Below are 144,179 nucleotides of genomic sequence, written 5' to 3'. Positions count from 1 at the left end.
CTCATCTCAGTTTTGAAAGGGCAGCCCCTTATTCTAAGATTATGCCCCCTAGTTCTAGTCTCACCCATCAGTGGAAACATCCTCACCGCATCCACCCGATCAAGCCTCCTCACAATCTTATATGTTTCGATAAGATCACCTCTCATTCTTCTGAACTCCAATGAGTAGAGGCCCAACCTACTCAACCTTTCCTCATACGCCAACCCCCTCATCTCCGGAATCAACCGAGTGAACCTTCTCTGAACCGCCTTGAGAGCAAGTATATCTTTTCTTAAATATGGAAACCAAAACTGCACGCAGTATTCCAGGTGTGGCCTCACCAATACCTTGTATAACTGCAGCAAGACTTCCCTGTTTTTATACTCCATCCCCCTTGCAATAAAAGCCAAGATTCCATTGGCCTTCCTGATCACCTGCTGCACCTGCATACTAACTTTTTGTGTTTCATGCACCAGGACCCCCAGATCCCTTTGTACTGTAGCACTTTGCAGTTTCTCTCCATTTAGATAATAACTTGCTCTTTGATTTTTTCTGCCAAAATGCACAACCTCACACTTTCCAATATTATATTTCATCTGCCAAATCTCTGCCCACTCACTTAGCCTGTCTATGTCCTTTTGCAGGATTTTTATGTCCTCCTCACTCACTGCTTTCCCTCCCATCTTTGTATCGTCGGCAAACTTGGATATGTTGCACTCGGTCCCTGCCTCCAAATCGTTAATATAGATTGTAAAGAGTTGAGGTCCCAGCACTGACCCCTGTGGAACACCACTAGTTACTGATTGCCAGCCCGAGAACGAACCATTTATCCCAACTCTTTGTTTTCTGTTAGATAGCCAATCTTCCACCCATGCCAGTATATTACCCCTAATCCTGTGATTTTTTATCTTGATCAGTAATCTTTTGTGTGGAACCTTGTCAAATGCCTTTTGGAAGTCCAAATACACTACATCCACTGGTTCCCCTTTATCCACCCTGTATGTTACGTCCTCGAAGAATTCGAGCAAATTTGTCAAACATGACTTCCCCTTCATAAAACCATGCTGACTCTGTCCTATTAAATTATGTTTATCCAAATGCTCTGTTACTGTTTCCTTAATAATGGACTCCAACATTTTGCCAACCACAGATGTTAGGCTAACTGGTCTATAGTTTCCAGCTTTTTGTCTACTTCCCTTCTTAAATAAGGGTGTTTCATTAGCAGTTTTCCAATCTGCCGGGACCTTTCCTGAGTCCAGGGAGTTTTGGAAAATAATCACCAATGCATCCACAATCCCTACCGCCATTTCTCTCAAGACCCTAGGATGTAGGCCATCAGGTCCGGGGGATTTATCCGCCTTAAGTCCCATTATTTTACCGAGAACCATCTCCTTAGTGATTTTAATCGTGTTTAGCTCCTCCCCCCCCCCATTGCCCCCTGTTTGTCCAGTGTTGGGATATTTTTAGTGTCCTCTACTGTAAAGACTGATACAAAATATTTGTTCAGTGTCTTTGCCATCTCCATGTTCCGGTGATGAATCTTTGGAATTGTCTACTCCAGAGGGCTGTGGAGGCTCAGTCGTTGAGTATATTCAAGTCTGATATCAATAGATTTTTGGATATTAAGGGAATCAAGAGATATGGGGATAGTGCAGGAAAGTGGAGTTGAGGTAGAATATCAGCCATGATCTTATTGAATGGCCGGATGGCCTACCCCTGCTCCCATTTCTTATGTTCTTATGTTGTAATGAGGGGAAATGCAGCAGCCAATTTGTGCACAGCAAAGTTCCACAAACAGCACTGAGAAAATGACCAGATAATCTGTTTTTTCGATGATGCTAGATGCGGGACACCAGGAGAACTCCCGGCTCTTCTTCAAATAGTTCCATGAATCTTTTACGTCAACCTGAGGGAGAGTCAAGGGTGTCGATTTTAACTCAGGTGCAGGCTATTGTCGTGTTCCCCGAATTTCATGTTTCCCGCACGAATCTAAATGGATGTGGAAGATTGATGCAATTTTAACTCAACTGGCCAATTGATTTCCAACGTATGGGAAGCCTTTGCAAAGGGGTTTTTCATGACTGAAAGTCCCCTCCGATGACATCGTCATTGCTGCTGCATTTAAGGTCCACAGTAAGCCTCGCTTCTTCTGCAGGCTTCCAAGCTTTCTCCATTTGATGACACAGGAAGCTGCTGGAACAATGGCCAGCGGGAGGCCAAGAGCAGATCCTAAGTTTGATGAGGCAGCACTACAGGCATTGATGGATGGGGCTAGGGCCCACAGGGAGGTCCTGTTCCCTTCATCAGGGAGGAAGAGGCCTCCCAGTCAGACCAAGGCTGTGCGGATACAGGTGGCTGGGGAGGTCAACTCCTTGGGGGTCACACGGGGCACCTGGATGCAGTGCAGGAAAAGATTCCATGACTTTCAACGCACTGGAAAAGTAAGTATGAAGTTCCCATCACCCTCAATCTGATCCCCATTGCCTTTCCTCACCAGCACTCAGCTTTAGCAATCTCTTCCTCCACATCCCACTTGACACTCACATCCATGCACCCTTACCCATTCCCTCTCTCTATGCTCACAATCACCTAACTATTCCACCATGCAGCCCTCACACTACCTATCACTCTGATGCTTTGAACACAACTGACAACATACAGGGAGGGCCCTTGGCCTTGCAACCTCACTCCATCTTTGTCTCCTTCTAAGTATCTATGCTATCTCTACACTCACTCCTTCATTCTCACTCAACCTCCACTTGTCTCCCTCATTGCAGGAAAAGAGAGCTCACAATAAAAGGGAAAGAGCGAGGACAGGAGGAGGCCCACCATCATTAGCCCAGCTCACCCCCTGGGAGGAGGCCGTCCTGGAAATTGTCGGGGTTGAAAAAGATGCGCAAGTTGGGGACGGACAGACGGGTGCATCACAGCAAGCTGGTGACAGAATAGTTTTCCATCTCTCTCATTGACATTGCATGAGTCGCTGATAATGATTCTGAAGCTATAACAGGTGGACTTATCATCATCTGCAATATGTAATGTGCGTGTAACTTTGACCTCACATCTCTGACTCTTTCCTTTACTCCCCCACAGGACCATCGAGAGCCCCCGTCCCCACTGTCCAGGAGGAAGAGCCTGAGCTTCCACACTCCTCAGAGGAATCTGCAACCTCTGAGGGCGCAGCATCAGCAGAACTAAGCGCACCCAGCACCAGCGCAGACACTCACACCTCGGTGGGACCTTCGGGACATAGAGTAGTGTTGCCACCTGGTGTATCACAGCTCACAAGTGAGCATCAGTAGATTGTGGAGACAGGGACAGCAGTGGAGAGTCCTCGTCAGAGGGCGCAGGACTCTGCCAGCTCGGCTCAGCTGCATGTCGACCCTCTGCCTCTGGGTCCATCCATAAGATCAGAGGTGATGGAACTCCATGCACAGATGCAGGAATCTCTGGCAGGTTTTGTCTCTAGGGTCACTGCGAGTGTGGAGCGAATGGAGGAGTCTATAACGAACATGAGCAGAGCCTTTGTGGAGTCATTGGCACATGAACGCAGCAACACGGAAAGGATGGCTACCTACGTGGAAATGATTGCTGCCTCCGTGTTAAGGCTGGCTACAGTAGAGGAGAGGAGGGCTACGGCCATGGAGGAGTTTAGTCGCCAGGATATGGAAAACATGGTGAGTGTACAGAATAGAATGACAGCTCTTGAGGAGCGATGGGCATCTATTGAACATAGAAACCAGACCTTCATGGAAGTCCTTCTGAGTTTGGGGGGTATCTCCTGCGCTGATGGGCTTCCAGGCACTGGCCCCTTCTGGCCTGTGCAGCTTCAGGTGGGTGAGCAGCAACCTGGCGCTCCTGCTGCTGCTGCTGTTGCTGGTGCTGCTGTTGTTCCTGGTTTTGCTGCTGCCGCGCCTGGTGCTCGACCTCCTCTAATGCCCAGAAGGGAAAGAAGAAAAGGCCTCCCATGCTTCTGGTAGATGCCTCTGTTGAGGAAGCGCTGAGTGAAGGTGTCGAGAGGGGTTTTCCAGGAGTTCACACTGGAGATGTGTGTGAGGCTCCAACCTTCTACAGGTGTGGTTAAGCCTGGTAAAAGTTGCCCCAGGCCTGAGACAACAAAGTCCTGCCACCTGCAAATGATGGCTGATCAAATCTCCTCTTTAATGGTTGACCTGCAGCTGATATTCAGCAAGCCAATAGTGCTCCCACCAGGTTTCACAGTCGTGATTCCCACCAGGCATGTTTTACATGGGAAAAGGGTTAAAATTGCAAGGAACTGTTAAAATGGGATTATAAAGGCCAATTATTGCTGATTAAGGGCCTTAAAGACCAGTCCCGCCTGTTGGATGCGGGACGGATTCAGGACCATCAGACACGCCTGAGTAAAAATGGCTCGGAGTCGGGAACCAGGCGGGGGGGGGGGGTCCCACTTGCCAGTTTTGCGATTTTAAACCCCCGCATGCCTCCAAGCCCGCCTCCACGGCTCAGTTAAAATCGACCCCAAGGCCTCGGTGTAACGTCTCATTCAAAAGATGGCAGTTCCAACAGTGCAGCACTCCCTCAGTACTGCACTGAAATGTCAGCCTAGATTGTGTGCTCAAGTCTCTGGAGTGGGGCTTGAAGCCACAACTGCCTGACTCAGAGGTGAGAGTGCCACTGAGCCACAGCTGACACAATGGCTATTAATTATTACTTAAGTGTTAGCAACTACGTTGCAAAAACTTTGGGGGAGAAATTCAGTATCGCCCCATTTGGGGTGCAATTATCGGCCGGGCGCAAAGATTAGCACCTGGTGCTAATTATCGCCTCCGACTGCAAATATGGCTTTTATCGCCCATGGAGGTGATTGGAGCGCTAAAGCAGGCGCTACACACCTGTCTTAAGGCGCAAAGGCCAAGGAGCGAGGCGCTACCTCAGAGCGCTGGCGAAGCTCATGTGATGTCAGTCAGCAATGGAACACAGACACACTGGCGCTGGCCAGTTCTTAAAGGGGAGGGTCGATCTTGCTCTCCATCCACATCCTGCTCATTGCAGCCTTGAATTTCAGCCTGGAGAGACCTGTACATCAAATCTGCTGGAAAGAACAATGGAGAGGCCCAGGGAAAGAGCTCAGAGTGCAGCCCCCACAGTCTCTTCTAAATCGATACAAGGAAAGGCAAATCAAAATGAACCTGCAAAGTGCTGCTCAGTACCCAAAACTCGACACAGCGTTGAATCTCTCCAGAAGTCTCTCTCTCTCTCTCAGAATGCATGGTGCAAAAATGTCACTAACAAAAAAAGGCAGGAAGCGGTCGCCTTTAAATAGTACTCCCCCAGGCCCTTCCAGACTGCAAAACGCTCCCCTCAACCTGTCGTTGCTAGTGGCAGGCGGTAAGGCAGGGGGCGCCACTCAATATCCGGGGCGCTAACGGGACGTTGCACACTTGACTGACGTCACGATCTGCCAGTGCAGGAGATCGTGGCGGTAGTGTTTAGCGCTGCTGCAAATGTCTACTTAATTTCATGAGTGGCGCAAACATCGCCGCGCACGGGCGCTAGTTGCTTTGCGCCCCATTAGCGCCATCTTAAGGCGCTAATGGGAGGCGCAAACCAACTGAATTTTTCCCCGAATAACAATTGTGAGGCAGAGTACAGAAAATATATTAATCTTTATTCAAGATTGTATTGCTAAGTTTGCTAGTGGTTAAATGTATACTTTGATAGTAGCAGAATGCTAGTCAGGTTAATCTGTGTTAAAAAGGAATTTTATTTTGGATTTATAATTGAGTAACCCAACTATAATTTGTTAAAGGATCTCAGGAGCGTGATAGAAAAAGTTGCAATTTTTCTTAATAAGAAGTTGGATGGAAAAACCTTGGAGTCAATTTGGGATCAATGCACCTTTAACCATATGAAGGAGAACCCTGCAACCAACTACCAAAATGGAATTGGACTGTTCGATGCTAAAAGTGGCTCTTTTTATAGAAAAGGTGAGTAATGCTATTGATCACAGGAAAGGACTAGGTCCGTACAAATCAGCCTTAAGTTTGTTTTAAAGATTGGTCTCTGTTCCAGTCCTTATTTTTAATGGCAAGAAACTTAAAATCAATAGGAAGCATTTAAAAATAATTTGATTGTGATTGATCACTTTCACCATTAATGATCTCAGGGATGGTTTTCTTAGATTTTCTAAATGTTTGTAGCTACCAGTCAGTATCTGAAATTAGTTCCCATTGGGATAGATTCTGCACCAAAATTGAGAAATACTGTTGGACTTACTTACAACATCAAAGCTTATTCCTTAAAGTACAACATCAAAGCTTATTCCTTAAATGGAAAATAATGCAAGCGTTACTGTAGAACGCTTCGAGTGATGCAGGAATGGTTGTACAGTTGACCTTTACTTGCACTCTCTGGGGGTGATTCCACAACCCAATGCTCCCTGCTGTGGGAATGCTCACAAGATGTGCATCTCAGGAAATCGTTGGTGCACAGTCCATGGTTTTGGATCCATTCATTTTAATGGCCAGTGTTTTCCCAAGATGCACTTCCGATGAGCTCCACTCCCCATTGGGATTGTTGGATCACAAAATCACCCTGTCTGTGCTTTTGGTCCAGGTTCAGTATTGTACTGATACACATTCTTCTACCTGTATCATGTTAGGAATTGTTAATCTGTTACTAATTCTAAGTTGATGTGACATGTACATTATTATTTTTATTTAAAGTTTAATTCTGGGATTATTTAATTTTTAGGGGTTGCTGGAGACTGGAAGAATCACTTTCTAGTGTCTCAGAATGAGTGGTTTGATTCCATCTACCAGGAGAGGATGGCAGACTTCCCTTTGAAGTTTGACTACGATATTGATCTGCTTTCTTACCCAAATAAACAGTAATTTTAAATTGTTGTAAACATTTAAATGTTGGCTCATGCTCAATTCGCCACACCTCCTTGTCTTTCTATTTTCCAAAGAAATACCTCTAGCAGTGTTCGCACTGATCCTCTACCCTTCAAATAGCTCCTGGACTCACTCGCCCTCCACACCTCTCTCCAAACTTGGGCATCAGTTCGTTGATGCTCCAAGCTGACTCCACCTTATCTGCAAGTGAACTTCATCCCACCACGGAACCTTTGGCTGGATTTTGTGAATGGAGGTGAGTTGGAGGCGGGACTGCTGCTTGTCATGTCAATGTCCCACCTCCATCCTCGCCTGACCAATCAGAGGGATTTTCCCCTGATTGAGCTTGTTAAGCCCGCCCTGCGGGCTCAGCAGGCCAATTAGGGAGGAAGTCACTGACAGATCACATCAACGTCAGACGTGCTATCTGTCAAGACTTCATGAAAGAAGAAATGACAGCATTTGACAGCTCTGTGAAGCTGTCAAACACTGACATTCTCTTTAGTTTGATGAGGCTTTGTGGTGAGGACTCATCAAACCTTTCAACTTTGTAAATTTCATATATCTGTAGGATCCAACAGCCATTATGTGAAATTGACAAGGAGAATGTCGGCTCTCCCCATATAGTGCAGCTAAAGGCTGTAGAAAGAAAACAAGGTAAGAGCACACTTTTTTAAACTTATCACTCACCTTACATACTTACCACTCCATACTTCCACCCATCACCCACCTCTACAACTTACTTCCAGGTGCCTCCGACCATCGCAGACCTCCTCCATGTCTCCTCCAATCCGGCGGGGTTCTCCAAGGTTGGGAAGCCTTCACCTGTGAAGGTAAAATGGCACTAATCCTTTTTTCTGCCAGTTAACTACCTGTTAACAGGCAGTTAAAAAGATTAAATGCCTTTCCCGCCTCCAGGAGACGGGACCCGAAGCTGCACATCTTCCCGCCTCCTGGCAAAAGGGCATGGAGGTGGGATGGGGGCGGGTTTGCCATCCGCCCTCACTTTCTCCGATTTTACCGGCTGTCCCGCCTCCATGCCCACTTCCTCCGGGCTTGGAAAATCCAGCCCTTTGACGTTAATTTTGGACTTTCTCTTGTGATCTCCTTCCTATTTGCTATTTACTACCAGGACCTATTTACCCTAACCAGTGTAACTTGGGTTTCCCTGTGTCCATTTGAGTGAGCATTTTGGCTGCTGCCCCAGGCCTGAGCCCATTACTTCAATGTGCCTTTTCTTTCTCTTCTGTTTGTCCTCCTTGAGCCCTTCTCTCCTGTCTCCTCGCTTCCTGTTACCCAGTCACGCCTACTTTCTTTTCTCCCCTCACGGGTACATTGCCCCCACAGATCCCGCACCCCAACTCTTCACTACTCCTCGATCTTAAAAACACTCCTGCAGGGAACCCAGGCTTGACTCCCTCTTGGATAATCCCACAGCTTCCCACTGTGCCTCTCTCGGCATGCTCTGAAGGGACCATTGAGGCACTCGTCGCTGCCTCCTTATGAGCAGCAACCCTAACTGCCCCATCCTACTCTCTCACCGACCTTCCCACCCAGCACCCTTGCTGGGAGTTAATTTTGTCAACCTCCTTCCCGTCTCACTCAACCCTCCCACCGTTGACCCCAGCAACCCTGCCAGCAGACCAATAATCATCGCCCCTCTCCGTGTCTCCCTCCAGAATGTCCTCCCTCAACTTCTGCCTCCATCTCAACTCTTCTACACATGTTCACGGCCACCTCCTTGACTTTACCATCTCATGTGGCCTCTCTATTCCCATCATCTCAATCACAGACAAGGCCATCTCTGATCACTTCCTTGTATACCTCACCACTCACATCCCCCTTCACCTTCCAGGCTCACTTCCTTCTGCATCCGTCCCTGGAAAAAAAACTCACTCCCAACTGTCTAGCCTTTGGCCCTTCATTCATTACAACACTTCTGCAGCTACCAATGTGCTCAATCACATCATCACCTCCATCTTTAATGTCCTTGTTCCTAGTAAAATGTTACTCTCTCCCACTGTGGTCGTTCCCCTTGGTATAGCCCCCATTTTCAATCCCTTAAGTCCAAGGGACATTGTTTCAGCTGTGGCTCAGTTCATAGCACTCTCGACTCTGAGTCAAAGGTTGTGGGTTCAACTCTCACTCCAGAGACTTGAGCACAGAAATCTAGGCTGATAATCCAATGCAATACTGAGGGAATGCTGCACTGTTGGAGGTGCCGTCATTTGGATGAGATGTTAAAACAAGGCCCCCTATGCTGCCTAAGTTGGACGTAAAAGGTCCCATGACACTATATTGAAGAAGAGAGTGAAATTCTCATTGGTGTCCTGGCCAATATTTATCCCTCAATCAACATCACTAAAAACAGATGATCTGATCATTATCACTTTGCTGTTTGTGGGAGCTTACTGTGTGCAAATTGGCTGCTGCGTTTCCTACATTACAACAGTGATTACACTTCAAAAGTGCTTCATTGACTGTAAAGCGCTTTGCGATGCTGGAGGTCGTGAAAGGTGCTATATAAATGCAAGTCTTTCTTTCTTTGAATGTTTATGGCGCATACTGGTTGAGCCAGATCTGGCTGGGCCGCATCAAGCACTGTCGGTCCCTGCTCTCCCCTGCCAAAATTGCTCACTACTTCAGGATCATCCTGGAATGCAAAGATAACCCCCAGCTTCTTTCTTGCACTTCACACTATCTCCTTAAACCTCTCTTTCCTGATCCCTCCACCCTCACTGTTATGTATTGTGTGTTCTCCTCCCACCTGTGGTGGCGCTGTCACAGCAGATAAATGGTTGGGTGTTCTCTTAGTTAAGTCTAGCTCTCTTTGTTCGGATCTCTCCAGAACGTCCCCTTCCCTTCGAATAAAGCACTTCATGTTTGAATCTCTGAGCTCTGAGTTCTAATTGTGTCTAGGTAAAAAGGTACCGACACAACAAAGTGGCGACGAGGAGCGGATGAATCTGCATATGTTACGGGTGCAGTGAGTAAACAGAAATTTAAATTTGAAACGTGAGATGGCTACTATATTAGGAAACATCGGTGATTTTGATGAAAATGTGGAGCAATGGAGCGCTTCTATGGAACGTTTTGACGATTTTGTCTTGGCGAATGCGGTGGCAAACGAAAAGGTCATGCCTACCTTTTTGAGTGTAATGGGGTCGAAGACATTCAATTTACTTCACAGCCCTGTGCAGCCAGATAAGCCAGGAACTAAAACATATAAGCAACTAGTGGAAATTCTTGGAGCACATTTTTCACCAAAAGCTCTGGTTATTGCTGAGAGATTTAGATTTCACAAACGGAATCAAGAGGAGGGAGAATCAGTGATGATGTTTATTGACATTAGAGACAGACTTGTGTGTGGTCTGCAAAGTGCAGCCACACAGAAGCGCCTTCTTACTGAGGACAACCTTACTCTTGAAAAGGCCATTGAAGTTAGTGTCTCCATGGAGATGGCGGAAAAGGAGGCTCACCAGTTGAGTTCAACAGGGAGAGTTCACAAGGTGTCGTCTGAGCCTAAAGGTGCGTGGAACGGCACATGTTACCGTTGTGGGAAAATGGGCCATCACGCTAATGACTGCTGGTGTACGGAGCTGGAATGCTGAAATTGTGGCAAAAAGGGTCACATTGAACGCGCCTGTAGAGGTAAAAAAAGAATAGACAGAGCTAGGAAGCATGGAAGCAAAATGTCTGTATTTGGACAAGAGAGGAAAAAGAGTGTTCATTCAGTGCAATATGATGGAACAAGCAAAACAGAGGGGAGCGACACCTCTGAGGAGGAAGAGGTACACATACTGACGGTTGCAGGTGGTTCAAATGGCTACTGGGTGTCACCACTGGTGGAGGGACAATCAGTGCGGATGGAGGTGGACACAGGCGCGGCTGTGTCCCTTGTTTCAGACACTGTCTACAACAAAATGCTAAAGCATCTTACCCTTCAGCCAACAAACATTGTGCTAAAGACCTATACCGGCGAACCTGTGGCCATGAGAGGCGCCATTGAGGTGACAGTTAAATTGAAAGGGCAGACTGCAAAACTGCCACTATATGTGGTAAAGGGAAATTACCCATCGCTACTGGGATGTGCGTGGCTAGAGAAAATCACACTGGACTGGCCTGCAGTCCGCATGATGTCAAAAGGGGAGTCAGGTCTGGCTGCACTGTTAAACAAACATGCAGAACTCTTCAATGGGGAACTTGGGAGCATGAAAAAGATTAGCGTGAGACTGGACGTTAAACCCGACAGCAAGCCGAAGTTTCACAAAGCCCGACCTGTACCCTATGCAATTAGGCCAAAAGTTGAGGCTAACTTGGAGGCCTTAGTCGAGAATGGAGTCCTGGAGCCTGTGAGCGTGAGCAAATGGGCCACACCCATTGTTCCTGTCCTGAAAAAGGATGGATCTGTTTGAATCTGTGGGGATTTTAAAGTGACTATTAACCTGGTGCTGTCTGCGGAACAGTACCCTCTTCCCCTCATTGGTGATCTTTTTACAGGCCTGGCCGGAGGGCAAAAGTTCAGCAAAATAGACTTATGCCAGGCTTATCTACAAATGCATGTCGATGACAAATCAAAGGAGCTGCTGACAATTGTGACACACAAGGGGCTATACAGGTACTGCCGTCTTCCGTTTGGAATTACGTCGGCCCCTGCTCTATTCCAAAGGGCAATGGATCAGATTTTGAGTGGACTGCCAGGAGTCCAGTGCTACCTTGACGACATCCTTGTCACTGGGACAAATGAGGAGGATCATCTTCTGAACTTGGATGCGACACTACAACGACTGAAAGAGTACGGACTCAGAGTTCGTAAAGACAAATGTGAATTCTTTCAGTCTTCAGTTGAGTACCTGGGGCATGTGATTGATGCTACTGGCCTGCATAAGGCGCCGTCAAAGGTCAAGGCGATCGTGGAGGCCCCAGCACCACTGAATGTGAGCCAGTTATGTTCATTTCTGGGGCTACTTAATTACTATGGGAAGTTTATTCCAGACTTAGCAACATTGCTGAAGCCGTTACATCAGTTGCTATGTCAAGGCAAAACATGGAAATGGAATGAACTGTGCAACAAAGCTTTCGCCCAAGCAAAGAAAACATTGCTGAAATCGGAGGTCCTGACACACTTCGACCCAAAGCTACCTGTACAGCTAGCATGTGATGCATCACCATATGGTGTAGGAGCAGTCATATCCCACATCATGCCTTCGGGTGAAGAGAAACCTATCACCTTCGCATCACGCACCTTGAACAAGGCCGAGAGTAACTATGCGCAGATCGAGCGTGAGGCCTTGGGAATTGTTTTGGGAATTCGAAAATTTCATCAGTACCTGTTTGGGAGAAGGTTCACACTCCTGATGGACCACCGTCCATTGACTTCAATCTTCGGGCCCCACACCGGAATTCCATCTCTCGCTGCAAGCAGGATGCAAAGGTGGGCTTTACTGTTGTCAGGACACACATACGACATCAAATATCGCAAATCAGACTTGCACGGCAACGCAGACGGTCTCTCGAGGCTACCCTTGCCTGTTACTCCCCCAGAGCCTCGTCAGATAGGCATCTTCTACTTTAGACAAGTGGAGGGAGCACCTGTCACTGCAGTTCAGGTGCGAAGGTACACCCGCAATGCTCCAGTCCTGTCTGAGGTAATGGACGATGTCATTCGAGGGAGAGCGATAGGAGATTCTCCTAGTTTGAATCCTTACGTTTCAAAAAGAAATGAGCTCTCCGTCCAGGCAGGTTGTCTTCTTTGGGGACGCCGTGTCATCATTCCGCCACCTCTGAGGGAACCTATACTGCAACAACTTCATACAGGCCACAGTGGGATGGTTCGGATGAAGGAAATGGCAAGAAGCTACTTCTGGTGGCCAGGTCTCGATGGGAATATTGAGGAGAAAGCCAAAACATGTTCCCCATGTCAAAGGGTCCGGAATGTTCCACAGCTGGCAACCGTACACCCCTGGGATTGGCCTGCAGAAGTGTGGCAGCGAGTACATGTGGACTTCGCCGGTCCTTTTGAAGAGAAGATGTTTATGGTTGTTGTGGATGCTCGTAGCAAGTGACCGGAGGTCGCTGTGATGAGGTCTACCACGGCAGAGAAAACAATTGAGAAACTTGGTGAGATGTTCAGCCATTATGGCTCACCGGAACAACTCATAAGTGACAATGGTCTATAATTTGTATCGCAGGAGTTTGCAACCTTCCTGCATGTGAATGGTGTCCAACACATCAGGTCTGCGCCCTATCATCCCTCTATTAACGGCCAAGCAGAAAGGTTCGTGCAAACTTTGAAGCACGCCTTGAAGGCATCGCAAGGTCAGGGCTCAATCCACCAATGTCTGAACAGCTTCCTGTTGTCCTACAGGAACGAGCCGCATGCCACAACCAAAACTTCCCCCGTTTCGCTCATGATGAAGAGGCAGTTGCGGACAAGTTTTGACTTACTCAAACCTCCAAGGGCAGAGCAGGTTATCCATCGTCAACAACAAGCTCAAGTTGAAAAGAGAGAGAGAAGAGCCAAGGAGAGACGGTTTCATCCGGGAGAGCACCTTCTAGCTCGAAACTACAACACTGGACCGAAATGGGTTCCTGCTATGGTGATCGCGCAGACGGGGCCTGTGTCTTACACGGTTGAGACTGCTGAGGACGTCGTCTGGAGAAGACACACAGATCAACTGTTGCTAGGGGCAGAGATAGCCACAGATGCTCCAACGGCTGGTTGGCCTGAACTGTTTCCGGATGAAACCGCAAACCAGCATCCTTTGCCACAGTGCTCTTCTCCAACACAGGAAGTTAAAGAGACTGTTCCACCTTTGCAAACTCCTGACTTTCGACTGACACAGGCACCTTCTCCATCTAGGCCTGTGTCAATGCCTACTGCTGTGGGAGCCAGCGATGACTGCCGGTATCCTGTCAGAGAGCGGCGGCCTCCAAGACGCTTGGATCTGTAGGCTTAGCGACTTACCCACAAGACTGGGGCAGAATAAACCCCAGGGTAAAATCAGGGGTTGAGGCAGTCTACCTCTACCCTAGGTTAGTTGAGTGCATTGAAAGTAACTTACCTGTTGAGGAATAATGTGGACCTTCCATTTAAGAGGGGAGGAATATGTTATGTATTGTGTGTTCTCCTCCCAGCTGTGGTGGCGCTGTCACAGCAGATAAATGGTTGGGTGTTCTCTTGGTTAAGTCTAGCTCTCTTTGTTCGGAACTCTCCAGAACTTCCCCTTCCCTTCGAATAAAGCACTTCATGTTTGAATCTCTGAGTTCTGAGTTCTAATTGTGTCCAGGTAAAAAGGTACTGACACAACACTCACCTCTAACAACAAGTGCGAGGAGTTCATGGACACTTTTTGTCAGTAAGATTGAGTTGAGACCATCCATTCAGCTGCCTCTGCTGCATCCCTCCCATCCCCTAGCCCACCAAGCCAAGCTTCCACCAAGGTCCCCCACCATAGACCTGAACTTACATCTCTCTCTAGTTTCTCTCCTATCTCCCCATATGTTCTCTTCAAGCTTATCTTGTCCATGAGACCCACCTCCTGCTCTCTTAACCATATTCCCACCAAACTGCTGACCACCCAACTTCCCTGCCTGGTCCCCAGGCTGCCTGATATTTTAAATTGTTCCCTCTCCTCCGGCTCTGTCCCACTCCCTTTCGAAGTTGCCATCATCACCCCTCCTCCTCACAAAACCCACCCTTGACCCCTCTGTCCTTGCAAACTACTCCAACCTCTCTTTCCTCACCAAAGTCCTTGAACATGTTGTTGCCTCCCAAATCCGTGCCTATCTTGCCCGCAACTACATATTTGAACCAGTCCAATCTGGTTTTTGGCCCTTCCACAGCACTGAAACAGCCCTAATCAAAGTCACAAATGACATCCTCAATTCACGATTCCTCCTCATCCTCTGGACCTGTATGCAGTCTTTGACCACACAATCCTCCTCCAACACCTCTCTTCCGTTGTCCAACTGAGTGGGACTGCCTATGCTTGGTTCCACTCTTGCCTATCCAGTTATAGCCAGGGAATCGCCTGCAATGGCTTCTCTTCTCATCCCTGCACCATTATTTCTGAGGCCCCCAAAAGTCTATCTTTGGCCCCCTCCTATTTCACATTTAAATGCTGCCTCTCGGTCCGAAGACACAAACATAGAAACATAGAAGATAGGAGCAGGAGTAGGCCATTCGGCCCCTCGAGCCTGTTCCGCCATTTAATGAGATCATGGCTGATCATCCAAATTCAGTACCCTGTCCCTGCTTTCTCCCCATATCCCTTGATCTCTTTAGCCTTAAGAAATATATCTAACTCCTTCTTGAATATACTTAATGAATTGGCCTCAACTGCCTTCTGTGGTAGAGAATTCCACAGGTTCACCACTCTCTGGGTGAAGGAATTCCTCCTCATCTCAGTCCTAAATGGCTTACCCCTTATCCTTAGACTGTGAACTCTGGTTCTGGACTCCCCCGCCATCGGGAACATCCTTCCTGCATCTAGTCTGTCTAGTCCTGTTAGAATTTTATAAGTTTCAATGAGATCCCCTCTCATTCTTCTAATCTCTTAGCGAATATAAGCCTAATCGACCCAATCTCTCTTCATACGTCATTCCTGCCATCCCAGGTATCAGTCTGGTGAATCTTCGCTGCACTCCCTCTATGGCAAGAACATCCTTCCTCAGATAAGGCGACCAAAACTGCACACAATACTCAAGGTGTGGTCTCACCAAGGCCCTGTACAACTGCAGCAAGACATCCTTGCTTCTGCACTCGAATCCTCTCACTATGAAGGCCAACATACCATTTGCCTTCTTAACCGTCTGTTGCACCTGCATACTTACCTTCAACGACTGGTGCACAAGGACACCCAGGTCTCGTTGCACTTCCCCTTTTCCCAATCTATTGCTGTTCAGATAATAATCTGTCTTCCTGTTTTTGCCGCCAAAGTGGATAACCTCGCATTTATCCACATTATACTGCATCTGCCATGCATCTGCCCAATCACCCAACCTGTCCAAATCATACTGGAGTTTCTCTGCAACCTCCTCACAGCACACACGCCCACCCAACTTTGTGTCATTTGCAAATTTGTTGATATTACATCTAGTTCCCTCATCTAGATCATTGATATATATTGTGAATAGCTGGAGTCCGAGCACCGATCCCAGCGGTACCCCACTAGTCACTGTGGTGTATGTGCCTTTAAGAGCAATTATGGTGTATGTGCCTTTAAGAGCCCCAGGTGTGCGTAATGCCGGTAATTGCCACTTGGGCTATATAAGCCTGTGTATTGTGTATATCCTTTAGAACCCCCCCCCGAGACTTGCTTAGTAAATACCTATGAACCAACTCCTGTCTTCAGTGTCTTTATCTACACACGGACACTACAGTGGCGACAAAGTGGAAACGGACTTACCTGCAATTCGGCAGCACCTCAAGGACATCGATTCCTCCAGCGTCCAGAAGACTCAAGTAAGAGAAACTGTGGTTTCACCAGCTGGCCAAGCTGGTGACAGGTACTGCGCTAATCCTTCCTGGGCGTCAGGCTGGAGCTCCAGCGGCGGGCTCTACAGCTGAGACAGGCAGCGAAATCGGAGGCAAGCAATAACGGACTGGGAGGGTGCACTCGCGAGACGGCCGGCGCGGCAAGCAGGTCAGCGTTTAGACCTCCGTCGGGAACGAGTCTCCAACAGTGAATAAACGGAAACCACAGTAAAACAGCGTTGTTATCGGTAGCAGCGGCGGGAAAGCGCGGGAAGCGCCATATCGTTGCTACAGAGAGAGAGAAAAAAAAAAAGAAAAAAAGCGCGGGAAGCGCCATATCTTTTCTGAAATGCCTAAATCTGGTGATATTGAGGCACCTACAGTAGACCCAGTAGAGATATTCCACTCTACCATAGTGGAATGTCTACCGGTGACAAATTCTGCCATTGAAAGGGAGACAAGAAATGACCCTACTCTCTCACGGGTCTACGATTTAACAGTGAAGGGATGGCCAGCACATGGCGAACCACTGTTGCCAGCATTCTCGCAAAGAAGAGAACAGCTGTCAGTGTGCCGAGGAACCTTGATGTGTGGATCCAGAGTGGTGATTCCACCCAAACTCCAGGATAAAGTGCTAAAGGAGCTTCACGAGGGGCATCTGGGTGGAGTGAAAATGAAGAACCTAGCTAGGGCGTTTGTATGGTGGCCAGGTATCGATGGAGACATCGAAGACATGACCAAGAGCTGCCTAGGATGCCAGAAGGTCCAAAATGCTCCGCCACAGGCCCCTCTACATCCATGGGAGTGGCCCTCATCTCCCTGGCAAAGGGTGCACATCGACTTTGCTGGTCCATTTATGGACTCAATGTTCTTAACCGCAGTTGATGCACACTCCAAGTGGCCGGAGGTAATAAAGATGTCCTCCACCACCACGGAAAAAACCATCACAGTATTAAGGACCATATTTGCCAGGAATGGGCTGCCGGAGCAGATGTGTTCTGATAATGGACTGCAATTTGTGGCCGAAGAATTCAGAAAGTTCTTAAAGAGCAATGGGGTAAAGCACTACATGTCCGCCCCATACCATCCCGCCACCAATGGATTGGCTGAAAGGTTTGTCCAGACCTTCAAGAAGGCCATCAAGGCCATGGGTAATGAAGACATAAAACTTCAGCACAAGGTGGATAACTTCTTATTTGCATATAGGAATGCAACGCATATGGTTACTAACCAAACTCCCGCCATGATGTTCTACAATAGAAACCTAAGATGCCGGCTGGATTTGGTCAAGCCCAACATCCGAAGGGACGTGGAGAACCGGCAGTTTCAGGGCACGAATGAAAGGCCAACTAGGGCCTTCCAGATAGGCCAACCGGTTTTGGCCCGGGACTACCGTACCGAGAAATGGCAGCCTGGAACTATCTGCACACGATTAGGACCACTGATATATACCGTGGACATCGGAGACAGCATAATAAGGCGCCATGCTGACCAAATCATCAAGTCATCCGAAAAGGGACAACCTACACCACCACTCTATACATCTAACAATGAAGTAGAGATACCCATATCTACCTCCGATCCGGTGATACTGGAGCCCGATGAACCCGACACTGGCCTTCAAGCCGAATCAGCCTTGCCAGAAGAACCTACTACACCACCAGAAACTACTACACCCCCGAGGCGTTATCCAGACCGAGTCAGGAAGCCTCCTGAGAGACTAACTTATAATTAATTAATACAGCAATGTATATTATTTTGCATATAACATGTAATTAATAATTACTTAAAATATGATGTACTAGTTAGCTAGAAGGGGAGGAATTGTGGTGTATGTGCCTTTAAGAGCAATTATGGTGTATGTGCCTTTAAGAGCCCCAGGTGTGCGTAATGCCGGTAATTGCCACTTGGGCTATATAAGCCTGTGTATTGTGTATATCCTTTAGAAACCCCCCCCCAGACTTGCTTAGTAAATACCTATGAACCAACTCCTGTCTTCAGTGTCTTTATCTACACACGGACACTACAGTCACTGCCTGCCACTCGGAAAAAGACTTGTTTATTCCAACTCTTTGCTTCCTGTCTGCCAACCAGTTCTCTATCCAAGTCAGTACCTTACCCCCAATCCCATGTGCTTTAACTTTACACGCTAATCTCTTATGCGGGATCTTATCGAAAGCCTTCTGAAAGTCCAAATACACCACATCGACTGGATCTCCTTTATCTATTCTACCAGTTATAACCTCAAAAAATTCCAGTAGATTCGTCAAGCATGATTTTCCTTTTGTAAATCCATGTTGACTTTGTCCAATCCTGTCACTGTTTTCCAAGTGCTCTGCTATTACATCTTTTGCAATGGACTCTAGCATTTTCCCCACTACCGATGTCAGACTTACCGGTCTATAATTCCCTGTTTTCTCTCTACCACCTTTTTTAAATAGTGGGGTTACATTAGCTACCCTCCAATGCATGGGAACTGTTCCAGAGTCTATAGAATTTTGGAAGGTGACCAGCAATGCATCTACTATTTCTAGGGCCACTTCCTTAAGTACCCTAGGATGTAGATTATCAGGCCCTGGGGATTTATCGGCCTTCAATGCCATCAATTTCCCTAACACCATTTCCCTACAAATACTGATTTCATTCAATTCCTCCCTCTCATTAGACCCTATGTTCCCCAACATCTCTGGGAGGTTATTTGTGTCCTCCTTTGTGAAGATAGAACCAAAGTATGTATTTAATTGGTCTGCAATTTCTTTGTTCCCCATTATAAATTCCCCTGATTCTGACTGCAAGGGACCTACGCTTGACTTCACCAATCTTTTTCTCTTCACATATCTATAGAAGCTTTTACAGTCAGTTTTTATGTTCCTCGCAAGCTTACTCTCATATTCTATTTCCCCCCTCTTAATTAATCCCTTTGTCCTCCTTTGATGGATCCTAAACTGCTCCTAATCCTTAGGTTTGCTGCTTTTTCTGGACAATTTATATGTCCTCTCCTTGGATCTTATGCTATCCCTAATTTCCCTTGTTAGCCACGATTGAGTCACCTTTTTTGCTTTATTTTTATGCCAAACAGGGATGAACAAATTCTGTAGTTCATCCATGTGACCTTTAAATGTTTGCCAATGCCTATCCACCGTCAACCCTTTAAGTAACGCTCCGCAATCCATCCTAGCCAACTCGCGCCTCATGCCGTCGTAGATTCCTTTAATGAAATTCAGGACCCTAGTCTCTGAGTCAACTATTTCACTCTCCATCTTAATGAAGATTTCTAACATATTATGATCACTCCTCCCCAACGGGCCTCGCACAACAAGATTGCTAATTAATCCTTTCTCATTACATAATACCCAGTCTAAGATGGCCTGATCTCTAGTTGCTTCCTCGACATATTGGTCCAGGAAACCATCCTGTATACACTCTAGGAATTCCTCCTCCACAGTATTGTTACTAACTTGGTTAGCCCAATCTATATGTAGATTGAAGTCACCCATGATAACTGCTCTGCCCTTATTGCACGCGTCTCTAATTTCCCATTTACTGCCATCCCCAACCTCAGCATTACTGTTTGGGGGTCTGTATACAACTCCCACTAATGTTTTCTGCCCCATGGTATTTCTCAGCTCTAACCATACAGATTCCACATCATCAGAGCTAATATCCTTCCTTACTGTTGTGTTAATCTCCTCTTTAACCAGCAACGCTTCCCCACCTCCTTTTCCTTTTTGCCTGTCCTTCCTGAATATTGAATACCCCTGGATGTTGAATTCCGAGCCTTGGTCACCCTGGAGCCATGTCTCCATAATCCCAATTATATCATATCCGTTTACATCCATTTGTGCAGCTAATTCATCCACCTTATTACGAATGCACCTCACATTAAGACACAAAACCTTCAGGCTCGTTTTTTTAACACGCTTAGTACTTTTGGAATTATTATTTACTGTGGCCCTGTTTGATTTACACCCATGATTTCTCTGCCTGCCACTTATGCTTTTCTCCTTCCTGTCTTTTGCATCTATCCTTGCTTCCCTTTCCTCTGTCTCCCTGCACAGGTTCCCAACCCCCTGCCATTTTAGTTTAAACCCTCCCCAAGAGCACTAGCAAACACTCCCCCTAGGACATCGGTCCTGGTCCGGCCCAGGTGCAAACCATCCAGTTTGTACTGGTCCCACCTCCCCAGAACTGGTTCCAATGTCCCAGGAATTTGAATGCCTCCCCCTTGCACCATTCCTCTAGCCGCATATTCATCTGAAATAGCCTTCTATTTCTACTCTGACTAGCACGTGGCACTGGTAGCAATCCTGAAATTACTACCTTTGAGGTCCTATTTTTAATTTACCTCCAAACTCTCTATATTCAGCTTTTAGGACCTCATCCTGTTTTTTACCTATATTGTTGGTACCTTTATGCACCACGACAACTGGCTGTTCACCCTCCCTCTCCAGAATGTCCTGCAGCTGCTCTGAGACATCCCTGACCCTTGCACCAGGGAGGCAACATACCATCCTGGAGTCTCATTTGTGGCTGCAGAAACGCCTATCTATTCCCCTTACAATAGAATCCCCTATCGCTATAGCTCTCCCATTCTTTTTCCTCCCGTCCTGCGCTGCAGAACCATCCATGGTGCCAGGAAGTTGGCTGCTGCTGCCTTCCCCCGATAAGCTATCTCCAAAGCGGTATATCTGAGAGGAGGATGGCCACAGGGGACCCCTGCACTACCTGCCTGCGCCTACTACTCTGCCTCACGGTCACCCATTCCCTTCCTGCTTGTGCAGCCTTTATCTGCGGTATGACCAACTGATTAAACGTGATATCCACGACGTCCTCAGCATCGCGAATGCTCCAGTATGTATCCATTCGCAGCTCCAGCACCGTAATGCGATCTTGCCAGTAGCTGCAGCTGGATACACTTCCCGCACACATGGTCTTCAGGGACACAGGAAGTGTCCCTGATTTCCCACATAGTGCAGGAGGAATATGCCACGGGGCCGAGCTGTGCTGCCATGATTTATCCTTTTAATTAACTTAAATTAAATTAAATCAAATCAATACCACTAATTACACTACAATTAAATGATATACTCAAGGGCCCTTGTTTACTAGCACTCTCCACGACACAACAGAGACCTTAGCAACAATAAACCACAAAATTAATACCTTCTAAACCTTATAAACTATTAACCTTAACTGTCAAACTATAGAGTAGTATAAATACTCACATGGCTGTACTCACCCAATCAGCTGCTTCCCCTGCACCGGCATCAATTTCTATACTGTGACATCACTCTCAAATTCTGCTCCCGCTGCTGCCGCTGTGTCAGGGTCCACATGTACGCTGATGATACCCAGCTCCAACTCATCACGACCTCTCTCAACCCCTCCACTGCCGATGTGTTGTCAGACTGCTTGTCTGACATCCAGTCATAGATGAAGCCAAAATTCCTTCCAAACAGGGTCTACAGATACAGGGTCAGCTACCTCAACATGTCTGAGCAGCAGTGCCAAAGGCGGCTCCAACTTTTGCGAGAGGTAGTGACTGACATTTGCGCAATGCTACAGCAAGACCTGCAGCCCAGAGGACCAGGTGGACAAGCCTTACCAGTGGCCGTCAAAGTCACCGCCGCACTCAACTTTTTTGCCTCAGGCTCATTCCAAGGATCAGCAGTAGACATCAGCAGCATCTCCCAGGCAGCCACACACACTTGCATCACGCAGGTAACCGATGCCCTCTTTTGCCATCGTGCACAATCACATCCATTTCACCAAGGATTGAGCAAGTGTCACGGCGCGAGCGGTTGGATTAGCTAATCTGGCAGGCTTTCCAAGGGTGCAGGGCGTCGTTGACTGCACACATGTGGCCCTTAAGGCACTCCATTTTTGTCAACCGCAAGGGCTTCCACTCCCTTAACGTTTAGCTGGTGTGTGACCACAAGAAGGAAATTTTGCATGTTTGTGCCAAGTACCCTGGCAGTTGCCATGACTCCTTCATACTGCGCCAGTCTAGTGTGCCTCCGCTATTCAGTCTGCCAGACCAACTTAACGGATGGCTACTTGGAGACAAGGGCTATTCCCTGAGGACTTGGCTAATGACGCCATTGAGGAGCCCATCCAACAAAGCTGAGGAGAGCTACAACTCCAGCCACATGTCCACCGGAGCTATAATCGAGCAAACCGAAGATGTGCTTCAGATGCCTGGATAGATCCGGTGGAGCTCTGCAGTACTCAGCAGCCAGGGTCTCCAGAATCATCGTGATTTGCTGTGCACTTCACAACATGGCACAGCGTCAAGGCTTGCAGATTCCTGAGGACCAAGTGGCTCCTCATATACCCTCCTCAGATGAGGAGGAGGAGCAGGAGGAGTGCGAAAACGCACATCCTGCAGAGGCCCATCAACCAGCGGCAGCATTATGTGAGAACATTGCTGCCCGGGATGTAAGGAACGCACTCATCTTGGCCAGATTTGCCTAGCCTAGCCGATCAAGCACTTTTGCCTTGCAGCTTCTTGCCTGAGCATCGACAATGGCCAAGGTCCTGCTGATTCCTAGCTATTTAACCAGCATACTGACAGTTGCAAGTAATCCTAAGCCCTCAATGTGAAAATCCCATTCGCGAAATGACACACGCCACAACTGCAACAGTTGCCATCAGAATTTTTATGTACAAGAACCAACTGATGGCATTTTTACAATAAACACATTTCACCCAAGTGACTACCCTTGTGACTATTTGTGCAGAATTTTTCTCTTACACGTGCTCCTACGTGGTGCCTCCCCTGTGGCTTCAGCAGATGTGGAGGCCCCTTGCTCACTTTGCTGCTGCTCCTGTCTCGACACCTTTGGCGGGCATTCTCTGGGGTTGCGAGCCTGTGAGGGCTCGTCAACAGTCTGCTGTGGCTGTGCAGGGGTTAAGGCTAAAGGGATCAAGGGATATGGAGTGAAGGCAGGGACAGGGTACTGAATTTGGATGATCAGCCATGATCTCATTGAATGGCAGAGCAGGCTCGAGGGGTCGAATGGCCTACTCCTGCTCCTATCTTCTATGTTTCTATGAGACGCCTATCTCACTTGGGTGTGGACTCCGGTGGGCCTCTGACCGAGGGCTCTGCAGTGGTGTGGAAGTGTGAGCGCGTGGAGAGGAGCCCCCACTTCCTTGATGACTGCCACCAACTTCCCTCTCATGGGTCAGGTCCCCCTCAGCGCCTGCAAGTGGCTGGAGAGCACCTTGCTGCACATCAGGGGGGCCATGGGGACCCGTATCTGCAATGGCAGTCCTACTCAGAAGGACTTCCATGAAGGTCTGCTTTCTCAGTTCAATAGATGACCATCGCTCCTCCAGAGATGTTATTTTATTATGAACACTCACCATGTTTTCAGCACACTGGCGACTTATCTCCTCCATGGCCGAAGCCATCCTCTCGTCTACTGTTGCCATCCGTTCGAGGGAGGTTGCCATCCTTTCTGTCGTGATGCGTTCATGCGCCAATGACTCCACAAAGGCTCTGCTCATGGTCACTATGGACTCCTCCATTCGCTCCACACTCGCAGTGACCCTGGAGACAAAACCTGCCAGAGACTCCTGCATCTGTTCCTGGAGTTCCAGCACCGCTGATCTTATGGATGGACCCAGAAGCAGAGGGTCGACATGCAGCTGAGCCGAGCTGGCAAAGTCCTGCGCCCTCCGACTAGGACTCTCCACTGCTGTCCCTGTCTCCACAATCTGCTGATGCTCACTTGTGAGCTGTGATACACCAGGTGCCAACACTACTCTATGTCCCGAAGGTCCGACCGAGGTGTGAGTGTCTGTGCTGGTGCTGGGTGTGCTGAATTCTGGTGACGCTGCGCCCTCAGAGGTTGCAGCTTCCTCTGAGGAGTCTGGCTGCTCAGCCTGTTCTTCCTGGCTAGTGGGGACGGATGCTTGCGATGGTCCTGTGGGGGAGTAAAGGAAAGAGTCAGAGATGTGATGCCAAGATTACATGCACATTGCATATTGCAGATGCTCATAAGTCCATCTGTTAAAGCTTCAAAATCATTATCAACGACTCATGCAATGCCAATGAGAGAAATGGGAAACTTTTCTGTCACCAGCTTGCTGTGTTGCACCCATCTGTCCGTCCCCCACTTGTGCATCCTCCTCTACTCCCACGATTTCCAGGACTGCCTCCTCCCAGGGAGTGAGGTGGGCTAATGAGGTTGTCCCTCCTCCTGTCCTCGCTTTTTCTCGCTTATTGTGAGCTCTCTTTTCCTGCAATGAGGGAGACAAGTGGAGGTTGAGTGAGAATGAAGGAGTGAGTGTAGAGATTCCATAGCATTGATACTTAGAAGGAGACAAAGATGGAGTGAGGTGGCAAGACCAAGGGCCCTCCCTGTGTGTTGTCAGTTGTTTGCATAGCATCACAATGATAGGGAGTGTGAGGGCTGCATAGTCGAATAGTTACGTGAATGTGACCATAGAGAGAAAGGGAATGGGTAAGGGTGCATAGATGTCAGTGTCAAGTGGGATGTGGAGGAAGAGATTGCTAAAGCTGAGTGCTGGTGAGGAAAGGCAATGGGGATCAGATTGAGAGTGATGGAAAATTCATACTCACTTTTCCAGTGCGCTGAAGGTCATGAAATCTTTTCCTGCACTGTATCCAGGTTCTGCGGGTGACTCCCAAGGAGTTGACCTCCTCAGCCACCTGCATCCACACTGCCTTGGTCTGCTTGGGAGGCCTCTTCTTCCCTGTAGAAGGGAAGAGCACCTCCCTGTTGGCTGTAGCCCCATCTACTAATGCCTGCAGGGCCACCTCGTCAAAACGAGGAGCTGATCTGGGTCTCCCGCTAGTCATCTTTCCTGCAGGTCTCTCACACTCCACAGGCAAAAAGCTTGGCAGTCTGCAGAAGAAGCAAGGCTTGCTGTAGACCTTAAATGCAGTAGTGATGATGACGTCATCGGAGGCGACTTTCAGTCAGGAAAAACCCATTTGCCAAGGGTTCCCACACGTTGCAAATCAATTGGACAATTAAGTTAAAATTGCATCAATCTCCCACATCCATTTAGATTCGGGTGGATAACACGAAATGCGATAACACGAAATGCGGATAACACGACACCATCCCGCACCTGAGTTAAAATCCAGCCCAACTATTCCAATTCTCTCCTGGCTGGCCTTCGATCTTCCAGCCTCCACAAACTTCTCATTCAAAATTCTGCTGCCTGTATCCCAACTCACACAAAGTCCTGTTCACCCATCACACCTGTGCTCACTAAACTACATTGGATTCTGGTCCACTAATCAAATCAAATTCTCATTCGTGTGTTCAAATCCCTCCATGGCCTCACCCCTCCCTATATCTCTGTAACCTCCTCCAGACCTACAAACCTTCAAGAACTCTGTGTTTCTCCACTTCCTTCACCCACCATTGGTGGCTGTCTAGGCCCTAAGCTCTGTAATTTCCTCCCCAAACCTCATCGCCTCTCTGCCTCTCTCTCTCTCCTCCTTTAAGATACTGCTTAAAACCTACCTTTTTGACCAAACGTTTGGTCACCGGTCCGAATGACTCCTTTTTTTGGATTGGTGTCAGTTTTCCCCCCTGTGAAGTGCATATGTTAAAGGCGCTATACAAATGCAAGTTGTTGTTGTTGTAAGCACTGTTCATTAAGTAATTGTGCAAAATTTACCATCAAATTTAAGAGGACACTATTTCTATTTTTCTTCTGCTAAATTTTCCATGCCTCTCCAGAAACCATGGACTCAAGCTGGGGTACATAATTCTTTGGGCTCCAGCCATCATAGAAACATAGGCCTGTATTTTGCCGGTGCTCAGCGGAAGGGATGGGTGGCAGGTCTGTTGTTAAATTTAAAATGATTGACAGCGGGTCCCGAACCTGCTGTCAAAACATGCACACTGGACTTTCCCGATGTCGGGTCTGCCAGCGCTGAGCAGACCCGATAGGCAGCGGTGGGGGAGGCAATTAAAATCATTAGTGTCTTGTTTACAGCCACTTATCAATGTTTTTCCCCCAGCTTTTTGGATTTGACAGATCGCCCACCGGTTTCCTGCTGTGCCTAGACCTTGTCTGTGAAGCTGAGGCGGGAGGTCAGTGGCCATTGAATCAGCTGATGAGTTGACAGCTTCAAATGTCAAGTTAAAGCTCCCAGCTGATTGAGACATGTTCCCTTAACCACAATCCTCTCTAAACTGCATTTCCACTACAGATTCAGGATGCTGCAAGCCTTTACACAAGTCTCCATCCAGTCTGACCTCATTACCTCCCACCATTGACAGATCACTTCTGTCATCACTACTTCATCTGCCATCTATTCCATCAGCACGGGTACCCTTGAAATTCTCTCACCTTCGTCCTCAGAATCCAACCACAATCAGCCCCAACACCAGGCACACCAGCAGCACCAACAACAACAGCAACAGAAACTTTACATGAACATAGGCTAAAACACCCAAGTGCCTACCCTTGTGTGTTGTTAGTTGGTATGATTGCACTAAGATGACCGTGAGTGTGAGGGGTGGCTAGTGAGATGGGGATGTGATAATGTAGATGGAGAGGGATGGGTGGAGGTGCAAGATAAGTTGGTGTGACTAAGGATGTGCAGGAATAGGGTAGAGAAGGCAGAGTGATGAGATGTGATGAGTGGCACAGCAGGATGAGGTTGAGTGTGACTTTGTACTAATATTTTGTGATATATTGAGATCATTGAAAGGTTTGTGTCACTGTACAGAGGTCCTCCTGAGCAATGTGCAAACAGACTGTGTTGGTGTCCTGGGGAGGTCTCTTCTGCCCATGGGAAGGGAAGAGAACCTCCCTGCATGCTGTGACTCCCTCCATAAGCATATGGAGGGAGTGATGGGAGAACCTGGGTGCAGCCCTGTACCTCTGTGCAGTGATTGTCAGTGCTTGCAGCACTTCAATGCTGCAGAACAAATGTTACATTAAATTTGGGCATGGTCCCTTTAAGGAAACCAGCTGATGATGCGTCATGAATGACGTCACCATACCTAGTTCTTCTAATTGGCCGGGAAACTTGCTGGGTGGCTTAACAAGCTCCATCAATGGAAAATCATTTCAGAGACCGGGATGAAGCCAGCAGCGGGGCCGAGACTCGCCACGGACCCGCCAATGTCAGCAAAATTGCGGCCATAGGAACAGAGGAATAGGAGTCGGCCATTTAGCCTCTCGAACCTGTTCCGCCATTCATTGAGATCATGGCTGATCTGTGACCTAACGCCTTTGCCCCATATCCCTTAATACCTTTGGTTAACAAAAATCTATCAATGTCAGATTTATAATTAACAACTGACCCAGCATCTACTACCGTTTGCGGAAGAGAGTTTCACTTGGATCACTTGCATCTTGCCCAATGACTATTTTAGATCCCCAGGCATATTTCCAGTGGATATTACTGGACAGTGATCAGGTGTGGGAAACCTGGCTGATATTTTTCTTTGGAATGCAAACATGGCGTGTCCAATTGTGGTGTTCCTACTACTGGCCTGGCTGAAATCAATAGCTCAGCACAGGATTTTCCTGGTCTGTGTTAATTCTATTCTGCTCACTTTAAGCACGTTGTTTGAGGATTCCTTGATTGCAATTACATAAGTTTATGTCCTTCAGATAGGCTCCAGAAACTTTTCAACTTATTGATAACTCCTCTGCGGTGAGATGAATACTGACTCCAATAATGCTTTGACACTAACAGCAACCTTAGTTATTTCACAAAGGCCAACGCAATCCCCATGATTAACTTTCTGCCCATTTCTGCTGAACTTCACGGAGGTGAAATTCGTCTTGGCCGATGGTGCAAAACACGCGGTAACGAATCAGCAGCCTGTTTTCCACTCTGCACAATTTTCTTTTGATCAATGGAACAGAAAATCGGGTGGAGTGTAAAACGCCGAGCCGATTCGCAATCGCCCATTTTGTGCTATCGTCAAGACGAATTTCACACCCCAATGTTCCAATCATTATAAGAACATAAGAAATAGGAGCAGGAGTAGGCCATTCGGCCCCTCGAGTCTGCTCCGCCATTCATTAAGATCATGGCTGATCTTCAACCTCAACTCCACTTTCCCACACTATCCCCATATCCCTTGATTCCCTTAATATCCAAAAACCTATTTCTCTCTTTCTTTAATATACTCAACGAATTGGCTTACAATGTATCTGATATCTATGAGATATCTATAAGATATAAAATGCATTGTAAACAAATCTCGCGAGGTCTCTTGGACATCAGCGGTTGTGGAAATATTAAAACTAATTTAGTTAAAAACTAATTTTATAACATTAATATTTGCTTTCTTTCTCATGTATACAAATCTATATATACATAACACCATCTCAGTTAAAAATAATACTTTTGGGCTCTTTTCCCAGACCAATATAAAGTTCATCAAACAGTTTTTCATGATAACCTCGTTGACATGGTGAGAGCCAAGAAAGTAATCCTCGGACACTGGTGAGGTGCTCTGGGAGATTGCTCTGCCATGCTAACCACAGGTTTGAACAAATGTCTCCTCCTTATAGAATATCCAGGTGAATAGATAATATTGCAACTCTTCATATTTCATAGGACTTCAATGATGGACTGATTATTTGTATTAGGTGTCGCAGATATATTCTGTACTTTATGAATGAATCGTATATTCACTTTTAATCGTTTCCTATCATGCATCTTTTGTATCGGGTTATACATGCATGTTCTTTCTTTTGTAGTGACACATAATAATAAAAATCCAAATGAGAAACAGAAAACAGACTCTTCCTTGTTGACAGGGTGTTGTGTAAAAGGATGATTGTGGAGTGACAACAGACAAAAATCATATCTCCAGTAACATCAACGTGTCAAAGTTTAATCAGAAACCAGTTTTAACCCATTTCCTAGGGCGACATATAAAGGCCTAGAAATTAATCTCGGGCAGTGGCACAAGACATTGACTGCATTGGAACGGAGTATCAGGCGCTGCGTATAATGGGCGGCCCATCCGATACCGCCCGTTTAGCGCCACTGACCAAGACCATTTTCTAGGCCAAAAGATTAATTAAAATATTTATTTTCCTCATGAAAATATAAATATTAGAAATAGGACATCATGTCCAGCAATATGATAAGAAAAATGCCTCCATTTATCATGAAACTCAACACATCCCACTCATGACTTCATCACTTGTGCATTATCCAATCAGTTTCGCTCTGGGAAATATGTCCTGTCTAATGGCTGGTCAGGACAAAACAATGACAATTGGTTTAGTGAATACTCGTCAAAGAAGGGCTGATTATTGCAGACCAGGTCTTGGGAGTGCGGCCTAAGAGTATCACACTCCCAAATTTACCTTTAATCATCACTGCTGGACTCTGTGTACCGGCAGCAGAAGGAAAGCCCATGCACAGAGTTACTCTGACAAATTGGCTACTGTGCACGTGCAACATAGTCCGCGACTTTACCATTGGCGATGGGTTGGAGTTGGGTTGGCTGGTCGGCGGATTCCGGTCCCGCTGCTGGCTTAATCCGCTCTGCATTAACTATTTTCCCTTAACTGCCCGTCGTGCGCATTGCCCGGCCCAATCAGTGGGTTCGGGTCTGCTGCTCGCTTCTGCTGATGTCTTCCATTCAGCTGCATTTAAGGGGCCCATACAGCCTTGTGGTTTTTCATTCATTTTCTGATACTTTTCCGTATGACAGATAGAGAGATGAGTGATTCAAGATCAAAGGCCTCTCCAAGATTTGATGATGACTCCCTCCATGCTCTTGTAGAGGGAGTGAGAGGGCGCAAAGAGGTTCTGTTCCCCTCCAATGGACGTAGGAAGCCTCCTCAAGACAGCCTGGCTGCAATTTGCTGAGGAGGTGAGCGCCAGGCCTTTGTGTTCACGCACCTGGGTTCAGTGCAGGAAAAGGTTCAATGATCTGCTCCGGTCAGCAAAAGTGAGTATAACATCACTCTTACCTTCAATCTGCCCCCCATCTCCTCTCATCACCAGCACTCTGCATTGTCAACCTACTCCTGCACATCCCACTTTACCCTTACATCCCTTGCATCCTTAACCATCCCTCTCTCTCCATGTACAGAATCACTTCACTATTCTACTATGCACCCCTTACACTCACTATCACTGTTATGCAATGGCAACAACTAACAATACACAGGGAGGGATCTTGGTATTGGTATTTCACTCCACCCTTGCCTCCCTTGAAGCATCTATGCTATGGATTCTCTACACTCACTCCAACATTCTCGCTCAAACTCCACTTGTGTCCCTCATTGCAGGAAAAGAGAGCCCACAATAAGAGGGAGAGGGGCAGGACAGGAGGAGGGCCACCTTCCATGGCGCACTTGACCACCGCTGAGGAGGCTGCTCTTGACATCGTCGGAGGTGCAGAGGATCTGGAAGAGGGGGACAGAGAGATGGGTACAGTAGAGCAAGCAGGCGACGGAATAGATTTTCAACCCTCTCATTTAGATTGCATGAGTGACTGATATGGCATCTGATGTTCATACAGATTGAGTTCTGATCATCTGCACAATGGGATGTGTCTGCTACATTAATATCACATGTCTAACTTATGCCTTTACTCCCGCACAAGACCATCGAGAGCCCCCCTCCCCACTGTCCAGGAAGAAGAGCCGGAAGACTCCTCAAAGGAAGCTGCAACCTTTGAGGGTGCTGCGTCAGCAGAATTGAGCGCACCCAGCACCAGCGCAGAGACGCACACCTCGGTGGGTCATTCGCAAGATAGACCTTAAGGAAGTTGCTAAAGGTATGATACCAGTGTTTCCATACCTTAGCGGCTGTAAGTGAATTTGGGTCCAGGTCGAGACGGGCGGGTCTGAGTAGTTTCTCCATGATGGATCGATTACTTGTCTGAGTTCCCTTCTATGGTTCGAGTCGTAGCTGGCTGTTCCTGAAATCACCCAAAGCGTGGAGTCGATATCAAGTTGATTAAATTGACGTAATAAAACTCACTACGCACTTGGTTTGAGTATAAAGCAAGGCTTTAATCAACTTGTTTCAGAACATGGAGGTCTAGTTGTACTTCACTAGTTCCTTGTCTTACAAAATGTCCCTGGAAAGCTGGGGCCCACGCCCAAGTATTTATACTCCTTGGACGGCGCCACCAGCTGGCCGTCCAGCATTATTTCATAAGTAGTTTCTTGATGATGAGATTTATAACAGGCATCTATTGAGGAGAGGAACCACAGATACATGGATGTCCCCATTATGAGGACTGTCAGTAAAGAGACGGTTCCTCATGGCCCCAAAGATGTGCAGCAAGGTACTCTCCAGCTACTTGCTAGCAGTGAAGTGCGGGTGACCCATGAGAGGGATGTTGATGGTCCATAACAAGGAAGTGTGGGCTCCTCTCCAAGCGCTCACACTCCCATGCCCTCGGTCAGAGCTCCAGATTCCTCACTCAACTGAGTTGGCCGTCTCAGCCCCTGCACAGCTGCAGGAGGAGCAGTCTGTTGCCGAGCCCTCTGAGGCTCCCAAACCCAGAGGACACCTGCCAAATGCATCTAAGAAGGAGCAGCATGAAAGAGAGCAAGGTGCCTCAACATCTGCTGAAGCCACAGGGGAAACACCATGTAGAAGCACGCATAAGAGAAAATTAACACACAAATAGTCACAAGGGTAGTCACTTGGGTGTTTTGATATACTACAAAATGAAGATTTTCATTGTTATTTCAATTGTAATAAAGAGATGCGATAGCAAAGATTCAAAGAGTTGGCCTATGTGTGCTCAGAAATGGAAGTGTCACAGTGAGGGGTCAGGGCGCCTTTCATCTGTAATGAGTGATAGGATCCCACAGTTTATTGTACAGATGCTGTATGGTGTGTTAAGAAGGTCGGCCAGACACTCATTTCCATGTGCCAGCCACATGTGTTTGCTGCGTAAACTTACGCGAATCTGGCATGGATTCGTGTATCCCTAGCCTCACGGCTAGCAATGTGCTCGCGTGCTGGTGAAACTGGCACATGCGCCTCCACAAGGTCATCTTCATTTGCATCCTCCTCCTCCTCCGAGGAGGCTGTGTGCTGAGCCATTTGTTCCTCAGACAGCGATAAGCCACGCTGCTGTGCGATGTTGTGCAGTGCACAGCAGACCACGATGATTCTGGAGACCCTGGCTGGTGAGTACTGCAGGGCTCCACCAGATCTGTCGAGGCACCTGAATCGCATTTTGAGCAAGCCGATGGTTTGATCTCTGATGCTTCTGGTGGAAATGTGGCTCACATTGTAGCGCTCCTCAGCTTCGCTTGATGACTTCCTCATCGGTGTCATTAGCCACGTCTTCAGGGGATAGCCCTTGTCTCCAAGTAGCCATCCGGAAATTTGGGTTGGCGGATTGAACAGCTGAGGCACAGTAGACTGCCACCGGATGAACGAGTCATGGCAATTGCCAGGCAACTTGGCATAAACATGCATAATGTTCTTCCTGTGGTTACACACCAGCTGGATGTTAAGGGAGTGGAAGCACTTGCGGTTGACAAATACAGCTGGGTTGTGATGGGGTGCCCTAATGGCCACATGTGTGCAGTCTACGATGCCCTGCACCCTTGGGAAGCGTGCCATATTTGCAAAACCAACCGCACACGCAGTTACACTTGCTTCATCCATGGAAAAGTGGATGTAATTGTGCGACTTTGCAACGAGGGCATCGGTAACCTGCGTGATGCAGGTGTGTGCGGCCGACTGGGAGATGCCGCTGATGTCTGCTGCTGATCCCTGGAATGACCCTGAAGCAAAGAAGCTGAGTACGGTGGTGACTTTGACAGCCACTGGTTAGGGGTATTCACCTGCTCCTCGGGGCTCCAGGTGTTGGTGAAGATTGTGAAGATGTCAGCGACTACCACTCGCGAAAGTCTCAGTAACCTTTGGCACTGCTGCTCACTCATGTTGAGGAAGCTCATCCTCGGCCTGTAAACCCTGTGTTGGGGGTATCTCCTGCAGCGAGGTGCAGCCCTGCGCTGACGCTCTCTGCCCTGTGCAGCATCAGGTGGGTGAGGAGAAGGTTGGCGCTCCTGTTGTTGCTGCTGCTATTGTGCCTGGTTCTGCTGCTGCCGCGGCTGCTCTTCCTCCGATTCTGAGGACCAGGATGAGAGGATATAAATGGTTCCCATTCCGCTGGTATATATCTCAGTTGAGGAATAGATGTTATAAGCGCTCAGTCAATGTGGGGAGAGGGTTTTCCAAGGAGGTCACAGTGCATATGGATCTCAGCTTAAACACTTACAAGCTCAATAGACCTGTAAAATGTGTTCCAAACCCTCAAAACACAAAGTTCTGGCATCTGAAAGTCAGCCATGTTACAGGTCAGCTTTTATGCTGCAGGAGCAGCTGTCAAGTATTCAGCTAGTTGCTGAACCCGGCACAATCAGCTGGCATGTTTGTCGCACGACGTGCAACACGCTGACAATGTAGTAAGATGGGAAGAGCCTCTTAAAATCGGATTATGTAGGCAGTTAACAAGCTGTTGACTGCCTTAAGTGCCTCTCCCGCCGTTTGGTGATTGGGACTCGCAGACCCGACACTTTGCAAAGTTGCATGGAGGCGGGTTCGCAACCCGCCGTCAATCATTTAGATTTTGACTACTGACCTGCCTCCAAACCCGCCCTCTGAGCGCCGGCAAAATCGCGGCCATGATGTCATGATGTTATCAAGGGGCGTCCCTATAAATAGTGAAGAGTGTGTTGCCACCAGTGCAGCTTTTCAGAGATACAGATCGACTGAAGCGGGCACTAAGATCCAGGGGAGAAAGAAAGGTCTTCATAGCTGCTAGTTTAGCAAAATCTGGTAGTTTTATCTTGATCTGAGCACCAGGTGTGGGAGGCCTGGGCTACAGTAGACAGGGCCAAGGAGCAGCATAAAAGTTCTTGGAAAAGGATTAAAATAGTAAAACAGACATATTCCACTGATACAGAGAGGTTACAAGGGAATCCTCTGTCAGTTCAACGGCTGGGGGGAAAGACCGGGTGAAAAACTTACCAATCCCTAACTAGATATACATTCCCAAAACATCAAGTAACACAACCTTTAAATTACAGGGATAATATAAATATATGACATAATTGATATGCATGAAAACCTCAACACATTACGTACCGTCCCTCCTTTTCAAAACAACTGTTGTCACACCTCTCCTCATAAACCCACTCTCGACCCCTCTGTCCTTGCACGTTACCGCCCCATCTCCAATCTCTCTTTCCTCTTCAAAGCCCTTAAACATGCTGTCACCTTCCTAATCTGTATCTATCTTTACCGCAAATTCATGTTTGAATCTGCCCGATCAAGTTTCTGCCCCTGCCACAGCCCTGAAATGGCCCTAATCACATTCACAAATGCATCCTCTGTGACTGTGAGCACTTTGCACTAGCCCTCTTCCTCATTCTTAACCTCTCTACAGCCTTTTGACAGTTGACCACACCATCTTCCACCTCTCATGCATTATCCACATGAGTGGGACTTCCCTTGATTAGTTCCACTCTTACCTATCCAATCATAGCCAAAGAATCTCCTGCAATGATTTCTCTTCCCACTCACACACCATTACGTCTCGAGTCTCACAAGGATCTATCCTTGGCATCATCCATTTCTTCATCGACACGACCCCTTGGTGACATCATCCGAAGACATAAGGGCTCAGGTTCCACATATATGCTGATGACACCCTGCTCTACCTCCATCACCTCTCTTGATTCCTCCACTGCCTTTGTGTTGTCAGACTGAAATCCAGTCCTGGATGAGCTGCAAATTCCACCAGTTGGGAATATTGGGAAGAGCAAATTCATTGTCTTTGGCCCACGCCACAAACTCTGTTCTCTGACCACTAATTCCACCCCCCTCCCTGAACACTGTCTCAGGCTGACCAGGCTGTTTGTAACCTCGGTGTCCTATTTGACCCAGAGCTGACCTTCTAACCTCATATTTTCTCCATCACAAAGACTCCTGACTTCCTCTTCTGTAATATCGTCCATCTCCGCCCCTGCCTCACTCAAAACTCAGCTGCTCCTATCCTATTCTGCACAAAGTCGTGCTCACCCATTAACCATATGTACACTGACCTACATTGGCATCCGGTGCCCCATTGTCTCAAATAAAAAATTCCAACTCCTCACTGCCTTCCTACTGCTGCCCTTCGATACTTGTATCAGCCTTGACTAAGACCCTAGCTACCTTCAATGCCTCCTTGTGTATGGTGTCCCCTACAGCAAACCCTGGGCAGTGCTTCAACAGGCCTTTTGCAGCTCAAGGCCTCTGCCCTAAATTGTTGCTCCCTCTGTGCCTGGTGTGCTTGTGCCACCAGCGCACAGGAGCAGAATTTCCGCTCCAACATTGTTTGGAGTCAGCAGTGCCACCCAGTGGCTGAAGTCAGGTGTTACAAATATATTATTTTTTCTCCATCAAAGTTTGTTTCAGCAGCACACGGCAGCAAAAATAAGCTGCTATCAAAGTTACTGTCTAATGGAGAAGAAAGAGAATTTTGTGCTAGTAAAAAGGAGGAGAAAATGAGAAGAAAGCAAAAGAGAATGGGGGTAATGTTGACTTTGTGCCATCGTGTACAACGGGCGATAGCGGAACGACAGCCAGTTTTACATCTCCCCCGATTTTTATTTCCATTGAAGTAAAATGGCAACAATCTAAAGTTTCCGGGAGTTGGAGGCGTGCTGTCAGACTCTCCTAGAAAACAACCTTTCTGCCTTCAATGCGGGCTGTGGATCAGTTTGTGGTGGTCTGGGCTGTGGGCGTTAGAGTGTAGCTCCTCCCACAACCCCAGCTCTGGCAGACGCCCGATTTTCACCCATAGTGGCGCAGATGGCTGTCTGCAAAATGTAAATTACAGAAACTCCACCTGACCCCAGATACTCTGATGTGCCAGTGGCAGAGGTTCCTAGCGGGTGCATCCCGCCGTTTATGCCGAGAGCGAAGGCCCATAACGTTTCAGGTCTTGTATGACAAGGTTATGGAAAAATACCAAAAAACATTGGGAAATGTGGTTGTTGGAAAATTGGGACGTTGCTGTTGTTGATGTGTGTCATGCCTCTACCATTCCTGCAGTATGTGCATGGGGAACAATGCCTTCTCATAACAACAACAACTTGCATTTATATAGCGCCTTTAAAATAGTAAAACGTTCCAAGGCGCTTCACAGGAGCGTCATCAAACAAAATTTGACACTGAGTCACATAAGGAGATATTAGGGCAGGTAACCAAAAGCTTGGTCAAAGAGGTAGCCTTTAAGGAGAGTCTTAATGGAGGAGAGAGAGGCGGAGAGGCAGAGAGGCTTATGGAAGGAATTCCAGAGCTTAGGGCCTTGGCAGCTGAAGGCACAGCCGTCAATGGTGGAGTGATTAAAATCGGGGATGCGCAAGAGGCCAGAATTGGAGGAGCGCAGAGATCTCAGAGGGTTATAGGGCTGGAGGAGGTTACAGAGATAAGGAGGGGCGAGGCCATGGAGGGATTTGAAAACATGAATGAAATTTTTTTACTGGAGGCGTTGCCGGACCAGGAGCCAAGGTAGGTCAGCGAGCACAGGGGTGATGGGTGAACGGGACTTGGTACAAGTTAGGACACAGGAAGCAGAGTTTTGGATGAGTTTAAGTTTATGGAGGGTGGAAGATGGGAGGCTGGCCAAGCGAGCATTGGAACATAAGAACATAAGAAATAGGAGCAGGAGTAGGCCATACGGCCCCTCGGGCCTGCTCCGCCATTCAATAGGATCATGGCTGATCTGAATCTAGACTCACATCCACTTCCCTGCCCTCTCCCCGTAACCCCTAATTCCCTTATCTGCTAGGAAAATGTCTATCTCCGTTTTGAATTTATTTAATGTCGCAGCTTCCACAGCTCTCTGGGGTAGCAAATTCCATAGATTTACTACCCTCTGAGTGAAGAAGTTTCTCCTCATCTCAGTTTTGAAAGGGCAGCCCCTTACTCTAAGATTATGCCCCCTAGTTCTAGTCTCACCCATCAGTGGAAACATCCTCACTGCATCCACCCGATCAAGCCCCCTCACAATCTTATATGTTTCGATAAGATCACCTCTCATTCTTCTGAACTCCAATGAGTAGAGTCCCAACCTATTCAACCTTTCCTCATACGTCAACCCCCTCATCTCTGGAATCAACCGAGTGAACCTTCTCTGAACCGCCTCGAGAGCAAGTATATATTTTCTTAAATATGGAAACCAAAACTGCACGCAGTATTCCAGGTGTGGCCTCACCAATACCTTGTATAACTGCAGCAAGACTTCCCTGTTTTTATACTCCATCCCCCTTGCAATAAAAGCCAAGATTCCATTGGCCTTCCTGATCACCTGCTGCACCTGCATACTAACTTTTTGTGTTTCATGTACCAGGACCCCCAGATCCCTTTGTACTGTAGCACTTTGCAGTTTCTCTCCATTTAGATAATAACTTGCTCTTTGATTTTTTCTGCCAAAGTGCATAACCTCACACTTTCCAACATTATATTGCATCTGCCAAATCTCTGCCCACTCACTTAGCCTGTCTATGTCCTTTTGCAGGTTTTTTATGTCCTCCTCACTCACTGCTTTCCCTCCCATCTTTGTATCGTCGGCAAACTTGGATATGTTGCACTCGGTCCCTTCCTCCAAATCGTTAATATAGATTGTAAAGAGTTGGGGTCCCAGCACTGATCCCTGTGGGACACCACTAGTTACTGATTGCCAGCCCGAGAACGAACCATTTATCCCAACTCTTTGTTTTCTGTTAGATAGCCAATCTTCCATCCATGCCAGTATATTACCCCCAATCCCGTGATTTTTTATCTTGATCAGTAATCTTTTGTGTGGAACCTTGTCAAATGCCTTTTGGAAGTCCAAATACACTACATCCACTGGTTCCCCTTTATCCACCCTGTATGTTACATCCTCAAAGAATTCGAGCAAATTTGTCAAACATGACTTCCCCTTCGTAAAACCATGCTGACTCTGTCCTATTAAATTATGTTTATCCAAATGCTCTGATACTGTTTCCTTAATAATGGACTCCAACATTTTGCCAACCACAGATGTTAGGCTAACTGGTCTATAGTTTCCAGCTTTTTGTCTACTTCCCTTCTTAAATAAGGGTGTTACATTAGCAGTTTTCCAATCTGCCGGGACCTTTCCTGAGTCCAGGGAGTTCTGGAAAATAATCACCAATGCATCCACAATCCCTACCGCCACTTCTCTCAAGACCCTAGGATGTAGGCCATCAGGTCCGGGGGATTTATCCGCCTTAAGTCCCATTATTTTACTGAGTACCATCTCTTTAGTGATTTTAATCGTGTTTAGCTCCTCCCCCACAATTGCCCCCTGTTTGTCCAGTGTTGGGATATTTTTAGTGTCCTCTACTGTAAAGACTGATACAAAATATTTGTTCAGCGTCTTTGCCATCTCCATGTTCCCCACCACTAGTTTCCCGGTCCCATCCTCTAAGGGACCAACGTTCACTTTAGCCACCCTTTTTCTTTTTATATAGCTGTAGAAACTCTTGCTAGTTTACTTTCATAATCTATCTTCCCTTTCTTAATTAATCTTTTAGTTATTGTTTGCTGGCTTTTAAATGTTTCCCAATCTTCTATCCTCCCACTAGATTTGGCTACTTTATATGCCCTTGTTTTCAGTCGAATACTATCCTTTATTACTTTACTAAGCCACAGATGGCTGTCTTTTCTTTTACTCCCCTTTTTCCTCAGTGGAATAGTCTAGAGAGAACAAAGGCATGGATGAGGGTTTCAGCAGCAGATGCATGTCTGATCGGGATCGGTACCAGCTGCTTGTCATGGTCGTATGTTTTTGCTGTATAACTACTGTGTCATATTCCATCTTAAACTCCGATGTCAAGGGATATACAAGATTGGATTAGGAAAAAAAGGGAGGCTTTTGGCAGATACAAAGGACTAAAAACAGTGGAAGCCCTAGAGGAGTATAGAAAGTGCAGGGGGGTACTTAAAGAAATTAGGAGAGCGAAGAGGGGGCATGAAAAAACACTGGCGGGCAAAATAAAGGAAAATCCCAAGGTGTTTTATAAGTATATTAAGGGTAAGAGGATAACCAGGGAAAGAGTAGGGCTCATTAGGGACCAAAGTGGGAATCTGTGTGTAGAGCCATAAGATGTGGGTGAGGTTTTAAATGAATATTTTGCATCTGTGTTCACTATGGAGAAGAACGATGTAGGCATAGAAATCAGATTGTGATATACTTGAAGAAATTAGCATTGAGAGGGAGGAGGCACTAGCGGTTTTAGCGGGCTTAAAAGTGGGTAAATCCCCAGGCCCAGATGAGATGTATCCCAGGCTGCTGTGTGAGGCAAGGGAGGAGATTGCAGGGGCTCTGACACAAATTTTCAGAACCTCTCTGGCCACAGAGGAGGTGCCAGAGGACTGGAAGACAGCTAACGTAGTACCATTATTCAAGTAGGGAGTTACAGGCCAGTGAGCCTAACATCAGTGGTAGGGAAATTATTGGAAAAAATTCTGAGGGGCAGAATTAGTCTCCACTTGGAGAGGCAAGAATTAATCGAGGATAGTCAGCATGGCTTTGTCAGGGGGAGATCATGTCTAACCAATTTGCCTGAATTTTTCGAGGGGTGACTAGGTGTGTGGATGAGGGTAGTGCAGTTGATGTAGTCTACATGACTTCAGTAAGGCTTTTGACAAAGTCCCGCATGGGAGGCTGGTCAAGAAGGTAAGAGCCCATGAGATCCAGGGCAATTTGGCACATTGGATCCAAAATTGGCTTAGTGGCAGGAAGTAGAGGGTGATGGTCGAAGGTTGCTTTTGTGACTGGAAGCCTGTGTCCAGTGGTGTACCGCAGGGATCGGTGCTGGGTCCCTTGCTGTTTGTAGTGTACATTAATGATTTAGATATGAATGTAGGAGGTATGATCAGTAAGTTAGCAGATGACACGAAAATTGGTGGGGTGGTAAATAGCGAGGAGGGAAGTCTCAGGCTACAGGACGATATAGATGGGTTGGTCAGAACAGTGGCAAATGGAATTTAACCCTGAAAATGTGAGGTGATGCATTTTGGGAGGACTAACAAGGCAAGGGAATACACAATGAATAGTAGGACCCTAGGAAGGACCTGATTGAGGTGTACAAAATTATGAGGGGCATAGATAGGGTAGATAGAAAGGAACTTTTCCCCTTTGTAGAGGGGTCAATAACCAGGGGGCATAGTTTGAAGGTAAGGGGCAGGAGGTTTAGAGGGGATTTGAGGAAAACCTTTTCACCCAGAGGGTGGTTGGAATCTGGAAGTCACTGCCTGAAAGGGTGGTAGAGGCAGGAACCCTCACAACATTCAAGAAGCATTTAGATGAGCACTTGAAACGCCATAGCATACAAGGCTATGGACCAAGTGCTGGAAAATGGGATTAGGATAGGGCTTGATGGCCGGCGCAGACATGATGGGCCAAAGGGCCTCCTTATGTGCTGTATAACTCTATGGGCTCGATTTTCATTGAGCCGTGGAGTCGGGCTTGAAGGCGTGCGGGGGGTTAAAATTGCAAAAACTGGCGGGCTGGGCCCCCCCCCACCTGGTTCCCGACTCTGAGCAATTTTAACTCGGGCGTGTCTGATGCTCCCGACTCCGTCCCGCATCCAATACGCGGGACTGGTCTTTAAGGCCCTTAATAACCACTAAATGGCCTCTATAATACTATTTTAACAGGCCCTTGCAAATTTAACCCTTTTCCCACGTAAAACACGCATGGTGGGAAACACGAATGTGAAACCAGGCGGGAGCACTACTGGATTGCTGACTATCAACTGCAGGTCAACCATTAAAGAGATTTGTTCAGCCATCATTTGCAGGTGGCAGGACTTAGTGGTGTCAGGTCTGGGGCAACTTTTAGAAGGCTTAACCACACTTGTGGAAGGTTGGAGCCTCACACCTATCTCCAGTATGACCTCCTGGGAAACCCCTCTCGCCACCTTCACTCAGCGTTTCCTCAACAGAGGCATATACCAGAAGCATAGGAGCCATTTATTTCCTTCCCATCTGGGCATTAGAGGAGCTCGAGCACCAGCCGCGGCAGCAGCAGAACCAGAAACAACAGCAGCAGCAGCAGGAACGCCAGGCTGCTGCTCACCCACCAGAAGCTGCACAGGCCAGAAGGGGCCAGCGCCTGGAAGCCCGTTGGCACAGGAGATACCCCCTAAACATGGTCTACAGACACAGGGTCAGCTACCTCAACATGTCTGAGCAGCAGTGCCAAAGGCGGCTCTGACTTTCGCGAGAGGTAGTGGGTGACATCTGCGCAATGCTACAGCAAGACCTGCAGCCCAGAGGACCAGGTGGACAAGCATTACCAGTGGCCATCAAAGTCACCACCACAATCAGGCTCATTCCAGGAATCAGCAGCAGACATCAGCGGCATCTCCCAGACGGCCGCACACACTTACATCACGCAGGTAACCGATGCCCTTTGCCCTCGCGCACAATCACATCTATTTCACCAAGGATCGAGCAAGTGTCACGACGCGTGTGGTTGGATTAGCTAATCTGGCAGGCTTTCCAAGGGTGCAGGGCATCGTTGATTGCACACATGTGGCCCTTAGAGCACCCCATCGCAATCCAGGTATTTTTGTCAACCGCAAAGGCTTCCGCTTCCTCAACGTTCAGCTGGTGTGTGACCACAAGAAGGAAATTTTGCATGTTTGTGCCATGTACCCTGGCAGTTGCCATGACTCCTTCATACAGTGCCAGGCTAGTGTGCCTCCGCTATTCAGTCCTCCAGACCAACTTAACGGATGGCTACTTAGAGACAAGGGCTATCCCCTGAGGACGTGGCTAATGACGCCGTTGAGGAGGCCAGCCAACGAAGCTGAGGAGCGCTACAACTCCAGCCACATTTCCACCAGATCCATTATCGAGCAAACCATCGGTTTGCTGAAGATGCGCTTCAGATGCCTGGATAGATCAGGTGGAGCCCTACAGTACTCAGCAGCCAGGGTCACCAGAATCGTCATGGTTTGCTGTGCATTTCACAACATGGCACAGCGCCGTGGCTTGCAGATGCCTGAGGACCAAGTGGCTCCTCACATATCCTCCTCAGATGAGGAGGAGGAGGAGAGCGAAAACGAACATCCTGCAGAGACCCATCAACCAGCGGCAGCATTACGCGAGAACATTGCTGCCCGGGATGCAAGGAACGTACTCATCCTGGCCAGATTTGCTTAGCCTAGTCAAACAAACACTTTTGCCTCGCAGCTTCTTACCAGAGCTTTGGCAATGGCCAAGAACCAGAGGATTCCTAGCATTCTAACCACCATACTGACAGTTGCAAGTATGCCTAAGCCCTCAATGTGGAAGTCCCACTAGCGAAATGACAGATGATACAACTGCAACATTTGCCATCAGAAATTTTATGTACATTAACAAAGTGATGGCATTTTTGCTGCAGCTCCCTCACACTGCACAATCAAGAAGCTTGGCAGTCTGCAGAAGAAGCAAGGCTTGCTGTGGACCTTAAATGCAGCAGCAATGATGATGTAATCGGAGGGGACTTTTAGTCATGGAAAACCCATTGGCAAAGGCTTCCCACACGTTGGAAATCAATTGGTCACTTAAGTTAAAATTGCATCAATATCCCACATCCATTTAGATTCGTGTGGGAAACACGAAATTCGGATAACACGACACCATCCCGCACCTGAGTTAAAATTGCCCCCTATGACTCTATGATTAAACAAAATATATCCATCATATTGGTTTGCACTCGATCCTGAATATTTGAAAGACCAGAGATAATCTAATCTCTACAATGGTGTCCCCATGGCCCCAATTAACATGCCCTATGTTATTGAAGAACTCCAGGCCAACAATTCAACAATGGCCACTGCCACCTTATGATTTCCCTAATTCTGGGAAAGACAGGAGGGGAATTACAATTATCTTCAACTGAAGTGATCTGTCAGGAATGCTCTGTACAACTCATTGCTGAAGGTGGCAGACAACAGTATGTCAATTCAAAAGTTTAATTAAGAGGCTTGTCACAGAAAACTCAGAACTTGCTGTTGACCTTTTTAATTGGAAGGTGAGGGGTCAGGAAATAGTTCCTTCACCCTCAATGACAGGACTGTAAAAATTAGCATTTTACATGATATTTTTCTAGCGTTTAAAACTTATGTTCTGATTAGGTGTTTTTAACATATAAACCACTCACTTTTGGGTTAGGGATTCTAATACAAATAACCATCTCATGCTTATAGGAATTAAATTAGGCATTAACATATAAACAGCTATAAAAAGACTGAAATGGACAAATTAAACTACCCAAAGGCAGAGCGATATAGCTAAGGATGCTTCTGAAACTTGATTATACAGCAGCCTGTTTCAAGGATAAACAGCAAGAGTTTGGACACCGATAAGGCGGGAGGAGGGGTGGGTCGGCAAACGGGAGCAGGGAGAGAGGAGCGGGAGGGTTGCAGGATCGGTAGGGAATGGGGGGTGGTCAGGGGTTGGGGAGATCAGGGATCGGCAGGCAAGCGGGGATCATGGCAGGGAGTTGGGGGGAAGTTGGCCAGGGATCGGGAGGGTGACGGAGGATAGGCAGGGTGGGAGAGAAGATCATGGCCGACCTCATTATCGTGGGGGTGGGGGAGGTCTGGGGGGTGAGGGTGATCAGAGGCCTCATGGGGGTGGTCTCCGATCGCGGGGGGTGGGTATGGTAGAGATCCTGGATCCAGGAGGTAGGTATACAGCCACTTACCACCTGGATGCAGCAGTCACTGCCTCTGTTTAACTGCCGGGTTTCACGAAACCCGTCCACATACACTTACACTCAAAATAGAGGAAATCTCATCTCATTCTAATATTTAAATTAAGGTAATAGACCCTGGGAGCGGATTGGTCGCCTGCCCCCCGTCCCGCCTCTGGTAAAACCGGAATTGGGTGGGTTGGAGGCGAGATCAGGTCGGGATTCACATTTTTAACAATTTAACTCCTCCTAAACTCCAAACACATCCGTTTTTTGATGGGAAAAATTCCGGCCTTAATCTCTGTAGAGGCCCTAGACGTGAATCCATGAAGTTACCAGAGGAGAGAACAGGGTAATATTGTTGAATTCGTTGTTATACTATTGTTGGAATATTGTGTATATTAGATCAATGTTAAGACTTGTCGTCTCACAATAACAGATTTGTTGCAGCCATATTTGATCTCTGATTCGAATTCTCTTACAAGGTCCAGTTGTGCACTGGGATTCCGTCTTCACCGTACTTATTTGGAGTGATTTTTGTTTCGCTACTGCCCCAAGTGATAAATCTTACCTCTATTTTACCTGTGCTCTCTTACCTACTCTAGTGCTTCACCAGACTGATACCTGGGATGGCAGGAATGATGTATGAGGAGAGATTGGGTCGATTGGGCTTATACTCGCTGGAGTTTAGAAGAATGAGAGGGGATCTCATTGAAACTAATAAAATTCTAACAGAACTAGACAGACTAGATGCAGGAAGGATGTTCCCGATGGCGGGGGAGTCCAGAACCAGGGGTCACAGTCTAAGGATAAGGGGTAAGCCATTTAGGACAGAGATGAGGAGGAATTTCTTCACCCAGAGAGTGGTGAACCTGTGGAATTCTCTGCCAAAGAAGGCAGTAGAGGTCAATTCATTAAATATATTCAAGAAGGAGTTGGATATATTTCTTAAGGCTAAAGGGATCAAGGGATTTGGGGAGAAGGCAGGGACAGGGTACTGAATTTGGATGATCAGCCATGATCTCATTGAATGGCGGAGCAGGCTCGAGGGGCCGAATGGCCTACTCCTGCTCCTATCTTCTATGTTTCTACACATTGTTCCCCCAGTGGCTGCTGTATGGGAGGTGGAAGGCTGCTGTGGCACAGTTGAGGTGCTTGTGGTCAGCGATGGAGAATTCAGGCCTGAGGGGGCTTGGCTGCTGAGTGCAATAACTCAGCGTTTGCTGGGACAGTATGTCCTGGCTGGCTTCCTGAGACCAAAGCATTGGTTGAGAGGGATGGCGAGAGTCCAGACGTTATGTCATCCTGAGAGATAGCAACATGATCCCTTTCCACCGAAAGACTGCCTCTCCCACTGATCTGCGGGGAGCAGATTGTAGGACTGTGACCCGATGGAAGCCCCTTTCCATTCTGTCTCCCAGCTGGTCCAAGGTGGAGAAGATGGTGAAGCCCCGATCCTGCATGTCATAGATGAGTTTTCCTGTAAAATGCTATTACTGGTGTCACACATGTGGGTCTGGGAGGGCCCAGTTTCAGCCTCCATTGAGGTGGCCACACACTCCATGTTAGAGTGTTGATGCCATGGGCCAGAATCCCACACAAGTCGATAGTGGACTTCTCCGCAACCTCCGACATGCAACGGAAGGTCCCTGGCAGGCAGTCCAAGGTATTGACCAATTGCTGCTGCATAGAAATGATCTTTCTTTTAAAGGCTGGGCCCCTTAAGTCTGCCTCACTGTCCTCTTCAGCAGAGCTAGGATGCAAGTTGAGCCTCGGTGAGCTGTTTCCTGGTGCTGCTGAGAAGGGTGAGAATGAGAAATAGAGCATCTTTGGGAGGGTTCTCCACTGCAGTCTATGCTCCTCCAACTCCTGAGACATGTGATTGATCGAAATAAAGGAAAGAGGGACAAGGGTTAAGATGTAGGGCTAAACATTTGTTTGCCCCCGTTTACGGGCGTGGGCATCATGATGCGAGAGCATCCCGCGCCCGTTCAAAGTAATGTAGGCAGCACGCAAATTTCGTGTAGCCTGCTCATTTGAATGATTGTGGCGTACAGCCCAGTGCTGAACGCATTGCTGAGTGGCTGCACGCTCAGCAGGGGGTCCAAGTTTGTGCGAGTAAAGTACCAATTAAAGCTAGGCTGCATTTCTTAAAGCCAGTCTGCACCTTTTAAAGGGAAGGTGCATTCTGGCTGCAGCAGGTAATTCAACTGGCTGGGGAACAGAGAGTGAGCAGGAAGCAGTACAATGGCACAACAGAGGAGAGAGCGTATTGCCAGGTTCTCGGATGCTGCACTGGAGGCCTTGGTGCAGGAGGTGGACAGGAGGAGCATGGTCATTTTTCCACAGGGGGCCAGGAGGCCCTCCAGGCAAATGCAGTAAAGGCAATGGGAGCAGATAGCTGTCGTGGTCAATGCCAGCAGTGTAGCCCCGAGGTTCTGGATGCAGTGCTGCCAGAAGTTCAATGACCTCACACGAATGGTCAAGGTCAGTGAATTGATCTTCAAATGCCATATCCTTACAGCTGAACCACTAGCCTCTGACACTGCTCAATTTACCACACCCCCTTCAGTCACCTACCAATAATCTCTATCAGTCATGACATATACCTCGCATTCATAGCTTCACCTCAGTCTCACACACTTGTTAAAATGGATTCTTTTGGCCCTCAATCTGGTTCAGTACAAACACTGAGTCGAATACTGGTGGAGTTCAATAGTTGTTTTATTCCGTTATCCCGGGAGGCTTACTCTGATACAGCACAGTCCTGACTCCAGCAGAGTCTCGACAGGTTCCACCAGAGCAAGTAATCTTTCATACAGTGTGCCACATTATTATACTTGCATTTGAGAAGACATTAACACATCGTACAGTCTGCACCAATCCCGAGCTGGGCACGTACGCATTTAATTTGATTTCCTGGCCTGGCAGTTTGAAATAAAGAAGTCACATTTCACTGAATGGTTTATAGTTAAGTAAATATGCTGGTAGTGGTTTCACGATCACCTAATCAGTATGGTAATGCATTTGCAAATCATGGTAATGTGTTTTCTGATCGCCTATTGTCTGTATATCCTCTGCACTCCGCCCTACACTGTTTCCACCAGCAAGGTGTGACATCGTGGGGGCTAGCCATATTAGCAGCCACAGATCAGTTTAGCTTCTTTTATTTTACTTCCTGCTGCCTTCACAGTTTCTTGGGTTAACATGATCATTTCTTACAATATGCAAGTGACTCAGTGATGTCGACATTTCACCACCATTTTAGGCTGACAGGATCCTCCATTTTAGATTGACAGGGTCCTTGGCCATGCGAAGCGAGTTGTTACCCTATTTTTGCATTCTATATCCTCACACTTAGCACTGCTGCAATCCTCACAGCCACATCTCACAGCTTGCACACACTGCCAGCTATTCAGCCATGACAGGCACATCACCCAATCACATTGCATCACATTCACTGACACACTTCCCTCTCTCCTGCAGGACAAGGTGGCTCATAAGTGTAGGCAGCAGGGGATACCTGCAGGGAGACAGGCACACCTGTATAACCTAACCCTAATGGAGGAGACGGTGCTGGAGATCACTGGAGCGGCCATTGCTGAGTCCGTGGTGAGCGCGCAGCCAAAACAGTATCCTCATACCTAATCCTCCTCCTCAAATCCCACTGATCCTTGCTGAGATTGAGGAAGCATTGCTCCCTGAAGACTCTGGGTGGATATGGCCTCCTGCTGAGAGCCCTTCTCCCCCTCCTCTCTCTTTGAGCAGCTTGTCCTCCTTTGTATCGCCTGTGCTCATTCTCCTCAGTCCAAGGGGGATGCAAACTACTGCACCGATATCTGGGAGCAACTGGTCTGAGCAGAGGCCTTGAAGTGACCTGCCACACCACTCACTGGAGACTTCAGCAACTTCGAATAAAACCAAGAAGCACCTCTACAAACTCACCAAGAGCCAGTAGAAATCAATCAGCAACTAACCTGAGAGCAAGTGATGATCCCTTTAAATAGCACTGGTGGGGGGTCCTTCCTGCTGTTGAATGCAAGTTTAGCTGTGCGAGGTTAAGAGAGGATGTTAGCTCCAGTGTTGATGTCAAAAATAGCATCGCTGGCAGAAAATCAGCATTGCTGATTGATGTCAAGGTCTGCGTGCTCTGCATACGTCTGGCGCACGCTCCCAGCGTTCACACTAATGACCTACCCATAATGGTATCTGGTACGGCCCACGCTGGAAGTGTGCGCTCGCTACTCGGACGCCATTTTGGACCTGAATTGGCACCCGTAGCGCCAAAAAACCTGGCTCTATGGAGCCAAATTTAGCAGCAGTAATGTCAAGTGTAAGTGGTAGCAATGAGTGGCAGTGCAATGTACCACAGTGTTGTTACACTGAATATTTGAATGTGAGAGTGAGTATTAAGTAGAAAGAGAAAAGTAAGAGCAGATGCCCAAACACCTTGCTGATCATGGCCTCCAGCTTGACTATCTCCAATACTGTGCGCTTTCTCTCTTGTTTTTCTACCCTCCTTTCAGTTGTGTGACAACTTGTCCTGCTGTATGAGTGTGAGTGGATTGGACTGTGCCCTGTTGAAGGGTTTCAAGCTGTATGAGGCAGCTTAGCATAGAGTTCATGACAGCAGGAAGAAGCAGCTAGTGTGGCCAAGAGGGGGAAGTAATTGTGAGGGCAGTAGCAGGGTTTGAGAGTAAATGCAAGCAGAAGGAGATGCAATGAAATGTTCTGCTCTAATTTGCGAAGAGGCTTGGGAAGCAAAGAATTGATAGTGCTAGGGCTAAAGTAGGGTGGTACAGGGGTGTGCAGAGCGTGTGAGATATGAAGGCGATTCCCACCTTGGCAGTCTTGGTAAGGTCATTAAATTTTTTCATGCACTACAGACAGGTCCTGGGAACATTTCTTGGAGGATTTACATGTTCTGACACTTTTTCCCATTGCTGCCAAGACATTTACCCGGGCACTTGTCGCCCATTGGAGGGGAAGAGGACTTCCTGCTGTTGACTTGGCTTGTGAGCACCTCCACTGCATCAGAAAATCTTGTGGCCGTGGTTGAAGCCCTCTGTTCCTCAACAATGCTGTCCGCTATTCACCATCGAAAAGTGCACCTTCCCCTTTAAGGTGCTGCAGCTGCCTTTAAGTAGCGGCTAACGTGCAAATTTCCTGCTTTCCCAATTGGTGAGCTGCCTATAGGGAGCGTGATTAGTGTTAGCAGCTCAACTGCATTTAAATTAGGCCCGGCCACGAAAACTTCACCGGCCCCCTCCCCACCCCCCGCCAAATCCATCAGGCGGGCAGAGCACACACCCTGCCCACTGCCCACCCAATGTATGCCACATATGAAAATCACCTCCAGTGTACCATATTACAACCTAAAATAATACAATGAACTACAATTTTAATACAAAAGTGAAATTCTGACATACTCTTATTTTTAGGGAATGCCTAGAAAAATAGCAGACTTCTGTGTGAATTTATAAATTGTTGATATGCTTTCTTTCTCGATGCTGTCACCGAGTGCTGTATGTATAATAGAAGATTATCTACTGTTCAAAGTCTTCCCCTGTTTTAATAAGTAACTTGCTAGCCAGTTTCCCTACTTTTTAAAATGTTGATGGTCTGACTCACATGCGGGCTTCTGCTTACTGTTCCTACTAAACTGGATTAGCAACATTAGTTATCGCAAACAGCTCCCCAATTGCAGTGGTTCAAAAAGCAGTGATGGTTGTGGATTGAAGCCAGCTTTGGGAAGGTTCTGAGGTCAAACTCCCAGCTATTGATAATCCAGCTGCTCTCAGATTGTAAGAGCTTGTTCCTACTAATTAAATCTATTCATTGCTTTCAATTTGTGTGAATTAAGAATAATCCATATTGCCAGTGCTGTTCATAAAGTCCATTAAACGTTGTCCGCATGCCCGATACGAAACTCCCAAAAGAAGCAATTTACTCGGAGCTCCGGCAAGGCAAAAGAGCCCCAGGCAAGAGAGATCTATGTAAAGTTTTGGAAAATAAGTGTTGCAGCCCCACCCACATTTGTTCTCAATATGAACTTTTACAGATGAAATTGAGAACTGCATTAATTCGGTATTTATAGAATGAATTGAAAAGAATGTGGAAATCAGACAGGAACAAACAACGTTTGGAGCCAAAGTTTTCCTCCAATCATTTAGTTTCGGAGAAAGCCCGCTGTTAAATGAGTCACATGAGCTTTACATAAGGAAAAAAACAAAATGTGTTGCAATCAGGATTTTGTCTGAAGCAATCATTAACCGAGAAGTTGGAGACCGCGTTTAAGGTAATCTTTTTATATCTGATACGCTTATCAATTACTCCATAAAAGACGATGAATCAGGAAGGTGATGAAAAGGCTTTTATTAACTAGAGAACAGAGCATGCCTCTCGTGGGTGGCTGGTTCCAAGAAGGAAGTGAGTCGGCGAAACCCCCACCTTTATACCTGGTCATGTGGGCGGAGTCAGCTGAGGCATGCCTTGGTACACAGCGCCACCCAGAGGTAACAATATACAATAACAGTGGTTTACCACATTCACCCCTTGTTTAAAATTAAGTCCGGCGGGGTGAAGGGTACTACAAGTTCGTGTAGTTAAGTCTATCAGGAGGCCTTGTCTGACGTCCTGATCGTCATGGTGGCGGCGGCGGTGTTGCAGCATCCAACGTCGGATCTGGTGTCTGGGTGGTCAACGAAGGGTCCTGGGGCTCCGGCATGTCGTCTACAGGGGTTGGATTGGGAGGGGTGGTGGGGGATAACGGTGGTAGTTCAGGGGTACCCGAGGGTGCGAGATCTCGTATGGAGACCGTGTCCTCCCGCCCGTCTGGGTATGTCACCCAGGCATACTGGGGGTTGGCGTGTAGGAGGTGCACCCTCTCGACCAGGGGGTCCGTTTTATGGGTCCTTACGTGCCTCCGCAGTAGGACGGGCCCAGGAGAAGTCAGCCATGCCGGTAGCGAGGTTCCCGATGTGGACTTCCTGGGGAAAACGAACATTTGCTCATGAGGGGTGGCATTAGTGGCAGTACAAAGCAGTGACCGGATGGAGTGGAGCGCCGCAGGGAGGACCTCCTGCCAGCGAGAGGTCGGAAGGCCCTTAGATTTTAAGGCTAAGAGGACGGCCTTCCAAACCGTCGCGTTCTCTCTTTCCACCTGGCCGTTCCCCCGGGGGTTGTAGCTGGTGGTTCTGCTCGTAGCAATACCTCTCGCTAGCAGGTACTGCCGAAGTTCGTCGCTCATGAAAGATGAGCCCCTGTCGCTATGTATATAGCTAGGGAACCCGAACAAGGCGAAGAGGTCATTCAGACATTTGATGACCGTGGTACTGGTCATGTCTGGGCAAGGGATGGCAAACGGGAAACGGGAGTACTCATCAATTATGTTGAGGAAGTACACATTGCGGTCAGAGGAGGGGAGGGGCCCTTTAAAATCGACGCTCAGGCGCTCGAAGGGGCGAGTGGCCTTGATCAGGCTTGCTCTGTCCGGCCTATAAAAGTGCGGTTTGCACTCGGCACAGATTTGGCAGTTCCTGGTCATGGTCCTGACCTCCTCGATGGAGTAGGGCAGGTTACGGGATTTGATGAAATGGAAGAACCTGGTGACCCCCGGGTGGCAGAGGTCATTGTGGAGGGTCTGCAGTCTATCAACCTGCGCGTTGGCGCATGTACCACGTGATAGGGCGTCTGGGGGTTCATTTAGTTTCCCGGGCCGGTACAAGATATCATAATTGTAGGTGGAGAGTTTGATTCTCCACCTCAAGATCTTGTCGTTCTTGATTTTGCCCCTCTGCTTATTATTAAACATAAAAGCTACTGAACGCTGGTCAGTGAGCAGGGTAAACCGTTTTCCGGCCAGGTAATGCCTCCAGTGACGCACCGCTTCCACAATAGCCTGGGCCTCCTTTTCGACAGAGGAGTGTCGGGTCTCGGGGCCCTGGAGGGTCCTTGAGAAAAAGGCCATGGGTCTGCCCGCCTAGTTAAGGGTCGCAGCTAGGGCGAAGTCGGATGCATCGCTCTCCACTTGGAAGGGGATCAACTCATCCACTGCGTGCATTGTGGCCTTCGCGATATCGCTCTTGATAAGAGTGAAGGCTGCACATGCCTCTGGTATCAGGGGGAAGGAGGTGGATTTGATGAGGGGTCTAGCTTTGTCTGCATAGTGGGGCACCCACTGGGCATAGTAGGAGAAAAACCCCAGGCATCTCTTCAGTGCTTTTTGGCAGTGGGGGAGGGCTAGCTCCATTAGGGGGCGCATTCTGTCGGGGTCGGGCCCGATGACTCCGTTCTCCACCACGCAGCCGAGAATGGCGAGGCGTTTGGTGCGAAACATACATTTCTCTTTATTGTACGTTAGGTTCAGCCGTTGGGCCGTACGGAGGAATTTTTCTAGATTAACGTCATGGTCCTGCTGGTCGTGGCCACAGATGGTGACGTTATCCAGATAGGGAAAGGTGGCCTGCAGCGCGTTCTCGTCAACCATCCGGTCCATCTCCCTTTGGAAGACCGAAACCCCGTTGGTGACGCTGAAAGGAACCCTAAGGAAGTGGTAGAGGCGGCCGTTCGCCTCGAAGGCAGTATACTGGCGGTCCTCATGGCGGATGGGGAGCTGGTGGTATGCTGACTTAAGGTCAATGGTGGAGAATACTTTGTATTGCGCAATCTGGTTGACCATATCAGATATGCGAGGAAGGGGGTATGCGTCCAGCTGAGTGCACCGGTTTATGGTTTGGCTGTCGTCAATGACCAGGCGGCGTTTATCAGTGGTTTTAACGACTACAACCTGGGCTCGCCAGGGGCTAGTGCTCCCTTCGATAATGCCCTCCTTCAAGAGCCGCTCCACCTCAGAGCTAATGAAAGCTCTGTCCCCGGCGCTGTACCGCCTGCTCTTGGTAGCGATGGGTTTACAGTCGTGGGTGAGGTTAGCGAACAAGGGAGGGGGGGGGGACTTTTAGTGTGGAAAGGCTGCAGGTGGTTTGCGGCGGGCGATTTAAAAGGTGTTGGTTGCAGACTGTGAGTGGGGGGGAGGGGTCCACCGTATGCTAATGTGACACTTTTAAGGTGGCACTGAAAATCCAACCCTAGCAGCACGGCAGCGCAGAGACGGGGCAGGACTAGAAGTTTAAAATTTTTATATTCTGTGCCCCCAACCGAAAGGGTCACCACACAGTAGCCGCCGATGTCCATTGAATGGGACTTGGACGCCATAGAAATCCGATGGCGTGTCGGCAGGACCGTGAGGGAGTGGCTACGTACCGTGTCTGGGTGAATAAAACTCTCTGTGCTCCCGCTGTCGATTAGGCAAGTGGTGGTGCGGCCGTTTACCGTGATATCCATCATGGAGCTGGATAGATGATGAGGGAGGGCTTGATCCAGCGTAACGGAGGCCAGTGTATGGCTTAGTGAGTCGGCATGGTCGTCCGACGAGACGGTGGTCGAGTCCGGAGACGAAGTGGCGGTTGAGTGCGGCGGATAAAATGGCGGCGGCCATGCGGCCGGAGGTGCACAAAATGGCGGATAAGATGGCTGCCCCCATGGTTCGCACGCGGCACTGCTGGCGTTCGCTGGTTTCCCCCTGCAGGCATTGGCGTAATGGCCTTTCTTCCCGCAGCCCGAGCAGGTAGCGGTCTTAGCCGGGCAGTGTGCTCTAGGATGTTTTAACTGGCCACAGAAATAGCATTTTTGGGCCTGGTTACGGGGCATCGCTGCGGTTCTTACCGGGGGCGGCTGTCCCAGTTGATTTCGGGACATCGCTGCAGCAGTTGGTGCCGGGGGCGGCGGTCCCATGTCCCACGGTCGCGATGGCCATGGCGCGGCGCCGTTACGTGAGTATGCTTCGAGGTTTCGGTGGGCCGCATCTAGCGAGAGCGCATGGGCTACGGCTGTCTTCAGGTCGAGCTCCTTGCTTTCGAGCAGTCTCTGCCGGGAGTAGTCGGACTGGAGGCCCCTAACTAAGGCATCACAAGTAAGTCCCTCCGCGTGCCCCGCAGCCGTTACCTCCTTACAGTCGCAGTCTCTGCAGAGTGTCTGTAACGCCCGTAAAAATGCCTCTACCGATTCCCCCGGTTGCTGCCTGCGGGATCCCAAGAGGTGTCTGGCGTAAATCGTGTTCACTCGGCGCGTGTATTGCCCTTTTAGTAGTTCGAGGGCCGCCGTGTACGTAGTAGCGTCCCGGATGAGCGTATATACTTGAGGGCTCACCTGGGCGGTCAAAACTTTTAGTTTGTTCTCCTCCGATGTCACGGCGGAGGCTCCTAGGAAGGATTCAAAGCAGCTCAGCCAGTGTTCGAAATTGGTTGATGAACCCGCTGCTTGAGGGTCAAGGTCCAGGCATGCCGGTCTGAGGGCTCGCAGCAACGCCTGCTGTTGTTGCTGTTCAGGTGTCGCCATTTTACTTCTAGTTAATAAAATTGATACGCTTATCAATTACTCCATAAAAGACGATGAATCAGGAAGGTGATGAAAAGGCTTTTATTAACTAGAGAACAGAGCGCCTCTCGTGGGTGGCTGGTTCCAAGAAGGAAGTGAGTCGGCGAAACCCCCACCTTTATACCTGGTCATGTGGGCGGAGTCAGCTGAGGCATGCCTTGGTACACAGCGCCACCCAGAGGTAACAATATACAATAACAGTGGTTTACCACAATATCATTTTAGTAAGTAATCCTGGCAGGATTTTCAATTCCTGGTCGTTTGTTTAGTGCTGGTAAAATAGGCGTTAGATATCCGAATTTTGCCAGGAGATACCTTGCACCTGATGTCCACCGAAAGTGTGCTCGATGTCATGAGTCGGGTGTGCTTCAGTCATCCAGTGTGCCTGCCCAAAATTGCGAGCAGCTAATAAATATGTGTAAATGTGGGTCCTGTGGTTGGTTAAGCTATTTTCAAATTCCTGAGCGCTGGATTCACCCATTTTAAAACATGACCACAAATCCTGGGTGGGAACAATTGTACCAGTATTATTTAAAGGGCTTCTCAGCTGCAAATAGGCAATTAGCTGGTTGGATTTTTTAGACCGCCAGTGGGTTGCTTAACTTATTCCTGGTTGTGTTGTCTGCTGTAGTTTGGGGTAATTTTGACTTTGGGTAATAGTGTAAAACAGGCGATAACAGCGCAGCCGCCCGTTGTACATCTCTCTCGATTTTAAATTCATGAAATTAATTGTAGTGCTTATGTTACTGGATTGGTAATCCAGAGGCCTGGACTAATAATCTGGAGACCATGGGTTGAAATACCATCATGGCAGTTTGTGAATTTGAAATCTGTTAACAAAAAACAATTAAATAAATCTGGAATAAAAAGCTAGTCTCATTAATGGTGACCATGAAAGTATCGGATTGTTATAAAAACCCAACTGGTTCACTAATGCCCTTTAAGGAAGGAAACCTGCTGTCCTTACCCAGTCTGGCCAATAAGTCACTCCAGACCCACTGCAATGTGGTTGACACTTAACTGCCCTCTGAAATGGCCTGGCAAGTCACTCCGTTGTAACTAGCAGAATAGATGAGGGGGAACCAGTGGATGTGGTGTATTTGGATTATCAGAAGGCATTCGATAAGGTGCCACACAAGAGGTTATTAAACAAAATTAGGGCTCATGGGATTGAGGGTAATATCTATATATATAAATCGGTACTTCTGTCATTCTGTCTGTCATCGCGTGTGCGTTGCGGGTATGCATTCGAAAGTTACAGGGCGTACCAACGCGCGCGTTACCTCCAAAGAAAGCTTACGCTTCCGAGACGGTTTTAAGCGTATTTACGTTTCGGCCGGGCTAAAATTGCGCCCGCGGTATCCCAAAAACCTTCAACATTCCGCTCATTAGCATCTCATTATCCGCTCATTAGCGACAGAGTGACCTCGAGCTCGACCAATCGTACGCCGGGTTGCTGGCGTGTGCCGCCGGGCCAATCGGTGCGCGTGTGGCCGGGCTTTATCGTTCTGAACCGAGGTGAGTCGCCGCCATCTTGATTCCAAACTTTTCCTTTCTTTTTCCCGCTTTCTGCGTCTTAAAAAAAAACGTTGCTTTTAAAACACATATTGTTTTAAAAAAAAATGATTTAGAAAGTAATTAACTTTTCTAATCTCATTAATTTTCCTACCTTTCCCCGTTTTTCCAGGTAGGCCTAGAAGCCTCGGCGTCTCCTCCGCACCCACGCCCGAGCTAGGCACCTCCCGGCCCCACTCGAAGGCTGGAGGGCCGAGCCTCAGCCCAGCGCCGCTAGGGTGCGCGCGCAGCAGGAGCTGAGACATCTCTCTCTGCCGGGGCTTGCTGAGCGTCCAGCGTTACCCTGGCAACGGGCGCAATCGGCGGTCTTCACCTCGGGGTGGGGGGGGGGGGCCGCGACCCTCGGGGGGGGGGCCGCGCGCGCAGCAGGAGCAGCTGAGACGCGGCGTCTCTCTCTCTGGCTTGGTCAGCGTCACGGTTGCCCTGGCAACCGGGCCCGCCGGCCGAGAGAGACGCCGCGTCTCAGCTCCTGCTGCGCACGCAATCGGCGGTCTTCACCTCTGGGGGGGGGTCGCGACCTTCGGGGGCCGCGACCCTCGGGGGGGGCGCCCGCCGCCCTCCCTCCCCTCCCTCCCCCCCGCCCTCCATCCCCCCTCCCCTCCATCCCCCCCTCCCCACCCCTTCCCCCCCCTGCCCTCCCTTCCCCCCCTGCCCTCCCTCCCCCTCCTCCCCGCCCTCCCTTCCCCCGCCCTCCCTTCCCCTCCCCCCCGCCCTCCCTTCCCCTCCCCTGCCCTCCCTTCCCCCCTCCCTTCCCCCCCTCCCTCCCTTCCTTCCCCCCTCCCCCTCCCCTGCCCTCCCTTCCCCCCCTCCCTCCCTTCCTTCCCCCCTCCCCCCGCCCTCCCTTCCCCGCCCTCCCCCTCCCTCCCCCCTCCCTTCCCCTCCCCCTCCCCTCCCTCTCTTCCCCCCACCCCTCCCCTCCCTCTCTTCCCCCCAGTCGCTCTCTCTCTTCCCCCAGTCGCTCTCTCTCTTCCCCCCAGTCGCTCTCTCTCTTCCCCCCAGTCGCTCTCTCTCTTCCCCCCAGTCGCTCTCTCTCTCTCTCTTCCAACAACAACATGCCCTCGAAAAAGCCTCGGCACTGCCGGGCACTTCAGCTAGTACTAGTATGGATTGGTTAACGGACAGAAAGCAGAGAGTAGGAATAAAGGGGCCATTTTCGCGTTAGCAGGCTGTAACTAGTGGGGTACCGCAAGGATCAGTGCTTGGGCCTCAGCTATTCACAATCTATATCAATGATTTGGATGAGGGAACCAAATGTAATATATCCAAGTTTGCTGATGATACAAAGCTAGGTGGGAATGTAAGTTGTGAGGGGGATGCAAAGAGGCTTCAAGGGGATATAGACCGGCTAAGTGAGTGGGCAAGAACATGGCAAATGGAATATAATGTGGAGAAATGTGAAGTTATCCACTTTGGTAGGAAAAATAGAAAAGCAGAGTATTTTTCAAATGGTGAGAGATTGGGAAATGTTGGTGTTCAGAGGGACCTGGGTGTCCTTGTACACAAATCACTGAAAGTTAACATGCAGGTACAGCAAGCAATTAGGAAAGCAAATAGTATTTTGGTCTTTATTACAAGAGGCTTTGAGTATAAGAGTAAAGACGTCTCACTGCAATTATATAAAAAGACTTGCATTTATATAGCGCCTTTCAAGACCACCGGACGTCTCAAAGTGCTTTACAGCCAATTAATTACTTTTGGAGTGTGGTCACTGTTGTAATGTGTGATATATGGCCCTGGTGAGACCACACCTGGAGTAATGTGTACAGTTTTGGTCTCCTTACCTAAGGAAGGATATATTTGCCATAGAGGGAGTGCAACGAAGGTTCACCAGACTGATTCCTGGCATGGGGGGGGATTGTCCGATGTGGAGAGATCGAGTAGACTAGGCCTATATTCCCTAGAGTTTAGAAGAATGAGAGGTGATCTCATTGAAACATACAAAATTCTTACTGGGCTTGACAGGGTAGATGCAGGGAGGATGTTTCCCCTGGCTGGAGAGTCTAGAACCAGGGGTCACAGTCGCACAATAAGAGGTCGGCCATTTAGGACTGAGATGAGGAGAAATGTCTTCACTCAGAGGGTGCTGAATCTTTGGAATTCTCTACCCCAGAGGGATGTGGACGCTCAGTCAGTGAGTATATTCAAGACAGAGATCGATAGATTTTTGGATATTAAGCGACTCAAGGGATATGGGGATAGAGCAGAAAAGTGGGGTTGAGGGTAAAGATCAGCCATGATCTTATTGAATGGCAGAGCAGGCTCGAGGGCCGAATGGCCTACTCCTGCTCCTATTTCTTATGTTCTTGTGTAACAAACTGTGGTAAACCACTGTTTGTATTCCACTGTGTACATGCCTGGACATGCCTCGGCTGACTCCTCCCACAAGTCCTAGTATAAAGGTGACTGCTCCCCAGCCCTTTGTATTTCTGGACCGGTCGACCACTCGAGGCAGACTTTCATTCTTTTGTTAATAAAAGCCTTTAGTTACTCTCTTAACTCTCAGTCTTTTATGAGTAATTGATAGCGCATCAATTTTATTAACAAAATTTTTATAATGGAGAAGATCCTCACACCAGCATGCCTGGACTTAGATCATCGGGAGGCGGACTCATCCACCAAGTTTACTCACTGGCTTAAGTGTTTCGAAAAATTCCTGACCGCCTCCGCAGCAATCAAATCGGACGAGGACAAACTGGATGTCCTGACCTCCAAAGTGAACCACCGAGTGTACTCGGTCATCCAAGACGCGACCTCGTACGCGGACGCTATCAAGCTCCTCAAGGACCAGTACACGCGCCCAGTGAACGAAGTGTACGCCAGGCACCTTCTGGGGAGTCGTAAACAACAACCTGGGGAATCGACCGTGGAATACCTTCAGGCACTGTCTGTGCTTGGCCGGGCCTGTGGTTGTAAGGATGTAAAGGCCGCCGTGTACACAGAGGAACTTATCCGGGACGCTTTTGTAGCGGGCCACAGATCCAATTACACCCGACGGCGACTGTTGGAGCAGAGTGACGTCGACCTCAACAAGGCCTTTGAACTCGCACTATCATTGGATGCAGCCTACCGGGGCATGGATGCCTACTCCTCTGCACCGTGGACGCCGCGGGGAATGACAGCCTGGGACACGGTAGGACCGCCTCATAGCGCCGTGCCACTCCAGCCACACCCCAGCAACGGCCCAACTACCGCAGCAGTGTCCCAAGGCCAGACAGCAGTGCCCCAAGGCCAGAAATGCTACTTCTGTGGCCAGGCAAAACACCCCAGAGCGCGCTGCCCGGCGAAAAACGCGATCTGCTCGGGCTGCGGGAAGAAGGGACACTACGCTAACGTCTGCAGGGCCAAAGCCACCCCGAACCCCAGCAGCGCCGCGTGTGGGCCATGCGGGCTGCCATCTTGGGCCGCCCCAGCCATGTGCGAACCACCGGTACAGCAGCCATTTTGGACGCCTCCAGCCACATGGGGATCATGGACGCCGCCATCTTGGATGACAGCCGGAACGCAGCAGGCCCCCAACACCGCCTCATCTGATACCCGCAGCGACACACCGACCCCTACACTGGCATCCGTTACACTGGACCAAGCGAGACCGCACCAGCTGGCCAGTTCCACAATGGACATTAAGGTAAATGGCCACGATACAATCTGCCTTTTTGACTCTGGGAGCACGGAGAGCTTCATCCACCCCGACACGGTGCGGCGTTGCTCTCTCCCAGTCCTGCCTGCGCACCAGCGGATTTCTATGGCCTCCGAGTCCCAGTCGGCGGACATCGGCGGCTACTGCGTAGTGACACTCGTAGTAGACGGGACCGTGTACGATCATTTTAAACTTCTGGTCCTGCCCGACCTCTGCGCTGCCATCCTGCTGGGGTTAGATTTTCAGTGCCACCTTAAAAGTGTTACGATGGCGTACGGTGGACCCCTACCCCCACTCAGTCCGCAGCCAGCAGCTCCCAAATTGCCCGCCGCGCACCAGGTGCAACCTCTCCACACTCAGAGTCACCCCCCCCCCACTGTTTGCTAGCCTCACCCCCGACTGTAAGCCCATCGCCACAAAGAGCAGGCGATACAGTGCCGGGGACAGGGTTTTCATTGAAACCGAAGTGGAGCAGCTCCTGAAGGAAGGGATTATTGAGGGCAGCACCAGCCCCTGGCGAGCCCAGGTTGTGGTCGTTAAGACCGGCGAGAAGCAGCGCCTGGTCATCGACTACAGCCAGACAATAAATCGCTACACCCTGCTGGACGCCTACCCACTCCCCCGCATAGCTGATACGGTCAACCAGATCGCGCAGTACCACGTCTTCTCGACCATTGACCTGAAATCAGCGTACCACCAGCTCCCTATCCGCCCTGAGGACCGCCAGTATACTGCCTTTGAGGCAAACGGCCGCCTCTACCACTTCCTTAGGGTTCCCTTTGGCGTCACCAACGGGGTCTCCGTCTTCCAAAGGGAGATGGACCGGATGGTAGATCAAAATGCATTGCAGGCCACTTTCCCATATCTGGACAATGTGACCATCTGCGGCCGTGACTTGCAGGACCATGACGCAAACCTCGAAAAATTCCTCTGCACCGCCCAACTCCTGAACCTGACATATAACAAGGAGAAGTGCATATTCCGCACAAACCGCCTCGCCATCCTTGGCTGTGTTGTGGAACACGGAGTCATCGGCCCCGACCGGATGCGTCCCCTTATGGAACTCCCACTGCCCCACTGCCCCAAGGCCCTGAAGAGGCGCCTAGGGTTTTTCTCCTATTATGCCCAGTGGGTCCCCTACTATGCGGACAAGGCCCATCCGCTGATCAAGTCCACCTCTTTTCCCTTGACGGCAGAGGCCCGCTTAGCCTTCCACCGTATCAAGGAAGACATTGCCAAAGCCACCATGCACGCAGTGGACGAATCCATCCCCTTCCAGGTGGAAAGCGACGCGTCCGACTTTGCCCTGGCCGCTACCCTCAATCAGGCGGGGAGACCCGTGGCCTTCTTTTCACGAACCCTCCAAGGCCCGGAGACCAGACACTCCGCTGTTGAGAAGGAGGCCCAGGCGATTGTGGAGGCTGTGCGTCATTGGAGGCACTACCTGGCCGGAAAACGATTTACCCTGCTCACTGACCAACGTTCAGTTGCTTTCATGTTTAACAACAAGCAGAGGGGCAAAATCAAAAATGACAAGATCTTGAGGTGGAGAATCGAACTTTCCACCTACAATTACGAGATCTTGTACCGGCCCGGGAAGCTCAATGAACCCCCGGATGCGCTATCGCGTGGCACCTGCGCCAGCGCGCAGATCGATAGACTGCGGGCCCTCCACAATGACCTCTGCCACCCGGGGGTCACCAGGTTCTTCCACTTCATCAAGGCCCGCAACCTGCCTTACTCTATTGAGGAGGTCAGGACCATGACCAGGAACTGCCAAGTCTGCGCTGAGTGCAAACCGCACTTTTATAGACCAGACAGGGCCCACCTGATAAAAGCCACTCGCCCCTTCGAGCGCCTGAGCGTTGATTTTAAAGGGCCTCTCCCCTCCTCCGACCGCAATGTGTACTTCCTCAATATTATTGATGAGTACTCCCGTTTCCCGTTCGCCATCCCCTGCCCGGACATGACCAGTGCCACGGTCATTAAATGTCTGAACGACCTCTTCACCCTGTTCGGTTTCCCCAACTATATCCATAGCGACCGGGGCTCATCGTTTATGAGCGACGAACTCCGTCAGTACCTGCTAACTAGGGGTATTGCCACAAGCAGGACCACCAGTTACAACCCCCGGGGGAACGGACAGGTGGAAAGAGAAAATGCGACAGTTTGGAAGGCCGCCCTGCTAGCCTTAAAGTCTAGGGGCCTTCCAACCTCCCGCTGGCAGGATGTGCTCCCTGATGCGCTCCACTCTATTCGGTCACTGCTCTGCACTGCCACTAACGCCACCCCTCATGAGAAAATGTTTGTCTTCCCAAGGAAGTCCACATCGGGGACATCGCTACCGCCATGGCTGACGTCCCCAGGGCCGGTCCTACTGAGAAGGCACGTGAGGACCCATAAAACGGACCCCCTGGTCGAGAGGGTCGACCTCCTCCACGCCAACCCCCAGTATGCTTACATTGCATACCCGGACAGGTGGGAGGACACAGTCTCCATAAGAGACCTTGCACCCTCGGGGGCCGCAGTAACCCACTACCACCCCCCCCCCACGATCCGATATCCAGCCCCAGCAGACGGCAGGCCTGGGCCCCGCGACCCGCTCGACATCTACGAGGACGACACGCCTGTGCCACAGCCCACGCAGGACTCGACGCCGGAAGCTCCACTACTCCTGCCGTCGCCATGCCGATCACAGCGGCAGACAAGACCTCCGGAGAGACTCCAATACACTAACTTTTAATACACTTCACCCCGCCGGACTCAATTTTAAACAAGGGGTGAATGTGGTAAACCACTGTTTGTATTCCACTGTGTACATGCCTGGACATGCCTCGGCTGACTCCTCCCACAAGTCCTAGTATAAAGGTGACTGCTCCCCAGCCCTTTGTATTTCTGGACCGGTCGACCACTCGAGGCAGACCTTCATTCTTTTGTTAATAAAAGCCTTTAGTTACTCTCTTAACTCTCAGTCTTTTATGAGTAATTGGTAGCGCATCACAAACCGCTACAAATAAGAAAAATAAAACTGGATGGACCATGCGGCTTTGACCTAGGCATTAGATTCGGTTACGACAAAGGCCATTCGACCCTGCAAAGTCCTCCTCACTATGGGGACTTGTGTCAAAGTTGGGAGAGCTGTCCCAACTAGTCAAACAACAGCCCGACATAGTTATACACACAATCGTAGCTATCAGCTAATGTCCCAGACTCTACCATCAACAAGAGCGACTCGGTTGTACTGCCACTGACCAAGCTGGCCGAGTCCTGAAGGACACAGCTTACGGCAGTTGGAGAGAGAACCAACACGAGCGGAAAAACCTATTTGACCTCGTCCTCACAATCTACCTATTGCAGCTGCATCTATCTATGACAGTTCTGGTAGGAGTGACCACCGTATAGTCCTGTCTTCACACTGAGGGCACCCTCCATCATGTTGTGTGGCACTACCACCATGCTAAATGGGATAGATTATGAACAGATCTAGCCATTCAAAACTGGGCATCCATGAGGCACAGTGAGCCATCAGCAGCAGAATTGAATTCCACCACAATCTGTAACCACATGGCCCGGCATATCCCTCACTCCCCTATTACCATCTAGCTAGGTGATCAACTCTGGCTCAATGAGGAGTGTAGAAGAGCATGCCAGGAGGTGTACCTGAAAATAAGGTGCTAACTTGGTGAAGCTACAACACAGGACTACATGCATACTAAACAATGGAAGCAGCATGCTAGAGACAGAGCTAAGCAATCCCACAACCAATGAATTAAATCAAAGCTCTGCAGTTCTGCCACATCCTGGCATGAATGGTTGTGGACACTTAAAGAACTAACAGGAGGCGTCTCCATGAACATCCCCGTCCTCAACAATGGTGGAACCCAGCACATGAGTGCAAAAGACAAGGCTGAAGCATTCGCAAGCATCTTCAGCCAGAAGTGCTGAGTGGATGATTCATCTCAGCCTCCTCATGTGACCCCCACCATCACAGATGCCAGTCTTCAGCCAATTCAATTCACTCCACGTGATATCACGAAACGGCTGAGCACACTGGATATAGCAAAAGTTATTGGTCCCGGCAACATCCCGGCTGTAGTGGTGAAGACCTGTGCCCCAGAACTAGCTGCACCTCGAGCCAAGCTGTTCCTGTACAGCTACAACACTGGCATCTACTCAACGAAGTGGAAGATTGCCCAGGTATGCCCTGTCCACAGAAAGCAGGACAAATCCAATCCGGCCAATTACCACTCTAACAGCTCATAGGAATATAGGAACAGGAGTAGGCCATTCAGCCCCTCGAGCCTGCTCTGCCATTCAATGCGATCATGGCTGATCTGTGACCTAACTCCGTATACCTGCCTTTGGCCCATATTCCTCAATACCTTTGGTTAACAGAAAGCTATCAATCTCCGTTTTAAAATTAACAACTGATCAATTGCCGTTTTCAGAAGAGGTCCAAACTTCTACCACCCTTTGTGTAAAAGTGTTTCCTAATTTCACTCCTGAAAGGTCTGGCTCTAATTTTTAGACGATGCCCCCTAGTCCTAGCATCCCCAACCAGTGGAAATAATTTCTCTTTACACTATCTGTTCCTCCTAATATCCTGAAAACTTCGATCAGATGTCCCTTAACCTTCTAAATTCTAGGGACTATAACACTAATTAGTGTAATCTCGTAACTTAACCCTTGAAGTCCGGGTATCATTCTAATAAACCTACGCTGCACTCCCTCCAAGGCCAATATATCCTTCCTAAGGTGTGGTGCCCAGCACTGCTCACAGTACTCCAGGTGTGGTCTAACCAGAGTTTTGTATAGCTGCAGCATAACTTCTACCCCCTTGTACTCTACTCTAGTCCTCCAGATATAAAGGCCAGCATCCTATTAGCCTTTTTGATTATTTTCTGTACCTGTTCATGACATTTTAATGATCTATGTACCCGAACACCCAAGTCTCTTTGGACCTCCACTGCTTTTAGCCTTTCACCATTTAGAAAGTACCCTGTTCTATTCTTTTTAGGTCCAAAATGGATGACCTTACATTTGCCTACATTGAAATCCATTTGCCACAGTTTTGCCCATTCACTTAATCTGTCGATATCCCTTTGTAATTTTATGCTTCCATCTACACTGCCTACAATTCCACCGATCTTTTTGTCATCGGCAAATTTGGATATATGACTTTTTCTATACCATCATCTAAGTTGTTAATAAATACTGTGAACAGTTGAGGCCCCAACACAGATCCCTGCGGGACACCACTAGTCACATCCTGCCAATTTGAGTACCTACCCATTATCCCTTTGCCTGCCTCCTGCCGCTCAGCCAATTTCCTCACCAGGTCAATAATTTGCCCTCAATTCTGTGAGCTTCTGCGTTAGTTAACAGTCTCTTATGAAGGACTTTATCAAATGCCTTCTGGAAGTCCGTATAAATAACACCCATAGACATTCCCCTGTCCACTACTTTAGTCACCTCTTCCAAGAAATTCAGTCAGGTTTGTCATGCATGACCTACCTTTCACAAATCCATGAACATCACAGCTGGTGTGCAATGACAGGCAGTGCATCATGCAGATCTATGCCCGATTTCCAGGCAGTTGTCATGATGCCTTTATCCTGAACCAGTCTCAATCCCCGCTCTCTTCCAACCAGACCATTGGTCAAGCTGACTACTTGCAGACAAGGTTTATCCCGTGGACACGTGGCTCATGACAGCTGTCAGGAACCTGAGCACAGAAGCAGAGGAGTGATAGAATCAGAGAAGCGTTCCCACCAGAGTGATTTTTTAAAATTAATTTATGGGATGTGGGCGTTGCTGGCAAGGCCAGCATTTATTGCCAACCCCTAATTACCCTTGCGAAGGTCGTGGTGAGTCGCCTTCTTGAACTGCTACAGTCCGTGTGGTGAAGGTACTCCCACAGTGCTGTTAGGTAGGGAGTTCCAGGATTTTGACCCAGCGATGATGAAGGAATGGCGACACACTTCTAAGTCAGGATGGTGTGTGACTTGGAGGGGAACTTGGAGGTGGTGGTGTTCCCATGCCCCTGCTGCCCTTGTCCTTCTAGGTGGAAGAGGTCGCAGGTTTGGGAGGTGCTGCCGAAGAAGCCTTGGCGAGTTGCTGCAGTGCCTCTTGTAGATGGTACACACTGCAGCCACGGTACGCTGGTGATGGAGGGAGTGAATGTTTAAGGTGGTGGTGGGGTACCAATCAAGCAGGCTGCTTTGTCCTGGATGGTGTCGAGCTTCTTGAGTGTTGTTGGAGCTGCACTCATCCAGGCAAGTGGAGAGTATTCCATCACACTCCTTACTTGTGCCTTGTAGATGGTGGAAAGGCTTTGGGGAGTCAGGAGGTGAGACATTCGCCACAGAATACCTAGCCTCTGACATGCTCTTGTTGCCACAGTATTTATGTGGCTGGTCCAGTTAAGTTTCTGGTCAATAGTGACCCTTAGGATGTTGATGGTGAGGGATTCAGCAATGGTAATGCCGTTACATAACATAAAGAACATAAGACATAGGAGCAGGAGTAGGTCATTTGGCCCCTCGAGCCTGCTCCGCCATTCAATAAGATCATGGCTGATCTCACCTTGCATCAACTCCACTTCCCTGCCCGTCTCCCATAACCCTTCACTCCCTTACCATTCAAAAATCTGTCTACATGCACCTTAAATATATTCAATGTCCCAGCCTCCACAGCTCTCTGGGGAAGAGAATTCCAAAGATTCACAACCCTCTGAGAGACGAAATTCTTCCTCATTTTTGTTTATTCTGAAATTATGCACCCTAGTTCTAGATTCTCCCACGAGGGGAAACATCCTCTCTGCGTCTACCCTGTCATGCCCCTTCAGAATCTTATATGTTTCAATAAGATCCCCACTCATTCTTCTAAACTCCAATGAGTATAGGCCCAACCTGCTCAACATTTCTTCATAAGACAACCCCTTCATCTCCGGAATCAACCTCGTGAACCTTCTCTGAACTGCTTCCAATGCAAGTATATCCTTCCTTAAATAAGGAGACCAAAATTGTACGCAGAGCTCCAGATGTGGTCTCGCCAACGCCCTGTATAGTTTTAACAGGACTTCCCTACTTTTATACTCCATTCCTTTTGCAATAAAGGTCAACATTCCATTTGCCTTCCTAATTACTTGCTGTAACTGCGTGCTAACTTTTTGTGCTTCATGTACAAGGACCACTCAGATCCCTCTGTACCTCAGCATTTTGTAATCGCTCCCCATTTAAATAATAATTTGCTTTTTTATTTTTCCTACCAAAGTGGATAACTTCGCATTTTACCACATTATACTCTATCTGCCAGATTTTTGCCCACTCACGTAGCCTATCTATATCCCTTTGGAGATTCTTTGGGTCCGCCACACAATTTACTTTCCCACCTATCTTTGTATCAGCAGCAAATTTGGCTACATTACACTCAGTCTCTTCATCCAAGTCATTAATATAGATTGTAAATAGTTGAGGCCCCAGCACCGATCCCTGTGGTACCCCACTAGTTACAGTTTGCCAACCTGAAAATGACCCATTTATCCCAATTCTGTTTTGTTAGTTAGCCAATCCTCTATCCATCCATGCTAATATATTACCCCCAACCCTGTGAGCTCTTATCTTGTGCAGTAACCTTTTATGTGGCACCTTATCAAATGCCTTCTGGCAATCCAAACACACAACATCTACTGGTTCCCCTTTATCCACTCTGCTTGTTACATCTTCAAAGAACTCCAGCAAATTTGTCAAAATGATTTCCTTTTCATAAAACCATGCTGACTCTGCTTGACTATATTATGATTTTCTAAATGTCCTGCTCCCACTTCCTTAATGATGGACTCCAGCATTTTCCCATGGACAGATGTTAGGTTAACTGGTCTATAGTTGCCTGCTTTCTGTCTCCCTCCTTTCTTAAATAGGGGCGTTACATTTGTGGTTTTCCAGTCCACTGGGACCTCTCCAGAATCCAGGGAATTTTGGTATGAATGTCAAGGGGCGGTGGTTAGACTCTCGCTTGTTGGAGATAGTCGGTGCCTGGCACTTCTGTGGCGCGAATGTTACCTGCCACTTATCAGCCCAAGCCTGAATGTGGAAACGTACCTTTTATTGGAATACAGGCAGACGATTTAAAATGGTGTAGCACGGGCACAAAATGGCTTCATGCAAGTCCTGATTTACAGTTTCGGTGAGATAGGAAAGAGGAACTTCCGCCTTACCTTGCAGACCACGGCAGTCTGCAGAGATTGCAGTTTCGTTCTGAAACAGTTTAGATTCGCAGAACAATAAGGGTCATGTAAGTCAAATGTCATTTTATAATTAACTGGTATCTGAGCTGGGCTCAATCACGGGTCAACAACTCGTTGACCTAGGCTGTAGGAAGCATAGGCTATAGTAAGCAAACACCGGACCTTAAAGTCCAGATGGTTAGATAAAAAGCAGAACTAAAAGAATGGGCTTTGCTGATGCTATAAGAATATATATAAGTTGTTTTCGAAGAAATGCGATTGGAGGTTAATGTATGGTGCTAAAGGAAATTGTGTAATAACTGCTGAATTCGTACTTTTTGAAGTATATAACCTGTAACTTTGTGAGAGTCCGTAGCTCTCCTAGCTGATACTCCAGACTCGGCTGAGTTCTGAGCAGTTCAGCAGGACCGAGTGCTCCGGCCGATAAAGAATAAAAGACTATTCTTTGAGAAAACAGTGTTCGAGTCGATTATTGTTGAACCAGATTGACGCCTAAAAGAATCTAAATCGTCATGAACATCTTCCAGGTCTTGTTGAATGCAGGCATCGACTGCTTCATTGTGAATGGCGCTGAACACTGTGCAGTCATCAGCGAACATCCCCATTTCTGACCTTATGTTGGAAGGAAGGTCATTGATGAAGCCGCTGAAGATGGTTGGGCCTAGGACACTGCCCTGAGGAACTCCTGCAGCGATGTCCTGGGGCTGTGATGATTAACCTTCAACCACCACAATCACCTTCCTTTGTGCTAGGTATGACTCCAGCCAGTGGAGAGTTTTCCCCAAATTCCCATTGACTGCAGTTTTACTAGGGCTCCTTGATGCCACACTCGGTCAAATGCTGCCTTGATGTCAAGGGCAGTCACTCTCGCCTCACTCTGGAATTCAGCACCTTTGTCCATGTTTGGACCAAGGCTGTAATGAGGTTGGGAGCCAAACTGGGCATCAGTGAGCAGGTTATTGGTGAGTAAGTGCCGCTTGATACCACTGTGGATGAGACCTTCCATCACTTTGCTGATGATTGAGAGTAGACTGATGGTGCGGTAATTTGTCGGATTGGATTTGTTTTGCTTTTTGTGGACAGGACATACCTGGGCAGTTTTACACATTGTCGGATATATGCCAGTGTTGTAGCTGTACTGGAACAGCTTGGCTGGAGGCATGGCTAGTTCTGGAGCACAAATCTTCAGCATGATAGCCGGGATGTTGTCGGGGCCCATAGCCTTTGCTGTATCCACTGCGATCAGCCGTTTCTTGATATCACGTGGAGTGAATCGAATTGGCTGAAGACTGTCTTCTGTGATGGTGGGGACCTCAGCAGTAGGCCGATATGGATCATCCACTCGGCAGTTCTGGCTGAAGATGGTTGCAAACACTTCAGCCTTGTCTTTTACACTCACGTGCTGGGCTCCACCATCATTGAGGTTGGGAATATTCATGGAGCCTCCTCCCATTGGTTGTTTAATGGTCCACCACAATTCATGACTGTATGTGGCAGGATTGCGGAGCTTTGATCTGATCCGTTGATTGTGGGATCGCTTAGCCCTGGCTATAGCATGCTGCTTCTGCTTTTTAGCATGCATGTAGTCCTGTGTTGCAGCTTCCCCAGGTTGGCACCTCATTTTTAGGTACGCCTGCTGCTACTCCTGACATGCTCTTCTACACCCCTTATGGTATCCGGGTTGGTCCCCTGCTTGATGGCAATGGTAGAGTGAGGGATATGCCGGGCCATGAGGTTACAGATTGTGGTGGAATACAATTCTACTGTTGCTGATGGCGCACAGCACCTCATGGATGCCCAGTTTTGAGCTGCTGGATCTGTTCTGAATCTATCCTATTTAGCATGGTGGTAGTGCCATACAACACAATGGAGGGTGTCCTCAGTGTGAAGACGGGACTTCGACTCCACAATGACTGTGGGGTGGTCACTGCTACCAATACAGTCATGGACAGATGCATCTGCAACAGGTAGATTGGTGAGGACGAGGTCAAGTCGGTTTTTCTCTTGTGTTGGTTCTCTCGCCACCTGTCGCAGGCCCAGACTGGCAGCTATATCCTTCAGGACTCGGCCAGCTCGGTTACTGGTGGTGCTACCGAGCCACTCTTGGTAATGGACATTGAAGTCCCCCATCCAGAGTACATTCTGTGCCCTTGCTACTCTCAGTGCTTCTTGCCAGTGGTGTTCAACATGGAGGAGTAGTGATTCATCAGCTGAGGGAGGGCAGTAGGTGGTAATCAACAGGTTTCCTTGCCCATGCTTGACCTGAAGCTATGCAACTTCATGGGATCCGGTGTCAATGTTGAGGACTCCCAGGGCCACTCCTTCCTGACTGTATACCACTGTACTGCCACGCCTGGTGGATCTGTCCTGCCGGTGGGACAGAACACACCCAGGATGGGGATGGAGGAGTTTGGGATATTGGCTGAACGGTATGATTCTGTGAGTATGACTATGTCAGGCTGTTGCTTGACTAGTCTGTGGGACAGCTCTCCCAATTTTGGCACAAGTCCCCAGATGTTCGTGAGGAGGTCTGTGCAGGGTTGGCTGGGCTGGGTGTGCCATGGCCGTGCCCGTAGCCGGTGCCGAGGTCGATGCTGGGTGGTCCATTCGGTTTCATTCTTATTATTGTGTTTTGTAGCGGTTTGTTACAACTGAGTGGCTTGCTAGGCCATTTCAGAGGGCAGTTAAGAGTCAGCCACATTGCTGTGGTTCTGGAGTCACATATAGGCCAGACCAGGTAAGGACAGCAGATTAAGCAAAGCCTTAGCATCCTGAAAGAAGGGTTTCGCTGCTTGGATAGGTCTGGAGGGGACCTGCAATATGCCCCTGAGAAAATCTCCAGAATCATTGTAGTTTGCTGCATGCTCGAATACCTTTGCCCTTCAAAGGGGACAACCCTTAGAGCCACCTGTGGAGGAAGATATAGGCACAGGAAGACGCTGTTTGTTTTCCAATTGGTGTGGGAAGGCAGTGTGCTGCGAGGACGTGTCGAGTGACCAATGGCAGGAGCGTGGGGATAGGATGATTGAAGACAGGGGGTTATATGATGAAACCTCCCGGAATACGTCCAACCAGAGTTGGAAACCTATAGTTATGCAGGGGCAGGAAGAACAGAAAGACACTGAGGATGTCGAGGAGGAGCAAGGCCAACAATCCTGCCAGCTGCCAGAGCTGTATGGCAACAGATCCTAGAGCAATGCTTTGGCTGAATCATGGTTGACCTCACCATCCTCCTCCAACGCCTCTTCTCCGTTGTCCAGCTGTGTAGGACTGTCCTTGCCTGGTTCCACTCTTACATATCCAGTCACAGCCAGAGAATCTCCTGCAATGGCTTCTCTTCCTGTCCCCACACCTGTACCTCTGGAGTCCCCCAAGGATCTATCCTTGGCCCCCTCCAATTTCTCATCTACAGGTGCACCCCTAAACTGTTTCCTGTGGTCCAGGGATCTAGAATAAGGTGATGTAGATATAAGATTAAATGTTAGAGTTTTCAGCCAGAGAGCAGGAGAAACTTTTCTTTTTTGCTGAGGGCTGTACGTCTGTGGAAGGCACTAGCAGAATTAATGATTCAAGCAGAGACCATGTCAGCATTTAAGATTAGGTTAGATAAGTGGTTGAAGGGAAGGAGAATAAAGTGATACGGGAACTGAATGGGCATATGGGGTTAGGACTACTGCTCGAGTGGAAGATAAATAGATATAACTTCCTGCCAGACAATCTTTATTCTCTGAACTTTCTTTTCCTTACCAAAAATGATGCCTGTCCCTTTAAGCTGCTGCAGTGCTTTAAATCTTGCAGCAGTGTGCTGGTTCCGACCCCCAGTGGGCGCGCTCCATATCAGAGGCATTTTGACAACTTGTGCGCACCCAAACAATTACAATGATGCTGACACTGGAAATTCTCCCAGGATTAGCGCTCATTATGTCAGATGGGCAGAAATCCCGCTCTCCCTTACTTCTGGTCAGACTTGTAGCCAGTTGGAAAATCCTGACTGTAAAGTCTCTCGGGTCTGCAGCTCCCCTCCGGTCTCGAGGCCTTCTGGCTGCTGATTGAGGTTTGAACTGCTGGGAAGGGGTGAGGGGGAGGAATTAGAAAACTAAGATTCGTGGACTATCTTATATTATTGTGCCTGCCCTCGGAACCCTCATAGACATCTGATCAGCAGGGATTCTGGGGCACTCCACAGCACCATTTCTCCTGTGTGCTTATGCACTGGGGTGCCCAGCAAGCATTCCCAGTGGGAAATTAGGCAGGAGGTTGGGAACGTCCCATTCTGGGTCATTTAAATAGAAAAACTCTGGCAATCCGGGGGTATGTTAAAGGGGGGAGGGGGGGGAGATCTGCATCTCCACCCATTTTCCTGACCTTTGCACTCAGGGAAGGCTCAGTTCTTTGGAGCAAAGGTCTGGAAAATCGGCCCTGTAATATTTTGCAGCGTTGTGGATTGATTTTACAATTGGCGATACAAATATGCAAAAAAAAATCCTGAAGTAAATAACTTTAGATTTAATCTTTTCTTTTTTAGGTAATAAATCCACAATGGACAACAATGGAGAAAACAAGAAAACTTTCGAGTATTTTCAACACAATGGCATCACGTTTATTTCACCACTACACACAGTTGAACACTTAGAATGGGTGAAAGATTTCAAAATGGATCAAGATACTCCGCTCATTGTTACTTACCCCAGATCTGGTCAGAATGTCTCATAATTGATAAGGCTGTGTCCAGAGTTGCTGCACAATTAATTTCCCCCTTTAATTTCCACCCTCTATTTGTGAACCACCACCTTTTGCAGTGGGATTGCATCCACAAGCTCTGGCTGCCCTCCAGCACCTTGCCCAAGTGTTTATTTTGTATTTCACAGCTCAGACAGCGAGTGTCAGTATGTCATAGGGAGCATCACATCTAAGCCTAATACTGTCCTTGCCCAGTGACCACAAAATCTCCTTCTCGTTGAATAGTGATTAGGAGCGAGAAACGTTTATGGATTTATTCCTCATGCCCAGGGATCTTGAAGCCAATTATAAAAACACTACTGTTGCTCCAGTTGAGATTAGCTAACTTAGCACAGACCATGGATCAAATCTGGGTTTGTTGCAGGTTTATACGACTCCATTCAAATCTAGGCAGTGCACAAACCAACCAAGCCATAGAGGGCAACAGAATCCATTTTTATGATATATTGATAAGAAGTAAAGAGCCTGTGTGTTAAAATGTATTTTTATAGCATAGTTGATTCTGAAAATATTCAACATGCAAGGAGGTTTAAAACAAGAGCTGCAGGATTTGCCTAACATGGGCCATCATGCCATCCTTCAATATCTAAATATGTTACTATGATTGACATGTAGCCCATGGCTAACAAGTCAAGCAATGTAAGAATCCAAAACACACAGTACTAAAACTGCTTTCCATTGAATGTCTTTATAATGGACACTATTATAAAGAATCCATTTAACAGCCAAATTATTTAACGTGCACATCACAAAATTAATCATGCAACAGCTGTGGGCAACTGCAACTTAAGTTTCTCAGTTTGATACTTTAGTAAGAATGAAAGAATTTGCATTTATACAGTGCCTTTCACGCCCTCAGGAAATACCAAAGCACTTTATGGCTATTGAAGTGCCTTTGAAGTGGTCACTATTATAATTTAGGAAACGTGGCAGCCAATTTGCACACATCAGTGAGATAAATGACCAGATAATCTGTTTTTGGTGATGTTGGTTGAGGGATAAATGTTGTCCAGGAGATTCAGAGAACTCCTACGCACTTCTTCAAAAAGTGCCATGGGATCTTTTATATCCACCTGCGCAGGCAGATGGAGGCTTGGTTTAATGTCTCATCTAAAAGATGGCAACTCTGACAGAGCAGCACTCCCTCAGTACTGCACTGAAGAGTCAGCCTCAAGTCTGGAGTGGGGCTTGAACCCATGACCTTCTGATTCAGAAGCAAGGGTGCTACCACACCCTCAACAGGTGCCAACTTATCCAGAAAGAAGTAAAAACCAACATGCCATCACCTCAGGATCACATTTTCACTCACTGGGGCAAGGCAGTTGCGTTGCCTGCTTGATACTGGTGTCGGGAGGTCTGACCCCTTTTTGGTTACGGCTTCATTTAATTCCTCCCGGCGAGCTGCAGGCACCAAACGGGCACCTTGCCTGTTGTGGGAGGGTGGGAATTGCCTGGCTCTCACGCTGGGCCAGACTGGGGAGAAAAGCGATCCCAGGGAAGGCCTGGAAAGGGCTAGCAGTGGGCCAGAGTTTTTACATGGGCCCAGGAGGAGCAGTCCCCCTCCTTCGGGCTCCACCAAAAAAAAATTACATTTTGTGAGCGGCCTTCAGTGGTCCCTTTAGGGCCACTGGTTAGGTCTCGCAATGCCCGACACAAATAGGCGGCGGATGCAGGATGCACGCTTGGCCCATTTGTATCTGATAATTGCAATCGGGGTTCTACAACTGGTGTCGGACCCTGATTTACATATTTAAGCAGCTTCTCGCCTAAACTGTTATAATTGGCATTCCCTGTAAATTCCTCTTGTCCTCAGAGAGCTTTAGGATAAGGAAGAGTTGCAGAGGAATAATCAGAGGGAGATCTGTAAAAGACGGTCTTCTGACCCATTGACAGTCCAGGGTGGAAGTTGGGCACAGGAGGCCCGACAGAGGCCGAAGCGCTGGTGGGTTCTGGAATCACCAAATCTCTGCTCAGAATCTCCAGGCTGTGTATTCTCTTTGTGGCCCAGGATTGGTTCATCTTCTGCCTGCCCAAATATTGTCCCTGACATTAGAGGGGGCAGGGCCTAGGGTAGGACATTTCTACACCATGAATTCTCTCAGCCCTGGCCTCCTTAGTCCTGAGTGACCTTGATGTTGGAATGAACCCAACATACAAGTCATGGGACCTACTGGTGTCCTGGCCTGGAAGAGCTGGAAATTCATCCAGTGCCTGATGGGATAGGCAGATAGGCTGATCTGCCCATCTGCCAGCACTTGTTTCAGTGGGCACCCCCATGATACCATCTGGCACCGCATTTACCGTGCTCTCTGCCAGCAGATGTCCAAGATACACCCATGGTGTTGTGTCACTTGCCTCTCTCATGCAAGTGCTGTGCTCTTGCCCTAACCCCAGGTACCTTGGTGGGTTCATGAGTGGAAGCCTCGCCCTTATGCCAGGGGAGTGGGGCCAAGGATTTACTGCCCCAAACCGCTTTACCGCCAGGAAGTGAGTTACCAAATTCACTGATGTTAAACAGGCCTTCATTGATGATGTTACATTTCAGCAGCAATCCATGGAAAATGTGATGGAAAGAATTTATATGACTTTGAAACCCTTAATGAGGCTGGCATATGCCATTTGTGTAGGTATTTAGAACACCCAATACATTTCAAACACTTAATAGTGGGCAGTGTGCTCCTGGCACTTTCAGAGCAATGACATAGAACGTACTCTGGTTGGGGGGCTTCAATGTCCATCACCAAGAGTGGCTCCGTAGCACCACTACTGACCCAGCTGGCCGAGTCCTGAAGGACATAGCTGCCAGCCTGGGCCTGCGCCAGGTGGTGATGGAAGGTGTTGTCGACAGTGCTATCAAGGGCACTTACTCACCAATAACCTGCTCACTTCTGCTCAGTTTGGATTCCGCCAGGACCATGTGGCTCTAGACCTCATTACAGACTTCGTCCAAACATGGACGAAAGAGCTAAATTCTAGAGGTGAGGTGAGAGTGACTGCCCTTGACATCAATGCAGCATTTGACCGAGTGTGGCATCAAGGAGCCCTAGTAAAATTCAAGTCAATTGAAATTGGGGGAATACTCTCCACTGGCTTCCCTCCATCATAGGGTCAGAAGTGAGGATGTTCGCTGATGATTGCACAGTGTTCAGTTCCATTTGCAATTCGTCAGATAATGAAGCAGTCCATGCCCGTATGTAGCAAGACCTGGACGACATTCAGAATTGGGCTGTTAAGTGGCAAGTAACATTCACGCTACGCTACACAAGTACCAGGCAATGACTACCTCCAATAAGAGAGAGTTTAACCACTGTCCCTTGACATTCAATGGCATTAACATCGTCGAATCCCCTACCATCAACATCGTGGGGGTCACCATTGACCAGAAATTTAACTGGACCAGCCACATAAATATTGTGGCTACAAGAGGTCAAAGGATGGGTATTCTGTGGCGAGTGTCTCACCTCCTGACACCCTGAAAGCCTTTCCACCATCTACAAGGCACAAGTCAGGAGTGTGATGGAATACTCTCCACTTGCCTGGATAAATGTAGTTCCAACAACACTCAAGAAGCTCAACACCATCCAGGAAAAAACAACCCGCTTGATTGGCACCCTATCCACCACCTTAAACATTCACTCCCTCCACCACCTGCCCACCGTGGCTGCAGTGTGTACCATCTATAAGATGCACTGCAGAAACTCGCCAAGGCTTCTTCGGCAGCACCTCCCAAACTCGCAACCTCCAGCACCTAAAAGGACATGGGCAGCATAGACATGGGTACACCATCACCTTCAAGTCGCACTCCATCCTGACTTGGAAATATATCGCCAGTCCTTCATCATTGCTAGGTCAAAATCCTGGCACTCTCTCCCTACTGTGGGAGTACCTTCACCACACGGACTGCAGCGGTTCAAGAAGGCAGCTCACCACCACCTTCTCAAGGGCAATTAGGGATGGGCAATAAATGCTGGCCATTCCAGCGATGCCCACATCCCGTGAATGAATGAAAGAAAACATTCCCCCAAGTATTCTGATCTTCCTGCATTGAGTGCACATGTGCACCACTGGCACAAAGCATGAAACAGTCTCCCCTTGTAACCACAGAGATGCTACTTTTGTGACGATATTGCTATTAATAATGAAACTCACAGAAATCTTATTCATAAAGTTAATAAGAAATGACATCATAGACTTGAAGAAGAAGCTCCCCTCACCAACTTTGCGAAAGTAAAGTACCATTTTCCAACCTGCTTTTACCAGTAATTATTTTATGCCCTTTGATTCAGGAACTACTTGGATGCAGCAGATCACAAGTCTGATTTTAACCAGTGGCAATATTGATTCTGTAAAAGACAACATCCTCTATGAAAGAGCTCCATGGGTGGACTATGCCACGTTCAAGCCAGGTTGCACTGACTATCAGCTGTTGACAACACACTTGAACTACCACATGGCTCCAAATACCGTGAAAAACAAAATGATCAAGGTGTGTTTTTACCAAACTTTAACTAGAACTAGAACATAATAAGAGTTGCTCGATACATTGATATTGCATTTTGTTACCTGTAGCTATATTGACCAATATATTTTTCAGCAATGGTTACATTTTTTGAATTATTATCTGGTTCAAATGTGCAGAAAACAAACACTGATCCTACTGTTGCTATAATGTTCTAGCAGCATATTGGTGATATTTCTTTAGTCAATGGGATATATTTTCTTCTGGAATAACTAAAACCTACAATTATCACACTACTGTGGCTACTTCTACTGCTGATCAATGTTACCTCTATGGTTGCCTTGAAAGACAGCAGCCTCAACCAAGTCTGTGTTGCTGGGCACTCCCTCAGTATGACAGGTTCAGATGCCATGTATACATTTACATTGGGGTAGTCTTGGACATAGCTTTTAATTTATAAAATAAAAATAAAATATAAGGCAGGGTTGTGCCTTTAAGCTTTAAGACAGCTGAAAGATGGCAATTCCTCTAGAGTGTATTGTTCTTGATCCTCAGACTTCCAACTTCTAAGTAAACGGTTAGGAAAATTATGCAGGGCCTATAACAAGCTGCCCTTCCTCTACCGCCCATTTTACACGCCCACCGAAATTGAAATATTTGCCCATTCGGGTAGCTTTTAACTCCGGTCGGCTGCCCATTCTGGGGGTCTGGGCCTAATTTAAATAGAACCAGCGAGCTAAGGGCACCAATTGGCCGTCCTGATGCCGCCTGATGCACAGTACATACTTCCCGCCCACGTGTCCCTTAAAATTGTAATCAGGATCTTAACTACATCATAGGAACTTGATTTGCAAAGTAAAGTAGCCTACCGCCGCCAACAGCTGCCCGAGGGAAGACCCCTTTCAAAATGGTGGCAGCTGGCATTAAGTAAATTGACTCCATGAACTTGAATTTTGGCCAATTAGAGTCATAGATCTATACAGCACAGAAAGAGGCCCTTCGGCCCATCATGTCCGCGACGGCCATCAAGCCCTATCTATTCTAATCCCATTTTCCAGCACTTGGTCCATAGCCTTGTATGCTATGGCATTTCAAGTGCTTATCTAAATGCTTCTTGAATGTTGTGAGGGTTCCTGCCTCTACCACCCTTTCAGGCAGTGAGTTCCAGATTCCAACCACCCTCTGGGTGAAAAGATTTTCCTCAAATCCCCTCTGAACCTCCTGCCCCTTACCTTGAAACTATGCCTCCTGGTTATTGACCCCTCTACTAAGGGTAAAAGTTCCTTTCTATCTACCCTATCTATGCCCCTCATAATTTTGTACACCTCAATCAGGTCCCCCCTCAGCCTTCGCTGCTCTAAGGAAAACAACTCCAGCCTGTCCAGTCTCTCTTTATAGCTGAAGCACTCCAGGTAATATCCTGGTGAATCTCCTTTGCACCCTCTCCAATGCAATCACATCCTTCCTATAATGTGGCGACCAGAACTGCACACAGTATTCCAGCTGTGGCTTAACTAGCGTATTGTACAGCTCCATCATAACCTCCCTGCTCTTATATTCTATGCCTTGGCAAATGAAGGCAAGTATCCCATATGCCTTTTTAACCACCTTATCTACCTGTCCTGCTGCCTTCAGGGATCTATGTACATGCACACCAAGGTCCCTCTGATCTTCTGTCCTCCCTAGGATCCTACCATTCATTGTGTATTCCCTTGCCTTGTTAGTTCTCCCAAAATGCATCACCTCACACTTTTCAGGGTTAAATTCCATTTGCTACTGTTCTGCCCATCTAACCAACCCGTTTATGTCGTCCTGTAGCCTGAGGCTTCCCTCCTCGCTATTTACCACTCCACCAATTTTCGTGTCATCTGCGAACTTACTGATCATACCTCCTACATTCATATCTAAATCATTAATGTACTCTACAAACAGCAAGGGACCCAGCACCGATCCCTGCGGTACACCACTGGACACAGGCTTCCAGTCACAAAAACAACCTTTGACCATCACCCTCTGCCTCCTGCCACTAAGCCAATTTTGGATCCAATGTGCCAAATTGCCCTGGATCCCATGGGCTCTTACCTTCTTGACCAGTTTCCCATGCGGTACTTTGTCAAAAGCCTTACTGAAGTCCATGTAGACTACATCAACTGCACTACCCTCATCCACACACCTAGTCACCCCCTCGAAAAATTCAATCAAATTGGTTAGACATGATCTCCCCCTGACAAAGCCATGCTGACTATCCTTGATTAATCCTTGCCTCTCCAAGTGGAGACTAATTATGTCCCTCAGAATTTTTTCCCAATAATTTCCCTACCACTGATGTTAGGCTCACTGGCCTGTAATTCCCTGGTTTATCCCTACTACCCTTCTTGAATAATGGTACTACGTTAGCTGTCCCCCAGTCCTCTGGCACCTCCCCTGTGGCCAGAGAGGTTCTGAAAATTTGTCAGAGCCCCTGCAATCTCTTCCCTTGCCTCACACAGCAGCCTGGGATACATCTCATCTGGGCCTGGGGATTTATCCACTTTTAAGCCCGCTAAAACCGCTAGTACCTCCTCCCTCTCGATGCTAATTTGTTCAAGTATATCACAATCCCCCTGCCTGATTTCTATGCCTACATCGTCCTTCTCCATAGTGAACACAGATGCAAAATATTAATTTAAAACCTCACCCACATCTTCCAGCTCTACACACAGATTGCCACTTTGGTCCCTAATGAGCCCTACTCTTTCCCTGGTTATCCTCTTGCCCTTAATATACTTATAAAACACCTTGGGATTTTCCTTTATTTTGCCCGCCAGTGTTTTTTCATGCCCCCTCTTCGCCCTCCTAAATTCTTTTTTAAGCACTTTCCATACTCCTCTAGGGCTTCCACTGTTTTTAGTCCTTTGTATCTGCTAAAAGCCTCCCTTTTTTTCCTAATCCATTCTTGTATATCCCTTGACATCCAGGGTTCCCTGGGCTTGTTGGTCCCACCCTTGACCTTTACGGGAACATGTTGGCGTTGTACTCCCTCTATTTCCTTTCTGAAAGACTCCCACTAATGTGGATTTTCCTACAAGTAGCTTATCCCAATCCACTTTGGCCAGATCCTGCCTTATCATATTAAAGTCGGCCTTCCCCCAATTTAAAACCTTTATTTCCGGTCCATCTTTGTCCTTTTCCATGACTACCTTAAATCTCACCGAATTATGGTCACTGTCACCAAAATGCTCTCCTACTGACACTTCTACCACTTGCCTGGCTACATTCCCTAGAAATAGGTCCAGCCTCTCTTGTAGGACTTTCTACATGCTGGCTCAAAAAGCTCTCCTGGATGCACTTTAAGAATTCCGCACCCTCTGAGCCTTTCGCACTCTTGACTATCCTAGTTAATATTGGGGAAGTTGAAATTCCCTACTATTATTACCCTATTATTTCTACACTTCTGAGATTTGCCTACATATCTGTTCCTCTATCTCCCCCTGACTGTTTTGGGGGCCTATAGTACACTCCCAGCAAAGTGCTTGCCCCCTTTTTGTTTTTAAGTTCCACCCATATGGCCTCATTAGAGGAACCTGCTAAGAGATCATCCCTCCTTACAGCAGTAATTGACTCCTTGATTAATATTGCGACACCTCCTCTTTTACACCCCCCTCTGTCTTGCCTGAAGATTCTATACCCCGGAACATTGAGCTGTCAGTCCTGTCCCTCCCTCAACCACTATTCCTGTACTCACTAGCACATGGCACCAGGGGTAATCCAGAGATTACAACGTTTGAGGTCCTGCTTTTTAATCTGCTACCTAGCTCTCTAAATTCTTGTTGCAGGACCTCATCCCTCTTTCTACCTATGTCGTTGGCACCAATGTGAACCACGACCACTGACTGTTTGCCCTCCCCCTTCAGAATGCCCTGCAGCCGTTCAGTGACATCCTTGACCCTGGCACCAAGGAGGCAACATACCATCCTGGAATCATGTCTGCGGCCACAGAAACGTCTATCTGTTCCCCTTACGATAGAATCCCCTATCACTATTGCTCTCCCACTCTTTTTCCTCCCCTCCTGTGTAGCTGAGCCACTCGTAGTGCCACGGACTTGGCTCTTGCTGCATTCCCGAGATACCAGCTCCTCCAGCAGTATCCAAAACAGAAAATCTGTTGAAGATGGAGATGGACCCAGGGGACTCCTGCATTACCTTCCTAGTTCTTTTAATCTGTCTGGCGGTCACCCATTCCCTATCTGCCTCTGCAGTCTTTACCTGCGGTGTGACCACCTCATTAAACGTGCTATCCACAAAGATCTCAGCTTCGTGGATGCTCCACAGTGACTCCAGCCGCAGCTCCAGCTCCGAAACGCGGATTTCTAGTAGCTGCAGCTGGAGACACTTCCTGCACATGTGTTCGCCCTGGACACCGAAAGTGTCCCTGACTTCCCACATAGCACAGGAGGAGCACTCCACACTGCCGAGCTGCCCTGCCATGTCCTAACCTTAACTTACTCCCTTTACTTCCTTTAAATTAAAGAATATTAAATACACTAGGGACCTTACTTCACTTTAAACACTACTTACTCTAAACTAGAGACCTTACTTTTACTTCAACGACTGCACTGTAGAAATACTCACCCGGTCCTACTTACCAATCAGCTCCTTCCCTGGTTGTGACGTCACTTTAGCGGCTTCGCAGTTGTTGCTGTTTGACTGCTCCCACTCTCGGACTCTTTCCTAACTCACAGCACTCCTCTGCAGCGCTCCTTTATGGCTGCTCCGCCTTCTCTCGGGTCTCGCTGCCGCTCTCACACAGGTCCGCCTCCTCCGGTGTCAGGCCTCCTCTGCCACGCTCCTTTATGGACGCTCCGCCTTCTCTCAGGTCCCGCTGCCGCTCCCACACAGGTCCGCCTCCTCCTTAGAATTGGCCCATCTGTCTGCAAGACAGGTCAGCATTTTTAAAGCAATATTGAATTCACTTAAGCTCTGAGCCACTTACGAGAAACAGGATTTATATGCACCGGGATTGGGACTGCTGGGGGAAATGAGAACAAAAAGAAGAGGGGTGCAACACAGAGATTCACTGGGAACCGTCATGGCGTTAGAGTCTGAAATAGACTGAAAAATCAAAAAGCGACGTCACAACACGAGGAGTGGTGGGGGTAAGTGACAGGTAATTATTTAGTTTATTGGTGAGTGATTTTGATGGTTAGTGATAAGTTAGTTTAAGTATTTTGTTTAGTGGTTAGTGTGATTAGATTTTTTTAGTGCTTATAGTGGGTGGTGTTTTATTTATTGGTTATTCTTTGTTTTAGTATTAGCTAAACAGTTAAATAGCCTTGAAGCTAAACAAACAATTTTAAATAACTGTTAGCTAACATGGCAGGACAGCTGAGGCCCATCGCATGCACATCCTGTGCCATGTGGGAACTCCAGAACCAATGTTCCAAGTAAGCGGCGTTTTGTTCTGTGCAGCCTGTTCCTTTAAATTGAAAGGGCCCGTGTGTCGTGTATTGATTGCGAGTTTGACAGCAGTCAATACGGTAATGTAATGTGCATTGCATTATGGGAATTACCCGGGAAAGCTGCAGTCAGCCATTTTACCAATAAAGTAAAGATCACAGTTAGAAGCCTGTCTGCCTGACTCTGATTTAATTCGACGTATCTACAAGCTTGATTGAACGCATTAAAGCATAGATACAACACCATGCATTAAATGTACAATGTAAAAGACAGTGAGCCGGTGTACCAATGTCCTCATGGGGAGGTTAACTAGTGCAATGGAGAGGGTTTATACTAATTTGGCAGGGGGAGGGGAACCAGGACATAGCAGCAGAGAGGAGAGAAAAGGTGAATAGGGAACTGGGAGGGACAAACAGCAACAGAATAAAGAATCATGTAGAAAGAGCAGGAATTAGATGGAGGAAAAAATCAAAGCAGACTAGCATGGTGTTGGAATGCATGTGTGTTAAGAAGAGGTGTGACAAATAAGGTTGATTAGCTGCTGGCACAAGTTACCACATTGGGTTATGATATAGTGGTTATAACGGAAACCTTGCTTAAAGATGGGCAGGAATGGGAACTAAACATTCCTGGCCACAATGCAGTCAGGAGGGATAAAGAAGGAAAAAAGAAAGGGTGGGGGTGGCAATATTGAACAAGGATAATATTACAGTTCTACAGAGGGACGATATACTAGAGGGTTCAAAGACTGAATCTATTTGATTAGAGTTAAGGAACAGAAAAGGAACTGTTTACTATAGACCCCCAAATAGTGAGAAGGAGATAGAGAAGCAAATCTGTGGGAAAATTTCAGAGAAATGTAAAAATAATAGAGCAGTAATAGTAGGGGACTTCAATTACCGTAATATAGGCTGGGGGAGAAACAAAGTAAAGGGCAAGGCAGGTGAAGAATTCCTAAAATGCTACAGGAGAAATTTCTTAATCAATATCATTCTAGCCCAATGAAGAAGGAAGCAGCGCTGGATCCAGTTCTAGGGAATGAGGTTGGGCAAGTGGAGTTTGTTTCATTGGGAGAACATAGAGCCATAAGTCATAGAGTCATAACGGCACAGAAGGAGGCCATTCGGCCCATTGAGTCAGTGCCGGACATCTGGGTAACAGTGATCACAATCCAATTAGGTTTAAAGTAGTTACGGAAAGGGACAAAAAAATAGACAGTGAAAATACCCAACTGGAAGAGAGCCAATTTCAGTGATTTGAGATGGGATCTAGCACAGGTGGACTGGAAACAAAGATTGGCCAGGAAAACAGTTAATGAGCAATGGCAAGCCTTCAAGATGGAGATGGTTCTAGTACAAACCAAGCATATTCCTGTGAGGAAAGATAGGGCATCCAAAGCTAGAGCTCCCTGGATGACAAAGGAAATAGAGGTTAAAATAAAACAGAAATAGGAGGTTTCTGAAATAGTCTGGTACAGAATACAATAGAAAACCAGGCAGTATACAGAGAGTGCAGGGGGAAATTGAAAAAGATGAAAGAAAGTAAGAGAGATAATATGAGAAAAGATTAGTGGGTGAAATAACAGGGCATCCAATAATCTTTTATAAAAGAACGGTGGGACCGATTAGGACAGAAATGGCATGACTGAATGAATACTTTACATCTGTCTTCACAAAAGAGGAGGATGAAGTTAATTTTGAAGTCGAGGGGGAGGGCATAGAGATATTGGATAGGATAAAAATAGATATAGAAGTTGCTAAATAGGTTGGCATCACTCAAAGTTAACAAGTCACCCGGTCCAGATGGGATGCATCCTAAGTTGCTGAGGAAAGCAAGGGTGGAGGTAGCAGAAGCTCTGACCACAATCTTCCAATCCTCCTTGGATATGGGGGTGGTGCCAGAGGACTGGAGGATTTCAAATCTTATACTCTTATTCAAAAAAGGGGAGAGGGATAAACCTGGTAACTATAGGCAGTCAGTCCAACGTCACTGGTGGATAAACTACTAGAGGCCATTGTCAAGGACAAAACTAATTCTCACTTGGAGAAACATGATTCGTTAAAGGCAAATTGTGCCTGACTATCCTGATTGAGTTCTTTGATGAAGTAACAGAGAGGGCTGATGAAGGTAGTGCAGTAGATGCTGTATATATGGACTTTCAAAAGGCATTTGATAAAGTGCCACGTAACAGAATTATTTGGATATTAGAAGCACATGGTATTAAAGGGACGGTGGTAACTTTGGTTAAGGGATAGGAGACAGAGAGTAGTGGTGAATGGATATTTTTCTGACTAGATTAAAGTTTGCAGCAGGGTCACCCGGGGTCGGTATTAGGACAATTGCTTTTCTTATATATAAATGACTTGGACTTGGGTAGAGGGAGTACAGTTTCGAAGTTTGCTGATGATACAAAACTTTGCAAATTAGTAAATAGTCAATTCAATTCAATTTTATTTGTCATATATGCAGCAGACGTGTGTACTGCACAATGAAATGTTGATTTTTACGAGTCCTCCCAAATGTCCTCAGGAGGACATAGACAGACTGATGAAATGGGCAGACACATGGCAGATACAATTTAATGCAGATAAGTGTAAAGTGACGCTCTTTGGGAGGAACAACATGGAGAGGCAGTATAATGTGAAAGGTACTATTTTGAGGGGGTGCAAGAGAAGAAGGACCTGGGGTGCATATTCACAAATCTTTGGACGTGGCAGGGCAAGTTGATCAGGCGGTTAAAAAGCATATGGGATACTTGGCTTTGTAAATAGGGGCACTGAATATAAAAACAAGGAAGTCATGCTAAACCTTTACAAATTACCAATTGGGCCTCAGCTGGAGTATTGTGTACAATTCTGGACACCACACTTTAGGAAGGATGTCAAGGCATTGGAGAGAATACAGAGGAGGTTTACCAGGATGATACCAGGGATAAGGGACTTCAGTTATGTGGAGAGATTGGAGAAGCTGGCCTTGTTCTCCTTAGAGCAGAGAAGGTTAGGGGGAGACCTAATAGTGATATTCAGAATTGTGAGGGCCTTTGATAGAGCAAGTAGATGTTTCCTCTGGCAAGTAGGTCAGTTACCAGAGGTCACAGATTTAAAATAATTGGAAAAAGAGCTAGAGGGGAAATGAGAATTTTTTTTCACACAGGATTGTTGAGATCTGGAACGCACTACTTGAAAGGGTGGTGGAAACAGATTCCATAGGTGTAGTGTATGTACCCGTCTACCTTTTAAGGGAACTATTGAATGTAACCGTTCACCTTTAAGAGAACTACTTTAGGTGTGGCACTACTTGTTTGGCTTCTGTATACTGTAATACTGACAGTGACCACACCAGTATATAAGTGTTGTGGCAGGATAACTAGGGCAGATTCGCCCGGACCTTCGAATAGTAAAGACCTGTTTGTTTGTTACTTCTGAAGTCTGTGTATTTATTAACTGCACAACCCACAGACTTTACAGTGGCGACGAGTCCGATCGTACCCTGCGGCAAGACTACCAAAGCAACGAAGAGCGTCGAAGAGAGGCAACCACCCTCGTTGTGCTGCTGAAAGAAAACACGAGGCTGCAGCAGGAGGACGGAGGAAGACTTTAGCAACAAAAGCTTCCATCTGCAACAGGCACTGACTACCCTTCTACCACGGTGCGGAGTGAGCCGATCAGCTGGAAACAAGGCGGCCGCGGAGACGGTGAGTAGGGGAAGGTGTAGAGAATATCCGGAGGATACGGGCTGTGCACTTGACCACGGTCGAGGGGGAACGGAGTCGGTCAGAAAGTCGGGTCCAACGGCGTCGTGAGACAGTCGGACCTCGATCGGCGGGAAAAGCCGGGCAGCGACCGCAGCCACGAAGCGCTGAGACTGGGAGTAGGCGCGGGAAGAGAAACCCAGCCGCAGCCGGGGAGGGAAACACCGGTCTGTGAGAGGGCTGGGAGGTGAACAGGAACCGTGCGGGTGGGAAAGAGAGACAGAGCCGAGCAAGGGGAGAGAGACTGCGCGAGAGCCAGTCCAGCGGCTGAGCTGTTCTCCACCAACGGGGTACCCACAGCCGGTGGAACCGAACGTGCGGGAGAGAGAGCGACAGAGCCGGGTACGGAGAGAGAGACTGCGCGAGAGCCAGTCCAGCGGCTGAACTGTCCTCCGTTAACGGGGTGTACCCAGCGCCGGTAGAGCCGTGCGGGCGGGAGGAAAAGACAGAGCCGAGTAAGGGGAGCTGTGTAGAAGCCAGCCCAGCGGCTGAACCTGTCCGCTGTGGGGGAAGCGTACCCCTTCCACCGGGAAGAAATGCGGGAAACCGCCATTGAAGTGGGCGGGGCGAGAAGGAAAGAGCGGGAAACCGCCATTTTCGCGGGAAACCCGCCATCTTAGAAATAAACAAATAAATAAGGATATTTAAAGAAATACTTGTGTTGTACCCAAGGAAAGGAAGATGCCTAAGCGGGCGGACATCAACGAGTTCAATTCGTAGATAGAAGACTGGGCCACGTACGTAGAACGTATTGAGATACATTGTAAGGCTAACAAAATAGCTAAGGATGAAAAAGCTTTAACCTTACTTAACATGATGGGTGCGAAAACATTCGGGTTGTTGAAGCATCTTCTCTCACCAGCTAAACCGGCAGATCAGACTTTCGATGATATGGTAGCAGTGCTGAAGGATCACTTGAACCCCACACCGTTGATGCTGGCTGAACGATTCAAATTCTACGCAAGAACGCAGAGGAAAGACGAAAGCAATGCGGAATACTTGGTCGAACTGCGTAGGCTAGCGAAATACTGCCAGTTCGGAGGGAATCTGACAGAGGCACTGCGTGACAAGTTCGTATGCGGATTGTCCAAAGAAGGAACGCAGAAGCGACTACTGGAAGAAAATGACCTCATACTGGACAGGGCTATCCTCATAGCTGCATCGCACGAAGCCGCAGCGAAAGGAACGGCGGAAATGCAGCTAAAGGCGGCGGCACTAGGGGTGGACCAAATTACTTCGAGCACAATAAAATGCTACCGTTGTGGGAAGACAACACACGACCAGAATCAATGCTGGTTTAAGAACCAAGAATGTAGGAAATGTGGCAAACTGGGTCACATCGCTAAGGTATGCCGGTCAGGGAAGAAGACCAACAACCAAAGGAAGCCACCACAAGAAAAGTACAACAAGGTACACAAGGTGGCTGAGAAGAGTTCAGACGAACAGAATTCAGACTCAGACCCAAACAGCCAGGAGCTGGGTAGTCTGAGAATTCACAATGTGAGTAAGGAAGCTGACCTACAAACTATCTGGGTCATACTAAAAATAGCTGGAGTCCAAGTAAGAATGGAGTTGGACACTGGATCAGCTCTATCAGTCATAAATCGAAGGGACTACCACCGGCTATTCTCTCACATACCCTTAAGAAATACCAAGTTCGTATTGCAGACATACACGGGGCATAAGGTATACCCCATGGGGAAGATAAGAGTCAAGGTGAGAGATAGGGGTAAAGAACACCCAAGAATGAACTTGTACGTATTATCTGAGGGGGGACCACCACTTCTAGGACGGGAGTGGATCAAGAGAATAGACATGGAATGGCACTATCTAAAAGCCATAATGAGTGAGGACTCGGTGCAAGCTATCAACTCAGATTCTGAAACGGATGACGATAAGACCAACGCAAATATGGAAGACAAGGCTAAAATGGACTTGCCGTCTATGGTGGAGAAAACGAAGACATGCATAAAGGCTTATGCTACCGAGAAGAATAAAGCTTCAGAGCAGAACTTCAGTTTGACAGAGAATTCTGAGCCTGTTCAAGTTAAGGACTTATCCACGACGGAAGAACACCGAACTCGGACTCAAACTTATTTCAAAGTACGACAACAATTAGAACAGTTGAGTTACCGTCTCGTACAAGAGATGAAAACAATGGAAAAGTTCTGGGACACCGAATGGGAGAACCTGGAAAGACAGCAGAGGCAGCTAGCTCAAGCAAAGAGCGTCCATAGAGCCATTGTGACAAATTACCGATCACATCTCCCTTATAATGTTCAGGAGTTAGAATATTTGCATGATCTAGAGATACAGCATAAAGGCAAACCACACTACACTGAGGATTTTGTTCTGCAATTGGAGACGGAGCTAGGGCAGGCAAGATTAAGAGAAGCTGAATCGCAGTGTGCACTTAAAGAGATGCAGAAAAAAATCTTGGACATGGAAAAGAGAAACGCTTCTTTACCTGATGTGAATAATGTGGCCATGTTGCAAGAGGAGCTTATAGGGGCGAAACTGAAAGAAGCTAAGCAAAGGATGTTGGAACTTGAAACACAGAACCAAATCAGCAGTAACCAGCTATGTCGAGCAGAGAAGGAGTGCTATGGTCTACATGAGAGGGTGCAATATCTCTCAGCCCAGAATAAGGGACTACTCACTCAGTTAAATGAAAGTAAACGGAAAATGGCTGAGATAGACTGCAAGAATAAAGAAGATTTGATGGCAGTGAGACTTCGAGAGGCAGATAGCATAGCAGCCTTGGCTGAACTCCAACAGGAAATTGCGAAAGAAGCAAATGAAGAGGAATCTTCAGGAAGCCAGGATGTTATTCCAGTTCTTCTCTACGACTCCTTACAAGCAGAGTGTGAGAAGTCGAAAGAACAGTATGAACAGGCCCAGGCTACAATTCTGGAGGGGGTTAACTCGGCAACCTCCGGAAAGCTAGTTTCAGTAGAAGCATATGAACAACTAAAGGTTGAACATGAGCAAGAAGTCCAAAGGCTGCAGGAAATTCTTGATGAGCTCAAGGCCAAGACAGACTCATCGGTAGAAGTTCCATCCATAGATGAGAAATTAGAGGTGAAAAACATGGCAGAACATGAAAGACAGGATGTCCAAGAACTCATAAAAATATTGAAGGAAACCCAAGACAAATATGAGGCGGCAATGACCGAGGTTCAACAACTTGAAGAACAGATTCAACTGGGAATCCTTTCAGTGGAAGAAAAGGAAACTGTAAGAAACTCAGAGACTGTAAGAATGGTCCCTGAACATGAACTAGAGAGCATCAGGGCGCAACTTTTCCGAGCGCTGAAAGCCAAAGTACAAGAGGAACAGAAGGTGGAAGCATTGGAGGAAAAGGTGGATGAAATGGATAAGACTCTGATCCACCGTGTTCCCAGGGAAGAGTTAACGGTCAGCCAACTCCTTCATATGCTGAAGGACAAGACTCTGCAAGGGGAACAATCTGAACACGAGCTTCAATCTTCAGGGGGAAGGAGTTCGGAGCTCTCAAAAGTCACGGAGATAGCTGAGGTGGCAACACGGATTTTACAAGGATGCCAAAAGTACGTTGAATCACGTCAAGGTGAACAGAAGAATGTGGAAACAGTTACGTCAGTAGAAGGATTAAATAGCCTGATAACGCAATTCCCGATGGAAGGGAAGGTATTGAACTCACAAATGAGGTCCGTCGTGAAGGAATGGCAGATAACCCAGGAAGAGCGGGATGAATATGAATGCATGAAGAAGTCTTTTCAAGAAAGATGTCTAGGGAAGGAACCACCGTCAGCTAACGTCCAGATGGGTGAGGAGGAAGAAGAAGGCTCTCTCACTGGCCTAACTCAGGACGAACCCGAATATTACCATGACCTGTTGAGTGACACTGAATATTACGAGGATGTGGTCTGCCCAGTTTGTGATGAAAACTCCCAAAGTGCTGAAATCCGGATGAAGCACTTAAGGTCTAAGGAACATAGAGAGTTGGTGGCGCTACAGCTGGCAGCCGAGAAAGGAGCTCCGAGAGTTTCAAAAAGGCAGAAAAGAAAAAGAAGAAGCAGAAGATAATAACTGTCTAAAATAGTATCACTTCTACCAGCTCAGGCGGGACACTACGAAAGGAGCTAAATTGTTGAAAAACCGGAAATTAGCAAGACAGCCAGTTGGTTGTAAAAGTCCGCACTGCTGGTTCTACAGGACGAAAGTTCAAGCTGTTACGTCAAGAAAAAGGCTATGGAGGAGTCACGCTAGCCATGTGAACCGGCTACCCCAAAGAGATACTGTTTGGAACGAGTCAAGATCAGAGACTGAATCTATGAACTGTTTCCGCAGAGACTGAACCTGTGAACTGTTCCCACCGAGATCATATCTGTAAATTGTTATATGAAGTTGAAGATATGTATGTTTAACGGGGACTCTAAGTAATAAGCTAAAAAGGGAGGATTGTAGTGTATATACCCGTCTACCTTTAAGGGAACTATTGAATGTAACCGTTCACCTTTAAGAGAACTACTTTAGGTGTGGCACTACTTGTTTGGCTTCTGTATACTGTAATACCGACAGTGACCACACCAGTATATAAGTGTTGTGGCAGGATAACTAGGGCAGATTCGCCCAGACCTTCGAATAGTAAAGACCTGTTTGTTTGTTACTTCTGAAGTCTGTGTATTTATTAACTGCACAACCCACAGACTTTACAATAGGAACTTTCAAAAGGCAATTGGACAGGTACTTGAAGAGGATTATGGGGAAAAAGCTGGGGTGTTGGACTAATTGGACAGCTCTTTCAAAGAGCCACACAGGCACGACAGGCCAAATAGTCTCCTTTTGTGCTGGAAAATACCATGGGGGAAATATTCGCTTGCTTTGCGCCTCCCTTTAGCGCCCCGAGGGCGCATAGCAACTAGTGCCCGGGCGCGGCGCCGCTAACACCTCCTGTGAAATTCATGTTAACTTATACACCAGTGACGTTAGACTGACTGGCCTGTAGTTACCAGGTCATCGCCGCGCATGCTGTGCTAGGCCCCTCCCCTTTAATCAGGGGAGGGAGGCCTGCAGTACCGCGGCACTATGTGCCGGCGAGCGTGGCGCTGCTGTACGTAGCGCTGTGATAATCCATGGGAGCGCCAACGCTTCCAGGAGCGCCCTGCCTCCTGCTTGGGGCGCTACCATTGAATTTCAGGAGCAGGGGTGCTAATAGTAGCGCCCTGGCGAAGTTAGCCTTTGGGGCGCAAGCCAATTTCCCCCGCTATGGTTCTATGGAGGGACAGAGAGATTTGTGGTGCAAAAAACAGAGTGCATTATGAAAAGTCTGAGAGTTGTGTAAAATTGTGCTGACATGTCTGTGCTTTTACTTGTTAAAATGAATATGAATAAATCTAGTAATTCAATTGGGAACCTGAAATACGGTGCAGTGTGAGAAGTTGTTTTTTACGTCTTTCGGAATGACGAGGAGGGCACTAAAAGTGCCAGTTACACTGGTGAGCTCGTATCTGTGTGAGTCCAAAGGTTAAGGGCTCTCTTTGGGTTAGAAATCTGATAGGCTGCAGGGTCTGGATTGTAGATTACTGATCTCACTGCTGCCCAGTGGTTTGCTCCTATACAGATCGATCTTTATGCTAACTGTGATTCAGGGTAGAGCTTGAGAATGGGGACCGAGTGTAATGTATCCAAGTTTGCTGACGATACAAAGCTAGGTGGGAAAGTAAGTTGTGAGGAGGACGCAAAGAGCCTGCAAAGGGATACAGACAGGTTAAATGAGTGGGCAAGAACATGGCAGATGGAATATAATGTGGAGAAATGTGGAGTTATCCACTTTGGTAGGAAAAATGGAAAAGGCAAATATTTTTTTTAATGGTGAGAGATTGGGAAATGTTGGTATTCAGAGGCACCTGGGTGTCCTTGTACACGAATCAATGAAAGTTAACATGCAGGTACAGCAAGCAATTAGGAAAGCAAATGGTATGTTGGCCTTTATTACAAGAGGATTTGAGTATAAGAGTAAAGATGTCTTACTGCAGTTATATAGGGCCCTGGTGAGACCACACCTGGAGTATTGTATACAGTTTTGGTCTCGTTACCGAAGGAAGCATATACGTGCCATAGAGGGAAGGTGGAGTTGAGGTAGAAGATCAGCCATGATCTTCTTGAATGGCGGAGCATGCTTGAAGGGCCAAATGGCCCACCCCTGCTCCTATTTCATATGTTCTTATGTAATGAGTAAGAAATTGGTTGAAAAGAATGGGTACTTGTTAGAGAAGTCTTGTTGAGGGGAACGGTAGCATAGTGGTTATGGTACTAGACTAGTAATTCAGAGACCTGGACTAATGATCCAGAATTCAAATCGCCACCATGCCAGCTGGTGAATTTTAATTCAGTTAATTAAATAAATGTGGAATAAAAAAATAGCTGGTAATGGTGACCATGAAACTACCGGAATGTCGTAAAAACCCGCCTGGTTCACTAATGTCCTTTAGGGAAGGAAATCTGCTGTCCTTACCCAGTCTGGCCTATATGTGTCTCCAGACCCACATTAATGTGGTTGACTGCCCTGTGAAATGGCCCAGCAAGCCACTCCGTGGCATCAAAAACCGGTACAAAGATGTATACCAGCGGTTCAAGAAGACAGCTCACCACCACCTTCTCAAGGGCAAGTAGGGATGGGCAATAAATGCAGGCCTTGCCAGTGATGCCCACATCCCGTGAACGAATGGGGGAAAAAATGTCTAGGTTGGGTGTGGGAGCATTGATTGGGGTGCCCCAGAGCTCGGTGTTCGGACCATTAATGTATCTAATTCTAACAATGAATTGGATTCAGAAATTCAATGCAAATTAATCAAATTTGCTGACAATACCAAATTAGGTGGGGGAGTGAAATTGGGGGAGGCATCTCATAGAGTAAACTGGACAAAATATGTGAATAGGCAATGAAGAGCCATGAGCCTGATCCCTATTGGCAGAGGACTACGTTATGAGTACAGACTGGAGAGACTTGCCTTTTTCAGCATGGAAAGGAGGGTTTTAAGTGGTTATCTTATAGAGGAAAATAACATAGTCAAGGAAATGGAGAAGATAAATCCTGAAAGCTACTTTAAATTAAATTGAGAGTTGGACAAGGGGCCACAAGTTCAAAATAATAAAAGATAAATTTGGGGCTGATAACAGGAAGTGCTTTTCATACAAAGACAGAAAATAACTAGAAAGAAACACTGGAATCAGTTGGATGCTGTAGGTTTATGGATGGATGAATTAAGAGGGCCTTCCTGAGCCATAAGTACCTGGTGATCTTGTGAACGGGCTTAGTGTTCTTTTTTACACTCAACGGCCTGATTGTAATCCCCCATGCAACGTGTCGATTCTGTAAGATAGGAGGAAGTTGGGGCATACATTCTGTAAACAGATAGACAAATCAGTTAAAATAAGAAAATGGAGAGAAATACAGAATCAAAATAGAAGGAATGGAGCAAGGGTGGGGAAAATGTTGAGACAAATAGATAAATTCAATTGTTTGGGTAGGTTGTGGCCCAGTATGGACTGAACTAAATCCACGGCACCTGAATTTGCTGTCCTTGTATTTATTTCCCAACCCAGATCATTTATGTTGCCAGAAATCCCAAGGATGTGATTGTGTCATACTATCACTTTCACAAGTACGGTCATTTCTTGAAGACGCCAAAGGATTTTCAGCACTTTCTGGAACAATTTGCTGAAGGAAATGGTAATTATTTTAGTTTTGCTCAGTTCTTACCAAAAATATTACTTCTGCTAATATTTTGCTGAAAATTGTCGGATCATTTAAGATTCTTTATATTTTGGAAACAATCATATACGTACAGAACAATTGAAAGACATTAGTACTTTAGATTTAATGCATTTATATAAGCTCATTTTGAATATTTTTAGTGAGGTTTTATATCTCCCTGTAGTAAAGATAAATACTTATGTTTTGGGGCTTTACATAAGAACAGGAGTCAGCCAATCAGCCCCTCGAGCCTGTTCCGCCATTCAATTAGATCATGGCTGATCTGTATCTTAACTCCATCTACTCGCCTTGGTTCCATAACCCTCATTGCCCTTGCCTAAAAAAATCTATCAATTTCAGTTTTGAAATTTTCAATTGACCCCCCAGCCTCAACTGCTTTTTTGGGGGAGAGTTCCAGATTTCCACTAGCCTTTGCATGAAGAAGTCCTACCTGACATCACCCCTTTGCATAGGAGCTCCTAAAATTTGGGTATGGAATCGTGGACTAGCACTGAGGCTTCTACAAACCATCAGGTATCATAAACATATCCCCACTACATCACCAGGGAGCATTGGTGCACCTTTACCACTACACTAAGAATTGCCCTCATCATGGATCAATAATCCTTCCAACATCAGCAGAGGACATAAATGTAACCTACATCTAGACTACCATAGAAAAGGGTTCCGTTCCATACTTTGTGGCAGGCAGTGACTAGTGGGGTACCGCATGGATCGGTCCTTGGACCCCAGCTATTCACAATATATATTAATGATCTGGACGAGGGAACTAGATGTAATATCTCCAAGTTTGCAGACGACCCAAAGCTGGGTGGGCGTGTGTGCTGTGAGGAGGATGCCGAGAAACTCCAGTATGATTTGGACAGGTTGGGTGATTGGGCAGAAGCATGGCAGATGCAATATAACGTGGATAAATGCGAGGTTATCCACTTTGGTGTCAAAAACAAGAAGGCAGATTATTATCTGAATGGCAATAGATTGGGAGAAGGGGAAGTGCAACGAGACCTGGGTGTCCTTGTGCACCAGTCGCTGAAGGTAAGCATGCAGGTGCAGCAGGTGGTTAAGAAGTGAAATGGTATGCTGGCCTTCATAGCGAGAGGGTTTGAGTACAGGAACAAGGATGTCTTGCTGCAGTTGTACAGGGCCTTGGTGAGACCACATCTGGAGTATTGTGTGCAGTTTTGGTCGGCTTATCTGAGGAAGGATGTTCTTGCCATGGAAGGAGTGCAGCGAAGATTCACCAGGCTGATACCTGGGATGGCAGGAATGACATATGAGGAGAGATTGGGTCGATTGGGCTTGTACTCACTGGAGTTTAGAAGAATGAGAGGGGATCTAATTGAAACGTATAAAATTCTAACAGGACTAGACAGACTAGACGCAGGAAGGATGTTCCCGATGGTCAGGGAGTCCAGAACCAGGGGTCACTGTTTAAGGATAAGGGGTAAGCCATTTAGGACAGAGATGAGGAGGAATTTCTTCACCCAGAGAGTGGTGAACCTGTGGAATTCTCTACCACAGAAGGCAGTAGAGGCCAATTCATCAAATATATTCAAGAAGGAGTTGGATATATTTCTTAAGGCTAAAGGGATCAAGGGATATGGGGAGAAAGCAGGGATAGGGTACTGAATTTGGATGATCAGCCATGATCGCATTGAATGGCGGAGCAGGCTGGAAGGGCCAAATGGCCTACTCCTATCTTCTATGTTTCATCCCCTCCCCCTTTTCCCAGCCTCTAAACTTGCTTTCCATTTCCTGCTTTTTTCCAGTTCTGACGAAAGGTCTTCGACCTGAAACATTAACTCTGTTTCTCTCTCCAGGATGTTGCCTGGCCTGCTGAGTTTTTCCAGCGATTTCTGTTGTTATTTTGGATTTCCAGCATCCGCAGTATTTTGCTATTGCTCTGTAGTACTGTTCACTCACCACACTTACTTATCTTTTAAGTGCTTTATGGATCTTGGTTTGACCACATCAGAGACTGGTATAGCCACAAGGATGAACTGGACATATTGTTTGTGACATACGAGGATATGCAGAAAGTAAGTGATACTTATATATGGTAACTGAAGATGTTTGAATAAATCATGAATTCTGTGGACCTGATACTATTACAGCAGGGAGAATATTGTTAAATCTTCTGATTCTCGGTTTTGTATGAATTGTAATGATGTTTAATTTGGTTCTTCAAACAAAAACCTTAAGCATTAAAATATATCGGGGGTGAAATCTAAACTAGATGATTGTGGAAAACGGGCCATAGTGAATCGGAAGCTTGTTTTACACCCTGCCTGAATTTGTACTGCATTGAAGTCAATAGAAAATAAATCGGGCGGGGTATAAAACGGGCCAGCAATTCACTATTGCCCATTTTAAGCTATCGCCGAAAACCAATTTCACCCCCATTGTTTCCTCTAATGGTTACATTTTTTCAGAATCCCTTTCTTGTTCTGAAATTTATTTCTATCTTTTCTTTTTTGCTTCACTCTTCCTTTTCATCTTGCTCTATTTTCTCTCCATTCAATCCGACTGCTGTGAGCCACCATCACAGCTCCTCTTTGGGGCAGGATGGGCTGGACCACAGGTTTTGCTTGAGACAAAGTGTGGTTCTGTTGTCCTCATTACTGATTTTTGGATTTATATATAGGAGCATAGAGTACACGAGTAAAGAAGTAATGATGAATTTATACAAAAGATTGGTTAGACTACAGTTAGAGTACTGTGAGCAGTTTTGGGCACCCCATTATAGAAAGGGCATTAAAGTCATAGAGTGCTTACATTGTAGATTCACCAGGATGATGCCAGGGAAGAGAAAGTATAGTTATGAGGAGAGACTCAAGATACTGCGAGTATTTCCACTGGATCAGAGAAGGCTAAGAAGAGATTGAATAGAGGTTATTTAAAATTATGAAGCATTTTGATAGAGTGAAGAGATAAAGGCTAATTCTTCTGGTTGGGTAATCAGTGATTGAGGGGTCATCAACTTAAAATGGTAACAACGAGAGTAAGGAGAATTTCTTTCCATAGGGGGATGTTGGAGCATTGAATGCTTTGCCACAGGGAATGATTAAGGCAGAGAACATTGCAGCTATTAAGTGAAAATTGGATAAATATTTGAAGCAGAGGAAGACACCTATGGGGAGATTGTGGGGCAGTGGGATTAGTTGTGAATGGGTCTAGCAAAAAGCCAGTACAGACACAATAGGCCAAATGGTTTTCTTCTGTGCTTCAATCTTCTATGTTTCTATGGTTAAACTTGACCTTGTCTCATTGTAGTCATGGCTAATCAATTATTCAAGTCCTGAGCCTTGATTGGCTGGAAAACAGGCCTTTCAAGCTGCTTTGCAGCCAAGCTGAGGCCAGTTTCTGATTTATCTGAGTTCCACTACCAGAATGGACAGCGGGGCAATGGAGACACAGGGAAAAAGTCATAAAGTACTTACCCTGCCAGCATTGTGCAACTAAGATGTACAAATGATTCCCAAATATTTGTAACGGTAACACTTGATGATTCAACTAAAAAATTAAGAATGAAGTGTCTGGCATCTTACAAAGTTTGCAGGTACAGCCTGGCTGGTATTGAAATGTCTGCATTGACCTTTTGGTCAAACTATCTTGCACCACGAGATCTGTCACACGACCATTGCTGGACACTGTGCATAAACTTTACCACTGGCTGATCCCGCTGATGTTTCCACCACCGAGCTAAAGCAGCTGTGCCCCAGTAAAAGGGGAGCAGTGATCATAATATAATATAATTTTATGTTGAGTTTGACTGAACAATTAAACTACTATTCAGGTATGAGGGGCGAGTTAGCTAAGGTAGGTTAGGAAACTACAATAAAAGATATGACAGTAGAAAAGCAATGGAAACATTTAAAGAAATAATTCATAATTCGCAACGAATATACATTCCCTTAAGGAATAAAAACACCACGGGGAAAAATGGTCCAACCGTGGCTAACAAGAGAAATTAAAGATAGTATTAGATTTAAAGGAAGAGGCTTATACTGTTGCCAAAGAGAATAGTAAGCCTGATGATTGGTAGGATTTTAGAATTCAGCAAAGGAGGACCAAGAAATTGATAAAGAAAGGGAAAATTGTATATGAGAGTAAACTAGCGAGAGACATAAAAACAGAGTGTAAAAGCTTCTATAGGTATGTAAAAAGGAAAAGATTATCGAAAGTAAACGTGGGTCCCTTACAGGCTGAGACAGGAGAAATTATAATGGGGAATATGGAAATGGCAGAGAAATTCAACAAATACTTTGGCCGCGATTTTGCGTTCGGTGTCTGAATAGGTGCGGGTCAGCTGGTTTCTGGGTTCCGGTCCCGCCCCCAGCTGAGTCCGCTCCACAGACGTGATTCTCCCCTGATTGACCTTGTTACGCCCGCCCTGCTTAACAGGAAACGGGTCTGATGACATCATCTGATGATGTGTCATCTGCCGGTTTCCTTAAAGGGACCATACACAATTTTATTTTGACAGTTGATCTCTTCGTGTTTGACAGCATTGAGGTGCTGAAAACACTGACGATCACTGCACAAAAGGTGAACTCTTGCACCCAGGCTCTCCAATGACTCCCTCCATATGCTGGAATAGATGGCAGCTGCAGGTGAGATGACAGAAGTGATCTGTCACTGGTTAGAGAGGTTCGCCCAATGAGGTGACACTGAACATATAGTTGGATTTAAAAACTTGCAAGCTAAAGAAATCTGTATATGTTTTAAAAATGCAATAACCAACATTTTCTTGCTCTGAAACTCACCATGTGCAACATTGCATCCTTCACATCACACCACAACATTGCATCCTTCATCTTTTCACAAACATTACACTAGACTCAGAACACACCACACTTACCTGGCGTGGTGTCCGGATGTCGTGAAACCCAACCCAGAAGTGGGAAAAGCGAAAAACAGGCTGAACACTTCTGACAAGTACCTGTTTTGCCTTTAATCCATTTCCCGCCGTTAGGTGTCGGGTCCATTCGCAAATCGGGGACCCGACACTTGGGAAGGCTGCTTGGAGGCAGGTTGACGGCAGGTTCGGGACCCGCCGTCAATCAATAGACTTTACCCTCTGACCCACCTCTCTGAGCGTCAGCAAAATTGCAGCCTTTGTGTCTGTCTTCACGGAAAAAGACACAAACAACCTCCCGGAAATAGTGGAGAACCAAGGGTCTGGCGGGAATGAGGACATCAGCAGCAGAGAAAATGCTGGAATCTATGACAGGAAACTTTCGTTTAACCGGAGGTTAAAAGTCCGGAAAGCTCTATCTACCGGCAAAATTCAGGAGCCGTTTCCTGTAAGTTTTTTTTACTTCTCGTTGCTTTTTTCCCCCCCAGTCAGGCTCTGCAAGGTCTGTAGCTAAACAACAGCTTCAGCTAGAGACGCTTGCAGCTGCAGCTGACTGTTTTGAAGAACAGGGTTTGTTGATTCACACGGAGCTGAAAAGCTCTGTATATGTTTTAACATTAGCGCTGGTTTATACGGCAGTTTTGATGGGACGGCACCAACTCGGTCCTGTCAGTGCCGGATACCAGAAAGTTTCCGGTATTAAGGGTGTGGTAACAGGGCACTTAGAAAATAATAATAGGATTGGGCAGAGTCAACACCGATTTATGAAAGGAAAATCATGTTTGACGAACCTGTTAAGAGATTTTTGAGGTTGTACCTAGCAGAATAGATGAGGGGGAACCAGTGGATGTGGTGTATTTGGATTTTCAGAAGGCATTCGATAAACTGCCACACCAGACGTTAAACAAAATTAGGGTTCATGGAATTGGGGGTAATATCTTAGCATGGATTGAGGCTTGGCTAACGGACAGAAAACAGAGATTAGGAATAAACGGGTCATTTTCGGGTTGGTAGGCTGTAACTAGTGCGGTACTGCAAGGATCAGTGTTTGGGCCTCTCAAAGATTTGAATGAGGGGATCAAATGTAATATATCCAAGTTTGCTGATGATAGAAAGCTAGGTGGGTATGTAAGTTGTGAGGAGGATGCAAAGAGGCTTCAAGGGGATATAAATAGGCTAAGTGAGTGGGCAATAATATAGCAAATTGAATATAATGTGCAGAAATGTGAAGTTATCCACGTTGGTAGGAAAAATAGAAAAGCAGAGTATTTTTAAATGGTGAGAGATTGGGAAATGTTGGTGCTCAGAGGGACCTGAGTGTCCTTGTACATGAATCACTGAAAGTTAACATGCAGGTACAGCAAGCAATTAGGAAAGCAAATGGTATGTTGGCCTTTATTACAAGAGGCTTTGAGTATAAGAGTAAAGACTTCTTACTGCAATTATATAGGGCCCTGGTGAGACCACACCTGGAGTATTGTGTACAGTTTTGGTCTCCTTACCTAAGGAAGGATATATTTGCAAGAGAGAGCGTGCAATGAAATTTCACCACACTGATTCCCGGGATGGGGGGATTGTCCTATGAGGAGAGATTGAGTAGACTAGGCCTATATTCCCTAAAGTTTAGAAGAAAGAGAGGTGATCTCATTGAAACTTCCAAAATTCTTACAGGGCTTGACAGGGTAGATGCAGGGAGGATGTTTCCCTTGGCTGGGGAGTCTAGAGCCAGGGGTCACAGTCTCAGAATAAGGGGTCAACCATTTAGGACTAAGATGGGGAGATATTGCTTCACTCAGAGGGTGATGAATCTTTGGAATTGTCGACTCCAGAGGGCTGTGGAGGCTCAGTCATTGAGTATATTCAAGTCTGATATCGATAGATTTTTGGATATTAAGGGCTCGATTTTCATTGTGCCGTGGAGTCGGGATTGGAGGCGTGCGGGAGGTTAAAATCCCGAAATCGGGGGTCCCAACCCCAACCCACCTCCATGCCAGTTTCAGAGGAGGCGGGTACCCGCCCCGCACTGGGACCCGCCTCCCCGAGGTGGGAACGAATTAGTGCCAATTAACTGCCTGTTAACAGGTAGATAACAGGCAGTTTTTAGCCTAATCCCTATTTTTAAGCTTGAACTGTGGGATTCCCAACGGCTCCAAACCACGCCAAGTTGGGGCCGTCGGGTTGGAGGGGTCGAGATGTCGGTGTTCAGGTGAGTGATGTGTGCATGAGTGCAAAGGTAAGTGTGTTTGGTGTGTCTAAAGTGAATAAAGAAGTGTAAATTACCTTTTCTTACCTTTTCAGCCTTCCTTCCTTTAGGTTCGGGAGTCCCTCATCTCACCGGCACAGAAAGCAGAATGGCTGCGAACTGTCAAAAGTGACAGCCTGCAGCTTTCTGTGCAGGAGAGATTTCTAACTGAGTCTGTGGAGAAGGACTCGGGTTAGAAGTAAGACTGTCAGTGTTTGACAGCTTCAAACAGCTGTGAAACACTGATATTTCATCTGTCAAAATGTCTTGACAGATGAAATTTCAGTCTGTGACGTCACCTGTTGCCGGGTGGCCCTTAATTGGCCTGCTGAGCCCGCTGGGCGGGCTCAACAAGGTCAATCAAGTTAAAAAAGCGTGGGTTGGCCGCATCTCGATGGAGGCGGGCCTACAACCCCCGAAAGTTGTAGTCCCGCCTCCAACCCGACTCCTGAATGAAAATCCTGCCCTAACGGAATCAAGGGATATGGGGATAGTGCAGGAAAGTGAAGTTGAGGTAGAATATCAGCCATGATCTTATTGAATGGCAGAGCAGGCTCGAGGGGCCGAATGGCCTACTCCTGCTCCCATTTCTTATGTTCTTATGATGTAATGAGGGGAAATGCAGCAGCCAATTTGTGCCCAGCAAAGTTCCACAAACAGCACTGAGATAAATGACCAGATAATGTTTTTTCGATGATGCTAGATGCGGGGCACCAGGAGAACTCCCAGCTCTTCTTCAAATAGTTCCATGAATCCTTTACGTCAACCTGAGGGAGAGACAAGGTCTCAGTGTAACGTCTCATTCAAAAGATGGCACCTCCAACAGTGCAGCACTCCCTCAGTACTGCTTGAAATGTCAGCCTAGATTGTGTGCTCAAGTCTCTGGAGTGGGGCTTGAAGCCACAACTGCCTGACTCAGAGGTGAGAGCGCCACTGAGCCACGGCTGACACAATGGCCATTAATTATTACTTAAGTGTTAGCAACTATGTTGAAAAAACTTTGACTCAGAACAATTGTGAGGCAGAGTACAGAAAATACATTAATCTTTATTCAAGATTGTGTTGCTAAGTTTGCTAGTGGTTTAATGTATACTTTGATAGTAGCAGAATGCTAGTCAGGTTAATCTGTGTTAAAAAGGAATTCTATTTTGGATTTATAATTGAGTAACCTAACTATAATTTGTTAAAGGATCTCAGGAGCGTGATAGAAAAAGTTGCAATTTTTCTTAATAAGAAGTTGGATGGAAACACCTTGGAGTCAATTTTGGATCACTGCACCTTTAAGTATATGAAAGAGAACCCTGCAACCAACTACCAAACTGTAGTGGGGCTGTTCGATGCTAAAAGTGGCTCTTTTTATAGAAAAGGTGAGTAATGCTATTGATCACAGGAAAGGACTAGGTCCGTACAAATCAGCCTTAAGTTTGTTTTGAAGATTGGCCTCTGTTCCAGTCCTTATTTTTGCTGGCAAGAAACTTAAAAATCAATAGGAAGCATGTAAAAACAATTTGGTTGTGATTGAGCACTTTCACCATTAATGATCTCAGGGATGGTTTTCTTAGATTTTCTAAATGTTTGTAGCTACCAGTCAGTATCTGAAATCAGTTCCCATTGGGATAGATTCTGCGCCAAAATTGAGAAATACTGTTGGACTTATTTACATCAAAGCTTATTCCTTAAATGGAAAATAATACAAGCGTTACTGTAGAATGCTTCGAGTGGTGCAGGAATGGTTGTACAGTTGACCTTTAGTTGCACTCTCTGGGGGTGAATCCACAACCCAATGCTCCCGGCTGTGGGGATGCTCACAAGATGTACATCTCAGGAAATCGTTGGTGCACAGTCCATGGTTTTGGATCCATTCATTTTAATGGCCAGTGTTTTCCCAAGATGCACTTCCGATGAGCTCCACTCCCCATTGGGATTGTTGGATCACAAAATCACCCTGTCTGTGCTTTTGGTCCAGGTTCAGTATTGTACTGATACGCATTCTTCTACCTGTATCATATTAGGAATTGTTAATCTGTTATTAATTCTAAGTTGATGTGATATGTACATTATTATTTTCATTTAAAGTTTAATTTTGGGATTATTTAATTTTTAGGGGTTGCTGGAGACTGGAAGAATCACTTTCTAATGTCCCAGAATGAGTGGTTTGATTCCATCTACCAGGAGAGGATGGCAGACTTCCCTTTGAAGTTTGAAAACGATATTGATCTGCTTTCTTACCCAAATAAGCAGTAATTTTAAAATGTTGTAAACATTTAAATATTGGCTGATGCTCGATTCTCCACACCTCCTTGTCTTTCTATTTTCCACAGAAATACCTCTAGCAGTGTTCACACTGATACTCTACCCTTCAAATAGCTCCTGGGCTCACTCGCCCTCCACACCTCTCTCCAAACTTGGACATCAGTTCGTTGATGCTCCAAGCTGACTCCACCTTATCTGCAAGTGAACTTCATCCCACCACGGAACCTTTGGCTGGATTTTGTGAATGGAGGCGAGTTGGAGGTGGGACTGCTGCTTGTCGTGTCAATGTCCCACCTCCATCCTCGCCTGATTTTCCCGATTGAGCTCGTTAAGCCCGTCCTGCAGGCCAATGAGGGAGGAAGTCACTGACAGATCACGTCAACGTCAGATATGCTATCTGTCAAGACTTCTTGAAAGAGGAAATGACAGCGTTTGACAGCTCTGGGGGAGGCAATTAAAATCATTAGTGGCTTGTTTGCAGCCACTTATCAATTTTTTTTCCAGCTTTTTGGATCTGACCGCCCACCAGTTTCCTGCTATGCCTAGACCTCATCTGTGAAACTGAGGTGGGAGGTCAGTGGCCGTTGAATCAGCTGATGAGTTGACAGCTTCAAATGTCAAGTCAAAGCTCCCAGCTGATTGAGATATATTGCCTTAACCGCTAGCCTCTCTAAACTGCATTTCCACTACAGATTCAGGATGCTGCAAGCCTTTACACAAGTCATAGAAACATAGAAGAGCAGGAGTAGGCCATTTGGCCCCTCGAGCCTGCTCCACCATTTAATGAGGTCATGGCTGATCATACAAATTCATGGAATAGATGGCAGGTGAAGTAGGGATGACAGAAGTGATCTGTCAATGATGGGAGAGGTAATGAGGTCAGACTGGATGGAGACTGGATGGAAACACAAAGCTGGGTGGGCGTGTGTGCTGTGAGGAGGATGCCGAGAAACTCCAGTACAATTTGGACAGGTTGGGTGATTGGGCAGATGCATGACAGATAAATGCGAGGTTATCCACTTTGGTGGCAAAAACAGGAAGGCAGATTATTATCTGAACGGCAATAGATTGGGAAAAGGGGAAGTGCAACGAGACCTGGGTGTCCTTGTGCACCAGTCGCTGAAGGTAAGCATGCAGGTGCAGCAGGCGGTTAAGGCGGCAAATGGTATGCTGGCCTTCATAGCGAGAGGATTCGAGTACTGGAGCAAGGATGTCTTGCTGCAGTTGTACAGGGCCTTGGTGCGACCACACCTTGAGTATTGTGTGCAGTTTTGGTCGCCTTATCTGAGGAATGATGTTCTTGCCATGGAGGGAGTGCAGCGAAGATTCACCAGTCTGATACCTGGGATGGCAGTAATGACGTATGAGGAGAGATTGGGTCGATTAGGCTTATATTCGCTAGACTTTAGAAGAATGAGAGGGGATCTCATTGAAACTTATAAAATTCTAACAGGACTAGACAGACTAGATGCAGGAAGGATGTTCCCGATGGCGGGGGAGTCCAGAACCAGGGGTCACAGTCTAAGGATAAGGGTTAAGCCATTTAGGACAGAGATGAGGAGGAATTTCTTCACCCAGAGAGTGGTGAACCTGTGGAATTCTCTACCACAGAAGGCAGTTGAGGCCAATTCATTAAATATATTCAAGAAGGAGTTAGATATATTTCTTAAGGCTAAGGGGATCAAGGGATATGGGGAGAAAGCAGGGACAGGGTACTGAATTTGGATGATCAGCCATAATCGCATTGAATGGCGGAGCAGGCTCGAGGGGCCGAATGGCCTACTCCTGCTCCTATCTTCTGTGTTTCTATGAATGACGTCACCATACCCAGTTCCTCTAATTGGCCAGGAAACTCGCTGGGTGGCTTAACAAGCCCCATCAATGGGAAATCATTTCAGAGGCCGGGATGAAGCCAGCAGCGAGGCCGAGACCCGCCACGGACTCTCCAAGCTCAGCAAAATCGCAGCCAGAGGAATAGGAGTCAGCCATTTAGCCCCTCGAACCTGTTCCGCCATTCATTGAGATCATGGCTGATCTGTGACCTAACGCCTTTGCCCCATATCCCTTAATACCTTTGGTTAACAAAAATCTATCAATGTCAGATTTAAAATTAACAACTGACCCAGCATCAACTACCGCTTGCGGAAGAGAGTTTCACTTGCATCACTTGCATCTTGCCCAATGACCATTTTTGATCCCCAGGCATATTTCCAGTGGATATTACGGGACAGTGATCAGGTGTGGGAACCCTGGCTGATATTTTTCTTTGGAATGCAAACGTGGTGAGTTCAATTGTGGTGTTCCTACTACTGGCCTGGCTGAAATCAATAGCTCAGCACAGGATTTTCCTGGTCTGTGTTACTCAGTTCTATTCTGATCACTTTAAGCACGTTGTTTGATGATTCCTTGATTGCAATTACATAAGTTTATGTCCTTCAGATAGGCTCCAGAAACTTTTCAACTTATTGATAACTCCTCTGCGGTGAGATGAATACTGACTCCAATAATGCTGTGACACTAACAGCAACCTTAGTTATTTCACACAGGCTGATACTATCCCCATGATTAACTTTCTGCCCATTTCTGCTGAACTTCACGGAGGTGATATTTGTCTTGGCCCATTTTGTGCTATCGTCAAGACGAATTTCACACCCCAATGTTCCAATCATTATAAGAACATAAGAAATAGGAGCAGGAGTAGGCCATTCGGCCCCTTGAGCGTCCTCCGTCATTCAATAAGATCATGGCTGATCTTCAACCTCAACTCCACTTTCCCGCACTATCCCCATATCCCTTGATTCCCTTAATATCCAAAAATCTATTGCTCTCTTTCTTTAATATACTCAATGAATTTGATTACAATGCATTTGATATTCATGAGATATCTATAAGATATGAAATGCATTGTAAACAAATCTCGCGGGGTCTCTTGGACATCAGAGGTTGTGGAAATATTAAAACTAATTTAGTTAAAAACGAATTTTACACAATCAATATTTGTTATCTTTCTTTCTCATGTATACAAATCTATATATACATAACACCATCTCAGTTAAAAATAATACACTTTGGGCTCTTTTCCCAGACCAATATAAAGCTCATCAAACAGTTTTTCATGATAACCTCGTTGACATGGTGAGAGCCAAGAGAGTAATCCTCGGACACTGGTGGGGTGCTCTGGGAGATTGCTCTGCCATGCTAACCACAGGTTTGAACAAATGTCTCATCCTTACAGAATATCCAGGTGAATAGATAATATTGCAACTCTTCATATTTCATTGGACTTCAATAATGGACTGATTATTTGTATTAGGTGTCGCAGATATATTCTGTACTTTATGAATGAATCGTATATTCACTTTTAATCGTTTCCTATCACTCATCTTTTGTATCGGATTATACATGCATGTTCTTTCTTTTGTAGTGACACATAATAATAAAAATCCAAATGAGAAACAGTGAACAGACTCTTCCTTGTTGACAGGGTGTTGTGTAAAAGGATGATTGTGGAGTAACAACAGACAAAAATCATATCTCCAGTAACATCAACATGTCGAAGTTTCATCAGAAACCAGTTTTAACCCATTTCCTAGGGCGACATATAAAGGCCTAGAAATTCATCTCGGGCAGTGGCACAAGACATTGACTGCATTGGAACGGAGTATCGGGCGCTGCGTAGAATGGGCGGCCCATCCGATACCGCCCATTTAGCGCCACTGGCCGAGACCATTTTCTAAGCCAAAAGATTAATTAAAATATTTATTTTCCTCATGAAAATATAAATATTAGAAATTGGATGTCATGTCCAGCAATATGATAAGAAAAATGCCTCCATTTATCATGAAACTCATCACATCCCACTCATGACTTCATCACTTGTGCATTATCCAATCAGTTTCGCTCTGGGAAATATGTCCTGTCTAATGGCTGGTCAGGACAAAACAATGACAATTGGTTTAGTGAATACTCGTCAAAGAAGGGCTGATTATTGCAGACCAGGTCTTGGGAGTGCGGCCTAAGAGTAACACACTCCCAAATTTACCTTTAATTATCACTGCTGGACTCTGTGTACCGGCAACAGAAGGAAAGCCCATGCACAGAGTTACTCTGACAAATTGGTTACTGTGCACGTGCAACATAGCATCATGATGTTATCAAGGGGCGTCCCTATATAAAGTGAAGAGTGTGTTGCCACCAGTGCAGCTTTTCCTAGATACAGATCGACTGAAGCGGGCACTAAGATCCAGGGGGAGAAAGAAAGGTCTTCATAGCTGCTAGTTTAGCAAAATCTGGTAGTTTTACCTTGATCTGAGCACCAGGTGTGGGAGGCCTGGGCTATAGTAGACAGGGCCAAGGAGCAGCATAAACGCTGCTTGGAAAAGGATTAAAATAGTAAAACAGACAGATTCCACTGATACAGAGAGGTTACAAGGGAATCCTCTGTCAGTTCAACAGCTGGGGGGAAAGACCAGGTGAAAAACTTACCAATCCCTAACTAGATATACATTCCCAAAACATCAAGTAACACAACCTTTAAATTACAGGGATAATATAAATATATGACATAATTTATATGCATGAAAACCTCAACACATTAAATCCTAGGATCATCAATTGTCCCATTTCGGACTGAACAGTCTGGTTTTTGATTGAGTTATCTAGTAATTTCTAAAATGCAAACCAAATACAAAAAAGTCTATTATTTTTAAAATAGAAGTCTGTTTTCTTGTATACATGCCAACTTTCCATTTTATTTAGACAAACAACATTGCAGAGCCATTGTCTGCTTGTCGACATTTGCTGGTAAAACTCCAGATGGATTTAAAACATTCCTGCTAGCTGACATTAAAAATGGTTCTGTTTCCTCACGTACTGTCCCTCCTTTTCAAAACCACTGTTGTCACACCTCTCCTCATAAACCCACTCTCGACCCCTCTGTCCTTGCACGTTACCGCCCCATCTCCAATCTCCCTTTCCTCTTCAAAGCCCTTAAACATGCTGTCACCTTCCTAATCTGTACCCATCTTTACCGCAACTTCATGTTTGAATCTGCCCGATCAAGTTTCTGCCCCTGCCACAGCCCTGAAATCACAGAAACCCCACAGTGCAGATAGAGGCCATTTCGGCCCATCGAGCCTGCACCGACACATATCCCACCCGATCCCCGTAACCCCACGTATTTAATCCCCCTAACACTAAGGGTCAATTTATCATAGCCAATCAACCTAACTCACACATCTTTGGACTGTGGGAGGAAACCGGAGCACCCGGAGGAAACCCACGCAAACACGGGGAGAATGTGCAAACTCCACACAGACAGTCGCCCAAGGCCGGATTCGAACCCGGGTCCCTGGCGCTGTGAGGCAACAGTGCCAGGGAAATGGCCTAAATCACATTCACAAATGCAACCTCTGTGACTGTGAGCACTTTGCACTAGCCTTCTTCCCCATTCTTAACCTCTACAGTCTTTTGACAGTTGACACACCATCCTCCACCTCTCATGTATTATCCAACTGAGTGGGACTTCCCTTGCTTAGTTTCATTCTTACCTATCCAATCATAGCCAGAGAAACTGTTGCAATGATTTCTCTACCCACTCACACACCATTACGTCTCGAGTCCCTCAAGGATCTATCCTTGGCCCCCTCCATTTCTTCATCAAACATGACCCCTTGGTGACATCATCTGAAGACATATGGGGGTCAGGTTCCACATATATGATGATGACACCCTGCTCTACCTCCATCACCTCTCCTGATTCCTCCACTACCTTAGTGTTGTCAGACTGAAATCCAGTCCTGGATGAGCCGCAATTTCCACCAGTTGGGAATATTGGGAAGACCAAAGCCATACCCAAACTCTGTTCTCTGACCACTAATCCCAACCCGCTCCCTGAACACTGTCTCAGGCTGACCAGACTGTTTGTAACCTCGAACCTCGGTGTCCTATTTGACCCAGAGCTGACCTTCTAACCTGATATCTTCTCCATCACAAAGACTCCCGACTTCTTCTTCCATATTATCGCCCATCTCTGGCTCACCTCACTCAAAACTCTGCTGCTCCTATCCTATCCTGCACAAAGTCGTGCTCACCCATTAACCGTATGTACACTGACCTACGTTGGCACCCGGTGCCACATCGTCTCAAATTTAAAATTACAACTCCTCACTACCTTCCTACTCTCCACCTGCCCTTCGATTCTTGTATCCGCCTTGACTAGGACCCTAGCTACCTTCAATGCCTCTCTTGGCATTCTCGGAACGGCTCATGCAGGCAGTCAATGCTGTCGCTTTATGAACAGCAACTGCAACTGCCCCATGCTCCTCTATCACTGACCTTCCCATTCACTGCACCCATTATGGGCTAAGTTCACCAACCTCCTTCCTGTCCCACTCACCCAATCCACCACTGTCCACTGGGATTCTGCCAGTGGATCAACAATCACCACCCATCTCCGCATTTCTCCCGGATTGTCCACTCACTCGTGAACAAGACCCTTGCCATACACGATCATATTGTGGATGATTGCATTGATATTAAGGCCCAGATGGAAACTTGGCTCACAGGTGAAGACACTTTGCCCCTTACTGAAGTCTCCCAGCCTAGCTATACGATCCACCATTTACCCCACCCAAAGCACCACAGTTACATTGTGGCCCTTATCACTAAATCACACCTTTGTCTCTGGAACTACTTCTATGGAACCTTCTGCTACTTCCACCCCCTCACGTCCCCTTTAAAATACCAAGTTTTCTACCCTTCTCCTTGTGTATGGTGTCCCCTACAGCAAACCCTGGGCAGTGCTTCAATGGGCCTTTTGCAGCTCAAGGCCTCTGTCCTAAATTGTTGCTCCCTCTGCCTGGTGTGCTTCTGCCACCAGCGCACAGGAGCAGAATTTCCGCTCCAACATTGTTTGGAGTCAGCAGTGCCACCCAGTGGCTGAAGTCAGGTGTTATAAATATATTATTTTTTCTCCATCAAAGTTTGTTTCAGCAGCACATGGCAGCAAAAATAAGCTGCTATCAAAGTTACTGTCTAATGGGGAAGAAAGAGAATTTTGTGCTAGTAAAAATGTGGTGTATGTGCCTTTAAAAGCAATTGTGGTGTATGTGCCTTTAAGAGCCCCAGGTGTGCGTAATGCCGGTAATTGCCACTTGGGCTATATTTGCTGGTCCATTTATGGATTCAATGTTCTTAATCGCAGTTGATGCACACTCCAAGTGGCCGGAGGTAATAAAGATGTCCTCCACCACCACGGAAAAAACCATCACAGTATTAAGGACCATATTTGCCAGGAATGGGCTGCCGGAGCAGATATGTTCTGATAATGGACCGCAATTTGTGTCCGAAGAATTCAGAAAGTTCTTAAAGAACAATGGGGTAAAGCACTACACGTCCGCCCCATACCATCCCGCCACCAATGGATTGGCTGAAAGGTTTGTCCAGACCTTCAAGAAGGCCATCAAGGCCATGGGTAATGAAGACATAAAACTTCAGCACAAGGTGGATAACTTCTTATTTGCATATAGGAATGCAACGCATATGGTTACTAACCAAACTCCCGCCATGATGTTCTACAATAGAAACCTAAGATGCCGGCTGGATTTGGTCAAGCCCAACATCCGAAGGGACGTGGAGAACCGGCAGTTTCAGGGCATGAATGAAAGGCCAACTAGGGCCTTCCAGATAGGCCAACCGGTTTTGGCCCGGGACTACCGTACCGAGAAATGGCAGCCTGGAACTATCTGCACACAATTAGGACCACTGATGTATACCGTGGACATCGGAGACAGCATAATAAGGCGCCATGCTGACCAAATCATCAAGTCATCCGAAAAGGGACAACCTACACCACCACTCTATACATCTAACGATGAAGTAGAGATACCCATATCTACCTCCGATCGGGTGATACTGGAGCCCGATGAACCCGACACTGGCCTTCAAGCCGAATCAGCCTTACCAGAAGAACCTACTACACCACCAGAAACTACTACACCCCCGAGGCGTTATCCGGACCGAGTCAGGAAGCCTCCTGAGACTAACTTACAATTAATTAATACAGCAATGTATATTATTTTGCATATAACATGTAATTAATAATTACTTAAACTATGATGTACTAGTTAGCTAGAAGGGGAGGAATTGTGGTGTATGTGCCTTTAAGAGCCCCAGGTGTGCGTAATGCCGGTAATTGCCACTTGGGCTATATAAGCCTGTGTATATCCTTTAGAACCCCCCCCAGACTTGCTTAGTAAATACCTATGAACCAACTCCTGTCTTCAGTGTCTTTATCTACACACGGACACTACAAAAAGGAGAACAAAATGAGAAGAAAGCAAAAGAGAATGGGGGTAATGTTGACTTTGTGCCATCGTGTACAACGGGCGATAGCGGAACGACAGCCAGTTTTACATCTCCCCCGATTTTTATTTCCATTGAAGTAAAATGGCAAAAATCTAAAGTTTCTGGGAGTTGGAGGCGTGCTGTCAGACTCTCCTAGAAAACAACCCTTCCGCCTTCAATGCAGGCCGTGGATCAGTTTGTGCTGGTCTGGGCTGTGGGTGTTAGAGTGTGGCTCCTCCCACAACCCCAGCTCTGGCAGATGCCTGATTTTCACCCATAGTGGTGCAGGTGGCTGCCTGCAAAATGCAAATTACAGAAACTCCACCTGACCCCAGATACTCTGCTGCACCAATGGCAGAGGTTCCTAGCGGGCGCATCCCACCATTTATGCCGAGAGCGAAGGCCCATAACGTTTCATGCCTTGTATTTCAAGGTTATGGAAAAACACCGAAAAACATTGGGAAATGTGGTTGTTGGAAAATTGGGACGTTGCTGTTGTTGTTGACGTGTGTCATAAGAACATAAGAACTTAAGGAATAGGAGCAGGAGTAGGCCCTTTGAGCCATTCAATAAGACCATGGCTGATCTTCTACCTCAACTCCACCTTCCCGCACTATCCTCATATCCCTTAATTCCCTTCGTTTCCAAAAATTTATCGAACTCTGTCTTGAATATACTCAACGACTGAGCATCCTCAGCTCTCTGGGGTAGAGAATTCCAAAGATTCACCACCCTCTGAATGAAGAAATGTCTCCTCATCTTAGTCCTAAATGGCCGACCCTTTATCCTGAGACTCCGACCCCTGGTTCCAGACTCCCCAGCCAGGGGAAACATCCTCCCTGAATCTACCCTGTCAAGCCCCTTAAGAATTTTATATGTTTCAATTAGATCACTTCTCATTCTTCTAAACTCTAGGGAATATAGGCCTAGTCTACTCAATCTCTCCTCATAGGACAATCCCCCCATCCCAGGAACCAGTCTAGTGAACCTTTGTTGCACTCCCTCTATGGCAAGTATGTCTTTCCTTAGGTAAGGAGACCAGAACTGTACACAGTACTCCAGGTGTGGCCTCACAAATGCCCTGTATAATTGCAGTAAGACTTCTTTACTCTTAAACTCTAATTCCTTTATAACAAAAGCTAACATACCATTTGCTTTCCTAATTGCTTGCTGTACCTGCATGTTAACTTTCTGTGATTCATGTACAAGGACACCAATGTACATTCCTTCTGAACGCAAACATTTCCCAGTCTCTCACCATTCAAAAAATATTCCGCTTTTTTGTTTTTCCGACTGTGAAGTGGATAACTTCACACTTCCCCACATTGTATTCCATTTGCCATGTTCTTGCCCACTCAGTCAACCTGACTATATGCCTCTTTGTGTCCTCCTCACAGCTTACTTTCCCACCTAACTTTGTATCATCAGCAAACTTGGATACGTTACACTCAGTCGCTTCATCTAAGTCATTAATATAGATTGTAAATAGCTGAGGCCCAAGCACTGATCCTTGTGGAACCCCGTCAGTTACAGCCTGCCAACCTGAAAATGTCCCGTTTATTCCTACTCCATTTTCTGACATTAACCAATTCTCAATCCATGCTTATTACCCCCAATCCCATGAGTCCTAATTTTGTGTAATAACCTCTTGTGTGGCACCTTATCGAATGCCTTGTGAAAATCCAAATACACAACATCCACTGGTTCCCCCTTATCCATCCTACTAGTTACATCTTCAAAAAGCTGTAACAGATTTGTCAAATACGATTTCCCTTTCATAATACCATGTTGACTCTGCCTAATCATATTATGATGATCTAAGTGCCCTGTTACCATGTCCCTAATAATTGATTCTAGCATTTCTCTGGCGTAAGTGGAGAATTTTCTGAAGAGAGAGCCTGTTGCCTGTAACAACGCCAAACTGCATTTATATAGCACCCTTAACATAGTAAAATGACACAAGGTGCTTCACAGGTGTGTCTGCAGATCAAGTTACCTGTTGAAACTCCTCCAGTTTACTGTTGAAATGGTCATAACTGGGGAACTCTAAGGACATAAAAAAGGCAAGGAATTGCTGTGTCGTATCGACTGGAGTCGCCGTCGTGAACATCAACGCCTCAGGAAAACTGCAATAAAATAGACTGGTTAGGAACATTGAAGCCCATGGGATTAAAGTAGCAGTGGCAGGCAGTACTGCAATTTGGTTAAGCACGGTCCGCAGACTCATTGACTCACACAGTAAGGTTGTAGAGGCATACGGCAATATGCTTGGGAACATCCAGCAGACGAGCCAAAGACAGTTTCGGGTTGGCGGAGGACCCACACGCGTCACACTGGGCAGACGAGCGAGCCTAGAGGCCAGGTCCGACGGGGGTTGACCCGTGGAGATCACGTCTTCTACCCCAATGGGTAAAATAAATCTCCAGAGATATAGAAGATTCCTTGTAAACTAATTGCGAGCACTTCTGTCTATAATGTTAAAACACCATGTAAACCACCAAGCCTAGTAATCACTTGTTTCTGAAATTGGAATTGATAAGATGAATTGATAAAAATAAAATTGATATGAGTTGCTGTTTCAAGTCCACATGTCAAATCCGTTGATATCCAGCTGAATTCTACTATGAGAATTATCACCGATACGCTTTTATCGACACCAACACCTTGGCTGCCTGTGCTAGCTAACATCACACCACCACACCTACGCCACGAATATGCAGTCTCCAGAGAATACAACCGCTACACCAGCAAAGACATGCCAATCCAGGCCGACTTGAACAACCCAACACCAACCCATCTCAAATCTAGGAGGCCATTTTGGACCGTCGCCAAAGCCCTTCAGCGATCTCCTCTCAGCCTTGATGACTGATGGCAAAATGCTTGGAAGGACTGTGACATACGGAATGGATTCCTTATAGAGAACCGCATCATACAACCTGAAGGATCAAACCTTCCTCGCAAACAGTGGACAACCATCAACCGCCTCAGAACCGGTCACGGTAGATGCTGCCACCTTCTCCATAGATGGAAGATTAAAGCATCCCCATCATGTGACTGTGGAGCTCCTACTCAGATCCTGGAGCACTGCCCTCAGAGGAAATTCGCAGGCAGCCTACAAGATCTCCACGCTGTTACACCGGAAGCTTTGGCCTGGATATCTGACTCAGATATTGACATTTGACTTGCTTTGTTACTACCATATGAAAGAAGAGGGAGTGCAAGGAAGGTTCACCAGACTGATTCTTGGGATGGGGGGATTGTCCTGTGAGGAGAGATTGAGTAGACTAGGCCTATGTTCCCTAGAGTTTAGAAGAATGAGAGGTGATCTCATTGAAACATACAAAATTCTTACAGGGCTTGACAGGGTAGATGCAGGGAGGAGGTTTCCCCTGGCTGGGGAGTCTAGAACCAGGGGTCACAGTCTCAGAAAAAGGGGTCGGCCATTTAGGACTGAGGTGAGGAGAAATTTCTTCAGAGGGTGGTGAATCTTTGGAATTCTCTACCCCGGAGGGCTGTGGAGGTTCAGTCTCTGAGTATATTTAAGACAGAGATTGATAAGATGTTTGGATATTAAGGGAATCAAGGGGTGTGGGGACAGTGCAGGAAAGTGGAGTAGAGGAAGAAGATCAACCATGATCTTATTGAATGGTGGGGCAGGCTTGAGGGGCCGAATGGCCTACTCCTGCTCCTATTTCTTATGTTCTATGGGACATGGTCTCAAGATAAGGGGTCGGCCATTTAAGATTAAGACTGAGATGAGGAAGAATTTCTTGACTCCGAGGCCTGCAAATCTTTGAAATTCTCTACCCTAAAGTGCTTTAGACGCTGAATCGTGCTGAGTGACAGTATCTCAGTGCAGGACAGTATTGCAGGTGGGGTTGCGAAGGGGTGGAATGTTTCCGGTAAATTTCCACGGGAAGTTTAGCTTGGGACGTTTGCCCAAAAAAGCACATGCTAGCATAATACAGTATTGTTTTTTTTTTGTATTTCTTTCATTTTTTTCCACAGGTCCTCTCTTAAAATTACTAACAGAGATGGAATCTTAATTATTAAGGAATTTCTGAATCAATATATGTTTATCTTCTTACTTGGCTTGTTTTAATAATGACAAGTTTTGTGTGCGACTGTGAACAAATGTGTCCTGATTGGTTGGATGAGTGGATGAGCAATTAGCTCCCTCTATTGGTGATGTAGCGTCGTGCGTGCACAGGTCATGCTTCCATCACATGGAGCACCAGGAAAAATTTACTCACCCTGTTGCAGTCGTGCTGATCGACCGCAGTTCGACACAGATGAATGCCCTTTATTTCTCTGCATAGAACAATGCCACATTTACCGTCGGATGTGTGGAAGCATTATACCCCAGGCATTAAAGATGGAAAGACTGTGTACATGTGCAAACACTGTACAAAGCCAAATGTAAAGAATGCCACAAAGATGCAGCAGCATTTATGCAAATGCAACAACTTCACTCAAAGCTCACAGCAGTCAGCCCAGCATTCCTCTGCTTCCATTCAAGAAGATGATGGTTCACATTCAGCATCAGGCTCCTTATCATCAGCAACTCCTGGCCCACTTGGAAGGTTCTTTGATACAATGGATAACCATAGCCAGAAGAATTCAGATGAGTGCCTTGCTCGAGCTGTATATGCGACAGGCTCACCCCTCATACTCACAGCCAATGTGTACTAGAAGAGATTTTTCAATGTTATTCGGCCTCCATACTGTCCTCCCACCAGACATGCTTTGTCTACTTATTTGCTGGAGGCTGAGTATAACAGAGTCCAAGGAAAGCTCAAAGAAACAATAGAGATGGCAGACTGTGTTGAAGTTATCTCAGATGGGTGGTCAAATGTACGAGGGGAGGGCATCATAAACTACATCGTCTCCACTCCTCTCCCAGTGTTCTTCAAGAGCACAGACACGAAGGACAACAGACACACAGGCACATACATTGCTGATGAGCTGAAAACGGTCATCAATGATCTTGGATCACAAAAAGTCTTTGCAGTAGTTACTGACAATGCTGCGAATATGAAGGCTGCTTGGGCTCAAGTGGAGGAGGCCTACCCTCATATTACGTCTATTGGGTGCGCAGCTCATGGGCTCAACCTGCTCCTCAAGGACATCATGGGTTTGAGAACCATGGAAACACTGTACAAGAGCAAGTTGTTAAGTATGTCAGGGGAAAACAGGTAGTTGCAGCAACCTCCAACTCCAAGCAAATGACAAAGAACGAGAACACCACACTGAAGCTGCCCAGCAACACCAGATAGGGTGGCGTTGTCATAATGTACAACAGCCTTCTGAAGAGTAAAGAGTCGCTGCAATAAATAGCAATATCCCAGTCTGGGGATATGGAAACCACCATCAAGAAAATACTGTTGGATGATGTGTTTTGGGAGAGAGTGGTTAGCAGCCTTAAACTACTCTCACCAGTAGCATCTGCAATTGCTTAGATTGAAGGAGATGACGCTGTCTTGTCAGATGTTTTCAGGCTTTTTGCTGATTTAAAAGAACAAATCAGCATTGCCCTACCCACATCCCTGCTGCTCAAAGCAGAGAAGGCAATTGTTCAATTCATACAGACGCGTCAAGAATTTTGTGCCAAGCCGATTCAAGCTGCAGCATACATGCTGGACCCAAAGCATGTTGGGAGACCAATACTTCTTTGGAGAACAAATCAACAGTGCTTACAGTGTGATTTCTACCCTCTCACGCCACCTCAATCTGGACGTGGGCAAAGTTCTGGGAAGTCTGGCAAAGTTCTCTACCAAGCAAGGTCTTTGGAATGGGGACGGGATATGGGAATCATGCAAGCATATCAGTGCACATACCTGGTGGAAGGGACTTTGTGCATCTGAGGCCCTGTCACCCATTGCACCGGTGATACTCCAAATCCCACCTTCATCAGCAGCCTCTGAACGAAACTGGTCACTTTTTGGGAATATGCATACAAAGGTGCGCAACAGGCCGACTAACAAGAGAGTGGAGAAACTGGTGGCTATCCAGGCGAACCTACAACTTACTGAACCAGATACAGAAGTGTCCACCACACAGCTAGACAGTGACACAAAGGAGGAAATGGACCCGTCAGAGCCAGAGAATCAGGAGGAGCAATGATGAGTAGAAGACTCAAAGGGACAAAATAAGGACAAATTATGGGCTAAATAAGCTGACGCTTTTTAAATTTTATTTTAGATGGGTCTTTTTTGTGGGGGTTCAATAAAGTTCAAAATTATAACCTAAATAAAGTTGTGAAAGCCTGTTTTTATTTGTATGGAACAGTATGTCTATTTTGATGACAAAGATAATATAAGGGTCAGAGACAAAAACCATCAGTGTGCAAAAAAACTCAAAATTCCCATAAATTCCCGACAATTCCCATGGAAAGTTTCCTTTTAAAAATTCCCAGAATTTTGCAACCCTAATTATAGGACAGTATCACAGCGCTGCCAATATCAACGATCGCTAAAATTATGGAGATGAAGCTGATTGTGATGTCAGTGAGTGTGCAACGCTCAGTGGACGCACGATCTGGGAGTTTGTGGTTCGCCGTTCAACTTACCGGCATGTCTTAAGTGCGAAGAGCTGAGCAAGCATCGACAAGCAGGAAGGAGACTCCAGCAATGGTATTTAAAGGGATCATCAGCACTCATTTGCAGATCTGTGCAACTTTCTGCAACTGCAGCAGCTTTATAAACTTCTTTCAAGGTTCTAAGGAAACAGGGAGTGTTGTTTCAAGTGGAGAACGCCTTCATCCTTATTTAAAGGCTTCTGCTCACACTTGCTCACAGTCATGGGGGCTCTACTGGCAGTCCCCCCTCATGTCCGAGTATCTTCGGGGGAGGGAGCGGAGGCAGCGAAGAAGGGGAGAAGATGCACGCAGAGGGAGGAGGGCCAGAAGGGCTCACAACAGGAGGCCTTACCCACCTAGGGTCTTCCGAGGGCACTTCTCTTATATATATTTAAGCAAGGAGCAGTGTATTAGGAGGCTACGCTTCACCAGTAAGGTGGCCACAGAACTCTGCCACCTCCTGCAAGCAGACCTGCAGCCTGACATCAAGGCAAACACAGCTCTGCCAGTGACAGTCAAGGTCACCGTGGCCCTCAATTTCTTCGCCAGCGAATTCTTCCAGTCTGTAGCAGGAGACATAGAATCATGGAATAGTACAGCACAGAAGGTCATTCGGCCCATCGAGTCTGCACCAGCTTTTTCGAAGAGCTATCCAGTTAGTCCCACTCCACCACTCTTTCCCCATATCCCTGCAATTTTTTCTCCTTCAAGCATTTATCCAATTCCGTTTGAAAGCCACGATTGAATCTGTTTTCACCGCCCAATCAGGCAGTGCATTCCAAATCCTAGCTACTGGTTGCCTAAATTTTTTTTCCTCATGTCGCCTCTGGTTCTTTTGCCAATCACCTTAAATCTATGTCCCAAAGCCTCAAGTCACTTCTTGCCTTAGTTGTAAAGAGGAAGAAGGCAAGTCTTGGGGGTTGCTTCCATAGCTAACATCTTGCAGTTCGCCGTCAATCACTGCATCCGGTAGGTCACAGAGACACTGTACAGCAGGCGAAGGGATCTGAGCAGAGAGAAGCCGGACGAGCGCACATGAAGACAAGGAGGAGGGAGGGAGGAGGCAGGCAGCCAGCCAATTCCCCCTTCTGGACAAGCTGTCCATGAATGCCTCATCAGACTCTTGATTCTACAGAATGAAACCCCAGTTCCCTGTTGGTCAACATATCCCCATCATACAATCCTTGTCACAGAATGTCACAGCCTCCTCCTGGGTCCAAACTTAAACTGAGAGCCACCACCACAAAAGATTCCAAACATAATTAACAAATTGATCCAAAATCAATTGACACATAATTACACTTACGGCATGAACTATTCACACTTGTGCAATCCTTTAGTGCCTGTCGTTCGGGTGCCCTTTCCTGATCAAGTGCTCCCACAATGGCTAAGGCATGGCAGGTGGAAGGCTGCTGAGTTTCCGTGGGGGAAACTTCAGATGGCCTTGCAGGATGACCTCGAGTAACTGTGGCCCTAGAAGGCCCGGCTGTAGAGAGCAACACCTCGGCATGGGCGGCAGCAGTCTTGGCTGGCTGGCTGACGGACAGTGGCAAGGGCAATGGCGTAGTGGCAGTGATGGGAACAGGAATGCTATCATCCTGAGAGGACAGCAGGGTACTGCTCCACTGACCCACTGCCACGCCCCCGGGCCAGCACCTCAGCATTCTCATAAATCTGCTGGAGCAGAGCTTGCTGGGCTGCTGCGACTCCCTGCAACCCCGGTCAACGGTGGGCAACCCAGCCACGATGGGAGCAAGCTGAGACTTCATGAGAGCACTCTGCACTTCCGCTGCAGCACTAAGACATTGGGTGTACAGCAAGAGGACAGCTCGCCTCCTCTCCATGGCCATGACCAGTGCCTCAAGAGCCATGTTGGAGAATCTACGGGCTCTCTCGCTGTGCTGAGGCTCCGGCAAGTGTTGGCACTGCCGTCTTCTTCCAGCTGAAGTTGTGAGTAGATTGACAATGAGGTGCTGTGGCATAAATGCACCTCCCCTTGACCTGCCACAGTGTAACATCGTTGGGCCTTAACACTGCCCATTTCGTGGCCATCTCCAATTACTAGGCCTTTATGTTTCAATGAGATCACTCCTCATTCTTCTAAATTCCAGAGAGTATGTTCGTTGATGGATAAATAATGGCCAGGACACCGGGGAGAACTCCCTTGCTCCTCTTCAAATAATGCCATGGGATCTTTTACACCCAGCCGAGAGGACACACGGGTCCTCGATTTAACATCTCACACGAAACACAGCACTGCGAACAGTGCAGCGCTGCCTCAGATCTGCCACTGGGAGTGTCAGCCTGGATTATGGGCTCAAGTCTCTGGAGTGGGACTTGATCTCACGTCTCTGGAGTGGGACTTGATCTCACGTCTCTGGAGTGGGACTTGATCTCACGTCTCTGGAGTGGGACTTGATCTCACGTCTCTGGAGTGGGACTTGATCTCACGTCTCTGGAGTGGGACTTGATCTCACGTCTCTGGAGTGGGACTTGATCTCACGTCCTTCTGACAGATTCGAGAGTGCTACCCAGAGATCCTGTGGGGAGACAGACCCTGGGGACCATTAGTGGCCAATCATTTGGAAAGGTTAGCCTCTTCCCTGCATAGCCTATTTCTAATGAGCCCTGCCCCACAATCCTTCTCCCCCAGCTCAGCTGCCTCAGCCTTTTCACCTCTTGCCACTTTCCTCCACCTTTCCCCACACAGTCCTCCTTCTTCTGTCCTCATCCTCCTCCCTCCCTCAGGTGGATTATTGTGGACAAATCTGCACACCACACTTCAGGAAAATTGAAGCTAGATTTAAGCATAGTCATGGGAAGTCACAAGTCTTTCTCTCACAATAACAAAAAATTCTGAAAACAAGTACAATAAACAATAGATAATGCTCAAGTGCTCACATTTAAAGCAATTTATTGCTGCTTTCTTCATTTAAAGAAGTTTTCTCCTTTTTGCAGTTTCAGCTTCAAAGTTCTGTGCAGGAAACACACTGTAGCCAAATAAACCTTGTTAGTAGCTTTATTTAATCTGTAACAGGTCACATAAGAACATAAGAAATAGGAGCAGGAGTAGCCATTTGGCCCCTCGAGCCTGCTCCGCCATTTGATAAGATCGTGTCTGATTTGGTTTTGGCCTCAGCTCCACTTACCTGCCCGCTCCCCATACCCTTGACTTCCTTATCGTTCAAAAATCTGTCTATCTCCACCTTAAATATATTCAATGACCCAGCCTCCATAGCTCTCTGGGGTAGAGAATTCCAAAGATTCAGGACCCTCTGAGAGGAGAAATTCCTCATCTCTGTTTTAAATGGGCGACCCCTTATTCTGAAACTATGCTCCTAGTTCTAGATTCTTCCACGAGGGGAAACATCCTCTCTGCATCCACCCTGTCAAGCCCCCTCAGAATCTTATACGTTTCAATAAGATCACCTCATTCTTCTAAATGCCAATGAGTATAGGCCCAACCTGTTCAACCTTTTTTCATAAGACAACCCCTTCATCTCAGGAATTAACCTGGTGAACCTTCTCTGAACTGCCTCCAATGCAAGTATGTCCCTCCTTAAATAAAGGAGACCAAAACTGTACGCAGTACTCCAGGTGTGGTCTCACCAACACCTTGTACAGTTGTAGCAAGACTGCCCTACATTTATACTCCATCCCCCTTGCAATAAAGGTCAACATTCCATTTGCCTTCCTAATTACTTGCTGTACCTGCATGCTAACTTTTTGTGCTTCATGTACAAGGACCGCAGCATTTTGTAGTCTACCTCCATTTAAATAATTTGCTTTTTTATTTTTTCTACTAAAGTGGATAACCTCACATTTTCCCACATTATACTCCATCTGCCAAATTTTCACCCACTCACTTAACCTATCTATATCCCTCTGCAGATTCTGTGTCCTCTTCACAACTTACCTTCCCACCTATCTTCCCCGCTCCTTCCCATTGACGTTCCCCCCTCCCCTTCCCATGTGACGTTACTTTCACCCTCGCTCCTTCCCATATGATGTTATTCCTCCTTCCCATGTGACATTACTCCCCCCTCCCCTGCTCCTTCCCATGTGCCATTACTCCCCCTCCCTTTCCGATGTGACGTTACTCTCCCCTCCTTCCCATGTGACATTACTCCCCCCTCCCCATGTGCCGTTACTCCCCCTCCCTTTCCGATGTGACGTTACTCTCCCCTCCTTCCCATGTGACATTACTCCCCCCTCCCCTGCTCCTTCCCATGTGCCATTACTCCCCCTCCCTTTCCAATGTGACGTTACTCCCCCCTCCCCTGCTCCTTCCCATGTGCCATTACTCCCCCTCCCTTTCCGATGTGACGTTACTCTCCCCTCCTTCCCATGGCGTTACTCCCCACTCCCCTGCTCCTTCCCATGTGCCGTTACTCCCCCTCCCTTTCCGATGTGATGTTACTCTCCCCTCCTTCCCATGTGGTTACTCCCCTCCATGTGACATTACTCCCTTCCCGCCATGTGATGTTACTCCCCCTCCCTTTCCCATGTGACATTATTCCCCCTCCCTCCATGCACCGTTACTACCCCTCCCCTGCTCCTTCACGAGACGTTACTCTGCCTCCCCTGCTCCTTCCCATAAGACGTTACTCCTCCCTTCCCACATGACAGTACTGCCGCCGCCGCTCCTTCATGTGACATTACTCCCCCACCCTCGCTCCTTCCCATGTGACGTTACACCCCCTTCTTTCCACGTGACTTTACTCCCCATTCCTTGAGACATTATTCCCCCCGCTCCTTGTTCATGAGACGTTACTCCCCACACCCGGAGCCTCGCTCCGCCCACGGACAGTGAACAGGGCCTTATTTTGTTCCGTTGGGTGGGTTGCGTTGCTTTGCGCGGTTGATTGCAGCGTTGGCCGATGCCTGGCGGCTAAGGTTTTACCGGTGTTCCTTTCACAGCAAAAAACACAGGATTCCTCGCACATCGGCCCTCAGCTTGATCCAAGGCAGTCTCGGTGTCGGAGAGACGAGGCCGACATTGGACTCCGCGCCAAACCGCGCCATCAGTTGCGCATGCGCTACTCTTCAGTCGGGAGAACGGTGTGACGTGGCGTGGCCGGATTGGCCTGCTGTTCACAGGTGTGCGCGTCTCTGGCCCCCAAACTAGACTGAGCCAGCTCACAAACCCTTTGCGACAGCCTGTCTCCCCTCTGTCCAGCCACCGGGTTCATGCAAACCCTTTTTTTCTTGTGGGAAAATGTCCCCTGCCATCAAAACAAAAGTGAGACAGAAAAAGAAAGACGTACATTTATAAAAAGCGCCTCTCACGACCAACGGACGTTACAAAGCGTTTTGCCGCCAATGAAGTATTTTTTTGAAGTGTAGTCACTGTTGTAATGTAGGTAACGCGGCAGACAGTTTGCGCACAGTAAGCTCCCACAAACAGCAATGTGATAATGCCCAGATAATTTGTTTTAGTGATGTTGCTTGAGGGATAAATATTGGCCCAGGACACCGGGTATAACTCTCCTGCTCTCCTTTGAAATAGTGCCATGGGATCTTTTGTGTCCAACTGAGAGAGCAGACGGGGCCTCGATTTAATGTCTCATCCAAAAGACAGACGTGTTTATGTTACCTATTTGAAGAGGAACCCACCTAACCCGTGATTATTATTCTGTGACACCCTCTACATTTTTGTTAGTGCAGCAGGTAAACGTTTCTAAAGTCAGCCCCTGGGAGGTTACTACAGGTTGACGTGTGGTGCAAATTAGTCCTAAACCTGGAGGCGATGACACAGGGTTAGTTTTGCATACTCAGTCAGTTAGAGACGGAGCACGTGTGGCTTGTACATGATCTAATCACCATCGGTTCCCAACACCCGCGGAGGACGTGCAAGTGGAATTAACCAACTGCTTCAAATAGAACTAGCTCCAAAACTGAAATCAAACCACATCAGCAGGTCAGTGAGTTTTTGAGAAAAGAAATAGACCCTTCATCAGAACCCAGCACAGTTTCATTTCCCGGAGGGAAACCCCCCAGAGATTGTTCAATTACTTTTAAAAAGTACATGGGAAGGGGGCACAGAATGCCCCCGGTTATAAATCTGTAGGGGGTGTTTTGGTGTGTGGCGTGGTGTGTGCCCAGTCAGCTCTGCCCCTGACTGTCTCTGAGCGGTTCGAATCGCTCCCACACCCCCTGGGTTCTAGACACCGGACTTAGGTACAGGCGCCGATACAGAAAATCGAGTAGATAAGTGGTTTGGTGCAAGAAAACCAAATTTTATTAAAAGGTTGGATAAAACACAATACTACCGAGAATTACGGGTATAGTTACAGGCATAAACAATTAATACACTTACATGGGAATGGGGAACACACGGCACATCGAGGGAAACAAATACATTAAAAATCCCCTTATCCTTATCCCACCCCCTATACCTAACTAGATTAAGCTATGAGGAGCCAGGAATTTATGCTCACCAATTCAAAACCTGTTGCTTTAGATGGTGGGGTTTTGAGGTTCGCTCATTCTGTCCTTTGGGGTAGCTCGTCACCATGTGGTCACAGGGCGCGGCGCTGAAGTTGTTTGTGCGAGGCACCCTCTTTCCCCATTAACGTCTTCGTCGAGTACTTCGTCGCGATGGGCCTTCTTCTCCTTCGGGCGGTCGCCGACGGTATTGCTGTGGTCGGGGGTCGGTTGGCGGTCTTTACCGTTTAATGATTTTCCTACCCAAGCTTCGAACACCAGCTTATTCTTCAACTGGGCTATTACTGTCCATGTAACAAATGCCAGCTTATAACTAGGCTGTTTGTCTCGATTTTGCTACCCATTCTTCGAACACCAGCATATTCTTAAATTGGGGTTTTACTGTCCATGCATGTAATGCCAACTTATTCACCAAACGCCAGCTTATAACTAGGCGTTTGTTCCCCAACGCGTCTTTCCGCTGCCCTTCTCTGCCTTTATCGGTTTACCGTATTCTTCGTCTCGTCTCGTCTGCCCGTTTGTGGCCTGTGTGTCCTGTGTGGTTTTGAACTCGGGTCTCGTTCTCCTCCCGCGTTGGGCCCTCGGTGCAGTAATGGGCATCTTTGGTGTTGAGCGGCGTGGGGAGCGAGAAGAGAGCCCGCCACGAGGCCAGGGCACGAGAATGAGAGGCAGCAGGCCAAAAGCCAAACGATAAGAGGCCAGAGCAAGAGAGCTACGCTGAAGACCCCCAAAATCACTACCGATGGGCCTATAATTATACCCGATTCTTCATTCCTTATCTGCACGCCAAATCAGGTCAGTCCTTTGTCTAACTTTTGGCAGGCTCGTTTAAAATGATTACAGCCATTTACTTCAATGACTTCTGGAGTGGTTGTCTCTGTGTTTAATGGTTTCGATGTCCTGGCTGTTTGTTATTTATGAAACTTAATCGGGTTTCCTGACTTGATGGCTTCTGTGAGCTGTTACCGATTAAATATGCAGAAACCTAATGGCCTCGATTTAGGCCCATTCTAACCTGATCTGTTTCAAGGCGAATGAATGCATATTCTGTGTTTGCTTTAGCTGTCTGGCTCCACAAAGTCTCTTCACAGATTTATGCATCTTAAGTTTCATTTCAGGCTATTGAAACGGTGCCTGCCTGTTTGCAGGGCTTTGCTTTTAAAATCCTGTACTTTTGGTCACGAGGTTGCAGAAGCCATTTTGGGTACCCCCTTTTTTTAGCAACTTGTCCATGCAGGGTCCCTTTATCTGTAGCTTTTGGGGAATGTGGTAATTTTGAGAACCCTACAAATCAGCTGCTGATCTGTTTCTGGATCTAAAATAACGATCTTACACACCAGTATAATTTTATTGCTTTTCAAAAGCATCCATTTCCTCCCGTAAAATGTAGCAAGTGTATTGGATTTCAGAGAACTTTGGGTAAATGATGCAGCCTCTTTATTCCAGGGGACCAGGGCAACTCAGGATTCAGGATTTTCATGCCGATTTTGATATTTTCTCTGGTTATGTTACACTTTTAGAAACCCCCTCCCCTTTCCTAGATTTCCTCCTAGCCTGGTCAGAACCAAAGCAAAGTACAATGTTGAAGTTGTGCTTATAGCCCTAGGGCAGTTATACGACACGTTCTCTGAAATGATCCTTGCACACCTTTTAAAAAAAAAACATTTTCAATATAGCTGACTTGAATTAAGAATGTTGCTTCCAGCATGTTGCAATTTTTGAGCACCAGAAAGTAGTACATTAGCTATAATACTGAAACTAGAGCACCATTTAACAGCATCAGGGGGATAGGAAGACAGTAACTGAGGAGTCTTAGCAATTTTACCCCCCTTTTTCTCAACTTCTGACGCATGCTGGATTACGGTACCGTGGATGTCACCTGCCCTCCAATGCCTTGCCCAAGTGACTATTCTTCATCTGTGAATGTTGGCAGTGTGTTTGACTGATGAGGGCATCACAGCTGAATCAATCCCCATTCTCGCCTGATGTCCACAACTTTTCAGCATAAGTCACTGAATGTCAAACAAGAGCAGGAATCCTTGCTATTTTTCCCCCCTCTCTAGTTTAATATTACGTAAACCTTCCTAGCCAGGGTCACTGATATCATTTGTAAGTCTGTTTAAAAACAGTACAAACTGGCAGTTAAATCAGGGACCTTCAGGCCTGTATATCTCAGTGTAAATACACCATAGAATCATAGAATGGTTACTGCACGGAAGAAGGCCATACGGCCCGTCGAGCCCGTGCTGACTCTCAGTTAGACCCACTCCCCCGCCATTTCCCCGTAGCCCTGCAAATTTTTTTCCTTCAGGTACTTATCCAACTCCCTTTTGAAAGATAAAATTGAGTCTGCCTCCACCACCCTTTCAGGCAGTGCATTCCAGATCCTAACCACTCGCTGTGTAAAAAAGTATTTTCTTACGTTGCCTTCGGTTCTTTTGCCAATCACCTTAAATCTGTGTCCTCTGGTTCTCGACCCTTCTGCGAATGGGAACAGTTTCTATCTATCTACTCTGTCTAGATCCCTCATGATTTTGAACACCTCTATCAAATTTCCTCTCAATCTTCTCTGCTTCAATGTAACTGAAGTCCCTCATTCCTGGAATCATTCTCGTAAATCTTTTCTGCACCTTCTCCAAGGCCTTCACATCCTTCCTAAAGTGTGGTGCCCAGAGTTGGACACAGTACTCCAGTTGGGGCCGAACCAGTGTTTTATACAGGTTCATCATAATTTCCACACTTTTGTACTCTATATCTCTATTTATGAAGCCCAGGATCCCATAAGCCTTTTTAACTGCTTCCTCAACATGCCCTGCCACCTTCAACGATTTGTGCACACATACCCTCAGGGTTCTCTGTTCGTGCACCTCCTTTAGAATTGTACCATTTAGTTTATATGTTCTCTCATTCTTTCTATCGAAATGTATCACTTCACACTTTTCTGCATTAAATTTCATCTGCCACGTGTCTGCCCATTTCACCAGCCTGGCTATGTCTTCCTGAAGTCTATGGGCTAAAAATTGAGTATAGTCCCGTTTGGGGCGCCAGCCTTGCCAGGGCGCTAAAAGTAGCGCCCCGGAAGCATTCACGGCCGCCCGCCGGAAATTGAGTGGTAGCGCCCCAAAGGGAAGCGTGGCGCTACTGGAGGCGCCCCGCATCCCTCTTGGGGCGCTGTGACTGAATATCATGGCGCAACGTGCCGCAGCGCCACACGCTGCGGCACGTTGCGCTGCGGCATTGCAGGCCTTACTCCCCTTCTTAAAGGGGAGGGGCCTTGTTCAGCGCGATCTGGGGCCCAACTGGGCCCCCGAGGATCGCGAGTGCAGGCAAAGGAGCCTGGCACTGAGGAGAAGTGCCGGGCTCTTGGAATGCAGCCAGCACTCCGCGGGGGGGGGGTTCAGGAGGCCGGGGACGGGAGCGCAGGCAGGTGCTGGCAGGCGGCCAACAACAAAAATGGCCGCCCCGCACCTCCTTTAATTTGCGCCTCCACGTCCGCAGGTAGGCCCCCCTGAACCGGCCGGACATAGCATCCAGTGGTAAATCAGGGGGCGCTTCCAAATATCGCGGCCGGGGCATCAGCGGGGCACTGCGCACACCGATGATGTCATCGGTAGTGGCGCAGCGCTAATGGCTAGCGCCACCACTAGCATCCCGGGGAATTTAGCGGGAGGCGTGGATAGTGCCGCGTCCGGGCGCCAGTTGGCTTGAGACCCACTTAGCGCCCTCTTAAGGCGCTAACGGGTGGCGCAGCCAACTGAATTTCTCCCCCTATGACTCTCCTCCTCACTCACTATACTTCCAAGTTTTGTGTCATCTGCAAATTTTGAAATTGTGCCCTGTACACCCACGTCCAAGCCATTAATATATATCAAGAAAAGCAGTGGTCCTAGTACCGACCCCTGGGGAACACCACTGTATACCTTCCTCCAGTCCGAAAAACAACTGTTCACCACTACTCTCTGTTTCCTGTCACTTAGCCAATTTCGCATCCAAGTTGCCACTGTCCCTTTTATTCCATGTGCTTCAACTTTGCTGGCAAGCCTATTATGTGGCACTTTGTTGGATGCCTTTTGGAAATTCATGTACACGACGTCAACCACATTACCCTCATCAACCCTCTCTGTTACCTCTTCAAAAAACTCGATCAAGTTGGTTAAACACTTTTTGCCTTTAACAAATCTATGCTGGCTTTCCTTAATTAATCCATACCTATCCCAGTGACTGTTAATTTTGTCCCTGATTACTGTTTCTAAAAGCTTCCCCACTACCGAGGTTAAACTGACTGGCCTGTAGTTGCTGGGTTTATCTTTACACCCTTTCTTGAACAATGGTATAACATTTGCAATTCTCCAGTCCTCTGGCACCAGCCCCGTATCTATGGAGGATTGGGATATTATGGCTAGCACCTCCGCGATTTCTGCCCTCAATTCCCTCAGCATCCTAGGATGCATCCCATCCGCTCCTGGTGATTTATCTACTTTAAGTTTAGCCAGCCTTTCTAGTACCTCATCTTTATCAATTTTCATCCTATCAAGTGTCTCCACTACCTTCTCCTTCACTATGTCTATGGCAGCATCCTCTTCCTTGCTGAAGGCAGATGCAAAATACTCATTTGGTACCTCAGCCATACCCTCCACCTCCATGCATAGGTCTCCTTTTTAGTCCCTAATCGTCCCTACCCCTCCTCTTACTACCCTTGTTAATGTGGTACTAAATCATCAGGGAGCGGAGGAGGGGGATTCTACTGTCGGAGAATGTTTAATACAATATTGTACTCTCTGGATTCAGATAATTTTATTTCATGGCTCGATTTGCTAACGGCAGGATCAGATTAAAAAAAAATAATAATTTTTGTTTATGCAATCAGGGCGTCGCTGGCAATATCAGCATTTATTGCCCATCCCCAGTTGCCCTTGAGAAGGAGGTGGTGAGCCACCTTCTTGAACCGCTGCAGTCCATGTGGTGATGATACTCCCACAGTGCTGTTAGCTAGGGAGTTCCAGCATTTTGACCCAGCGACAATGAAGGATCGGCGATATACTTCTAAGTCAGGATGGTGTGCGACTTGGAGGGGAACTTGGAGGTGGTGGTGTTCCCATGCGCCTGCTGCCCTTGTCCTTCTAGGTGGAAGAGATCGCGGGTTTGGGAGGTGCTGCCAAAGAAGCCTTGGCGAGTTGCTGCAGTGCATCCTGTAGATGGTACATTTCTTCTTAGGCAGTCCCTTGGAACCGAGGATGACTTGCTTCCACATTAAAAATGAGTTCACAGGCGACTGATGAGTCCAATGCGGGACCTACAGTCTCTGTCACAGGTGGGGCAGACGGTGGTTGAAGGGACGGGTGGGTGGGGTGCTTGGGTTGACGTGCGCTGCCTGCGCTTGGCTTCCGCTTGCTCCCGGCGAAGAGACTCGAGGTGTTTGGCGCCTTCCCGGATGCTTCTCGCGGTCTTGGGCCAGGGATTCCCAGGTGTCGGTGGGGATGTTACACCTTTTCAAGGAGGCTTTGAGGGTGTCCTTGAAGCGTTTCCTCTGCCCACCTGGGGCTCCCTTGCCGTGCCGGAGCTCCGAGTAGAGCGCTTGTTTTGGGAGTCTCGTATCGGGCATGCGGATAATGTGACCCATCCATCGGAGCTGATCGAGCGTGGTCAAAGCTTTGATGCTGGGGATGTTGGCCTGAGCGAGAACACTGACGTTGGTGCGACTATCCTGCCAATGGATTTGCAGGATCTTGCGGAGGCAGCGTTGGTGGTACCTCTCCAGTGCTTTGAGGTGCCTGCTGTACATGGTCCATGTCTCTGAGGCATACAGCAGGGCAGGTATCACTGCTGCTCTGTAGACCATGAGCTTAGTGCCTGTTTTGAGGTCCTGGTCTTCAAACACTCTCTTCCTCAGGTGACCGAAGGCCGCACTGGTACACTGAAGGCGGTGTTGGACTTCGTCATTGATGTCTTCCCTTGCTGACAGTAGGCTCCCGAGGTATGGAAAGTGGTCCACGTTGTCCAAGGCCTTGTCGTGGATTTTGATAATTGGGGGGCAGTACTGTGTGGCGGGGTCAGGTTGGTAGTGGACCTTTGTCTTACGGATGTTTAGTGTAAGGCCCATGCTCTCGTACGCTTCGGTGAAGGTGTTGACGATGGTTTGGAGTTCGACCTCCGGGTGAGCGCAGACGCAAGCGTCGTCTGCATACTGTAATTCGACGACAGAGGATGGGACGACCTTGGATCTGGACTGGAGGCGACGGAGGTTGAACAGTTTCCCGTTTGTTCTGTAAATTAGCTCCACTCCAGTGGGGAGCCTACTGAGGGTGAGATGGAGCATTGCAGCAAGGAAGATCGAGAAGAGCGTTGGTGCGATGACACAGCCTTGTTTGACCCCGGTTCGTACGTGAATTGGGTCTGTGGTGGAACCGTTGGTCAGGATCACGGCTTGCATGTCGTCGTGAAGCAGGCGGAGGATGGTGACAAACTTTTGAGGGCAGCCGAATTTGAGCAGGACACTCCATAATCCCTCATGGTTGACAGTGTCGAAGGCCTTTGTGAGATCAAAGAAGGCCATGTAAAGCGGTTGGTGCTGTTCCCTGCATTTCTCTTGTAATTGATGTGCGGTGAAGATCATGTCCATTGTGCCCCTTAGTGGGCGGAATCCGCATTGCGACTGGGAGGAGCACTTCGGCTACTCGGAGAAGGCGATTGAGGAGGATTCTTGCGATGACTTTCCCAGTGGCAGACAGCAGGGAAAGTCCTCTGTAATTACCGCAATCGGACTTGTCACCTTTCTTGAAGATGGTCACAATTACGGCATCTCTGAGATCCCCTGGCATGCTCTCCTCCTTCCAGATAAGAGAAATGAGTTCATGAATTCACGCCAGTAGTGCTTCTCCGCCATGCTTTAGTGCCTCGGCGGAGATTCCATCTGCTCCTGAGGCCTTGTTGCTCTTCAGTCGTCGGATGGCCTTTTCAACCTCATGCCCGGCTGGGGTTGTGCTGAGATGGTGGCGGGTAGCATGCTGCGGGATGGAGTTGAGGACACTTGCGTCGAAGACAGAGTCTTGGTTAAGGAGATCTTCGAAGTGCTCCTTCCAGCGGGCACTGACTGCTTCTCTGTCCTTGATGAGCACCTCTCCGTTCTTGGCCCACAGTGGGGTAGGGCCTTGGGTGCTTGGGCCGTAGATGGTCTTGACTGCGCTAAAGAATCCACGCACGTCGTGGTTGTCGGCTAGCTGCTGGATCTCCTGCACTTTCTCCACCCACCATCTGTTCTTTACACTATGCAGCCACGGTACACCAGTGGTGGAGGGAGTGAATGTTTAAGGTGGTGGATGGGGTGCCAATCAAGCGGGTTGCTTTGTCCTGGATGGTGTCGAGCTTCTTGAGTGTTGTTGGAGCTGCACTCATCCAGGCAAGTGGAGAGCATTCCACCACGCTCCTTACTTGTGCCTTGTAGATGGTGGAAAGGCTTTGGGGAGTCAGGAGGTGAGACACTCACCGCAGAATACCTAGCCTCTGACCTCTTGTTGCCACAGTATTTATGTGGCTGGTCCAGTTAAGTTTCTGGTTAATGGTGACCCCAGGATGTTGATAGTGGGGAATTTGGCGATGGTAATGCCATTGAATGTCAAGGGGCGGTGGTTAGACTCTCGCTTGTAGGAGATAGTCATTGCCTGGCACTTCTGTGGTGCGAATGTTACCTGCCACTTATCAGCCCAAGCCTGAACGTTGTCCAGGTCTTGTATGCTGGCATGGACTGCTTCATTATCTGAGGAGTTGCGAATGGCGCTGAACATTCTGCAGTCATCAGCGAACATCCCTATTTCTGACCTTTTGTTGGAGGGAAGGTAATTGATGAAGCAGCTGAAGATGGTTGGGCCTAGGACACTGCCCTGAGGAACTCCTGCAGTGATGTCCTGGGGCTGTGACGATTGACCGTCAACCACCACAACCATCTTCCTTTGTGCTAGATATGACTCCAGCCAGTGGAGCATTTTCCCCCTGATTCCCATTGACTTCAGTTTTACTAGGGCTCCTTGATGCCAGACCATGATTTGATTTAATTTAATTTGAATTAATTAAAGGGTAAGTCATGGCAGCACAGCTCGGCCCCGTGGCATGCTCCTCCTGCACTATGTGGGAAATCAGGGACACTTCCTATGTCCCTAACGACCATGTGTGCGGGAAGTGCTACTGGCAGACCGCATTGCAGCGCTAGAGCTGCGAATGGATTCATACTGGAGCATTTGCGATGTTGAGGACATCGTGGATAGCACGTTTAGGGAGTTGGTCACACCGCACGTAAAGGCTGCACAGGCAGGAAGGGAATGGGTGACCGCCAGGCAGAGTAGTAGGCACAGGCAGGTAGTTCAGGGGTCCCCTGTGGCCATCCCCCTCTCAAACAGATATACCTGTAAGGGGTTTTAGATCGCAGAGGTTTCTCTCTCTAGAGGCCTCTCTCTCTTGCACAGTAAAACCTTGAGTGGTTCGACCCACTCGCCCCTTAGATTCTATACTCTGGACTTAGGGGCAGGAACTACAATGTAGAGAAAACTCTTATAGACCAAGTTTGATGAAACGAAATGAAATTTTATTGCATAAGGTAACACAAATCAAATGCAAGCAAATAAGAGAGTACATGGGAGGGAAAACACAAACAAATCATAACGACACAATACTAACTAAGGCAAATACAGGCATCTTATACTCTACAAAGATCATCATGAAATAAGGAAACACACGGAACATCGAGGGACAACAACTCATGTTAATTGTACCCTTAAGTCCACCCCCTTAAACCTATCTAGATCTGATTGTGAAGGGCCAGAAACATGCTCACCAATCCAACTAGGAAGTACCAGGTTTTGAAAACAAGTCTGGGTTTTGATCCCTTCAGGCGTCCCGTCTCCTCATGGATTGTGGAACCCCAGCGAGCTGCACCACACCTCTCTCCTGAGGTGGGGGTCGGGGGCGGCTGGACACCGGCTGGTTCTGTCGTTTGTTTTTGTCTCTTCTCCCGAGCCGGGAGAGGGCCTCTCGTTTTCGTCAATGGCCCGGGGTTGGTCGATGATCTCCCGAAGTTTTAACCCCGGGGCGGGACGCCGGCTTCGAACGACCTTCTTGATGGCGGCTTAGTCTTCTTCTTCTTCCTCCGATGGTGGAGAGGAGTTCGTTGATCTTCTCCCAAACCAGCTCCTCTTTACCCAGCTCAAAAAGCTGGACCGGCTGCCAACGCTCCAAGGCTGAGCTCGAAAGGCTGAGGCTCACCCCACCGCTCCAAAGAAGCTCCAACTCCACTCCAACTCAGCTCAACTCAACACAATCAACCGCCGAATTCAACTCCCGAATTCCTACCCCAGTCTTCCAATTATACTTTTCCTTCAGAAGCTTCCACTTCCCGCCCAAAATCAGGTTAGTCTTTGTTTAACTTTTGGTGGGCTGGGAGCACAGCGGGGTAGTTATTATATTTTAAAATATTTTAGATGGCCGGTAAAGGCCCATCTCTGGTCTGGAATGACCTTCATTGTTTTTAATGTCCTGCTGATCTCGTTATCTAGTCCTTGGTGCTGTTCTCATGAATATGAAATTGTCCCCTTTTGTCTGGGTCAACATTTAGATGGCCTCTGTCTCCAGGCCGATCTTGACTGGATCTGCATCTAATCTAATCCATATGTATATGTGGGTGTCTGGTTTCGTTCTCTCAGAAACGGCTTCCAGAACTTACTGTGGGTTGAATCCACAAAGCCGTCTGAGGATTCGCAGGAACCATTTAAAAAATGTCCCAATAAGCCGGTCACGTGGTATGGTGGCCATTTTGTATGCCCCTTTTTCTGGGCTTCTTTTAAAACAGTCTTTAAAAATCATGGCCTCTTCTGCTATTTGACCCTTTATAATATAAAGTTCAATTTTGCGAATCCTACATACCGCTTTGGATATTGTTGGGGGAGATGGCTCATTGGGGGAAGGCAGCAGCAGCCAACTTCCTGGCACCATGGGTGGTTCTGCTGCACAAGATGGGAGGAAAAAGAGCAGGAGAGCTATAGTGATAAGGGATTCTATTGTAACGGGAGTAGATAGGCGTTTCTGCGGCCGCAAACGAGACTCCAGGATGGTATGTTGCCTCCCTGGTGCAAGGGTCAAGGATGTCTCGGAGCGGCTGCAGGGGATTCTGGAGGGGGAGGGTGAACAGCCAGTTGTCGTGGTGCATATAGGTACCAACGATATAGGTAAAAAACGGGATGAGGTCCTAAAAGCTGAATATAGGGACTTAGGAGGTAAATTATGAGCGATCATAATGGCCCAGAAATTGGTGTCGGGGGCTTCCCGTGGGTTCAAGTCCCCGACCTACACTTACATAGCGCGCCGACAGTTGAAGCCTGGGCCTGCTTGCACTTCCTCTCTGTGGCCCGGTTCAGCTCCCGCCGCGCTGTGCTTGCGTGATCCAGCGGCGTAGTTAGTTCGATGAGCCGGTTGGGATCACGTGAGCACTGAGCAACCAATCGGAGGTTGCAAAAGTTCATTCATGAGTTTGATGGTAAGAACTGTCAAACTCATGAAAACTCCGGGCGCCCAAAACAGTACTTAAACTGGAAATAAAATTTAAAAAAACATCGCACTACTTAACTGAAATATAATTAACTTTAAAAAACTATTTTAAACAATAATTTTAAATTTTGAAAAAATAATTTTATAAAAAATCAGGGCTAAAAATACACTTACCTTACTGTAAAGTCTTTAAAAATAATAAACCTGTGGAAAAAATGTTCTAATTTTAATTAATAGACCACTTACCTTTTAAAATGAAGTCCTTACATCTGCTCTTTTCATTCGTAAAAAGTTGAGGCATTCACGCACGGGCAAACCTGTAAAAAAGATGGAAGTTCAACACGCATGCGCAGACTCCTGCGCGCACGCGTTCGACCTCTGGACCCCTTGGTTCAGAGGTTCGGAAATGCCGGTATCCCGCGCATGCGTAGTGCATGCAAGAAACCGGCACTTCCATCGGGTCCACGCGTGGGTACTCCGTCTGTACTCACGCATTGGGACCCGAATTACTGGGCCAATATGATAGAATTCTTCATTAAGATGGAGAGTGAAGTAGTTGACTCAGAGGCTAGGGTCCTGAATTTAAATAAAGGAAACTACGATGGTATGAGGTGTGAGTTGTCTAGGATGGATTGGGGAGTGTTACTTAAAGGGTTGGCGGTGGATAGGCAATGGCAAACCTTTAAAGATTGCATGGATGAACTACAGAATTTGTTCATCCCTGTTTGGCATTAATATACAACAAGAAAGGTGACTCAACCGTGGCTAACAAGGGCAATTAGGGATAGCATAAGTTCCAAGGAGAGGACATATAAATTGGCCAGAAAAAGCAGCAAACCTGATGATTGGGAGCAGTTTAGGATTCAGCAAAGGAGGACAAAGGGATTAATTAAGAGGGGAGAAATAAAATATGAGAGTAAGCTTGCAAGGAACATAAAAACTGACTGTAAAAGCTTCTATAGATATATGAAGAGAAAAAGATTGGTTGAAGTCAAGCATAGGTCCCTTGCAGTCAGAATCAGGGGAATTTATAATGGGGAACAAAGAAATGGCAGACCAATTAATACATACTTTGGTTCTGTCTTCACAAAGGAGGACACAAATAAACTCCCAGGGATGTCGGGGAACATAGGGTCTAATGAGAGGGAGGAATTGAATGAAATCAGTATTTGTAGGGAAATGGTGTTAGGGAAATTGACGGGATTGAAGGCCGATAAATCCCCAGGGCCCGATAATCTACATCCTAGGGTACTTAAGGAATTGGCCCTAGAAATAGTAGATGCATTGCTGGTCATCTTCCAAAATTCTATAGACTCTGGAACAGTTCCCATGGATTGGAGGGTAGTTAATGTAAGCCCACTATTTTAAAAAGGTGGTAGAGAGAAAACGGGGAATTATAGACAGGTAAGCCTGACATCGGTAGTGGGGAAAATGTTAGAGTCCATTATAAAAGATGTAATAGCAGAGCGCTTGGAAAACTGTGACAGGATCGGACAAAGTCAACATGGATTTACAAAAGGTAAATCATGCTTGACTAATCTACTGGAATCTTTTGAGGATGTAACTGATAGACTAGATAAGGGAGAACCAGTGGATGTGGTGTATTTGGACTTTCAGAAGGCTTTCGATAAGGTCCCGCATAAGAGATTGGCGTGCAAAGTTAAAGCACATGGGATTGGGGGTAAGGTACTGACTTGGATAGAGAACTGGTTGGCAGACAGGAAGCAAAGAGTTGGAATAAACGGGTCTTTTTCCGAGTGGCAGGCAGTGACTAGTGGGGTACCGCAGGGATTGGTGCTAGGACCCCAGCTATTCACAATATATATTAATGATCTAGATGAGGGAACTAATTGTAATATCTCCAAGTTTTCAGATGACACAAAGCTGGGTGGGCATGTGTGCTGTGAGGAGGATGCAGAGAAACTCCAGTATGATTTGGGCAGGTTGGGTGATTAGGCAGATGCATGGCAGATGCAGTATAATGTGGATAAATGCGAGGTTATCCACTTTGGTGGCAAAAACAGGAAGACAGATTATTATCTGAATGGCAATAGATTGGGAAAAGGGGAGGTGCAACGAGACTTGGGTGTCCTTGTGCACCAGTCGCTGAAGGTAGCATGCAGGTGCAGCAGACGGTTAAGAAGGCAAATGGTATGTTGGCCTTCATAGCGAGAGGATTTGAGTACAGGAGCAAGGATGTCTTGCTGCAGTTGTACAGGGCCTTGGTGAGACCACACCTTAAGTATTGTGTGCGGTTTTGGTTGCCTTATCTGAGGAAGGATGTTCTTGCCATGGAGGGAGTGCAGTGAAGATTCACCAGACTGATACCTGGGATGGCAGGAATGACATATGAAGAGAGATTGGGTCGATTAGGCTTATATTCGGTAGAGTTTAGAAGAATGAGAGAGAATCTCATTGAAACTTATAAAATTCTAACAGGACTAGACAGACTAGATGCAGGAAGGATGTTCCCGATGGCGGGGGAGTCCAGAACCAGAGGTCACAGTCTAAGGATAAGGGGTAAGCCATTTAGCACTGAGATGAGGAGGAATTTCTTCACCCAGAGAGTGGTGGACCTGTGGAATTCTCTACCACAGAAAGCAGTTGAGGCCAATTCATTAAATATATTCAAGAAGGAGTTAGATATATTTCTTAAGGCTAAAGGGATCAAGGAATATGGGGAGAAAGCAGGGACAGGGTACTGAATTTGGATGATCAGCCATGATCTCATTAAATGGCAGAACAGGCTGGAGGGGCCGAATGGCCTACTCCTGCTCCTATCTTCTATGTTTCTATGACTCGGTCAAATGCTGCCTTGATGTCAAGGACAGTCACTCTCACCTCACCTCTACAATTCAGCTCCTTTGTCCATGTTTGGACTAAGGCTGTAATGAGGTCGGGAGCCGAGTGATCTTGGCGGAACCCAAACTGGGCATCAGTGAGCAGGTTATTGGCGAGTAAGTGCTGCTTGATAGCACTGTCGACGACACCTTCCATCACTTTGCTGATGATTGAGAGTAGACTGATGGGGCGGTAATTGGCCGGGTTGGATTTGTACTGTTTTTGTGGACAAGACTTACCTGGGCAGTTTTCCACATTGTCGGATAGATGCCAGTGTTGTAGCTGTACTGGAACAGCTTGGCTAGAGGCGTAGTGAATGTAGTGAATACATCGCAAGCACTGCTTTCTAATTACTAGTAAGTGTGTGGGCAGGGCAAGTAGAAAATTGTCTATAATGCTTGTGGTAAACCACTGTTATACCTGCCTGTGTGTGTGTTTGTATTCCACTGTGTACATGTCTGTACATGCCTCGGCTGACTCCTCCCACGAGTCCAGGTATAAAGGTGACTGCTCCACAGTCCCTCTGTATTCTGGACTGGTCGACCACTCGAGGCACACCTTCATTCTCTTGTTAATAAAAGCCTGTTAGTTACTCGCTTAACCTCAGTCTTTTGAGTAATTGATAGCGCATCAATGCTTAATTAGAAAGGTTGTGGAACTAAATTTTTCAGAATAGTGCAGTACAAAAATACACCACTTCGAGCTTGGATCAGGCTTGTATAGTTTTCATACATCTATTATTTTGAGTAGTAAGTGTCCTCTATTTTTACAATGATTATGTATTTTCAGTTCTTTGTTTTCCTGGAATAAGTCTTTGGAATTGGAAAACCTTTCACCTTAAATGACTTACATGTGTCAGTCACTGTAGAGTTTCTGTTTCTGGCATCAAAATGCCTTTGAACATTTCTCATGTGGGTTTTATTTGTGAATTCTGTCTTATTCTTAAACTAATTCTCTCCTCTTCTGCTGAAGGCATAGGGAAGTGAGAAAGAATCAATCAGTATACAGCTCCCGGGTACCCTCTGGTACAGCGTAGGGAACGGTCGCATCGTGGTAATGTTACTGGACTAGTAATCCAGAGGCCTGGACTAATAATCCAGGGACAAGAGTTCAAACCAATAACGGTGACCATGAAACTATCGGATTGTCGTTAAAACCCGGCTGGTTCACTGATGTCCTTTAGGGAAGGAAATCTGCCGTCCTTACCTGATCTGGCCTATATGTGACTCCAGACCCACAGCAATGCGGTTGACTCTTAACTGCCCTCTGAAATGACCTAGCAAGCAACTAGGGATGGGCAATAAATGCTGGCTTTGCCAGCGACGCCCACATCCTGTGAGTGAATACAAAAAAATTACCCAAGTGTTAATAGGCTACTCAGTTATGGGGACATTATTGTTCGCACAAGTAAACTTACCAGCACAAGTCATTGGATAGTAATAAGGAGCAGGAAACTTCACTCTTCCTCCCCATACCAACACCCGCCCTGGCTTCCACCCAACCCAGAGGTGCTGGGCCCAATTGTACAGCCAGAACTGCCATGCTGGCTGAAATCAGTTAACTCAGCACACTCTGGGAATCAAACCTTCTGGTCCATGTGGTTCCACATGGCATTACCAACTGAGCTGTTGTGGAGCTAATCATTTTTAAACTTGTTATTTTGAATTATAATACTGAAAATATCCGATTCCAGTCTGTGTTCCCTAAACAGGACAGACATAATAGACGAATAAATTATTTTAGGGAACACAGACTGGAATCGGCCATTGTAAGTGTAATAGTTCTCATATATGACTGTTCTGATAGAATGTGGAAATAATTGCTGTTAATTCAAATTGACACTTGGGGCTGGATTTTCATTCAGAAGTTGGGTTGGAGGCGGGACTACAACTTTCGGGGTTGTAGTCCCGCCTCCATCGAGTTGCGGCCAATCCACACGATTTTAACTTGATTGACCTTGTTGAGCCCGCCCAGCGGGCTCAGCAGACCAATTAAGGGCCACCCGGCAACAGGTGATGTCACAGACTGAAATTTCATCTGTCAAGACGTTTTGACAGATGAAATATCAGTGTTTCACAGCTGTTTGAAGCTGTCAAACACTGACAGTCTTACTTCTAACATGAGTCTTTCTCCACAGACTCAGTTAGAAATCTCTCCTGCACAGAAAGCTGCAGGCTGTCACTTTTGACAGATCGCAGCCATTCTGCTTTCTGTACCGGTGAGATGAGGGACTCCCCGAACCTAAAGGAAGGAAGGCTGAAAAGGTAAGATAATGTATGTAAAACTTATTTAATCACTTTAGACACACCAAACACACTTACCTTTGCACTCATGCACACATCACTCACCTGAACACCGACATCTTGACCCCTCCAAGCCCTTCATCCCGACGGCCCGACTCCTCCAACTTGGTGTGGTTTGGAGCCGTCGGGAATCCCACAGTTCAAGCTTAAAAATGGGGATTAGGCTAAAAACTGCCTGTTAACTACCTGTTAACAGGCAGTTAATTGGCACTAATCCCTTCCCACCTCGGGTAGGCGGGTCCCAGTGCGGGGCGGGTACCCGCCTCCTTTGAAACTGGCATGGAGGCGGGTTGGGGGTGGGATGGTGTCGGGACCCCCGATTTTGGGAATTTAACCCCCTGCATGCCTCCAAACCCGACTCCACGGCCCAATGAAAATCGAGCCCTGGGACTGGTATCAGTTTTTAATATTGTCTGTAAATGAGTTGAAAACTCCCTACAGATATCATCATTGATGGTGTAGCCCAATAAATGATGGCTCATGTTCTTTTTTTAAACATATTTCACTCTGATTTCAGAGGGAAATGAGAAAGAATCAAAGAATCTCTCAGTATGCAACAAGCTATGTTATGCTATTGGTGGAGCAGCCTACCAGATAACAGGATGTGCCATAGGATTCTTCCTACAAATTTACCTGTTGGATGTAGCACAGGTAAGTCCTGCTGATTCAATAATATTGATATGCATTGTTTTCATTGAATAATTAGTCCAGGTTTATTACTACTGGCTTAAATGAGAAGTGTGAAGTAAAATAGTAAGGGGAAAAATTTGGTTGTTTCGCGCCTCCTGTTTGCGCCCTAAGATGGCGCTAAGGGGGCGCAAAGCAACTAGAGCCCGGGCGCGGCGCAGCCAATGCCTCCCGCTAAATTCAGCTGGAGGTTAGCAGCGGCGATAACTGTTAGCGCCCCGCGGTGCTGCGCCGCCAACTCTGACGTCATCGCTGTGCGCAGCACCCCGCTCGTGCCCCGGCCGCGATCTTCGGTAGCGCCCCCTGACTTACCGCCGGACATTATGTCCGACGGGGTCAGGGGGGCCTACCTGTGGCCGGGTCGACACTAATTAAAGGCGAGGTGCCTGGCGGCCAATTTTGTTGCTGGCTGCCTGCCAGCACCTGCCCCCGTTGCTGTCCTCGGCTCCTGACCAGCCCCACCCCCCCGCGGAGTGCTGGCCACGCTCCGTGAGCCCGGCACTTCTCTTGAGTGGCAGGCTCTTTTGCCGGCACTCCGATCCCTGGTGGCCCAGCTGGGCCCCGGGCCGCGCTGTGCAAGGCCCCTCCCCTTTAAGAAGGGGAGAAAGGCCTGCAGTACCGCGGCACGTAGCGCCGCAATATTCCCTCGCAGCGCCCCAAGAGGGAGGCGGGGCGCTTCCAGTAGTACCCCGCTTCCCTCTTGGGCCCCTACCGATGGATTTCAGCCTCGGGCGCTACTTTTTTTGGGGCTCTAAAAGTAGCACCCCAGCAAAGGGGGCGCGACTCAATTTTTCCCCACAAGAGTTTACATTTCTATTATTGGTTATCTGTAGGGAAATGGTGCAAGACAGAAATAAAAATGAGCTTATGGCAAATACCTGATGGACTTTGCTGATTGTTCAGACTTACAAATCTTATGCATGGAATCCACTACCAGCCTGGACCAATTTACCTCCCAAAATGCTGTGATACCTGCATTGTAAAACTGAAGTTTGTGGGAATTAAAAGCTGCTGCAAGCCTGCAGAACCTATACCTGCGATCCCATCATTTAGTTACTGCAAAAAATGATTTCTAGAACTGACATTTCAATTAAATGGGCAATTCTCAAAAATCATGAGCTCCTATACACATGATATGTATTAAATGCTTCCGCTACTGTTCTGCCTGCACCCCCCATCTCCAGTGCAATGAGTAGCTATGCCGTGCGATGAAGAAGGTGCCAGATTTAATTGGCAGTCTGTTCTTGGTTAGCTGGTTTTAGCTGGCGAATGGTAGGGGTATTACAGTTGACCGCAGTGAGCCTGGGTTAGCAAGAGAGAAAGTGAGGTTCCTGCTCCTGATTGCTATCCGAGGATCTCTGCTGGGAATGATTATGTGTGAAGGTCAAGCAGAAACAGGATCAGGCTGGGCTGTGATGCTTCCATGATCAAATAGCTTGGCAACACTCATTTTCAAGGCTCACATGGTGAATAATGGCCATATGGTTGGAGTACCAGAGGATATAGAATTATAGAATGGTTACAGCATGGAAGCAGGCCATTCGGCCCATTGAACCCGTGCCAGCTCTCTACAAGAGCACTTCAGTTAGACCCGCTCCCCCGCCCTTTCCCCATAGCCCTGCAAATTTTTTGCCTTCAGGTACTTATTCGATTCCCTTTTGAAAGCCATGATTGAGTCTGCCTCCACCACCTTTTCAGGCAGTGCATTCCAGATCCTAACCAGTCGCTGCATAAAAAAAGTATTTCCTCATGTCCCCTTTGGTTCTTTAGCCAATCACCTTGAATCTGTGTCCTCTGGTTCTTGACCCTTCTGCCAATGGGAACAATTTCTCTCTATCTACTCTGTCTAGACCACTCATGACTTTGAATACCTCTATCAAATCTTCTCTCAACCTTCTCTTCTCCAACAAGAACAATCCCAGCTTCTCTAGTCTATCCACGTAATTGCAGTCCCTCATCCCTGGAATCATTCTCGTAAATCTTTTCTGCATCCTCTCTAAGGCCTTCATATCCTTCCTAAAGTGCACCGCCCAGAATTGGACACAGTACTCCAGTTGAGGTCGAACCAGTGTTTTATAAAGGTTCATCATAACTTCCTTGCTTTTCTACTCAATGCCTCTATTTATGAAGCCCAGGATCCTGTATGGTTTTTTAACCACTTTCTCAACCTGCCCTGCCATTTTCAACAATTTGTGCACATATACCCCAGGTCTCTCTGTTCATGCACCCACTTTAGGATTATAGCCTTTAGTTTATATTGCCTCTCCTCGTTCTTCCTACCAAATGTATCACTTCGCACTTTTCTGCGTTAAATTTCATCTGCCACTTGTCCGCCCATTCCAGCAGCCTGAAGTCTATCACTCTTTTCCTCACTGTTCCCTATACTTCCAAGTTTTGTGTCATCTGCAAATTTTGAAATTGTGCCCTGTACTCCCACGTCCAAGTCATTAATATATATCAAGAAAACCAGTGGTCCTAGTACCGACCCCTGGGGAACACCACTGTATACCTTCTTCCAGCCCGAAAAACAACCGTTTACCACTACTCTCTGTTTCCTGTCACTTAGCCAATTTCATATCCATGCTGCCACTGTCCCTTTTATTCCATGAACTTCAACTTTGCAGGCAAGCCTATTATGTGGTACTTTGTCAAACACCTTTTGGAAATCCATATACACGTCAACTGCATTGCCCTCATCAACCTTCTCTGTTACCTCATCAAAAAACTCCATCAAGTTAGTTAAACACGATTTTCCTTTAACAAATCCGTGCTGGCTTTCCTTAATTAATTTACACTTGTCCAAGCGGCTGTTAACTTTGTCCCTGATTATTGTTTCTAAAAGCTTCCCCACTACTAAGGTTAAACTGACTGGCCTGTAGTTGCTGGGTTTATCCTGATACCCTTTTTTGAACAAGGGTGTAACATTTTCAATTATCCAGTCGTCTGGCACCACCTCCGTATCTAAGGAGGATTGGAAGATTATGGCCAGTACGCCACGATTTCCTCCTTAACCT

At 47.2% G+C, this 144,179-nt stretch overlaps 2 protein-coding genes across 5 annotated transcripts in view; both read left to right on the top strand.

The window, feature by feature from the left end:
* The window catches only part of LOC147103233 (amine sulfotransferase-like), an 80,333-nt gene extending 73,460 nt beyond the window's left edge, over positions 1–6,873 (top strand). Inside the window, exons 6-7 of the mRNA XM_085962675.1 lie at positions 5,771–5,948; positions 6,715–6,873. Of these exons, the coding sequence (XP_085818801.1) occupies positions 5,771–5,948; positions 6,715–6,854 (318 nt within the window). The 3' untranslated portion in view covers positions 6,855–6,873. The remainder of the gene's footprint in view (positions 1–5,770; positions 5,949–6,714) is intronic.
* A 37,228-nt stretch (positions 6,874–44,101) lies between these two features.
* LOC147103232 (amine sulfotransferase-like) lies at positions 44,102–111,691 on the top strand. 4 transcript variants are annotated; one of them, XM_085962671.1, is made up of 7 exons: positions 44,102–44,391; positions 72,459–72,629; positions 76,960–77,159; positions 93,910–94,036; positions 96,026–96,120; positions 102,371–102,548; positions 110,639–111,689. In XM_085962671.1, the coding sequence occupies exons 2-7, from the start codon at positions 72,473–72,475 to the stop codon at positions 111,532–111,534; spliced, it is 1,653 nt and encodes a 550-aa protein (XP_085818797.1). In that variant the 5' UTR covers positions 44,102–44,391; positions 72,459–72,472; the 3' UTR covers positions 111,535–111,689. The 4 variants fall into 4 exon arrangements, with proteins under 4 accessions (XP_085818797.1, XP_085818798.1, XP_085818796.1 ...); XM_085962672.1 differs by lacking the exon at positions 44,102–44,391 and adding an exon at positions 50,252–50,337 and having other exon boundaries at positions 110,639–111,690; XM_085962670.1 differs by lacking the exon at positions 44,102–44,391 and adding an exon at positions 68,313–68,685 and having other exon boundaries at positions 110,639–111,691.
* The last annotated feature ends 32,488 nt before the right edge of the window (positions 111,692–144,179 follow it).

This window comes from Somniosus microcephalus, chromosome 20 (genome assembly GCF_052327205.1).
Source record: "Somniosus microcephalus isolate GS21.2 chromosome 20, FLI_Smic_1.0, whole genome shotgun sequence".
Lineage (NCBI taxonomy): Eukaryota > Metazoa > Chordata > Chondrichthyes > Squaliformes > Somniosidae > Somniosus > Somniosus microcephalus.
The sequence above is the reverse complement of the archived record's forward strand: the minus strand, read 5'-3'. Positions and strand labels throughout refer to the sequence as shown.

Coding starts and splice junctions, on each gene's coding strand:
- LOC147103232 (XM_085962670.1), top strand. CDS start 68,643: ATGATTAACCTTCAACCACCACAATCACCTTCCTTTGTGCTAG. Junction 72,630..76,959: donor TGTTACTTACCCCAGATCTG/GTCAGAATGTCT, acceptor CCTTTGATTCAG/GAACTACTTGGATGCAGCAG. Junction 96,121..102,370: donor CATACGAGGATATGCAGAAA/GTAAGTGATACT, acceptor AATTTGTTAAAG/GATCTCAGGAGCGTGATAGA.